Source organism: Sapajus apella, unplaced genomic scaffold (genome assembly GCF_009761245.1).
Source record: "Sapajus apella isolate SASKATOON/1434 unplaced genomic scaffold, GSC_monkey_1.0 scaffold52, whole genome shotgun sequence".
NCBI lineage: Eukaryota > Metazoa > Chordata > Mammalia > Primates > Cebidae > Sapajus > Sapajus apella.
This window is the reverse complement of record NW_022436992.1, coordinates 15,478,318-15,622,496: the sequence shown is the minus strand read 5'-3', so window position 1 is coordinate 15,622,496 and position 144,179 is coordinate 15,478,318. Positions and strand designations below refer to the sequence as shown.

Sequence of the window (144,179 nt, the reverse complement as noted above, 5' to 3'; positions counted from 1 at the left end):
ATCTGGGCCCAGCACTCAATGTAGGTAAATGCCAATACCTATTTATGAATGAATGATTGTTCCCTCCATCCCTGGCATGGGGACTCACACCCTGCAACAGAAACTCTGGTCCCTGACCCCCGTGGAGAGCTATTTGTGGATCCTAAGCCATTCCTAGACCACACAGCTGGCAGCTGGCACAGGGGAAGCATGCCAGGGTCCAGCGACACCAGACAGTCACTTAGGATGTGATATGGTTTATCTGTGTCCCCATACAAATCTCAACTTGAATTCTATCTCCCAGAATTCCCATGTGTTATGGGAGGGACTCAGGTGAGGCTGGTCTTTCCTGTGTTATTCTCGTGATAGTGAATAAATCTCATGAGATATGATGGGTTTATCAGGGATTTCTGCTTTTGCTTTTTCCTCATTTTTCTCTTGCCACCACCGTGTAAGAAGTGCCTTTCATCTCCTGCCATGATTCTGAGACCTCCCCAGCCATGTGGAACTGTAAGTCCAATTAAACCTTTTTTTGTTCCCAGTTTCAGATATATTTCTTTATCAGAAGCATGAAAATAAACTAATATAGCATGTTAGGTCCAAGGATAACATTTTTGCAAGCTCAGCTGGCAGAACTGGGCAGATTATTTTTTCTCCTTCTCCTCCTCCTCTTCCTCCTCCTCCTCCTCCTTCTTTTCTTCTTCTTCTCCTTCCCCTCCTCCCCCCTCCTCCTCCTCTTCCTCCTCCTTCTCCTTCTTCTTTCTCCTTCTTCTTCTATAAAGACGGATCTCATTATGTTGCCAGGGCTGGTCTCCAGCTTCTGGGCTCAAGTGATCTGCCACTTGGCCTCCGATTACAGGCATGAGCCACTGTGCCTGGCCATTAGGGTTCTGAATAAGGAGTAACAGAGCATGTCTCTACTCATGTGCAGCCATGTAGCCTGATTGTTTGGGATTAGGGAGCTGTGCTAATTAAGCAGATACCAAGACAAAGAAACTGCACCTAGGGAAGATTTACTTCTCATCCTCTGTATCCCACATCACCCCGACCCCCTCTTAGCTGAGCTGCACCCCACACCCCCAGCAGCCTTCACGCTGAGGAATAAGCAGCTCAGCTGCCTGCCCTGCATCCTGACAAGGAGCTGCAGCCAAGACCAGAGGGACTTTCCCCGCCCCCACCACACATGCATGTCTATCCACAGAGGAGCATCTATCAGGGGGCTCCTGGAGAGAAATGACTATTCCATAAAGATTTCATTTTTGTTGGAGTCTATCCATAGCTCTATGTAGTCATAAAAATTCAATAGGAAACTTCCATAAAAAAGAGGCATAATTAAAAAGAAACAGGGACAGCTCCAGCAGAGGTTGAAGATTAAAAACTAAGAGGCCCAGCACAGATAGGGGGATTTTATGAGCTACCAAAGAAAGAAAAACACACCACACAGAAAATGCATGCAGCAGAGACAGTTCTGCCACTGTAAGTGAGGTGAGCTGACCAGACCGGGGAGCTGGTCTCTGAAGATGGGGGCAGGCACTCAGGCCCTGTGCCACACAGTAGCCCTCAAGAAATGCTGCAGTTCTAAGTACTGGGAGCCAGTGGGCTGTCAAATCTCCACTGCTAAACAGCCCTGTCCATGTTGGATTCACAGAGGCCTGGGGCTCAGGACAAAGATCACCCTCTGAAATTTCATGACCAGAGGGGGTTGGGTTGTTACCTCAGCAGTCATAGGGCTGGAGAAAGAGATTTTAACTAACCTCTGGGAGCCTGGATCCTTAGCCAACATTCAACCAAAACACTCAACATGAAGGTCCCAATTTGCTTTTCATTAGACTATTTTTCTGATGACAAATGCAATAGTGTTCATTGTAGAAATTTTGGAAATGCAGAAAAGCAAAATAGGGATTAAAACTGACTGTCATCTTTCTACCTATCTATATTCATCTATCATCTTGACATTTTTTCTTCCCAATCTTTGGAAGAATACAGGTTATAAAGAAGAAAATAAGACAACGGGCTTGGATACTGAAAATCTGGGCAGGATGAGGGGAAAACTGCCATCCAAAGCAAACCAGAGACACAAAATGGCTGAGTTGTGGACAGAGCTTAGAGGTTACAGAGCAATCCTGCCCATCAGAATCCCAGGCAACTCAAAGGAGAAACTGAGGCTTAAACAATGGGGGTGGAAAGAGAAGATATGCAGGGGGATCCTCGGGGTTTTACAACCAAAAAGAAGCAGTGAGATTTGATCACCTCTCTGCAAAGCCCATGAGTTTGTGAACATTTCTGTCCCCATTTCCAAATTCAACACAGTTGGTGTTGATGTCTGCTTCTGGAGTCAGCACCCTTTGCCCCATCTAAGTTATGACTGTGCTGGTGGGACTCATGTTTCTGGAGATGGGGTCACTGCTTTACCTGCAGTACCGGGGACTGGGAGCCATGGGCCCCCATGGGTCATTCCTCAAGAGAACAGTGAGTCCCAGATAGCCACATATGTAAATTCACAATTGGGAGGAGGCAGCTCTTGTTACTGCTACTATTTTGCTATATCATCATCATCACTATGACGCTGAAGACTGCATATCAGAGCAAATGAGCCGTGCCTTAGACCAGGGCTGAACCACCTCTTTGGGCATAACAGAGATTTAGTAAACAATCAAACCTGCTTTTCAGTGACTTTTTTTCCAGTAAAAATGAACATAGCTATGTTGAGTCCTAAGGGGGAAGAGTTGACTCATCTTATGACTTAAGAGTTCCTAGTTTTTGGATACAGGATCATCTATGAAGAATTTGGCATAGCTTTTATAATTTGACCCTTGGCTCATGCCTGAGCCATAGCCCCAGGTGGCCTTCTGGTCCCTCCTGCAGGCAGACATAGCTCACCACTGAGTAGGTCACCCACAGGGTTCCTGGGGCACTTGCCACTGGGGGTAAGGGAAACAAGACCAGGTGCAAAGCAAGTGAGGGACAGGCCAGAGGTGCCTTTCCCAAGGCTGCTGTGTGTTCCACTCCTGCGGGACATGAGTTCCATGGGGCAGGGTGGATTCTTGCTTACCTATGCCCCCACTTCCACCATGGCCATGGCTCACCAGTGCAAATAGATATTTTTAAAAACATGTTTAGCTAGATAAACTCTGAGTAAAAGAAAGAACCCTGGAGAAGAGCCAGGTGAGTCCAGTCTTTCCCTGCTTTTCAGATGAAAAGACCAAAGACCAGGTGGATGGGGAAGCCCAAGGACATGTGGCAGCCACCTGCAGAGGCCACAGACGACCCAGCTCATGCTGCCTCATGGCTCACATCAAAGGAGGCTGTCCAGGATTGAAGGGGACTCTGTGCATTTTCTTACTCCATAAAAAGCTAAGAACTTGCTAGGAAGAAGGGGGGAAAAAGCCTTCCTAGGTTTGTAGAAAGGAAATTTTAGGGAAAGTAGCTCTGAGATGCTCCTGAATTAGTCCTCGTGGAGTTTTTCAGATTCCAAGCATGTGGACTCTGGAACCAACTACTCCTTTGGAACAGATATAAGTCCCCTATTTGTTAGTTAAGCCTTAGAAGGACTCTTCCGTTCTGAGGGCCTCCACCTGGGCATCTCCTTCCCAGGTTGCAGCAGTAGCTGCCTGGGTAGCTCATCACAATGATCACGAGATCCCTCAGGTAAAGCTCCTGGTGGGGTGCCTGGCCAACAATTCCTGCTCAATAAAGGTTGACAACCATTGTTATTATGTCACTGCCATCCACCCTTCAAAAAACAATCTTCTCCTGGAACTGTTTGGGATTGCCAAGACAACCTAGGGGGAATCAAAGCTAACCCAGTCACTTGACACTCATTGGTTTCAAGTTTTATGCCAAAATTGGCCAGCAGTGGCGTCAGCCCTGAGGGGAGGGAGACTGGCCATCAGACAAGGGATGGCGGGTTGGGGGGTTGCACTTGAAATTGTTTACAATGTGCATATGTTCATTTTCAAAACAGCAGTTATAACAAGGGAATGTCATTGCTAGTAATGAAAAATAATTATACAGATACTTTATAAGTTAAAAACAACACAGGAGTCCAAACCACAGTCCAGTAAATACATCTGCCCTGAATCCCAACACCCTTTCCCAGGCACAAGGACAAGAATTGTGTGTCCTTGGCTCTAGCAAGCAAAGCAAAGGTTTGGGGATGTGAGGGGCAAGGCTGGGAAGAGGGGGGAGGTTGATTCAGGATTTTCTCTCACCTCAATAATAAAGACATTGGAATCTCTTTTAGAAATTTGAACGTGTAATGAACAAAAAGAAAAAAAGCAAAATACTCATTACAAAAGCGAAGATGGCTCTCACTTACACAGCACTTTCTACACGCCAGGAACTATTTAAGAATTATATAATGGCTAATATAATTCCAAGAGCGGCACTCTGAGATGGGTACTATCGCTGTCTTTTTTTAGCTTTTATTTTAAGTTCAGGGGTACACATGCAGGTTTGTTACATAGGTAAACTTGCGTCATGGGGAGGTTGTTGTGCAGATTATTTTATCACCCAGGAAGTAAGCCTAGTACCTATTAGATCTTTCCTGATTGTCTCCCTCCTTCCACCCCACCACCCACCCAACAGAACCCAGTGTGTGCTGTTCCCTCTCATGTGTCCATATGTTCTCATCATTTTGCTCCCACATATAAGTGAGAACATGTGATATTTGGTTTTCTGTTCCTGCATTAGTTTGCGAAGGACAATGGCCTCCAACTCCATCCATGTCCCTGCAAAGGAAATGATCTCATTCTTTTTTATAGGTGCATAGTATTCCATGGTGTATGTGTGCCACATTTTCTTTATCCAGTCTATCATTGATGGGCATTTAAGTTGATTCCATATCTTTGCTATTATATCGCTGTCTTTCTCAACAGATGAGAAAACTGAGACCCAGAGAATTTAAGTAACTTGTCCAAGTCACACTTCTAATATGTGTTGGAGTTAGGACTAAAGCAGAGAGTTTGGCTTCAGAGTCCATCCATGTTTCTGTATACCTGTAGAATACATGACCAATGCATTCAGATTCTCAAATCTTTTGATTTGAAGAGCTCAAAGAAAAGTAGAGAAAATACAGCCCATATCCACAGAGCCAAATGGACAGGTCTGAAGTCTAAGGGGCTCCATGGTGCTGTCCTCACCACACATAGAATTTCTTCATTTGTCACAAATGACAATGAGGACAAAGCAGAGGCCAAAATCAAGCATCTCGCAGTTGAAGCTTCAGGAGAAGGGAGAAGGGGTAAGACAGAGGAGAAGACAGAGTGGTGAGATCTCCAGCCCTGTGCGGCCTGAATGTGTCCCCTCAAAATGTACATGTTGAGACACATAAATAGTATTAAGAGATGGGCCTTTAGGAGGTGATTAAGTCATAAGGGTGGGGGCCTCCTAGATGGGATTCGTGCCCCTATAAAATAGCTGCAGCAGAGCTTGCTTGCCCATTCCACCTTGTGAGGTCACAGCAAGGGGCACCATCTATGAAGCACAGAGCGGGCCCTCACCAGACACCAAATCTCCCTGCACCTTGATCTTGGACTTCCAGCCTCCAAAACTGAGAAATAAATGTCTATTACCTCTAAATTACCCAGTCTCAGGTGTTTTATTATAGCGTCTCTAATAAATGAAGGCAAATCCCCAGCTGGAAATATCCATCTCTGCTAAAAGTGCCACAGGACCTGAACGAGGAACAGACTCTTTTCATGTCTTATTTGCAAGAAGCTGGGCTCTGTGTTTATTTCAGCCTGGCCCTGCTCTCAAGGTTAGCGTTGCACAACTGGAGGAGTGTTTGGTGACATCTGCTGTCCACCTTGGTCTCCCAATAGAAGAGAAGAACACCTGCTGAGGCTGCCCTAGGCCTTTGATCAAAGCTGGCTGAACCCCACCCCTACCCCACCCTGTCCTCCGGGAAGCCCCTCCTGACTCCTCCCTCTGCAGCCAGGCTGTTTCCACTCACTTCGTGCAGTCACAGCACCATTCCCAGTATCTTTCTGGATGTGAATCCTGCCTGCATTGCCAGGATATGAGGCCCTTGGGTTTTCCGTCTGCTACAGTGCTGGCCTGGCTGGATGAAAAAACAGGTAGTCAAGGGTTGCCCCTGAGAATAAGAGGGATAAAAGCCTGTGGCCGTCCTGGGGATTATAAGCCTCTCCACTCCTCTCTTTTTATGTGGCATATAACAGAGTACTTGAAACTGGGTATTTATGTTTTCTGTTATGGAGACGGAGAAGTCCAAGGTGCAGGAGCCACATCTGGTGAGGCCACCTTGCTGGTGGGGACTCTCTCTAGAGTCCTGAGGCAGCACAAGGCATCAAATGACCAGGGGGATAAGCGTGCACACGTGCTAGCTCAGGTCTCTCTTCCTGTTTTATAAAGCCACGAGTCCCACTCCCATGATAACCCTATGATTCATAAGGAAAGAGCCTTCATGACCTGATTACCTGTTAAAGGCCCCGCCTTTCAATACTGCCACATTGAGGATTAAATTTCAACACATGTTTTGGAGGGAACAAATATTCAAACTCTAGCAACTTCCCAGAAATGGACTCACTTCTGTTTCCTATGCAGCAGCTTCTTTACCTTTCAAAGGATCTGGTCCTCATAACTCCAGCCTTCTGAGATGGGTCTGAGCAGATCTAAACTGTGTCCTGGGCTCCTGGAGACAAGCATCATGCAAACCCCAGGCATGAGTGTCTCAGACTCGCCAGACCCTGCTTAGCTGGCTGGTTGTCTGAGAGCACAATTAGAAAAGAAATGGCTCTGAGGAGACAGAAGAGATGCATGGCTTACTGTCATACACAATCTCACATACAACCGACCTCACACACACACACACCTCAGACACTCACACTAAATCTCAGACATACACACACATTCAGTCTCACACACACAGCATAATGCACCAAGCATCTCCAGGTGGAGGTAATTAGAAGTTGATTTATGTCCTTCTGAGGCCCTAAGACTGTGATGAATTTCTCCATGTTTCTGTGATTGCTTCTTCAAATGGGGACGCTGACTTTTCTGGGAAAAAATATGGTGAAATAAATCCAAATTTTGTTACAGAAAATATATATTAAAAGAATATGTAACATTGGCTTGGACATTACAGGAGTTATAAAGGAAACAATCTACGTGCTTGCCCTATACCATACATTTCCTGCATGATTACAGAGCATGGGGAAGCATTTGCATTTGTAAGTGTAGTGGATGGAGTTGATGTGAAGCCACATGCATCAGGATTGTAGACAAATAAAGGAAAACCTGGCAAGATGTGATGAATCTGTGCTCAATCAAACTTTGTTCACCTGAATTCCAATTGGTTCATTCTTTCCTCAGTAATAATGGAACAGGAATCACAGGCATTTCAAAAAGCCATGTCCATCCAATCATCAACATTCTCTCTGGATGCCTTTCTAAAATGCTCTTTCTAAAGCTTACCCTTTTTTACATTTTGTCTCTGGAACATGGTAGGTATCAGAATTAGTCCTTCACAGTTATAAATGCTGCTATGTTCAGAACAAAGTCTGATCTTAGTTTCTGATCTCTGAACCCACAAAGGGTGTTAGTCTGTGTCACTCCAGGCAAGTGCTTTCATCTCCTGGGGCCTCAGCAAATAGCAACACTAAAGCTATAGCAACAAAATTTGTCAACCAGAAACACTCATCACAACTCAAAGTGCCCAGGGCCACCAAGAATTGTAATAAGCTTTCTTTCTGAGGTTCCCAAGTCCCAAAAGCCACATGTCACTTATCAATAACAACACATCTTGCCATTCTGGGTTGACCAACATTGTTATTTAACTGTAAAACTGCTTCTGATGAGCAAGAGGAAACCAATGTCTCCAGGAAAACTATGATGTAATTCCAACCAAAAGTAATGGCATTTAAGATTTGTGTTAGGAATAACTCTATATTTTATATTTGGAAATACATAGTGCTTATAACTTATAGAAGGTGCCCTTCGTCCCTGTACTTCCCTCATGAACCCTTTTGGGATTCAGGAGCCTTGAGCTGGGAAGTACTGGGTCTGGTATTCTCTAAGGTTCTGGCATTCTATGCAATTTGGTCTAAGAAATTCTGGCTGTCAAGAGGAAAAAATATCAGAGACTCTCATTTATTGCCAGTGAGAATGTCTAATCTTTGTGGAGGTCAGTTTTGCAATACATTTTAAGAACTGTAAAGTGGGTATAGAAGAAGTTCTAGTTTTAATGATGATGGAGTATCTCTCACTGGCCCAATCCTCCTGCAGGTAAGATTTATAAACTCTGAGCAAACTATTTAAAAAAAAAAAAAAAAAAAACTGAAAGCACTGGAGAGCAACCAGAAGCAGAGAGAAACTGGAGTTTGACCTTTGAAAGAAGGAACTGCACCAGTGACACCTATGCTTACACTGTTTTTCTCTAAGGGCTCTCTCCAGTCAGCCAGGCAGAAAGCTGTCATCTTATCGCTTGAGGTGTCAGAGGACAGAGTTCAGGCTGCAGAGTGGCTAGAAACTGAGGGGGGTAAATCCTGGAAAGAGTTAAAGTTTCTAAAGCTAAATAATGATATCAACCAATTGTCCATTGCTCAATAATTGGGAGACAGATTTTGGAGTTTAAATCCTATAAATTTTTCCAAAAGAGCTGTTTGGACACATCTTGGGCATTTCACTAAAATCCTAGGAAGGGGTCATACCTAAGAGTAATGACTATGCCCCCAGGATTAAAGATCCTCCCTAAGACTAAGGAAAAAAATCTTAAAAAGTCTACCCTAAAAAGTATAAAACCAAGCTTCTACAATTTTATGGTGATATTCCATAATTAATTGATTGATGTTGTCAATAAAGGAAAGCAATAGAATCCAGAATCTCTAAATCTATTATCCACAAAACACAGTATGTAATAAAAACTTAAAGACATGCAAAGAAACAGAGAAAGGTGACTCATACTCGAAGGAAAAAAGTTAATCAGTAGCAACAAACTCCAAGGTACTCTAGGTGTTGGAATTAGCTGACAAGAATTTTCAAGTAGCTATTATAAATATGTTCAAGGACATAAAGGAAAATATTTCCATAATGGGGGAACAGATTGAAAATCAGAGAAGAACAATAGAAACAACTTTGGGGAAAAAAGCAAATAGAACTTCTAGAACTGATAAGACTCAGAAATGAAAATTTCAGTGGATAGGCCTAACATCAGATTGGAGGCAACAAAAGAAAAGGTCAGTGAACTGGCAGACAGGTCAATATGCACTATCCAATCTTAAGAACATACAGAAAATATTTTTTAAAGAAAAGAGTATCAGTGATATCTGGTATAATATCAAATAGTTTAATATATGTGTAATTGCAATTTCAGAAGAGGAAGAGAGAGAGAATGTAATTGAAAATGTCTTATATTTGATGAAAAGCACTAGCTTATAAACTCAAGGATCTCAAAACACACCAAGGAAGATGAACACACACACACACACACACACACACACACACACAGAGGCACAACACAGTCAAACTGTGGAAAAATTAAAAGAAAGAGAAAAATCCTGACCAGCCAGAGGCATGTTTCATACATGAGGACAATGATATAAATCATATCTGTTTTTTCATTAGAGGCAATGAGGTCAGAGATGACAAAATTTTATGATAATGAAATAATAAAGGCTGAAATTCTATGTCTAGTAAAATATATCATTCAAAAAAAATGAAGGTAATGTCAACATTTTCAGTTAAGTGAAGCTGAGAGCATTCATCACCAGGAAATAGAAAAGAAAGATCTTTAGGTTGAAGAGAAGTGACATCGGATGGAAACTTGGGTATTGAGAATGGAAAGAAGATACGAGGACATTGACAACCATGGAGGCAAAATACGTGAGTAAACATACAAGACTGCTCTCTTTGTCTTTCTATAATTTCTTTAAAAGATAATTGCCTATTCTTTAAAAGAAAATTGCTTTTCTCTGTTGCGTATGTCATATTATGCAAAGTGTATTCTCTAACCAAGTGAGTGTTAGAAATCAACAACCATAAAATATCTTAAAAATCTTCATGCAAAAATTAAGTAGCACACTTTTAGGCTTATTAATATAAACTTAAAAATAGAGGCCTAAAACTATAAAATGTGGAAGAAAGCATAAAAGATCTTTACTATCTTGGGTTAGGCAAAGATTTCTTAGGATACAAAAAGCACTATTTTGATAAATTGATTTTCATCAATTCTTCTCTTTGAAAGAAAGAAACTGAAAAAGAGATAAGCCAAAGACTAGGAGAAAATATTCACAATATATTTATTTGGCAAAGGACTTGTATCTAGTATACATAAAGAATTTCTATAAATCCGTAATAAAAAATACATGGCCAAATATAAAAATAGGCCTAGAACAGGCCTAGAAAAAGGTCTTAAAAAAGGTCTAGAACAGACACTTTACAAATGGCCAATAAGCACTTGCCAAGGTAGTCAGCATAATGAGTAAATTGGAGAACTGCAAATTAAAACCAGAACTAAACACCATTTCCCATATACTAAAATAGCTCAAATTATAAAGACTAAAGACACAAAATGTTGGTGAGGACATGAAGCAATTCTCATATACTGTTAGTGAGAACACACACCACTTTGGAAAACTTTTTTAGTAGTTACTTATTCATTAAACACCCACTTATGGGTGTATGATCTAGCAATACTTCTCCTACTTTCCCAAGAGAAGTAAAAACACTTGTCCATGAAATGAACTGTGCTTGTTCTTATCAGCTTTATTCATAATACAGTAGTCCCCATTTTCCCACAGTTTCATTTTCCATGGTTTTCACTACCTGTGGTTAATCATGGTCCAAAAATATTAAATGGAAAATTCCAGAAATAAGCAATTCATAAGTTTTAAATTGTGCCTCCTTCTAAGTATCATGATGAAATCTCATGCTGTCCTGTTTTATTACACCAGGGACAGGAATCCGCCCTCTGTCCAGCGGATTCCTGTACATGGAGACGCCATGTACACTTCCCACCCACTAGTCACCTAGTAGCCCTCTCAGTTGTCAAATCCACGGATAGTGTCAGTACTAGCCACCATCAGTGTATATAGAGGTCACAACTATCTACAGGTTTAGGTATCCAGGAGTCTTGGAACCTATCCTGTGAATGAGGGGACTACTGCACTACAAAATTGGAAATAGCCCAAATGGCCATTAGCCGGAGAATGACTAAACAAACTATATAGCTTTACAATGAATTACTTCTCGGCCAATCTGGGGACACAGACAAGTCTCGCCGGACCTTAGTGTTGTACCTGTGATGAGAACAGGCCATAAGGAACCCCAGCCATAGACACCCAGGCAGGGACCCCATGCGTGTGGCACCTGAAGACCAGGAGGGAGGAGCTCTGCTTCCTTGGGAGGCCAGCCCCTTCTCCCCAAATGCCACAGGGCACACATTCCCACTTCTCTTGGCACCTGGACTGCGTTTTGGGAAAGGAGGGAAGTGGGGAATCCTTGAGTGGCATCAGAAACTTAGAACCTTAATGATTCTAAGTTTTAATACAGTAGACATTAAAAATCTTTAGTCACTTTGGGAGGCCGAGGCGGGTGGATCACGAGGTCAAGAGATCGAGACCATCCTGGTCAAAATGGTGAAACCCCATCTCTACTAAAAATACAAAAAATTAGGTGGGCATGGTGGCGCGTGCCTGTAATCCCAGCTACTCAGGAGGCTGAGGCAGGAGAATTGCCTGAACCCAGGAGGCGGAGGTTGCGGTGAGCCAAGATTGCGCCATTGCACTCCAGTCTGGGTAACAAGAGCGAAACTCCGACTCAAAAAAAAAAAAAAAAAAAAAAAAAACTTTAGTCAATAAAATGAAATATTTTGTTGCCACCAATAGAAAGGGGCTGATATGGTTTGGTTCTGTGTCCCCACCCAAATCTCACCCTGAACTGTAACAATCCCCACATGTCATAGGAGGGACCAGGTGGGAGGTAATTGAATCTTAGGGGTAGCTTTTCCCCATGCCGTTCTCATGGTAGTGAATAAGTCTCATGACATCTGATGGTTTTATGAAGGGGAGTTCTCCTGTACATGCCCTCTTGCCTGCCTCCATGTAAGAAGCTCCTTTGCTCTTCCTTCATCTTCTGCCATGATTGTGAGGCCTCCCTAGCCATGCGGAACTGTGAGTCCATTAAACCTCTTTCCTTTATGAATTACCTTGTCTCAAGTATGTCTTTATTAGCAGCGTGAAAACAGACTAATACAGGGGCCTTGAGTGTAAGATGAGTTTAGACATATACGTAAAAAATGAAAGTTAAATATTTTTGCACTTCTGACATGCAGCTGAGCTACATGCAAGTTTCTAGAAGATCTAAAAATCAGCGATGGCCTCTGAGAGGAGGTGAGGAGAAGGAGAGACCCGAGTGGCTGGAGACCACAAGCACTCCACCTCTAGATTTTCAGGTTCCTTTGCACCAGGTATACCCTGGTAATAAAAATGCTACAGCAGGCCTCATTGAGCTGTCTTAGCTTAAGGTAAGCAGTGTTCCCTTTGTAATTCAAGTTAGTCAGTGCAATTTTGCCTCTAGAGAAAATCTGTTTTCCACACTGACTCCGTATGGGCTCTGAGAAACAATATGTTTACATTTTCTCAAATATTAAAATTTATTATGAAAATAAAATCTTGTTGTTCTCAGAAAACCCTGAAGGTCTTTAAGTGTTCTTCTTCCATGTCAGAGTCCAAAGACCTGGAAGGGCCCTTGTCTCTTCTCCAAGAAGGAATGGCAGGGGAATCCTCCCCTTCACCCTCCCCTCAAGCTACCCACCTCACCCCCTACCGCCAAGAATAATCAGTGGATGAGAGGGGCATGCCAGTGACCTTAGATTCAAGATAAAAGCGCATGACATTCTTTCAAAGCCAGATAATTCTATAGACAAGTTGGAACTTGGGTGAGCAACCATCCCAGCTTCCCCAGGGCTATTTGGGTTTTAGCACCGAAAGTCCCACATCTCCGGAAATGTCTCAGTCCCACACAAGCAAACCAGGAATGGTCCTACTGCCAGTAGGTCAGGACTTGTGGGTCAGAGGTCCTCCCTGCCCTCAGGGCAGTTGCCTCCTCCCCTGACCGTTGGAAAGGGCTCTGATGCACTGATCTGCACCCTGGTTCTCTGGCTGTGTGTTATCTCTGATGGCAGCCCCTGTGGGGCCAGCCTACCCACCCCCACACTGTGTTAAATTTCAACCACAATCTGCTGCTTTGGCTCTTCTTGGTATCTCTAGCCCAACGACAGCAGGCTACTTCCCAAGAAGACTGAGAGTTCAGAAAGTTTTTTGTTTTTTTGTTTTGTTTTGTTTTAACATCTTTGAGTTATCTGTAAATTTACTAACCTATCAATTCTGCTGATGGAGTCTCTTTGCTTTGTTGTTGCTGTTGTCTGAATTAGAGCTATATAATTCCAAAATGCTTGAACATGATATGGTACCAACATTCACTTCACTACTCCAAGCTCTTACCCTCAAATAAAAAGTGAATTCGGAAACATGAGTTTTTTGGTTGTTTCTGGTCTCTGGTCAGTGGGCATTCTTGTGGGGTAAAACGTAGTAACGAGAAAAGAAAGAACGTGTAGATGATCATTGCTCTTCAGCTGCACTGCAGAGGCTTCTCTCTGAAGGGTGACTACAGTTCTGTATGGCCATGTCAGCCCACCAGCATTCATTCGTTCATTCATTCATTCAACACATATGCATTGCTTGGCAAGGTGCTTCTGAGATGCAACCAAAACAAAAACCCTGCCAGGGTTCATCGGGGCTGTGGTCTGCCTCTGCTCAACCTCTCATCCATTTTTGTATCTGATGTGTCCTGCACACAGCTGTGTAAATGGGAGTTTTATGAGAAAATAGAAGGACCTGGCCATAATGCTCTCATCTACGGAATAGAAGAACCTGTTGCTGAACAATAGAGAGCCAGGGGCAGAAATCGGTGAAACCAGCTCCAACACTGCCCCTCCCCCAACGCACCCCAGGCACACTTTTGCTTGACGGATGCCAGGCCCTTGATGCCAGGACTGGGTTTCCAAGACACCACCCCATTTGTAAGGTGGCACTACAAGGATTCCTCAAGTCCTGAATAATTCCACATAGCAGACAATCCTGTGTCACAGATTTGGAGTGCAAGCAACAGAATCTGCATCTGTGAACTCCAGCAGAAGGCCTAGGTGCTAAGCATGCCAGCAGTTCTTTGAACCACGAGGAAGACTGGGTCATCGAGTTTGGGAATGGGATTGTCTAGAGGGCTGAGAATAGGAATGGCAAAATGTGGTCGAGGGTCATTGCTGAGATGAATAAGTAAGCTCCCAAGTCTCAGAGAGCAGCATCCCAGACACAGAGCATACTGGCATGTACCAAGAAAGGAGAGGAAGCGGCAGCCCTCTGGCTCACATGTAGGCTGGCATGTGGATCTACCCCTCCTCAAGGTATCACATAAGTGCAGGGGCTGTAGAGGTAAAGGTCTATATGGGGTGGCCCCCAACACATTCAGCTCTCCTGGCTGAGGTTTTTTGTTTTTTTGGCTTTCTTTGTTGCTAGGCTGCTTCAAGTACCACTCAGGGTTGCAGGAGGCTATCTCATAGGTCTTCACTGTAACTATTTGAGTCTGAATAATAGCCCCCAAAGACATCCACAAATCCTTGGGGGAATGTTACCTTAAATGGCAAAAGGGACTTTGCAGCTGTGATTAAGTTGAAGATCTTGAGATGTGGAGATGGTCCTGGCTTATCTGAGTGGGCCCTTAACGTAACCACTGAGGTCCTTATATGAAGGAGGTAAGAAGGTTAAAGAAGGGATAGCCATGTGACAACAGGGCAGACACTGGAGTGATGGACTTTAAGTGGAGAAAGGGTCCACAAGCCAAGGAATGTTGGCCACCTACAAAAGCTGGAACAGATAAGAAAGCTGATCTTCCCAAAGCCCTGCCAACACCTTGACTATAGCCCTTAAACTGATTTCAGGCTTCTGGCCTCCGGAACTGTGAGAGAATACATTTGTGTTGTTTTTAAGCTACGATGTATGTTAGAGCATCCATGAATAAGGGGTACTGTTTGCATGAGGAAAGCAGGAAGACAGAGAGAAACCGTGTCAGCCTCGTGGTCTGTGGGGAGTCACATCCCAGGAACTCCAAACTCTGCCGCCTGCTGGGAAACATTCTCTCGGTCTCCTAGTCTGGAACACCTCCCTCAAATCCCAAAAAGGCAATGGGATTTGAGGACCTCTCCCGAGGTCCAGCAGAGCCCTGGGACCAGCTGCGATCCTTCACTAGCCCCAAGTGGGTGGGTTCACCCACCCTCAGCTCCAACAAGTAGAGTGTTCTATGGACCTTCTGAATCTCAGGCTGGCTGAGTAGGTTCCAGATGAAGGTAGTCCCCTACCCCCTGCACCCACCCACACCAGCAGCCGGAGTGTGTGCTGGAGATCTGGGCTCAGGCTTGCCCAGGCAAAGAGTGGAGAAGCTTTTACAAGAAAGCTGTAAAAGCAAGCAGGGTTGACCTGGGCACTCCTCCAGTTCCCGTGAGTCTGAGGCCCATGACTGGCTCATCAATTGCTTGAACAAGCACACATCAGAGACATCCAGATCAGAGTGGGAGCTGCTCAAGGCTCAGATGGTCCCAGAGCCCTGGAAGTTCTTATCACAGAGAATGGAAAACACCGTACTGTGGGCTGTGGGTTGCAGAAATCCTCCAAAAGATGCAGAAACAAGTCCAGGTGAAAATGGAATGCTTCCTGACGGCTCATTTTGTTCCAGCCTCAGCTCAAAGGTATCTATCTCTGTATTTCTTGTACAATGGGTTGTGCCGTGGGGGAGGGGAATGCTTTAGAGGCGCACTGTGGGGTGAGGTACATTTCGTAACAGCTCCTGTTTACTGAAATGGCTTTCTACTGACAAAGAAAAAAGTCCCAAAAAAAAGGGGGCCTGTTAATTGTTTGCTTCCTTTTGCCTTTTTGGTTACAACAGTAAAAACTGTCCTTCAAATTTAGTCCCAAAAGACATCAGAGTTTGACAGTGACAAATGGGGAACAGATGTTCCTGGGCTATCAGCTTCGCAGCTTCCTCCTCTACACGCAGGCTCAGGGACACAGAGCCTGGGAGGCCAGACAGACAACTTCTGGGTGTGTGAGGCTGAGAGGACAGGCTTCCCCTGACTGAGTTGGGCAACTTGGGGCTTTTAACTGCCTTGGGAATGAGGGTGGGTGCCTTAAATGAGGAACTAAGACAGGCCCTCATTTCCCAGCAGGGATGCCGCTCAGCCTGCAGAGTTCCCTGTTCCCAAGGCCTGTCAAGCAGGGGACAGAAGAGGGGCCTGTCTCAGGACCTGGGAGCACTGTTGTGGGCTGGGGTGCTCACTCGCTCTCCTGTGTCAACAAACTCCTCTCCTCCTCTACTTCCCTCTCTTTGGGAACCCCCTTGGGGCAAGTACAGGGAGATGGGGAGAAGCGTGGGGGATGGATCTGGGCTAATGACAAGGGCGGCCTCCTCCTCCCTCTGGCCTCCCTCTAGCCTCTTCAGTCTCTAGTCTTTGCTGGGACCTGCCTCCTCAATGGGTAACCCCTACGGCTCTCCTAGACCAGTCTCTGTGCACTGTGCCCAGGGGCTGCTGATGCCACTGCCCTCTTAATATGCAGTCAGAGGCTCTGGGAAGCTGGAGGTCCAGGTGGGTGTGGAGACCACACATCTCCTCCCAGAGCAGACAGGACATCTCACTGGGAGGCAAACAGGGCCCTGTCCTGGGCTTCCTCCATGCTCAGGCCACTTCCTCACCTGCCTGCCAAGCAGCAGCATGTGAGGTTGGTAGAAGTTGGCATCTCTTCCATCCATGTGAGGAACCACCAAGACCTACTATCAGGTCTACGATCCACGTTCTAGATACCAGGGGTGAGGAGGGAAGGTCCAGGAGTGCCACTCCCCCGGTTCAAATCCCAGCTCCAAGACTCACCCTCCATGTGCCCTGGCATATCTCAGGGTGCCCTCAGCTTCCCCATACTTAAATGGCAAGAAGTTTCGTTCTTGCCTTTAGAGCTACTTATGAGGATTAAATGACACCTGGTTGCCAAGGACTTTGCACCAGCTCCAGCACGTGGTGGTGCCAGCCACGGAGGAGGGAACACAGGCTCAGGGAGGTGGAACACCTGAGGAGCGGAATTTGAGTCCAGGAGGTCAGGCTGTCTGTCCGAGAACTGACACCCACCAGCCTTCCGTGGGCTCGAGGACACTGGGGCCTGCCATCCAGGCTGCTGGCATGCATCAGGTGGTGTCAGACGGGAGCAGCCTGGGGCGTCGTCCTCACACAGTGAATCCTGAGCAGAGGGCAGGGGGACGAGGGGGCGGCTGGAGCCCAGTTTGCTTTTGCGAAGCACTTCCTGAACTGCACATTTGGTTACCACAAAATGAGTCAAGGTCCCTTTTAAGTGGCTTGCTGAGCTTCCCTCTGATCTGGCACTGTCTCCCCAGGATGGCCGGCAGCAGGCTTCCCTGACGAGCTGTCAGGCCTGGCACCCGAGCCCCTTCCCTGGGCACCAGCCCTGCATGGGCACCACCACTTCAATTCTCCCATGACAATTCCATCAGGCAGGGGCTGGTCTTGTTTCCATTTTAAATAGGGAAACTGAGGCTCAGAGAGTTTGGGTGAGTTGCCCTGGGTCACACAGCTAGTCAGGGTCAGAGCTGCGACCTGAACTCTGGCCTGTTGGGCTCTTGCCTGTTTCTCTTGCTTTTCTGCCTGGCTCACAGCGGTGGCGCGGGGGGCGCGCTCAACTTCACTGCCTTGGACCTCTCTCTGGGCCCATTTGCAAATCAGAGCTGGGGAAGTGAGGTTGTGTGGATGAAGCATTAGAAGCAACTTCTCATGTCCCAGAAGGAAACAAAGAACTGTGCTCTCTAAGCTGAAAATACGAAGGCGCCCTAATGGGCTAGTGTCCTCCCTACGGACTGAGTTCCTCTAAGAAATGGCTTGTCCTCCCCACAAACAGGCTCAGCCTAGAAACCCTGTGTTTCCCAGGCAAGGGAGACACCCACCAAAGGCCTTCACTAAAAACCGGCTTCAGGCCCAGGACCCTGGCCTGGATAGAAAGGAAGCCTCAGCTGGGAAGGGTCACTCCTCCTGGGACTCACACTCTCCTGGAAATGGGCACCCCAAGACCCATACGAGTCTCACCCCAGTGTCTCCTTCTGGGTCCTAGAGCAAGAAGGAGGGACTCCCAGTAATACCTGGTGAGTAGAGAAAAGGAAGCATGACATCCAGAAACACCAGCACAGTCTGTGAACGCCGTCAGCCAAGAGGGCCCGGATGCCGATGCCGATTGGGTCTTTTCATTTGCTTTTGTTTTTGTCACTGTTTTGAGTAAGTTTAGGAGTTTTCTCGGCAATGACTACTAGGAAACTCAGAGGAAAATACACACACACACACACACACACACACACACACACACACAGAACAACAATGAAGGGTGATGGCCACAGCTCAACTAAATGACGTTTTCATCACCCTCACGCGTCTTGTTGAAACAGGAACAGATCTGGGCCTAAAAGGCTCACATCATTTTTCCTGATTCTCTTTATCAGTTTTAAAAAGTAACTTTCAATTAGAGAAATAATGCATAGTCTCCTTGTAAAATATTACAACGTGGTAAATAAGGCTCAAGAACTCCTTGGCCACCGCCTGGACAGAGGCGCCTCCCCAAGCCAGCCACTGCACTCTATTTGCTGTAGGTCTTTGCAGTCTTGGTAGAACTTTTTCAGTGTTTCATTGCTACTACTTACCTTTTGAGAGTGGGTTCGGTGCTGGTGACAGAAGCACACGCTAAGAGAATGGTGTCCCTGAAGTCAAATCTCCAACTTTGCCTCAATGCCTCTCTCCTCAGAAGGGCCCAGAAAGGTCTGAGAGTTTTGATCCAGACAATAGCTCAGCCTTCTGTGCCCAGCCAAGTTTGCAAAACTTTCTCCGATACCCTTCAGCTGGCCCTTCGCACTCTGAATCTAGGCTGCTGGGATAGACATTCCTATTTTGCAGATAGTAAACAGAAGTCTTCGCAGAGTTAAGAGTCTTATACAAAACTACCTCCCCTAGCAGGTTTTTCCACTATAGCAGGGACTCCTTTCCTCCAAGTCCCACCTCCTCACCGAGGTCTCTGGTGGTGAGGGCCTTCCACCCATGAGTGTTCCACATCCATGCTCCCATCAGTGTCCTCACACTCCCTGACCAGGCTGCTCCTGCCTCAGTTCCAGGAAGCTCTGGGCCTGTGTCCTCCAGGGGGGGCTTCCATCTAGGCTCTCAAACCAGGAGTCTGGGGGTATTTGTGAGATTTTGGGAGATTCTAGGAGACCATAAATACCAGACCTTTAAGCAATCATGGTCAGCAGCTGGTGATAAAAATGAAGGAAAGAGACACACCAACCTGCACTGCAACCTACCCTCTCCACACCCTCCCAACTGAGTACATGGGGTTGCAGGGAGGCAGGGCCACCAAAGTCCCCAGTGGACCACAGTGCAGCTCTGAGGATGAAGCTGGATATTGTATGGATGACAGCAACTCAGGCCAGTACCCTCAAGTGGGAACAGTTGAGAAAAAAGGTAGAAGAAAAAGATAGCATGAAAATCTTTAGGACGGGAGCCAGAGCAGTCTTCCCAAAGAATATTGTGCAGACATGTTCTGCACACAAACCTTCCCTTCCTAGAGATCCGGAATATCTAGGAAGATTCATATTCATCAGCATATTGAAAGCCCTGAGAAGTCCTGTAATTACAGAATAATTACATTACTAATTTGGGTCATCTCCTGAATGTGACCTTCAGCTAGCCGTTGGTCACCTTACGTGCAAGTAGGGCATGAGTGGCGTTCCATGTATAAACCACATGACCGCTCGGAAAGCAGACGGTCCGGTAAGTATAACCCACAGACTGAAAATGACCCATGGCAAATGGCAGTGCAAGCATGACTTTTATGCTGGAATTTATGATGGAACATTCTGGATTCCTCCTGGCAAACCTGAGCTAACCTGCTCTGTTAGCCAGCAAAGGCTGCCCAGAGAGACGCTGGTGTTTATCTGCCACATCCTTTAGTTTTTATTGCATTCAGCCGCCTTGTATATTTAATGGGGAAATTTGCTGAAATGGTTACTAAGCCACAGGGAGAAAAAAAAGGAAGGGGGTGGGGAGCCGCTCTCCGACTCTGAAGTTGGCAAAGTTGCCTCATTAATCAGACCTGTGCTGGGATACGACATTATTCATGTTTAGGGCTTTAACATTTGAAGCTAAAATTGTAGCAGGAGGTAATTTGAGTACAGGCAGCCTGTCTCTCTGAGATAGATTTATGATGTTTATTCAACAATGGATGGGAACTTTCAGGGAAAAACTGACCCCCCCACCCCCGCCTTTTCAAAACACATTGTCAGGCCACAGTGATCAAGTTCCCGATTTTTGGGTGAGTATGTAAAGCCTTTATAAAAGTCTTCAGGGTGATAAGAGCAGACTGTATTTGATCTTCCCCATTCTGAGCTCAGTGGAAGTAGGAAAATGTGCAAGGCGGATGGAATGAGCTGTCTACAAGGCGAATGGTGGTTGCCACACTCTCTGACTACACTGCTCTTCCTGACGTGATCAGTGCCACCCCCACCGGCCTCGATGTTGTATCTGGAACATCTGGTCACTGTGCCACCTCATCAGGACCTTAGAGAATTCCCGGCAAAAGCCTCTACGTTCCCGGCTGAGGGTCTTGCTTTCCCGTGCTTCATGGTTACAGTTCTTGGAACTGATTGCTGGGAATTTTAGGAAAGTGAGGTTCCCATTTTCCAAGTTTTCCCACCTCCTTTCTGTCATGACACACAGATAGATGGGGACCACACCCGTCTCTGTCAGTCCAGGCAGACATTACTTTCAGGTCTCACATAGTGAAGGAAGAGTCATCATACTGGCCTTGGGTCTTGCCATTCAGATGGGAAGCCCTTTCTGTAAGAGGATCTCTCTAAGATGTGGCACAAAGAACATTTATACTGCACATGGACAGGGAGGCCCCCCAGTGCATGAAAGCACTTCAGAGTGTTCATCTTCTCTCCCTGGCACAGGTGTAGCAGGAGTCAGGCAGGGATGAGACCCAGTTCTGGTCACCCTGTCTGTTAGCTTTGCTTCAGCTTTGCCCTGGGCCTAGTGTGTTGGTGATGATTCGCAGATAATACCACTAACCGCATAGGGCTGTTTCGCAAACTTAAGTTGACATTTTAAGCAGTTTGGTTAAACAAACCGACTTTGAATATGGGCTCTGCCACCTCCTAAGGGGGTCATTTTGGGTAAGTTACTGGCTCCCTCTGATCTTCATTTCATCATCGTGAGATGGGATGAAGCTATTCTCTGCCTCACTGGGCCATTGCTGAGAATGTGGAAGTGCTTTTTTTTTTTTAAGACAAAATATGCTCATAGATTTTTAATAAATGTTAGGTTATATTCTCAATATTATGGAAAGATGCACTTCTTGAATTTGGAGGAGAAACAAAGGAGACTCTATTTTATGTCAAAGTCATAAGCGCTGACATATCAAACCACAAATATCTCTATTCTGCAGGCTCTGGGCATCGACATGCCACCCCATCATGTGACACTCAGATAAAGGATATGAGCCCCACCTACAGTGGACACTATAATTTTGTAAGCTTTTCTTTAAGAGGGTCTCTGACTTTCCAGTCTTGTGTGTTTGTTTTATCATTTAAGTCAGTGTGCTGCAACAGATTGAAAGTAGACACTACTTCCCTCTGAGAATTTTTCAGTTTCAACTAAATATAAGAAATATTTAGACTTAAATAGCCCCCCAAGTTGCAACAAGTAGGGGAGTCAATAAAGGGAGCCCTTTTCTACAGGGGCTGATGGGAGAGGAGAAAGGAGTCTTTGAAGGTGAAAGCAATTGTAATGATTTATCATCAGGGAAGACTTATTTACCCAGAGACGGACTACTTTAAAATCTGCCTTTCTGATAATGAGGCATGTTCACATGCACAGCACAACTTACATACAAGTATTTATGTAGTTTTGGAAGGAGCTTGCAAGGTTAGAAACACACATCCGTGCACACACACATATGCGCTATGTTCAGTAACACTGCCCATGCAATCTTTGAAAAACTCCTACAGATCATCTGGCTAGGAAACTGTGAATGTCCTCTGTACCCACATGACCTCAAAAAGGAGGGAGCCTCGCAGAAACAAGAGCCAATCAACAAAAAGCAGTGACGACAAGCACCATCACAACCAAATGAGTTTTAAAGTGCATCTTGAAATAGTGCACAATTTTCCAATTTAAATAGCTTGGAATGAATCAAAGGGGGAAAAAGCATTAATTAGATACAACTGAATTTCTCAAAAGTTTATTAACACAGTGTACAAATAAATCCTCAAATGGACCACTGTCAACAAATCTTGCATTGACTGATACTCTCTGTCAACTAGAGAGGATGCAGGTAGGAAAATGAATGAAATTTCCATTCTTCAGTGTTTACCTAATGTCTCAGGTTGTTTTATTTGAGGGAGTGGCTGTTTGTGAGGCTATGGGAATGGGTGAAACACTTCGCTGCTAGTAAAGCCAACTGAGGCCTTCAGAACCAAATCGCTAAAGGAGTGACAGAGGACCCCCAGCAGCTATGTTTGTTGCAGAGCAGACTCCTGTGAGTATTCATAACATTTAAAGAAGTAACATGCCAGAAGAACAGGAAGGGGTGCTAATGATTTACAAGTGAAGATAAGACATTATTAGGAGTATGAGGTCAATCAGATAAAGATACCACACACACAAGTTGGATTGGGGCCCATTCTTTAATTTATTCTAAAAGGAAGAGGAGGGGGAAAGGACAGGGCCTGAGAGTGTTTGCAATTGACTTCCCACGAGCTGCCTGTTTTAACACTCTTTGTGATTTATTTCAACTCCGTCTTTTAGAAAGGTATGGCAATGTTTTCCATCTTCCCTGCTTCCTTCTCCTTACTCCTTCTAAGATGGAAGGGAGAAACTTTCTTAGAGGTCCCATCAAAACTGCCGTACAGCTTAGAAGATTGGAGATGTTTATTCTCAATGTCCTGTTTCCTTTCCAATAGGAGCATTATTTGAAAGACGGACTGCCAGTGTTCAACTGAACAGACACAAATGCAGGTATAAATAGTGAGGGGAGAGCGTGGTTCAAAGGCTGGGGTTGCCGTCAGGTCTGATGAACCCTCCAGCACTTGCCATCATCGGCTACAATGTTGATGAGATTCCATCACAACTTTGGATCAAGAGGGTTTTTTATTCCTCCAAACCTTACAAAGCACTTTATGGAGCCTGTGTTTGGACAACACCTCCATGGAGCTTGGAAGCCAAGAAGTCACATCTTCATTTAACAGCTTAGGACACTACAGGGCAGAGGTGAAATGACACCTTTGAGAGAAAAGCTGGCAGTGGAGCCCAGGTCTTCCTTTTGCTGGGATAGTTCCTGCCGTTATTCTCCTTTCTCATGAAAGGATCCTGCAAGTTATGGCATTTGTGAATAAAGGCGGCTGTGTCAGCCTCCTGCTTGGAGAAAAGAAGGTAGCACTTTGAATGATGAGTGTATCTCCAGCTTACTCTTTACTTGCATTACAATATATCAGAAGTTATAACAGATGAAAATGGAGCAAGGTAGTCAAGGTAGGACTGTGGTTAGCAGGGAAATGGTGTGTGAGGAGCTTGGCCTGGTGCAGTGGCTCTCGCCTGTAATCCCAGCACTTTGGGAGGCTGAGGCAGGTGGATCACGAGGTCAGGAGATCGAGACCAGCCTGGCCAACATGGTGAAACCCCATCTCTACTAAAAATGCAAAAATTAGCTGGGTATGATGGCGGGTGACTGTAGTTCTAGCTACTCAGGAGGCTGAGGCAGTAGAATTGCCTGAACCTGGGGGGTGTATGTTGCAGTGAGCCGAGATCGCACCGTTGCACTCCAGTCTGGCAATAGAACAAGACTCCATCTCAAAAAAGAGAAGAAACACAAAGGGCAATTTGGATTGGTCGTTTTTCTTGTCTCAGAAGCCTTCTTCAGGATGACTTTCCCACCCCCGCTTTTGTCTTTGAAAGTTTGGCTGCATTTGAATTGGCATACTCACATATTGTAATGATTTTTCTCTTTCATCAATTAAAAACAAAGCTATTTTTTGGTCAAGTGTCTCCTGAAGCAAAGTTAAGAAACAGAATAATAAGGTTTAGTCATGCACACTGCTGACAATTAGCTAATAAAAACTACTTTTCCCCCTATTTCCTCAGTCAGTTCTCAGAAAAACAATTCTGGATGCACCCTGCTTACCAGCAAGGTTAAAAGTTCAAGAAAAGAAAGACATCACAATATTTACATTCAGGCAATCAATACAGGTTCACCTACCACGTCTGCCCTGCAGATTCAGGAGTGGGCCACTATCCTGCCTGTCACAAGCAGAGGAAGTAGTGTCTGACAGCTGGCCCTATGTTTGCTCCTGTTGCTCACTCTCCGCCACTAGTTTTGTTTTGTTGTTTTGTTTTTTGTTTTTTGTTTTTTTTCTAAGGCGGCCGGCATCCTTCTTTCTAGATCGTCTTGTCTTTCTTTGATATTTTATTTTCATAGCTAAGATCGTTAGGACCCTATCAGAGTATTTTTCTGATGCCATGATGCTACTACTTCCTGATATATTTATTTCATTCTTAATATTTGAATCTATGAATTAAAATAATAGTGATAATAGCCACCATTTATTGGCTTTGTGGTTTGTGCCAGCCATCCCGCTGAGTGCATTCACACATTATTGCAAAGATCCCCCTGCACTGCTGGGGTAGGTGTCATTCTTCCTAGTTTATAAGTTTGGAAACCAAGGCTCAGAGAGCTCCAACAACTAGCAGAAGGCCAGGCAGACCAGACCTGGGCACTCCACTTCCTCGGCCCTCCAAGAGGGGCCCCAGCACTGATCTTCAGTCTTCAGGCATACTTTCCCGGGTTGTTCTTGCCTCAGGGAGAGACAGATCAAGGTCCTTAACTAACAAGAGCAACGTTCTTCCAGAAGGGCAACAGGTAACGGCCAGGGCTGAGGGCCAGGCAGGCAGGGGCAGGGTGCTCCTGCTCCTAGAGGCCAGGTGGGCCACCCTCCACCCATCAGCATCTTGCAGCCAGAGAGACCCTGTGGAGGCCCAACAGTGACAGAGGGAAATGTCCCAGCATCCTGGAATTGGCCTCATTGAGAGTGTCCCCAGGGGAAGGCATATTGAGGATGCCAGCAGCTCAGAAGGCTGGAGGAAGGAACTCATCACTTCTCCATCACAGCCACTAGACCCAAAAGTTGGAGCCAGAAGCATCCACAATCGCCCCTATCTGAGCAGGGCAAGAGGAAGGAATTCCCTTCAATGATTCCTCCCTAGGAACATCCCTCCTGAGGCCTACAGTGCAGCAGGAGCTAGCTGGGCTGGGGAGACACAGCCAGGGCCTATTCTCAACAGTCAGGGTGCTGGGTGGATCAGGTCTATGCTCACTGCCTGTGGGCCTGAGGCCCTGTCCCACACAGCAACACCACTGCACCCAGTGGCTTCCCAGAGAGTGGCTGCAGCCATAGTGGATACCCATGGACAGGCAAGGGTAAGATCCTGCCTCTGACCGGCTCCCAGGGCACAGAGGCTTCTCCCATGGTGGTGCCACGTGGAGCCATGCTTGAGTCTGCAGTGGGTCTGGGGAACAACCTCACAAAAACTCAGGAAGCACACATGGCACTGTGTCACCTACAGCCACTCCACACACATACACACATGCACACAGGTACCAGAATATACCCACCGCACACACTCACACACATCCCAAACACCTCACCCCATATGCAACACAGACATCCACACCCAGCCACACAAAATGCACATGTACCACAAACATACATACTGCATACACACAAGCTACAGAAACCTATACTCACTGCCCCCGTGTCATACCCACATCCAGCCACATCATGTACCACATCCATGCACACATCCACCAAGACACCCATGCACTCCCTCACACCATACCACACCATGCATGCAAAACACACAGGCATGCATGCACAAGCATATGCACATACACATGTACCATACATGTGCACTCACACACAACACAGAAAACCACCCCCATGCACACGGGCTCCCATGCACCAGACTCTTACCCTGTGTCCTCTTCTTCACCCACACCTGTGTCACACGTGCAGGTACACAGAACCCACATGACCATGTTACACACCCATACCCACACACCGGAACACACATATGCTTGAGTGCACATTTGCATTCTCACCCCCTATGACTGACTCTGCTTCTACTAAGACAGTCTTACTGCCAAACACCCTTCCTCTTAGAGATGACCCTGTGTTGAGGAGTCAATGTTTGTAAAGCAACTTCTTGGGGAAATATAATAGCAGATATAAGGTAATCTAAAGCGAGGGTATCCAAGCCAGATAGGCATTGTCAAGTGAGGTCATGCTCAAGAGTGAAAGGCAGAGCTGAAGGAATTATAAACTCATTTCTAATAGGCATGGAAGGACCACCCTGATCAAACTCATATACATGGTCACCTCACCTGCAGGGACCAGGGACAGTGCTTACCTATCAGTGTGTCTGCTGCCTATCAGGCCACTCAGATAAAAAAAAAAAATAATGGGGTAGAAACTGGTGGCAAGGGCTGGAGGTGGAAGAGGAGTAGTTTTTGATGGTATATTTTCCTAATTTGTGCATTCCCTCCCCAAATTCCCTTCTGGCAGGTGGAACTCATTTCTCACTACTTTCCTTGCTGCATGTTGGTGATTCTCAAATGTGCACACCTCTGCCTCCATCCCCATTAGCTGGGTGGGGGAGGTCTGCCTGGGGCCCCAGGAGTCCCTGTCTGGTGTCTCCACCCTCTGACCAGCGCCTCTGAAGAATAAAGACCGAATGTGCTCCTCCAACAGGTACTCAGCACCTAGCTGAGGTGAGCGTAAAGAGCAGAGCTAGCAACTGTGACAGCCCCCTGAGATCTTGCTGAAATGCAGACTACAGTGCCAGGGGACCAGGGTGGGGTATCTCCCTGTCTGACCCGGCAACATAACTTTTGAGTAGTGGGCAGTTTTCAGAGAACAGCATCCACCCTCATCCCAGCCCTTGTGGATCCTCACACAGGCCTGGAAGGAGACAGGGCCAATGGGGGCCACCAGTGTCCCCTGCTGAAGAGACTCCAGTGGGGTCTGCAGCAAGAAGGGGTGCCGAGTGCTCAGCACCCACCAGTCAACTTCCAGTTGCCCCGTTTTCAGCCACTGTCTGGTGTCACCCTTCCCAACTGTTGCGTATCGTACACGGTCCTTTTTAAGGAAGAATGGCTTTTGCTTTTACAAATCTACAAAATACAAAATGGGAGCATGACAGAGGGATGGGGAAAAGCTCACTACTTTGGACTTCAATCTAGGATGCAGCATCACATGACCAGTTTTGTGATATGGGAAAAATTGATTAACCTCACTAAAATTCTATTTTCTTAACGAAAACAAAGAGGTGATCACCTTGCCTCTGGGGCTTGCTATGAGGACTGGAAAATAACATTTTAAACCACTAAAAATGTCTCCAGAGCAAGCTAGAGCCTTAGGTGGTAGCTGGAATGATTATAAATGTGCACATTTATTAAAACATCTGTGTAGGCAGTCATCACTGAACACACGAAGTACCCTAGCCCTGCGTGGAGTGAGGCTAAGGTTCACATGGGACTGAAGGAAAGGTAACTGGAATCTACCCCATTCCAGCATGGGCACTCAGGACAGCTTTCAAGGTCCTCCTGAGTCATGTAAAGCATGAAACAGACCATGATTCTCACAACAAGAGCATAATACATGGGTAAGTGGATCTCCAAAAGGCAATTCAGGTCTCACGTTGGAGACAGCAGTCCTCACTAAACACCTGTGAGGCAAGGCCAGCTATTCCTTCCCATGAACTCTCTTCTGCTGCACAAAAGCAAATATGACTCAAAAGTACTTTAGTATTAGCAAAACAGGCATGTAAATCTGGAAATTTCAAGTAGAACCATTTGTCAGAAAACCTCAGCAAAAATAAGCATGATGCAGCTTGTCTAGATCTGAAACCCTCGCTGCTTTGATAACTGAGTTAAAAAACTCAACATGGGGGTTGGCTTAGGTGAAGCCAGGCTGGGCTGTATCAGCCACAGTGCTCAGTGTGAGCACAGCCAAGTGCTCACACATGGCGCAGGGGAAGAAAGCGGAGTGTTCCCACTTAGTTTCATCTCCACCAGGTTAGTTTTCTCTTCCTGGCATTTTTGATAAAGTGGGAACGTGTGGATCCAACAGATTCTTATGGGAAGGAGCTGCCTAATACCCATGCCAGGGGACCCACGTGTGGCCCTGTCACCCTGGGCATGGGCACAGAGCACATGGCTCAATCCCGTTCTTGCTGTAGTTAGAGTATGTGCAGATCTTACTTCAGACAAACTGGCAAACATTTTAGAGATAAGGAGAAAAAAGGGAGAGCATCTGGAAGGCTGGGAATTAGCAAATACCACCACCATTTTCCAGAGGAATATATTCTAAAAACTACAGAAGATCAGACTTCCTCAAGTAGTTCCAAGAAAACCCACAAGAGGCATGAAACAAAGCTCACTAGCTTTTGGGAAGAAAGTGGTGGTCTCTAGGAGGCAACATAAGTTCTCTAAGAGAAAGTCATTCCATGCTAACCTCATTTCCTGTTTTGACGAGCTTCACCAGAACAGTCGATTAGGGGATTGCCCCAGAAAGTGTGTCTTGATTTCAGTAAAACATTTGAAAACCTCTCACCCTATCCTATTTCAGATATAACAGATGGGCCAGATGATGGTGTGACCAGGAGGACTTGTAATTGGCAGGACATCCATCTCCAAAGAAGGCCACCTCCTGACTCATGGAAGTCCTGCCTGCCTTTGCTCCCTTTGCAGCTGCTGCAGACAGCCAGGCTGTCCCTGAGTCCCCAGTTGGAAAGACAATTCTGTGCTTTCTGCCCACAAGCGTGGTTTGACATGACTCTCCGCAGCTCTACCCGTGAGAAGGTTGGGGACCCAAAAGTGAGGGTGTCAGCCTGGTGTGGGTGGTTCTGCACCAGGGATGTCCTTTGGAGTGACACAGGACCTTCTTCATGGAGAGTCATGGGGCTCTGTCCTGTGCTCTGTCCCACTTGCCATGTAGAAAACACCTTGGAAGGAATCATGGCAAATGAAGGCATATTTACCAAATTTGCAGATCACACAAAGCTCTGAGGAAGAAATGGCTCCCCAACATTTAGGCACAAGGGTTAGAAACCTGGGATGAAATAAAAGAGAGCAAATGCAAAGCCTTAGTGTCCATTAAAAACACAGTCCACTGTAGGATTAAAAATCTATGTCCATTTGCCTTGAGTTACGCCACTAAGTACTTGAGCGTGGCCAGGGTTGAGAAAACAAAACCTATACTTTTACATTCTTTCAGCAATATTGAGCTCTGCCTTAGGGTGTTAGACAGGCTCTCAAAAGCCCTCCCCTGCTTATCTTATGGCCTCACTGGGAGGACAAAGTAAGTCAGAGATGGTAAAGTGCTTTGAAAAAGGGAAAGCTCTGAAATTCAAAATAGTATTATTATTTGTTGTAAGGTGCTTTCCCTCCATCAAAAAAAGAAAATCTGGCAGTCTATGAGTGATAAGCAGAAAGTGATTCAGCTTTGGTTCAAATTCTCCATCTCTCACCCCAACAAGCTGAGTTTGCTGGGCTACCTGACTAAGCCTGTGACCTCCGAAATGTGGTATTTCTAGTTCTCTACTTTTCCAAAAGTCTCCTAAATTATTGGATTACACTAATTAAAGAATAATTTAGAAAGCTCCTTTCCAGGGCTGGGTCTTCAAAGATGCAAACTGAGGAAACCAACAGAACGAACACCAAAGGACTTAGGTGTGAGCCTTAGGTTTTATAGATACAATCATGCATTGCTAATGAGAGGGATACATTCTGAGAAATGCATCGTTAGACAATTTCATTGCGGCAGGAACATCACAGAGTATACTTACACAGTCCTAGACGGCATAGCCTACTACGTGCCTAGGCTATATGGTATGGCCTTTTGCTCCTGGGCTACAAACCTGTACAGCATTTCAGTGTACTGGATACTGTAGGCAATTGTAACACATTGGCAGGAATATGTGCATCTAAGCATGTCTACACATGGAAAAGATAATGCATTGTGCTACGTTTTAACCATTGCCACAACACTAGGTGAGAGGAATTTTTCAGCTCCATTATATCTTATGGGACCACTATTGTCTATGCAGCCCATTGTTGACTGACACATCATTATGAGTGCATAACTGTATTTTCAGTGCTTTGAAAGCATGTCACCCTTGCTGCTGCACAAGCCCTGGCTTGAAACATAGATGAAAAATATGCAGCTAGCCCAAAACAGGAGGGCTTGTTAGTAAAGTTAACAGACGGAAAACTACCTCAAAGTCCCTTCAGGTTCAGCAGGATTTTACTTGGCTGTTACAGGCCTCCAGGTTCCCCTGGACCACACTAGCCAGTAGAACTTCCTGTGATCATAGAATGTTCTGTATCTGCACAGTCCAATATGGCGGCCACAAGTCACATGTGGATATTTAAATTTAAATTTAAAAATGCAGTGCCTTGGTTGCACACGTCACATTTTAAATGTTCCATATATACCTGTGGCTAACAGCTACCATATTGGATGGTACATTGAGAGACCAATGTTTCTCAGTCCTGGCTATGCATCGAAATTACCTGCGGAGTTGTAAAAAATACTGATGTATGCATCCCCGACTCCCCAGATTCTGATGTGATTGGTCCCAGTGGGTCCTGGGTGTCTGGACTTTTCCTAACCCCTGGGTAATTCTAATGTCTGGCCAGGGTCAGAACTATTGCCTTAACCATCTAGAATTGTGCAGTCACATCTCCTTTGCTCTTTCTGCTATTATGCTTGTAAACTAACTATCCTGCAGGCACCATATGGGTTACGTCGGGTTCTCCCTGCTCCTGTAACTTCCATCTTTTTGAGGTCATGAATAACCCTGTGGGTAAGACTGGGAAATGGGTAGAGAATGAAGTTTCATCCTGCTCAAGAGCACAAAGGAACAGTGATCACTTGGGTGGAGATGTTCTTCCAAATGGAGCCTGTTGCACCTGGGCAATGGTGTGTCCAGAGGGGGTGGAGTTAGGTGTGTGTGAGCTACCCCTGGGGCAGGTCTGCCAACCCACAGCTGGGCTGGCTCCCCACATCCTCAGGAGGCCTGTCCCTGATGCCCATGTTACCGTTGGACACTGCCCTTGCACACATTACCCTTGTAGACTTCCTTCTCTTCTGCCAGAACCTAGCCAGATAGAACCGGCAGAATCTCAGAGCAGGGTGGAATCTTTGTATTCATCTCATCTGGTGTTCTTAGTGTTCTCCTGGGGAAAGTAGCATACAGAGACACCCAGCTGAGGCTATTTCCCTCCACAGCACAGTGGTCTTTATCTTCCAGGATGGGGACAAATAACATAAAAATTGGAAGTTTATCAGCAAGGCAAAACTTGGTTTCTGACGAGAACCTGACTATTCAGACAGTAGAGAGTTCATGATCACCCTTTTCTGCTGGGTGATATCCCAGAGGAAAGCCTGGGTCCTCACCCTAGTAAGCCTTTCACCAGACTCAGAAACAGATCAGTTTCCTTATCCACCAAACAGGATCAGAGCACTGGGCTGCTTAGCATTGCAGTGTACCTGAGAAATAATAAGAGGATGATCCAAGTTGGCGCATAGCTGCTGATGAGGCTCAGATCTCAGATGGGAGGGACAGATTGGGAAATAAGACAGACCTTATTCTGCCTTTAGAGCAGAATTCGGGGAGTGGAGTGAGAAGCAGATAATAATAATTGAACATTCGGGATAAGTGCTGACAATGGTAAGTCTATGAATAAAATGAAATCAAATCACAAGCTAGAAATGGTGGGGAGGAAGGACATGGTGCTCAGGGAGTTCTCCCTGAGTAGGGGATATTCAGGCTGAGACCTGGATATGCATTGCAATGAACACTGTGCCATGCACATAGGGGGTTTGTGATCATCATCATGGCCTATTGGTAAACTAATTCCAACAAGTACAAAGCGGTAAACGTGGTCACTTAAAATTATTCTTGGATGTTGCTAAGCTTGAAAGTGAAGACTGTCCGAAAGTTCTGTAAGGCTCCTCCTAATCGTCTCTCTGGCCATGTCCTCAGGAGGGGGTCAGGTTGTCCTGCTTGAGGCTGGGGAAAACAGTGGGATTCCACAGAAGGAATTCTTTGACATTTAGCCATTGTATATAGCCCACACAGGTGCCAGTCCCAAAGAGTCAGAGTTCAAGAGTGCATTTAGAAAATTGGGGCATCTAAGTGAAATGGGACGGAGCCTTCTACCACGATGAACTGTGCAGCGCTCCTGTGGGGACCAGGGCTGAGTTGGTCCCACCCACTGTTTTGTCTCCAGAACCCAGCACACAGCAGACTCCCAAGAAATCTTTATGGAATGAATAAGTCAAGCAGTAACAGGTGTGTGAGGGGAGGGAGGCAGCAGAGCTGGTGGATGTCTCCTGTGGAAAGCACAAGGTTAATGGAGATCTTGGAGTCACAGTTTACAGGCCATGATAAGGGTGGGTGTGGAAAGAGGCTTCCATATGAAGCCCGACATTACTCTCAAATGTCAATCTGCCCACACTGACTCTACAGCAATCTGGAGAGGTATAAGAAGCAGCAATGCAAGCATGGCTGAGTTATGACAGAGTCAAGCCCAACACACATTTAAAGACATCAGATGATCCGTGTGGTAATGCCAGGGTTCCCTCAAACACTATTCACTATCCTTTCAATCGGTGTTTAAAGATAGCTAATAAGCAAACAAGTCTGTTTTCTTTAGTTTTGCTTTTAATGAAGGACAAAGGATTAAGACACATAGAGACTGTCCAGACAAATGGGAAACTGACCAGACTAGACCAAATATCACAGGCAGACCACCCACAAATGCAGAGGCCTCAGAGTCCACAGCGGGTGGTCGGAACCAGGCCCCAGGGAAAACCTTTCAGCTGCATTCCGGCTGTGATCGGCGGGCAACAGGTAGAGGTGTTGGAGGGGGCTGAGTCCTGATTTTCGGTGTCTGTGTCATTTTCGATCAAGTGTGTCATAGAGCTTCCTGTTTCATCTCCCAGTTATTCTGAAACAAAAACATGCATGAAAAACACAGGTCACTGCCAACCACACTGACAGTCACTCTAGTACATGGAAACTGAAAAGGGAAAGACATATCATGAATGTCACAATAAGCCAGAGAATCAGATTTATCAGCATCTGTTCAAATATTGACAAGCGACAAACATTGCTGGCAGCAATGGTGGTGCGGGACATGGGATGTCCACATAAACAGAATTCAGAAGAGACTGAAAACACATCCTGTGTGTTTATTGAAAAGTTGACTCAGTTCTGACTTCCTGGTCGGGGTCTGACTCCTGATGGGCCCTGAGGCGCTTCCCCTACATGCCCCTGTTGACCTGGATGGAAAGTCACACAAGGACTTACAGGACGGCACAGGTATTTGCCCAGGTGGTGCCCTGAGCTCCACTCTCCAAGGGCCCAAAGAGACTCGATGAGAGATCTCCATGGAATTCCAACCCGATGAGGTCCTGAGCCTCCCCAGGAGACATAGCCTCCCCGGTACATCGAATAAGCACAGTAAGTCTGGGCCAAGCAGCCTCGGTGAGGTAGAGGGAAGGGCAGATGAGAAGTGGAGCCCCTGACCAAGCAGAGGCCCTGAGGACAGCACAGGGCTGACAGCAGCTCCAGAAAGAATGTGATTCTGTTAATAATTGCTCTGCTGCTTGAGATCAGCATGGTTTGGCTCATTGTTTGCAGAAAATCATTCTCAGTGTACCAAACCAGTGAAAGGATACTTCCAAAGACAGACAGAGGGATGGTAGAATCAGAAATAAAGATGGTGCCATCTTCCCCAAGTCCATACTGTAGCCCCACAAAACCACTTTCATGCTTAAATCTGCTGCTCAGACACACTCGGGGGAGAAAGCAGTTTTTCCAGGAGAGAGCCAGGGACAGCACCCGCATGAGAGGGATGTCAAAGCCAAGATGGCCCGCTGTTCCCAGCCATATTCACTATGGATGAAGAAGGGATCGTGCTACCCATGACCATGCAAAGTATCAAGAACCCTGCTGTCCCTTCCACATACAACCTGTCCAAGATGCAACCCTCAGTTCACCATGAAAACCCACTCCCCATTTCCTTTGGTTAATATTAGGCACAAATTTTTCTGTAAAATGAGATGAGGGGATGTAATTTTGGAAAAGCTTCATCTTTCCTCTTGAGATTCATTCACGCTGTACCCAGAGAAGTTAAAAAATAAGAAAGCTGTTTAAATTATTGTACGCTTCCCAAACATAGGGCAGAACATTTTTTTTGCACACTGGCCTTTGCCAGCAGCGTTCTGCTGAGTGGCATTAGGAAATGTGGCAGAGGGCAGGCTGCCCAGCTTGCAGGGCCTGGTGGCGCTCTCCTGCTCCTAGGGTCTCTTGCAGCACTGCAGGCCAGGGAGCAAAGCTTCTCCTGAGCCCGTAGCCCTGGCTGCCGGGACATGTGACTATTGTGACAGTCTTTATTTATCTTTTGAAACTCTGTATTGCTACCCCCACCCCCCAGTATCTTTCCCAATGTCTTGTACAAGTGAGTTGATGGATCCATACAAATTCCTACAGTCTTATTTGTTTTTTCCTTAAAGGCCTCATTGGCTAGTGACAGTGGAAAACCCAAGCTTCCTGAGCCTTGATGAATGCAGCCTTGTGATCCCTACACATTCTGGGAGGAGCATTGCCCAGATGAATCTGTTGGGAAAGCCAGCTTCCCGTTTTGAGTCCTATGAGCTAGCATTTTCTAATGTGGCATCTGGGCCCAGGATTTCATACGCAGTGCCTTCCTGGGTGGGCAAAGAGAAACAGGAACTAAGTAATGCATCAGTGGCCAACAGGGGTGGAAGGGGAAACCTGGTTTCTTTAGTTTCATCACTGAAATAGAGAGGTGGTTTACCAACCCGTGCCCCTCACCAGTTACCCCCACTTCTAAGGGCGACGAAAAACCAAAATGTAATAGCCCAGGAGGGCTACAGTATGGAACCCCCAACCATGTGGACCTTTGGGCCAAAATCACAGAGTGAGACATGGCCAGCCCTTAAGGATCATCCAACCAACCCTTCACTTTACAGGTGAAGAAAGCGAGGCTCATGGAAAAAGGAAGTTGGTAACCTTCCCAAGGTCACTCTGGAAGGGACACAACTGGGACAGGGACCTGGGTCTCTCCTACCTAGTCTTTAGGGGCTTCTGGCCAAAGCTGAGAAGACTCTGAATTCCAGCTCTCCATTGCAAGGCCTGAGCTGGCTTGTCTGGGAGGTTTTGCATGGGTGAATCAACTCCACGTTGGCCTGGGGGTCTAGTTATCACTGAAGAAACACACGACACTTCATCTAAAAACTAAAAGTTTTGCTCCTAATTCCGAGCGGATCACACACATGGCTTCCTAGATGCCAGTGTCCACTGGGAGTGGGCGGAGACCACCAGTGCCTCCCAGTGTTGGGAGAGCCCTGAAGAAGCTTCTCGTTACAGACAGGGCCACTCTGACTCTTGGTCTGGCTGACTTGCTGTTTCTGCTGGTGTCTAATATTGAGAAGGCCCCAGGTAGGTCTCAACCTCACTTCTCCCCAGATCTGAGAGATGGCCTCAGGGTCACACGTACCACCCTGAATAGAAGCCCTCATCGGGGGCCCAAAATGCAGCCCAGGCAACCTTCGAGAGCTAGCTCCCAAATCATGCTCCTTCTGTTCCGGACGACAATCAGAGGAAAGGCTGCTGGCATGGGAAACTGACAAGGGGAGAGAAACAGTGTGACAGGTGCCCACCCCCAGCCCCACCCCCAAGGAAGGCTGTTTTGCTTCTGAAGTCGATTCATCCAAGCCTCCACCTTCTGGGCAGTAAGTCTCAAGGCAGGAGGAAGTGAAGACCACAAGCTTCGATTTGCTGTGATATCCAAGGAACTGCCAGTACCTCACTGTTGAGAGCCCAAGCCGGAGCTTCCAGCCAGCCACATACAAAGACATGCTTGGCTTGCTCTGCCCTGTTGGCAGCACCAAGATCTTCATCAACACATAGAAAAGGGACAAGTGAGGAACTCACACCCTGTCTGTGTTGACTCACATCAGCTTCTAACAGTATAGGAATACAGCTCTTTGAGATTTCAAAAGAATCGCCAAGGAGGATGGAGCCTGCTCAGTAATCACCAAACTGTTTGCTCTCAGGAGTCCACTGTTTTTATTTTTCAGAATATTAAAACCTAGACCACACACTCAGAAAAAGTATATTGCTTATCACAGACTTATTTTAGGGCGACGTAAGATGGGTTCTTTGTATAAATCAGACTCGTGTGCTGCTAGAGCTGTCAGGGCAGGGGAGCCAGGCAGCGGCACATGAGTCCCCCTGCCCTTGTCTCTGACGGAGGCTCCCACGTCGAGAGCTCTGGCCATGTATCTCTGAGCAGACTTAGCACCTTTTCAAAGGGGCCTCCCCTGAGAAGCAGTTTCTGCAAAGTGCTCCATGCATCATTACAGACCTACACGTGGTCAGAAAGGTTCTGTGTCTTTGAGTGGGGACTATTCAATAACCCCATCAGCAGAGCATGTCAGGACACACATGGGCTCCTCCTGGCCACCATTTACTGAGCACGTAGCACAGGCCAGCTGTTGCTCCCCAGGCAAGGTTTCCTTCAAACATCACCCCAGTCCTCTCAGGTTGGGGCTATTGGGGTCATCTCTCTCACCCAGGAAGGACATGAGCTCAAGGGAGTTCAACAACTAACAGGGAAATAGAGGCATGCAGCCTTCCACATAGCAAACTGATGGTGAGGCTCTACTGTCTGTCAGGACACTCAGAGCCCTTTCAAACATCTGACCCCCTGAGGTCTTCCAGGCTCACTCACCTTTGGGTAGTTCATCAGACATAGCCAGGTCCATGCATGTTTGTGTCTTTCCACAGGGTCAGACTTTTACTGACGCCATTTCAATCCCAAAAGACACAAGCTACATGGAGTTCCCAAGGAGGTGATTCTCCTTAGTACATCGTGTTCAATCTGTAGTCAGAGCTGTAAGCACTCAGGCTCAAGCCACTCTGCAAGTCACTCAATATTGCAAACCATAAATAGCAGTGTACTTAATCAATATATAAATGCTATATTAAACATTCCACATCAAACAGTAACATTTAACATTGAGTTAAAAGGGGATTTAAAAAAGCACAAATGTGGCTTTGGAAAAACAAAAAGAGGAAGAAGGGAATAGAAGAAAAGTTTAATGAGCCAATCCAATGAGAGCAACGTGGATGAGAGTGTCCTGGCCTGTTCCGGACAGACGTCAAGAAAGAGTCTTTGATGTGGGCAGAATCTTTGGCAGCAGATGCCGGGTGCTGATCACGAGCAACAACAGAGCAAGGCTCTGTTACCACGACCATCTCAAGCTGGAGAAGTCCTGCTCTTCTTATAGCCCCAAGTCCTTTGGCAAGGACTGATAGTAAAAGAGGACTGGTGATGTCCCTATCTGGTTAGGTGTTGTCATTATTGATTAGATGGCCATCTGGTCCCCGTTGGCATGATTCCTTTTTTTTCTTTTCTTTTTTTTTTTTTTTTTGAGACAGTGTTTTGCTCTTGTTGTCCAGGCTGGAGTGCAATGGCACAATCTCAGCTCACCACAACCTCCACCTCCCAGGTTCAAGCGATTCTCCAGCCTCAGCCTCCTGAGTAGCTGGGATTACAGGCATGTGCCACCATGCCTGGCTAATTTTTTGTATTTTTAGTAAAGATGGGGTTTCTCCATGTTGGTCAGGCTGGTCTCAAACTCCTGACCTCAGGCTATCCACCCGCCTCGGCCTCACAAAATGTTGGGATTACAGGTGTGAGCCACTGCTCCTGGCTGGCATGATGCCTTTTGACACATAAGATGAAGTCTTTTTCTAAGATGGCATCACTTGTGTCAAGAGTGTTCTATGTAGGAAATAACCTATGACATTTCCCTCAGTTTATAGCAAAGGTAGAAACAGTCAAGGGGCAGCAACCCAAGGGTCAGCCCTTGGTATATTGTGTCTTAGTCTAGCCACACCATACACCACACCTGGACCCTTTCACTACCTGTAAAATAAAGCCCATTTTTTAAGAATCAAACCTCAAAAACATTTTAGCCCCTTTGTAGTCTGATGGACACGGTAAAAGGCCAAGATGACAGATAACCTTGCTGTGCAGTTACTGAGAAATGCAAAGGGCCTTCTGAAAGGCTGGTGTGGACTCTAAGTTGGTGGTAGGGCACACAAAGTGACATTACTAAAAACGTGGAGGCAACCTGCAGAATCCAGTAGACATGGTTTTAGGCATTTGCACTACCCTGGCTCTAGGCAGTGGCTCTCAATGGGAGTCTCAGCACTGGCAGCATCTCATTACCTGAGAACTGGTCGAAATGCAAATTCTCTAGCCTCACCCCAGATATTCTAAGTGGGAAACGCTGGGGCTGGAGCCTAGGGATGTGTGTTTCACAGCCTCCCCAGGTGCTTCAGATGCAGGCAACAACCGCTGGTGGCAAGTGATATCTGCTCCTCGTGACTCTTGTATGCAGGGCCACGGGTGATTTGCAGGCTGGCCATGCAGCTGGCTACTGATGTTCGCACTTAGTCAACTGTACCCAAGCCACTCGCCAGACGCTCTTTCCTGAGATCTCACTGGGGGAGGAAAGGGCAAGCAGTCCAGGATTTTCAACACATTCTTGGGGTGACCTGGGGAGAAATGTCAGCATGCTTCATCTCTTAATCTCCTTTTCCAGATGTTGCTCATCTTCACAGTGTGAGACTGAGCACTGTGGGGTAGTCAGTCTGCACCAGTGATCTCTCCCTAGACATCAAATGTCTCTTATAGCCATGCTCTACCCCTGCTCCTATCCCCCTTGCCTCCCGCCCTTCAGCTCACTTGGCCTGCACAGAACACTTGAGCCATGATTTCTACTGGCATCTCTCTCAAATAGGAGAATAGAAATGTTTTCACCAGCTCAACCCTCCTCACTGTAACCCTGGGGAGGAGAGGTGGGTGCAAAACAACACATCCCTCACTCCCACTTTCAGGCTCTGCTCACATCGACATCTGTCCCCAGGTAGAGAGCACCAGCAGAAGGCTCACAGCAGCACAGGTAGGAGGCACTAGACAATCAGGCCTCCCAAAAAAGTTGAAAAAAGTTTGTTTATCATTTTTAAAAACTAACCTCATACAGGAAGTATGAGAAGCAGAAGAAGAAGAAGAAGAAAAACCCAGGCTACAATACTGGAAATGTCCACATTTGTTACAGATAAAATATGTGTTTCTCAGTTTCTGTGTTCAACTTTGCAGGGATAGTGGGAACAGGTAGGGTAGGGCACTGTGGGAGGGTGGGGACTTAGAATCAACGAGAATTTTAAAAAAAGGTGACTGTGAGTACATGAGGCACAGGCTTGCCAGATGCAGGGCAGGACCACGACCCCAATCAGGGCCCTCCCTGCAGGTGTGGCTGTCCCAGCCAGGCTTGGAGAAGGGGATGCCTAAAACAGAAACAGTTATCCGAGATCTTCCCACTCACCTGCCTCTCTGGCCCCAGGTACTGCCCTCGTGTGTGTTTCAGGTGAAGAAACAAGAGTTACAAGATCATGACCACCTCCCTCCCATAGCCCTTCCAGACCTGCAGCCCCAGCAGCAGTCAGCTATGGAGACAATGCCACCCAGGCCTTCCATGGAAGCCTGAGGCTGTACAGACATTTAGGACAGCAAGCCCAAACAGGCAAACTTGCTTTGGTGTGACAGACACCAACAGGAGGCCACTGGAGGCAGACAGAAGTCAGATCTGACGCCTGACATGGAGTCATATGCCCTCAGGGAAATGTGGCTCAACTGGATTTTTTAAATGGGGGTGGAGGACTCACAACCTCCACGTGAGGATTAGAGTGGAGAAAAACAGTGAGAATGAAGAACATGTCCTCTTTCCTAGAACCCATCAGTCAGAGAGTGGGAAATAGGAATTCTCTCCCTTCTCATAATAAAAAATAAATGCAAACACTGTATAATGTGCACACATTGAAAAGATATCAACTGAAGGATTTGAAGTCATTGCGATTGCTGTCAAAGAAAGCAATTGGTATGAGAGAATGAACGGACGAAAGAAACAGAGAAAAAAGAGAAAAACTGTACACCAAAATCTCAAAATAGAACCAAAACCTGCAAATCATACTCAGGAGTCTATTGTGAACCCATATTTTAGCATGCTGTTGAAAAGGTTAATAATTTTCCTACCGAAACTGAATGTGGGTTGTGAAAGAACATTAGAATGAAGAAAATTTCCCCGTGGCTGCTATTATATTATCACCAAAGCCATCAAGTTTCAGTTTGAGTTATTTGTATTTATTTGTGAAAACAAAGATTAGATAAGTAGAAACATAAACCTCATCCTAATTATTGTCCTGGAGTATCTGATTTTTAAGACCAAAAAAATAAGGCCATCACACACACAGAGACAACACAAGGTGTGAGAAGTTACCACGGCAGAGGCAAGGGAGAGAAGGCTATTATCTCGTTCTATGGTATGAAAAAAAATTGTATTGTCTCATGTAAAACATTAATAGTTGCTTACAGTCTGCGAAGATAATATGAGAGTCAATATTTACTTCCAGCTGCTAAGATTTTTGTTCAACTGTATATGCCCAGGTAGAGAACTTTTAAACTGCAAACTAGAATTTTTGTTTCAACTAGCAAAAGTGTAGTAACAGCCATACAATTCAATGTTGAAGATTTGGGTAGATGGGGGATGGAATTTAAATGCTGCTTTAAAAGATCAAAATCTGAGCTTTGGGACAGTTACAACCATGTGGAGTGGAGAGAGAACACAAGGTTTAGGTGCAGAGCTGGCTCTTATTTCAAATTTGTCTCAGGTGCCCGGCGAGCAGCTTATTTTCAGAAGTTTTAAAAGAAATCCAAAGATGAAATGGTTAATCAGAAACTATGGGTGAGCAGAAACTTCATGTATTTCCATCACAACATAAGCATCAGAATGAAAAAAAAAACATGCAAAAAAGAACTTCAGTGGTCTCACATCACCGAACAAACTGTTTTTCTACCTATTTTGTGTTGCTGGCTTTTGTTATCAGCCCAATCGGCAAATTGTGGCCAATTTTGTCATGGTTTGAGCAGACATTTTGTTCCCAAACTGCTTTCAACATTTTAGCTACCAAATACAGTTTATGAGAAAATGAACAAGCCACAATACAAACAGAAAAGATACCTCTTCTTACCAAATTAACCCCCTTTAAGGTTAAAATGCAACAACTTTTTTTAAATGCAAAAAAAAAAAAAAAAAACAAAAAAAAAGAATTCTAGAAAATTCAAATTCTGATACAACCTCATCAGGTTTTTCCTGGAAAAAGAATAATTAATGATTAACATACTGATGGATTTTGAAACCAACTACACGACATTCCCTGATTCCGACCACCATGACACCATGAAACCCGTTTTTAATGACACAATATGTAAATGCTATTTTGCAAAAACACGCACCAAATATTGTTTGAAAATGCAGATCCCGAGGCTCAAGAAGACAATAGAACTATGTTAAAGTAAAGTAATCGGTTAAGCAGTTATTTACTACTGAAAATAAGTGACACCCACGTAGTTCATGTTATATATTAATATTGAAACCAAATGACAGTCTAATACCGCAAAACATTTCATAAAAAAAAATGAAACTAGTTAAAATTGAAACACATTGTTTTATTTTATAAAGCATTAAATATTAAGATCAAAATGGTAGAAAATTGATTTGGCTTTTTAAAAATTTGTTTTGCTGAATTACAACAACAAATCGAAAATGAAGAAAAAGGAATGAAAGATTCCTTCGTAAAAATTCAAGAATTACTACTCAGAAGAAAAGCAGAATTTCAGACAGAGGGCTGAAGAAAACTTCTGTTTGTAATCTTCCCTCATATTTGAAGACACAGCAATATGTACAACATTTTTAGCCTTTTAAAATACCAGCATGCCCACACACTGTCTCAGATTAAAACAAGGAGAAAATGACACATTCTGAAACCATTTTCTAAAGCTTCTTTTCCTGATAACACTGAGGCGCTTACAATCAAATTAATGAGTTTCTAAAAAGCCCAAACAACTCTCCATAAAGAGACAGAACTGTTCATAGCAGCCTGCAGATATTTCTAGATTTTTCAGACAATGCTTTGAGCATTAGTCCTTGCTATTTACATTTAGAAGATGTTTATAAACATCTATATTAGAAAGAAATACTACTCAGTGCTTTGCTTTGTTAAATTGAGGAACACTTTGAAAAACACCAGTAGAGTCAGCCCAGTATTTCTCTCATTTCAATTTAAAAATTAGTTAACTCTTCCCACTATCCTTATATAAATATGTATTCTCACAATTTATTTATACTTGAAAATTCTTAAAGTAGTAAAGAAAGGAAACACCCACAGAAAATAAGTCATCATTTCTTCTGAAAGTGGATTTCTTCATAAAACATAAACCAGCAAATAAACAGTAAAGAAAACTAAAAGCAAGTAACAAAATTCAGGAAGAACCCTGAAAAATACATATTGGCTGATAGAAAAATTAGCACAAGACATTTTAAATCATTGAGAAGAATAGGGACATTTGTAGTCAGTTTAAAAGATTCTCAGTGAAAGGTGGGCATTGCTTCTGGTCAAGTTGACTGATGACAGCATAAAGGTAATAACATCTTCCATTCTAGATCATGTGTTATGTTGTTTAACACCATATCTAAAACATGTGGCTCAGAATTCATACTTCACTTTTTTATATTTCAATTTTTTTTCAATAGTATAGGACTCTTCTGGTATTTTAAAGCAAGTTGCCTGACTTATGTAAGACAACAGTATTTAAAAACAGACAAAACAGCCTTGAGAAAAAAGCACAGCGATTAGAGATTACAGTAAATAAGGAGGCTGTGGTAATCACCTAATTTGTTACTTTCAGACATTTTCTGTATGAGAATTTCACTCTAAAATACCTGCCCCTATCTTCATGCAGCAAGACTGAATGTTCACATTCAGAAAAAGCCTGACCTTAACTAGTACTTGCCACTCTTTTAAACCACACATATCCTCTTCCCCCGATGTAAGACTTGGGAAATGAGGGTGATTTTAGTCATCTGGAAAGAGTGAAACAGGACATGGTCTTGAAGCACTTTCTTCAGAACCGTTGTCATTTTAACTTTGTTTTACCACAACAGAAAAGGCCGTGCCCACGGAACAAATTCAAGTTCACCCTCAAGTGTGTCTGTACCTCTGGAATTTCTTAAAAGCAGAGTGGCACCACACACAAGCTTTCCTTAAATAGTCAAAGCATTAAGCAAAAAATTCCCACTTTTCTTTTGCAAGTATATGAATCAAAATGTGAACTCTCATGTATTAAAAATAAATGTTTTTAGCACAATTACTTCACAGGCAATCTAGTTAATTTATTCTTCCTCTTTTTCACAATATGCATTTGTTAAAACACCAAGATGCTTTTAAAACTCTGTTGTGTTTAGAGGCATTCCTAAGTGTATGTAAAATATAGTTTTCCTCCCATTTACCATTTTATTTGAAGCCAATCTGTCATGTAAAAAAGGATGACAATTTTGTTAAAGCAATCTGGCTTTAGAGGTTAGGGCTAGCTCAACTGTGGAGTTAGAAAATCAAGTTTTTTCTCTTTTAAAGCAATGAATAATTTACCAAAACCTATAAATAACTGCAACTGGGGGGAAAAATCAGCAGACAAGAAAGAAAGAAATCCAGAAACTCAGAATTCTTGCCCCAGAAATGAGGGTCTCTTGCACTTCATTTTCTATTTTTCACAAAACAAATAAACAAATAAAATTGATTTCTAGTTCTAAAATTAAATGTGTAACAAGTTTAAGAAATTTACAAAATATTAGATACAAATATATATATAAGTGAGCTTAGAAAGGTGAATTGCATTTCTTAGAACATGAATCCAGCCCCCTGTGCTGATGCTATTGTGAGTTGACAAGACAGCTGTAGGTACTGGATCTACAACACTGAGAACAAGATGATTTTGGTCTTAAACTCAGATTAGTGCAAAATCATTCTCTTCTGACAGGGTCTGTTAGTACAACTAAAAGGCATGGTGGATACCCTTGGACCATGAAGAGTGGAGTATATTTCTGAGAGTCACCTAAAACCTTTCATTGATGTTGGCTTGAAAGCTGCTTAATTAGCTGTAGGCTGCCAACCCATCTCCTTATCAAAGCCAGCTGAAAACAAAACTGAGAGAAACAGCTTGTGGTTTCGCAAAAATGTATTTACATGAAGTATATTTTAAAGGGAGTTTGATCATCAGGTACGATGTCATCTGTGATGTGCGGTGGGTTTGACATTTAAAGATGTCACAGGTTGTCAGATTCATCTCCAGTCTATACTTAGTTGAGATATAACAACTTCTGCAAGGAGACCTTGTTCTGTTGATTTCCAGCCTAGAAATCTGAAAAGATTTAACTCTTTTTTTTTTTTTTTTTTTTTTTTTAAGACGAAGTCTCACTCTGTTGCCCAGGTTGGAGAGCAATGGCGCAATCTCGGCTCACCACAACCTCCACCTCCTGGGTTAAAGCCATTCTCCTGTCTCGGCTTCCCTAGTGGCTGGGATTACAAGAGTCCACCATCAGGCCCAGCTAATTTTTGTATTTTTTAGTAGAAATGGGTTTTCACCATGTTGGCTAGGCTGTTCTCGAACTCCTGACCTCAGGTGATTCACCCGCCTCAGCTTCCCAAAGTGCTGGGATTACAGGCGTGAGTCACCACCCCCGGCCTAAAAGATTTAACTCTTATTTACTTCATACCAATCCTTCCCATGTCCTCTCACCTCCTCACCTATGATCTATTAAAAACAAGGTGGAGCTGCAGTTGACACGTGGAACATAAGCCTATTTTTGCACCTAGTCCTAAGGATGGTGACAGAGGCAAAAATACCGCAGTGAACAGAACACGAGCAGAAAGAATTTCCAATAGGCATGTGCTTCCTAAAATCAAGAAGGATCCACAACTTTCTAGCCCATTACTTCACTGCAACTTATATTGAAAAGAACATTCTGACAAGATGGGATTTCCTTCGGTTAACACTTAAAAATTGTCGACACCAAGGAAAACCCAGAGTGACAGCAAATGTTCTACCCTGTTGAAAGCTATCGTGGTAGAAGTCATATCAAAGCAGCAGCAAAAGATCCCATATAAATGTCAACCTTCAGGTATCTTCAACCAGGAACATGGTTCAGCAGTATTGTCAGTGTGTTTAGTGATCAAGATTTAATGCTTTATATTTTGTCAAGAGATGGAGACATGAATCACTACCATCTAATTGTTACAAGAATAACATCTGGTGAATGTTTAGTTATTAAAAGAGAAATTAAGACAAACCAGAACAGACCCAAGTGAAATTGGCACTCTGTAACCAATAACAACCCTGAATCACAGAACCTCATGCACAAGACTGCACAGATCTCTCGAACAGAAATGAAAATGGTCAGTGAAGTTCCAGGAAAAAAAAGGTTCATTCAACTTTGAAACTTTGTTCCGTATGAACCTTCTTCTACCTTAACTCATATGGCAGAGGTCAAGGGGTACCAGTCCCAGGATATGAATGCAGTGTTATGTGCAGTTAGCAACATAGTTTTTAAAGTGTAATGGAAAAAAAGAGTTATAAAACTACGCTGTTCATCAATTATTTTCCATAGTTTGCTTTAAAAAGGCCTTCTTCCCAGACCCAATTATTTCCTTATCAACCATCTTGTTTGAAACAGAACTGCGGCATGAAATCTGTCCATACAGGTTGCCATTCAAGCCCAGGAGACCCAGGCCAGGTGAAATCCCCTACCAGGGCTCTGACAGCAGCTAGAAAAGGGAGAAGGCCAGCGGCCCAGGGAGCAAGCAGGGGACACAATGACTGTGGCCTATTACCTGTTCTGCACCTGTCTTCTTAGCAGGAAAGAGCAACTTTGAATATTTTATAAATTCAAAGGCAACCGGACTTGATTTATTAAGAGTTCTCTTCTACTTGCCTGAGCTGTGGCCATCATTTGAGATGTTATCAGAACCAGTGCATGAATACCAGGAAAGCTGATCTGCAAGGAGGAGTGGAATGAAGGGGTTTCACTCTCCCCCAAAGCACCAGGGTGCTCTGCCTCTAGGTCCTCCACGCTGAGACACCCCTTTCTGCCAGCTCCTTTGAACACTAGACTGAAGTTGTGCCAGCACACTGAAGTACCAGGGACAGCCAATCAGCAAATTGGAGTTATGGATCGGTTTCAAGGAGGACAAATAAAGAAAGAGTTACAGTAAATCACAAAAGCACTTCTGATGGAACAAATCCAGAATGGCAATGCTAGCCTGCACAATAAAATGTGAAATCCTCCATTTCAGCAAATCAAAGGGACTTCCCACGTTGTCAAGGTCTCCTTCCCACCTGCCTCTGCCCCCAGGTGCAGACGAGAAGCCAGGGAGGCAATGTGGTATGCCCCACGTGCCCCTCCCTTCATCACTGGGCTTGCTGTTGATACTGTTCCCACTACGTTTATTCGGTGTCTCTGCCTGCAAAGCTTCCTTTCTGCTGCTGCCTGTTGCTAGGGAATGAGCCCTAATCACTTCGAGAGAACAACAGCAGCAGCAGCAATCTTCACTTGGCACAGGCAAGCGCAAATGTCTTAGTTTAGTGACAACATAGATAATCCCTAAAGGCATCCTCATTTACATTTTCCCTCAGAAGGATGGCAACATTTGACCTGTCATGAAATACATATTTTCTTCATCCGAATCTTGGGGATGGAGCATTTGGAGCAGGTCCTATTTCTGTACTGAATTTCTGCCCTTTGTCACCAACCTGGGTGTCCAGGGTGACTTCAACCTGTTAGAAGAGGTTAGCTGTGGATCTCACCTAGTTGTCAGCCTTCATTTACTTGTTTTTTTTTTTTTCTTGGAGTATAAAAGCAAACCGCATTGTCAAAGCATTTAAAAACACAAACCAAAGGAAACTGGGTTTCCAAGCTTTAAGCAGATGTTATTTACCCACAATTTATTTCTCAAGAAGTAACTGAGAAACCATTGCCATTTTTCACTAGTGTCCAATCAAAAGCATAAAATCGTCGCTGTAGCAATGATCTATAACATGGTTCTTGCCGGAGATAAGTGAAAAGCAACCTATGTCCTCAAACTCCACCTCACCTCAATTCTGGGGTTGTGGCTTCCTCTACCCTTTTATGTGCTTTCATGGGGGTGGCCAGAGGATGGCCACTGCTGGTTGCAGGGACTGGGAAGCTGGCGCAGATGAGCAAGTGGGGCTCTCTCCAGCTGCCACCACCCCAGCTAAAGAGGAGTCCAAGTATTACTTTGTGGTTTGAGGGTCACATCCTTTTCCCTGGCACTGGGAGGATGGACCTTGCCACTGAGCAACACACAGGCTACATGCCTCAGGCTACCCTCAGGTAGTGGAGTCCCAAGTGTGGAGACTGGCTCTGTTGGGCTCTTGAGGTGGGGAGGGCAGGGCCAAGGTCTATGCTTCTTACTTTAGCCCCTGCCCAGAATGATGTCTGGTTCAGAGCTGTTGCTGGGTGAGCATCTACTGAATCTGACTGCAGTGGTGGGATGAATGGCGTGAACCAACTCCCTAGCTTGGGACTCAGCCACAGTTCCGAGGTTGGCACAGATTGGTACAGGGATTGGGCAAGGCTGGAACTGTCACTCACTGAGCTATCTTGGCCCTCTATATCTGTGGGTTCCACATTATCGGATTCAACCCATTATGGATTGAAATATTTTTAAAAAATAATAAAACAATCAAAAAGTCAATAAAAATATTATAACTATTGACATGTTATTTATGCTGTATTAGATATTATAATTAATCTAGAGACGATTTAAAGTACACGAGAGGATCTGCATAGGTTGTGGGCAAATATTGTGCCATTTTATATCAGAGACTTGAGCATTCTTGGAGTTTGATATTCATAGGAGATCTCAGAACCAATTCCCCACGGATCCCAAGGGACAACTACACAAGGGTGTAAATTATCAAATTTGCTCAACCTTCTGAGGCAACTACTCTTAATATCCTCATTAGAGAGGCAGACGTTAACAGAGGGGCGGTTAATCCGCCACAGATAACAATAAGTCAACAGTTAGAGAAGGACTGCCGATGTCCTTGCCTTCTCTGCCATTAGAGTCAGTGGCTACCACCTCGCAGCTTATGGACACCCTCTCCCAGAGGCTGTAGGTCTGGTCCACATTCCTGCCTTCCTGACTGGAGTGTGACTTCTCCAGGACAGATGCCAGGGCCAACTTAGCTCACCCTGTCTCTCTAAGCACGAAGCACACTGCCTGGAGCACAATGGATCTTGGCATGCTTTAACAGGACTCTCAGTTTTTAAGATGTAGTTTGCCATCTCCTGCACACTAAGCCTTCTAAAGCAAAAAAACTATCTTTAGCATTGGGTGTTCAGATCTCTGCTAAGCATAAGACCTTAGTAGACCTAGAGCAAACTCACCACTGTCATTGTATTTATCCTGGGAGGTGTGCCTTTCTGGAATCACCCTGTATATTTGTTTGTCAGTGCATTCCTTCATTTATTCATACCACTGTCTGAGAGATAAGTATGTGCCAAGATGAAGCCTTTCACACCGACGTAGACACAAATAAAAATCTATTCACAGGTTGCCCTGTGAGCCATGTCAGCAGTACCTTGAGATAAAACAGAAAAGCAAAACTACACAAAGGCTGTTTATCCAATTTAATAACATTTATCTCAGAAGGTGAGAGTGCATATAATCTTCACAATCAAGGGTAGAACATGTCTGGCACACCTAATCCAAGGTTCTGCTGAAAATTCTCATGCGCAGAACAAGTAAAATGGGAGGGCACCCTTGCTGAAAGATGGATGGCTGTTGGTAACTCAGAACCACCTGTCTGTCACACTGGGTCAGGTCTATGATGCAATAACCCTGTAGAGGGAGTCCACCTGTGTTGGGGGAAGCAGGGCTTTCATGCCAAGGAAAGAATCCGATGGTTCTTTCATAGAAAAAAAGTGTATTAGATTGATCTTTTGAATAGCAGTATCATTAATTATAATTTTATAAAATTATTACTATTAATAACTTTGGGTTTGCAAAGTATCTCCCAGTTCACAAAAGCTTTTATACATAGAGTTTCACCTAAACTGCAAAACTGTCCAGAGAGGTAGGAGAGGCAGATTCATTCATTCATTGGTTGAGTTGCTTATTTAACACACATCCACCTGTTATCAGGTCCCTGGGCCCCCTCCACTAGTAGAAACAGCCCAGAGAGAGCACAAGACTATATGTGGCAGGAAAAGAAGAAAAGAAAAAAAAAAAACACAGAGTTTTTATTCTCTTTCCTGAGTCTAGACTACTTTAGACTTTCTTTCCCTGTTCCTCTGGCTCTCACCAGGCCAGGTTGGGGCCGTAGTGACCCTGGACTGTCCCCAGCCCCATGCCTACCCCATCTCCTGAACTAGTCAGCACTTCCTTTCCTTTCCGCCCCCAGCACTCTGCCCTGGAAAGACCGGGGAGGCCATCTGTGCCATCTCTTCTCCCAGACCAGTGGTTAAGAGAACTCCCGGAGGAAGCTCCTGTGTGCATGCAGCTCTAAGAGCAGGATTTCAGGCCTCATTTCTGGCCAAGGGAGTGGGGAGGTGACCTTTGGCGGAAGGCCTATCTCATCAGCATGTAGCCTACAAGATTTTCCCAGAGGAGCTCCTGGCTGGACTGTTTCTTCTCGCCTGAGATCTTCTCCTGTTGGCCTGAAGTCCCACTTTAAGGGAGTGGGCAGCTGCAGTCATGGGGAAGGCTGAGTGGGTGGGCTCCCTGCAACAGCCTCTCTTGGACCCCCCTGGCCATTGTGGCTTTTCATTCCTTTACACGCCACCAACAGGGTGCCTGCCACCCACCTGGTGGCAGCAGAATCCTCTTGGAGTCACTTCACAACTAGAAAAATAAAAGTTGTACTTCTGGAGTTATTTGCTTCTTGCCTTGGTTTTTTTTTTCTTTCTGTAGACTAATATAGTATGGGTGGTTTTATTGTCTAATTTCTTTTTTGTTTGTTTCATTTTTTTCTTTTTTTTTTTTTTTTTTTTTGTGTTGAAGTTTTTTTTTTTTCCCTAAACTGGAGTGCAGTGGTGTGATCTTGGCTCACTGCAACCTCCACCTCCCAGGTTCAAGCGATTCTCCTGCCTCAGCCTCTGAGTAGCTGGGACTACAGGTGTGCACCACCATGCCCGGCTAATTTTTGTATTTTTAGTAGAGATGGGGTTTCACTATGTTGGCCAGGCTGGTCTCGAACTCCTGACCTCAGGTGATTTGCCTGCCTTGACCTCCCAAAATGCTGGGATTACAGGAGTGAGCCACTGCGCCCAGTCCTTCGTATTGTTTCTTAAGAAAAAAAAAATATTAAAATCTCATCTGTGATCTTTTTTTAAAAAAAGCAATTTTATGTATATTGGCAAAAAATAAAAAGCCAAAAACGAAGTCAAGAGGAGGAATAAGAAGGAAAAGGAGGAGAAAAAAGAGGATGACAAGAGGAGAAATGGTTTGGGATGAGAGGAAAAAGGAAGGGTAAAAATTAACATAAAAACTGACCTCATTCAGAGAGACCCTGGAGGAAGCCACAGCCTCCCTATGGACTCAGATGCCTATTACATAGAATATTTTTAAAGCAATTGAAGAAATTAAAGAGAAAAGGTGCTTTGGTCCTAGACTCTCACTATTCCATGGAGCACCATCCTTTAACTCTGGGAAAAGTTGCCCTTACCTTGTTATAGCAGTTTCACTTTGGGCCCAGAACAGTGGCTCATGCCTGTAATCCCAACCAGTACTTTGGGAGGCCGAGGTGGGCAGATCACCTGAGGTCAGGAGTTTGAGACCAGCCTGGCCAACATGGCGAAACCCCATCTCTACTAAAAATACAGAAAAATTAGGCAGGAATTATGGTGCATGCCTGTAGTCCCAGCTACTCAGGAGACTGAGGCATGAGAACTGTTTGAACCAGGGGAGGCAGAGGTTGCAGTGAGCTGAGATCGTGCCACTGCACTCCAGCCTGGGTGACAGAGCAAGACTCTGTCTCAAAAAAAAAAAAAAAAAAAAAAAAAAAGGTATCGCTTTGCCTACCTAGCACAGTGGAGGACTGTCTTAAAAGCAGGTCAGGACACGAAGCCAGTAAGACTTATTGCAGGACTGTAAGCACAACACTGGAAACCCCTGCTACAGAAATAAATCTTGGCCTCTGAAGAAAGAACAAATTTAAAGTGATGACCCAGGGAGGCAGCAGGGGGCATCCTTCCAGGCACCTTTAATAAACTCCAGTTTTAATGGAAAATATTTCAACAATCGTGAGAATTCTGCAATTTATTTGTAAAGTCAAAAAATGTTTAATAAAAAAAATACACCTATTATGATTTTCTCTGTAATTCTTAGCTGTGACTCCGTTAAACACTACCTCACAGTAATAGAGAGGCTTTTGCCTGGACACTGACTGCCAAGTTTGGGAAGCCATAGTCATAAGGTGATACAAAACCCGACTTCAGGAACATAAATGCAGGGGAGCTTCCGGGCATCTAGCAGTCCCTGATTCAGGGCTGGTCTTGCTAGTGTCAAACTGGCTTCTAGGACTCTCCTGCTGCTCAGAAGATGCTCTGTAAAATAAATTCCACCACCATTCCTCAGGCCAGCAGCCCCGGCAAGGACGAATACACCACCCTTCATATTCCACCACCCTCAACACACACCCCATTTGCCTCTTTCTTCTTCCTGTTCATTAGCTTTTTATTCAAACCTTCTTTGCAATGTCAGTGGAACTGGCCGGCAGCTCGTTTCGGATAAACCCATTTCACACTCGGATGGACACTTCCCTGTTTGGGAGTTCATTTCTAATATTACATTCCAGGACGTCCTCCCTTGGTTTTGCCCCATTACTCTGGTTACCCTTCTTTACAGCATGCTAAATACTTCTTTTACCTTCTGGGTATCAGTAACCTTCACATATGTGAGAGTTACAGTCTTTTTCCTGCCCAAGCTCCATTCAAGCAACTCAACATTCTTAATTCTTAAGAGCCTTTTTTTTTTTCTTTTTTTTAGCCACTAAACTGTTCTTGGTGACTTTTCCTTAACTTTGGGTTCTTCTTTTTCTTCCATCTAAGTGTCCCCAGCTGAATATGTGTGTTCAATTTCAGATGGAGCCTAGAATCAGGAAAATGCTTATCAGCTTAGGGGAAATATACTTTAGCCTAAAACACCCCACTGGTTGAATTACAAAAGTAACCACAGCAATAGCATGGAATAAACCTGATGTTGAATGTGATATTTCAGGTTTCACGATGGGATGGTGTGCAACCTACAGTTATAAACCCATCAGAAGTATGGCCATTCATGCCATGCTTTTCTGAATGGTATTTATTTTAAACAGACAATGGATGGGATTTAATAACCGTTTTCTCCAGCAAGATGTATTTTAGAAAGCAAAAGGCAAACTGGCTTTTTAAGTTGTGGCACTGCCTCATTTGGAAAGAAAAAGTATGTCATGCTTTTGTTTCACCAAGATGCCCGTCACACGTTAAGGCATCTGTGGTCCCGTGCTCAGGCAATGTCTTCATGTTGCTGCCACCTCCACACACGATTACTAATGCTGGAAATGGGCACAGCTGTGTTACAAAACCTCACGCCAGTGTGGTATTTGCTATCAGGAAGTAGGTAAACTGTCTACAACTGGGACAACAGTTTGCATGGAATTAAATACAACTACTGTTAATTCCACTGGGGTAGAAGTTTTAAAATATATCAAATATGGCTCAAGAACCTTTCTGTATGATAACGGATACATATTAGAGTCAAAAATAAAGACAGATCATAGAAAAGGTATGGGAAATGATACTCCGAGGCCATAGAATGGATACTGATATTTGTTTTGTGAGGGTGTTTTTTAGCTCCTGAGCTAATATAAGCCACCTACAAAAATCATGTAGATAATTCTCACATGTATACTTCCTTTAGAAAAATGCGCTTACAAATAGTAGATGCAAATGAAACCTAAACTGAAGTTGCAAAAGCACAAGGAGACCCTCCCAAGCTCAAAGCTCTCGTATAGCCACGGCGTCTACATGCTGAGAAGCCCCGCACTGTCCTTTTGAGCAGTCAGTGTTGCTGCAAGCTGCCAGGGACACACTTTGTTTCAAACATGATTTTCCCCTGAAATAAAGGCCTGCCATCTAATGGCACTCTGAGGTCACAGGGCACAGTGGAACCAGTCTGTGATCTAGGAGCCTGCCCCCAGAGACACACCAGTGTTCCCCAGTGGAACTCGTGAACCGTCTAGATTAAAGGATTAAAACGTCCTAACTGCAGGTCTTTATCATGAAGCCCATCTAATCAATGGCTCGTTTACTCGGAATAAGGAATGGCCCCTCTGGGGGAGGAGGGAAGGCAGCCCAGGGTCAGCAAAGAGCCCTGTGTGGGGGTCCTGCCGTCTGGGTGCTTGTCATTAAGAAGGCACGTGTTCTCTGGGCCTCCACTCCTGAATCTGTAAAATGAGAGTTCTTTTTCTTGAGATTCTGTTTCTCCCTATAATTTCTATAATTCCTTGCAAATCACAACTAACTTCTCACTTTATTATACATAATGATTTAAATGCCCTGTTTCCATGAATGTGTATTTTTTTATTGTGCTAAAATAGGCATAGCATCTAATTTACCATTTTCACCATTTTTAAGTATACTGCTCAGTGGTATTAAGTACACTCACTGTTGGTAGCTAACACCACCATCCATCTCCAGAACTTTTTCATCTTCCCAAACAGAAACTCTGTCCCCATTAAACAGTAACTCCTCATTCCGCCTTGCCCCCAGCCACTAGTAACCACTACTGCAATTTCTTTCTCTATGAATCTGACAATTCCAGTTATCTCATGTAAGTGAAATCATACAATTTTTTTTTTATATTTACAAACGTCCTCAGCATGACAAGGCTTGAACAAGATTACAGTTTCATTTCGTTTTTAATACACTGTCCCTTTTCTGTCCTGTCCTGATACATGTAAATTGCACTAAAACAGAGTGGCCCTCTCCAGGGCCGTTGGCATAACCAATGCTTTCACAGATTTAAAAAATGGAAGTTGAGCCCCCAAATCTAATTGCATAGAAAGCATTTGTGCAGGGATTGCATCCAGTGAGAAGCATCAGGAACATGCTATTTTGGTATACTAAAAGACATACTTTTAAAATTCATATTTTAAAAGTCATATCAGAAGTAAGATAAACCAGCTGCTATCTCAACCCTCTGTGTGTACTCTGTATATGATCTCTCTCTCACCACTGAGAAAAGCTATGTGTAACAACAGGAAACTGATCACAGATCCCAACATCAGCCCCGGTGACTGTAAGTAGAAAATATAGTGAGTAATTCCCCTGAAAACAAGATGACTAAAGTTGATTATTTATTTGTTGTTTAAAAATAAAAAAGACTCAACAAGAACGGGAGTGGGGTGGGGTGTTTTCCATGTTAATAGAAAAGAGACAAGTTTTATTTTTAAAATGTATCTGTAAATAGAAAACAATTGTTGATCAAGACACTATGTGTCATTTGTTTTTGTACAATAAAGAACTACATGCAGCTTGCTAATTTTCTCAACTTATATGCTACAAGGTGAACTGCAGTATCACAAAAATTAATTTCATAGCAAAGCAAATATGAAATATGAATTTCATAGGCAAGCTTATATAAAATATTAACTTAATAGGCAAGCCAATATAAAATACTGATGTCATGCAGTATGAGCAAATATGGAGATAAAAATCACTGACCTAGAATATGAATTGTTGATTAAAGAGCATTGTTTACCATTTCGTAAATATATCAGCAAAATGGTGTGTGTGGGCATATGACAGTTCTAATTTGAAATATAATTCTAAATCATATTTACCTTTGATCTGAAAGGACCTGATAGTGGGAAAAACTAAGGCTTCACAGCCAAAACAGTATGAAAGTCAAATGCTGCATTTTAATTCAGAAGTGGGCAAATGTCAACTTGTTTTAATTTCTGAAACCTCTCCTTTTGGGGTTATTATTACATATTTGATATTGAAAGAAATTGAAGTTAATCAACCAATATTATTTCTCTTTTTTAAAAGCCTCAGAAAGTTTGCATATATAAATAATATGCTATAAAATATACAGTATATGTATAAATATATACTATATATTTTATATATATAGTATTTTATATATTTTATAATATGCTATAAAATATACAGTATATGTAGTAAAGCAAATCTTGATTTGGATTTCTTAATTGTGTGGAGAGAAAGGTTAGAGGAGTAAATATGTATATATATTTACGGAAGAGAGTGAATCTTTCATGAACCCAACGCTAAAGTTATAAATTCTAAAGTTCCAAATTACACCACCCAAGTCCTCTACTGTTTCCTTCTTTTGGACAAAAGCAAACATTGACCGGCTGCCAGCCTCGAGCCATTTGAGGCAAAGGCAGCCGTTGTGACGGGCAGAGCCACAGCCCAGCCACACCGGGCCAGGCTCCACGCCCAAACCCGCTTGCATCGTAGAATTTTGACATTAACAAGTCACCAGACCACACACTATGCAAGGAGTGATCACTTCACAGAGAGAAAATAACTATGTTTAAAATGAAAGCATGATCAACGTTGGTCTAAAAGCTGGTAAAATGACCTTGAGGGACGTTCCACATTAAAACAGATCAAATTAGTTTCCAATCCAATGGAAAACATGAAATGTCAAAAATAAAAATATGCTGATGAGGCTCAGCGTGCTGAAGTTTTAAAATGACTGAAATGGCCTCTGTCATGGAAATCCCTACAATTTCACACAAGAATAAGAAAAGCTATTTTAAATGGTGCTTAGTCACATTGCATTTTTGGTAGCAATGTCCACTTTCAGGTCCCGATGGCAGAACCCATGAGCGTGACCTCCATAGGACTCTAGGGGGTGGGGGGAGCAAGTTCCAAAAAAACCACTCACAGCTCACAAATGACTGCTGGTCAATTCGCATTTGACTGTGAAAGCCACAGTGGAGGAGCGAGGACGGACTGAAATGTCTACAGGAGAAGGTAGGGTGTTGTGTGGCAGCTGTGGGTGAGCACAGCATTTTCTAATGAGTAAGACTGAAATCAGTGAAAATGCCTCAGCATTAAAGGGAAAAATAACTTATCTGCTCTCTAACCACGGAGCTCAGGCATCTAAGAAAAGCCTAAATAATTCACGAAAACCGTGCCCAAAGAGACAAAAGGAATTCACTGCTTCTTGCAGAATATTTTAACCTGACTTAACTTTGGGGTTTTAATCCAAGTATCTTAAGTTCACATTTCAGTGCTGGAACATTCCATGTAGTGATAGGAGCTGACTTAGGTGGGTGAAGTTCTTGACCCTGAACAGAAAATAAAATGTTAAAAATAGTAATGAGAGTGCTGATACCTCCGGTAGACAACACCAAAATGTGTAATGTGTTCACGAAACATACTGCTCACAGTCCAAAGGAAAGGTGGTTAATCCTGTGCAATTCAGGTTGCTTTGCAGCTATACCATGGAAGGTCCCTTAAACACAAGAATCAGCATGGAAACTTCTTTCCTTCTGGAATCTTTCTCCAGAACTTGGGTGAATGTTCATACACTTACATCTACACCCATTCTTCCCCAAAAGGGCTAAACCCAGAAAAGCCCACCTAGGATGTCTAATTGGTGAGAGCCCATTATGCCCAAGGGGTTTGCTTTTTTCCAGGTGCAGAGAAACAGAGGAGAGATTTGTTTACTCTCTCCCATTTTTTTTTTTTTTTTTTTGACATTAACAACTTTGTTGAATGGCCTGGGAGCTCAAGCTGTTCAGATCCCTGGAGCAGGGTCCACACACTGAGCCCTGGAGTTTCTCCCACTTATTCCAGCCCAGCCTCACACTCCCATGACTGCATCTCTTCCCTTTTCCTCCCGTTTTTAACATTGTGCTTCACTTAGCAATCAACACAAAAATAAAGTAGATAGGACAGGCAACTTTCGCAGACCAGGCTTGACTGGCACAGGTCTGGAGAGTCTGGAGGCGGCCGGGGTGGGTGTGAATTAACAGCCTGGAGATGGTGGGAGGGGGCATTCTGTGTGCCTCCAGGGAGCGGTGGAGGTGAAGTGTTTTCTTTGTCAGGGACCCTTGAATCTGCTGGGGATGAAGCCTGCCCAACTTCCTCCTAAGCAGCCTCTGTTTCCTCTGCTCTCCCTTCCTGCAACCTGCACTCCTGCTTCCTGCCTGGCACCACCAACTGTGGGAAACCCAAGATGGCACCATAGTAGGGGGCAAAAGGCAAAGCCTTGGGTGGGGCATAACTCCAGGCCTAGTTCTGCAATCCCTGACACAGAGGCTGGATGCTTACAGAGGAGACAAAAAAGCAGCACAGTGCCTTGAATAACAACTGGGGTGGTCCCACACTGCCACTGACAACTGCCCCTCAATAATTAGAACACCCTAGTCTTTCTAGCTCTTGGGCACTCCTGGAGTCCAGAGCTTCCAAACCCTTCAGTTCAGGATCTGCTGGGGGGAGGCGACTGGGGGGGAGGCGAGGGCCCCTGTCAGGACTATCTCTTCTTGCTCCCATAATCTTGGAGTGGATCACGAAACTGAGGAAGTGTTGCTATGGCTATTAAAGTCATTCCTTTTAAAAAAGAGCAAAAATGGCAGATTTTCTTAACAACTTGTTCAAATGGCAACAGTCCCGGATTGTAGCTAATTAAGTGTCCTAAAGATAAACACAAGATCGCACATTCCTGTGAAAACTGCTCCTGGTTCTTTTATACACACATACATACCACTTTGAACATTCAGGGGAAATAATAAATTCTTATCCACTCATCATGAGGAGTAAAGAAGAAAAATATATTTTCCATGGAAATCGCCTTACTTCACCTCCTTAAAATTCTACAACTTGGTTCAGGACAAATAATGAGGAAACTACTGGAATGTGTGAGAGGGCCCCACTAGCTCTGAAGGCAGAGGCCTCAGCGGGAGGCGAGCAGCTGCAGAGAGGCTCAGGCAGGCAGCCCCAGGCAGCCTCATTTCTTTATTAACACCACCACCTACAGGGACTGCTTTGAATAGGATGGTGTGGTGCGGCCCATAGAGCCTTGCAAGAAAAACAACATTCAGAACAATTGTACCACATTTTTTTTCAACTTCCTGTTTATTAGTATTTTATCTAAGAGCAGAACAAAAGTCTGTATAAATGGGAGAAAAGAAAACAAATGAATGCATTGTCAAGTCCTGTTCACAATGCATGCATACAACATCTTGTCAAGTGCATTATGTTTTTTAATTGAACCAACCTCAGACCTTCAATTGACTCTGATGACAGAGGTCAACAGGAAATAAATGGAATGTATTATTTTATAAGAATTATATATATATTTTAAAAAAGCAAGTGGGCTTGCTTTCTGCACAGCTGTATGACAGCATTCCTTGCTACACTGTACAAGTCAATGTTTTATCAGTAAGAATTTGTATTTTGCCAGAAATAGGCACGAATACAATGAAAATGCAAATGTCCCCTTAATGTTTGGTGTAGAGCTTGGTTGTGTAAGAAAAGAAAGTGTGTGGTCAAGATGTGGGTGGCCTTGGAGGTTCCTAGGCTAAGTAAGAAGTAGACCAATAGCTGGCGACGCCTCTGCTCGAATCCTTCCAGTGAAGTCATGAGGTCATTACAGAATTGTCAGTGATGTCTATGAACTCTGCTTCTGCTTCTCTTCCTTAACCTTAACTGCCTGCCATGCTGTTCTTTGGGCTCCTTCTCTGCCTACTTTTCAAAATGCTCAGGGCTAACGAGATTGAGAGAACAAAGAATGAATGGCCATTGCGCTTCCGCTATTGACCTGCATGGCCACATTTTCTCTTGAAAACAGCCTGTACGGTCTGTTTTCCTGGATACTTGTGACTCAAAGGCCTGGGCCTTGGCACAGTTCCCTAGGACCCTTGCTCTTTTTTATCTATGGTTATAAATACAACTGAGTCTCATTTATTTTGAGTAGCTTTAACATCATGTTTTCCCTACTTGAGAAGGATGCCTAGACATTTGGGATTATCAACTCAGGGAATTGCCTAAGATTTTTTTTTTCTACGCCCCAGTAATCAAGAGTTTTGTTATTATTTACCTTCCATTTCTCAGTCTCCTGTGACATTAATGTGGATGGCCTTGCCTAATTATTCCTGATACCTACTACCTCTTTCACACGAAAATAAGAAGTCAATAAGAAGAGGCCTCCTCTTGCATGGGGTAACAAGAAACATATCTGCAGATAGAGAAGGCATAAATCAAAGCTGAAATGTGAACTTAGCACTGGTCAAGAGCAGTTTAGCTAATCAGAAACAGATTGCAAATGCTCTAGCAGAACAAATGGTGTCTTTCTAAATGGCCGAAAGTGCTGTGAGGGACTAAAAGTGAACGGAACAATCACCATAAACAACAAGGTCACCAAATAATAAAGCAGCCCTCATTTGTGTGCTGGTAGTAATCTCTGAGAACTCACTTCGTGTGTCTTGGACATGGGAGACAAAGAAATGGGGGCTTGTTTTTGATTTGCCAAGGGGCCTTGATCAACCCTAATTAGCAGTCAAAGCTAGGAAGAGGACCCTTCCTGGAGAGAAGGTCTCAGTGGAATTCATTTTTTTTCTATTTTTTGGTAATTTTTTTAATTGACAAAACTGTATTACATTTACTATGTTACATGATGTTTTGAAGTATGCATTATGAACTGGCTCAACTGAGCTAATTCACATATACTTAACATCTTTTATGGTAAAGACAATTAAAATTTACTCTCATCAATTTCAGAATATAACACATTGCTATTAACTAAAGTCACATGTTGTACAGTAGATCTCTTAAGCTTATGTGGCCTATCTAACTGAACTTTTGTATCCTTCAACCAATATCTCCCCTTTACCCCAACCCCACCAACCCCTTGGGCCATAACTCCAGGCCTAGTTCTGCAGGCCCTGACACAGAGGTGGGATGCTTACAGAGGAGACAAAAAAGCAGCGCAGTGCCTTAAGTAACAACGGGTGGCCCCACACCAACCCCTGGTAACTACCATTTTACTCTCTGCTTCTGTAAGTTCAACTTTTTTCTATTTCATATATAAGTGAGATTATGCAGTATTTATCTTTTTGTGCCTAATTTATTTCGCTTAACAATGTCCTCCAGGTTCATCCATGTTGTTGCAATGTCAGGATTTCCTCATTTTAAAAAGCTGAATAGTATCCATTGTGTATATATGTGTGCGTGCTGCATTTATTTATCATTTATCCCCTCATTCGTTGATGAACAGTTAGGCTGGCCCTGTGGCATACTTGACTGGCAAACATAGAGGAACTTTTAACCACTAACTTCTGCTAAGGTAGGAATTGCTCCTTGGCCTAAAGAGTAGACAAAACATTTTATCAGCATCAGAAAGTATTTTTGGGCCAGGAGCAGTGGTTCACGCCTATAGTCCCAACACTCTGGGAGGCCGAGGTGGATCACCTGAGGTCAGGAGTTTGAGACCAGCCTGACCAACACGGCAAAACCCAGTCTCTACTAAAATTACAAAAAAATTAGCCAGTCATGGTGGCGGATGCCTGTAATCCCAGAAACTTGGGAGGCTGAGGCAGGAGAGTGGCTTGAACTCAGGAGGCAGAGGTTGCAGTCAGCCAAGATCACGCCATTGCACTCCAGCCTGAGTGACAGAGGAAGACTCTGTTAATATAAAAATAAATAAATAAAAAATAAAAAAAAAAAGGCCAGGTGCGGTGGCTCACGCCTGTAATCCCAGCACTTTGGGAGGCCGAGGCCGGCGGATCACCTGAGGTCAGGAGTTCAAGACCAGCCTGACCAACACGGTGAAACTCCATCTCTACTAAAAACACTAAAAATTATCCAGGCATACTGGCAGGCACCTGTAATCCTAGCTACTCAGGAGACTGAGACAGGAGAATCGCTTGAACCCAGGAGGCAGAGGTGGCAGTGAGCCAAGATCATGCCACTGCACTGCAGCCTGGGCAACAAGAGCAAAACTCCGTCTCAAAAAAAAGAAAGTATTTTTGATGCTCATTATCATTGGTCATTAGAGAAATGCAAATCAAAACCACGTTGAGATGCCACCTCACACCAGTTAGAATGGTGATTATTAAAATATCTGGAGACAACAGATGCTGGAGAGGATTTGGAGAAATAGGAACACTTTTACACTGTTGGTGGGAGTGTAAATTAGTTCAACCATATGGAAGACAGTGTAGCAATTCCTCAAGGACCTAGAAATAGAAATTCCATTTGACCCAGCAATCCCATTACTGGGCATATACCCAAAGGATTATAAATCATTCTATTATAAAGACACACGCACATGTATGTTCATTGCAGCATTGTTTACAATAGCAAAGACCTAGAACCAACCCAAATGCCCATCAATGATAGACTGGACATAGAAAATGTGGCACATACACACCATGGAATACTATGCAGCCATAAAACACGACGAGTTCATGTCCTTTGTAGAGACATGGATGAATCTAGAAACCATCATTCTCAGCAAACTGTCACAAGAACAGAAAACCAAACACAGCATGTTTTCACTCATAGGTGGATGATGAGCAATGAGAACACATGGACACAGGAAGGGGAACAACACTCACAGGGCTAGGCAGGGGAGTGGAGGGGAGGGGAGGAGAGGGGAGACATGGGGGACAGGGAGGTTGGGGAGGGATAACACCCGGTGAAATGCCTGATGTCGGTGATGTGGTGGGGTGGGGGGAGTTGGGGGGATGGAGACAGCAAATCACTATGGCATGTATGTACCTATGCAACAATCCTGCAGAATGTAGGATGTGCACATGTACCCTCTCAGAGCCCAAAGTACAATTAAAAAATAATAATAATAACAAAAAAAGGAAAGTATTTTTGAAGCCACTCACTGACCTCACTCGCTTCACTGATAAGTCAGAAAGGCAAAGCTCCCGAGTCTGCTTCACAGAAAGAAAATGTGCACGCACAAAACAAGAAGTCTTTCTCAAACACAAACACACAAAAAGCAACTCCTGTGCTGAGAAGGAAGGAGCTAGACGCTGGGAACCAGGAGCTGGAGTTGCTGGGAGGACGGGGGAAGAGGCATGAGGGCAAGTGTCTGAATAGGAACTGTGCTGCCACCGTATCACACGGGAGATGGAAAGATAGGCATGACGCCTGATTTGCAAGGGGTGATTCTGAAAGCCGCTGAGATCCCTCTCCCAGGCAGCCTACAAAAGTAAGAGCTAGTGTGACAAGTAAGTGAGAGGTGGTTACTTGCAAGTCAACAAATGGCTCCTTTGCACACCAGGATGCTTAAATTTAGTGGGTCACCTATGTCACTGAGTAAACTCCAGTGGACACTTGTGGGACACTTTCCTAGTGTCCCACTAGCAGGCTTCATAACTCCACCCTCAGGACAGGAGTGGAGATAATGGCGGGTAATTTAATGACTACATCACAGTCCTCTATCCACTGTGATTGGCTCATGGATAGGCATGTGACCTCATCTGGTCCAATCAGGGTGAACCTCAGCACTTTTCCAGGAATGCTGTGACAAAAGTTTTTTCCTGCTGGATTCGGACCTGAAAGGACAAATGGCAGCCACCTCGGGACCAAGAGGGTTGAGTGTATTTGAGAATGGGATCAATGCAATAGAAACCAAACCAGGAGGAGAAGAGAGAGCTGAAACATCTTGACTTCATTTGAGCCTTATGTATGCCAGCCTTTTCCTAGATTGTTCACTTACATGAGATGGTAAAACTCTGGATTTTGCTTAAAACACTTTGAATTGAGTTTTCTGTCACTTTTAACCAAAAAACTATTAATTAAATCAGAAATGCCTCTGCAATTATATACTACCAACCCCTAAAGGAGAAAGTTATTACAAGTGTAGACTCCTCCTCCTCAGTGTGATGCAACAGTCCATGCCATTTAACTAAAGTCACAGAAATGTATACACCAAAAGATCCAATAAGATGGAGTGAAATCCAGTTATCTTAGAGACTTTGCTTCTTAGCATAGTGAGAGATTCTGCTCCCAGTGATATTACCCCAGGCTGGCAAGGCAGGTCCCTCTGATTCCCTTTTATATTGCATAACAATTATAAAGAAAATTAAAGTGGAAGTTAAAGCATCCAGAAAAAAAAAAAAAGAAAACCGGATTAAATGGTTGAAACACAGAAGACTAAGTAATGACAAGAGACTATATAATGTCATCATTAGGCCTCCTTCCATTTTTAATGTTATTTCTCATTCAGCTTTTTTATAAGACACAAATTTCCTCAACTCTAGGAATTTATTTTGTTTTGGGCACAGTGTTCTTTCCTGCAGAATCTGACAAACCAGGAAAGAATGATGCTTGAAGAGCCCTGGATTTTTATATTAAAGCAAATAATTATGTGTAAGTTTCTTGACATCACTGATTTCTTACTGAGGTTCAGAGCAGCTCAGCATACATAAGGGCTTTTAGGAGGTGTTCACCCTGACTACACTTAGAAATAACATCCAACTTTGACCGAAGTGTACTTTTTAAAAAAATTCTTGATACTATAAGCTTTGATTCGCTTCACAGAAACACCTCTAACTAGAAGGGCATCTGCTGAGGTTTGACATTTCATTTGCCCTGATCATTCATTCATTCATTCATCATTGTGTAGCACTGAGTTCAAATAAAAAGAGCCATGTCATTGGGCTTAGAATTTAATGTGAAACCATGATCCATGCAAGCTAAGGGCCAGGAAAGGGATGCCAGCTAGCCTCCCATGGGCAGCGGCTACAGAACTGAAGAAAGCTGGTGGCCGAGTCAGGCCAGGGAGACCATTAAACCTCTGCTGCCTACAGGCCTCCCTCTTCCTGACCTCTTGGGTCAATGGATGGATTCTGACTGTGGAGACCCCAGTTCAGCCTCTTTTCATTCCCCTAGGGGTTATCTGGAGTGCTCCAGCCCCTTGGTGAAAGCCTCTTTCTTGCACTGGGGACACCTTGGTCCCTGTAAAATCCCACCTGTCCTGTGGACTTCCATGGGTGTGGATTCTGAATTCCTTAGACACCAGCTCATTCACTCTCATTTTACAGGTGAAGGGAGCTGTTCTCTGTCCAAGCAGATAAAGGCCTCTGTGGGCTTGCCTACCAGGCAGAATTCCAATTTCCTGGTCCATCAGAGGTCCTCATCTGCTCCTCTAGGAGACGACTCTGACATAAAAGGGAGGAAAGAATCCCCCTCCATGTTTCCAGTGCCACGGGTTTTCACTAGTCCTGGTCAAGTCTTATGGCTCCCAGGCCCATCTCACTTACTCAGAGCTCCGGATCCTAACATCCCAGTCTCTCTAAAACACTGCTTGAGCCGTGGAATTCCCCTGTCCAAAGACCCATAGAGCTCCCTACTGGCTCCAACACAGAGTCGATGTTCTTTGCCCAGGCTGAGAAAGACCTCTGTGGTTTGCTTCGACTCTAAGTATGCAACCTTTCCCTCCTCTCATGAATCTCTTTGTACTTTTATTCAACAAAAATATGTTGAACACTGGATTGCTCGTTTGCCTGAGCTACTATAACAAAGTATTAGAGACTGACAACAGAAATGTGTTGCCTCACCGTTCAGATAACTGGAAGTCTGAGGCCAGGTTCTTGGCAGGGTGGTTTTTTCTGAGGCCTCGCTCTCTCCTTGGCTTGTAGATGGCTACCTATTTGCTGTGTTGTCACATGGGTCTTCCCTCTGTGTGTGTGTCTGTATCCTCATCTCCTTTTATAAGGACACCAGTCATATTGAATTAGGGGCCACCCATATGACCTCATTTTACCTTAATTACCTCTTCAGAGATTCTTTCTCCAAATACGGTCACATTCCAAGGTACTGGAGTTGGGGTGGCACCAGACGAATTTGGGATGGGACACAATTCAGCCCTTAACAAGCTCTAATATGATGCCAGGGAATGGGGAAGGAAGGAGAAAAAGGGACTCAGAAGGGGACAGAGATGGATAAAACATGGCCTCTGCCCTCGGCAGACAAAACCCCACTGTTCACACAGGAGGATGGCATGACTTTCTCCTTGCCCTCCCAGCACCAGCTCCTGCCTCTGTTAAGCGGCCTCTGATGCTTCCTCTATTTCTGTATATAGTCAGTCCTTCAAGGCACAGTCTCATCCCCTTTCTGTGGCTTACCCTCCCCAAGTCCTCAAGTAGACCATGTCCTCCCCGTGCTATCCTGACCACCCTGTAAACTTCTCCAGGGAGCACCTGCCTGGACGGTCTAGTGTGCAAGGCTGGGCATGGTAGGCACCAAGCCAATATTTCCTTCTCACGGAATAAAACACCTTTCTCCATTTCTGCTCTCTCTCTCTGGTAAAAGCCACCAAAAGACATTGGGGGTGTCTGGCTCCTCCAACACCTGTGTCTTTCAGATAAATATCACCAATTTCATCATGTTCTGGAATGCAAAGCCTTTCTTGTATCAGTAAGTAAAATCCCCAATCAGCATGCCATAATGAAATACTCTTCTAAGCCTTATATTTTTACTTGCTTTCTGCCCCAAATTACAAGTGTGAAAAGGAAGATTTCACTGACACTTTACATTTTATTTCTGTGTGGGACAGGATGCCATCCTCACTGACGTTAACCATGTCACACTGTAATGAGATCTCAGAAGGTGAAAAATAACCAGGGGCCTTTAAAATTTGATGCATCTCGAGGCCAGGCGCAGTGGCTCACAGCTGTAACCCCATCACTTTGGGAGACTGAGGCAGGCGGATCACTAGAGGTCAGGAGTTCAAGACCAACCTGGCTGATATGGGGTGAAACCCCATGTCTACTAAAAATTCAAATATTAGCTGGGCAAAAAATTAGTGGCACACACCTGTAGTCCCAGCCCTTTGGGAGGTTGAGGTGCAAGTATCGCTCGAACCCGAGAGGCGGAGGTTGCAGTGAGCCAAAGTCATGCTACTGCACTCCAGTCGGGGCGACTGAGCGAGGCTCTGCCTCAAAACAAAGAACCCAAAAAACTTAATGCATCCTGAAATGTGAACAAATTGTCCTGTTTTACACTTTTCTCCTACTGTCATCAGCAATAAGTGCCGCCTGATATGTGTATCCAATGCTGTGCCCCTGCCCTTCCCTGCTGGCTAAGCATCAGCTTTTCTTTGAATATGCCCTAGACTCACAGACAGACCCTCAGAGGTCTTCTCTGTGCTCCCAGAGTGCTTTGTTCAGAGTGTGGTTTAGTGGCATAGTAATTAAGAGTGTGCACTTTGGGATCTAACTGTTTGGCTTTAAATCTATCTGCTGTGTGACTTTAGACAAGTTACATAACTCTCTCTGTGCCTTGTTTTTCCTCAAAGCCACCAAAAAAGCACTGAAGGGCATTGGGGGCGTCTGGCTCCCAATGTGAGGATGAAATGAGATAATTCAGGTAATTAACCTGACCCAGAAGCTAGAACGTTTTTGGCCCCTGGGAAACATGAATGTTAATATCTACGTTATCTTTCCCAACTATCTGCCCTTCCAAACTGTGAACTTCCCAAGGGCAAGGGCACTATTCCTTAGGATAGCGCAGTGCCTGGGACATAACAATCCCACAGCTAATGTTTGTGGAAATAAACACGTGCAATGACTCAATTCTACTTTTAAAACTGGTTTTTCCTCCTTAATTTAAAGTGTAACTTGCTCACCTTAAGGCCTTAAAAAATATGTAACGAGAAGAGTAACACAGACCAATTAAAACTTTAAAGTTAACTAAATGAAACCCCAGCTGCTGTCTTTGGGCTTCATCCATAGGTTTTCAGGGCAAACACCCACAAATGCCAAATAGATTTGCACATGCGCCAATTATCTACTTCTGAGTGTTTCCCATAAAATAAATACTTTCAAATGCAAAGTTGACTGTGAAAAGTATACTAATTATAGAGAAGGAAAAGCAGTATCATGATGTTCATCCTGAGGCCAAATGAACAATGATCAAAACTTCTAACTGAAAATTCCTGGAGGGCACCTTCATTGGCAGCATATACCATGTCTTTGCGGCTCTCCTGGCCAGCACCAAAGCCAGCCTCCAGGCTGCGTGCGAGGCTCACCTTAGCCTGAGTCACCACCCCCTACACTTCCTGAGAGTAGTTATGTTTTTATTATCTGGTAATTAAAGATAAAGCACAGTGTAAATCGAATTATGCATGTAAAAGAATTTGTATTGTTTTTACCAGAAAAGCCCTGCCAATATCATAGAATATATAAATGCTACAGCCATTTGTGATTTTTGTTATTTACAAAGGCTGACAGGCAGGTGGATTTCAGCATCCCTGTCAACATGGTGGGATCTGAGGCAGCCAGCGGGAACCACTCCTCAAGGAGAACATTCCCCTCTGTCTACCAGCAAAGATCCAGGCAACCGCTGGCTGAAGAGGGAGCAAAAAGAAACATGGCTACGGAGGGCTTCTGCTCTTACAACCCTATAAGGAGTATTCATTTGACAGTGGAAAATCTGATCCTTAGAGCAAGTGAGTCCTATATCAGCATATACTCCTGGTATTGTCCAAAAAAAAATAAATAGCTACTTAGAGAGATTAGCTAGCCAAACATGGTAGAAGATACAAGATCACATAGTATTCAAATTATTGCTAACCAAAAATGCCTTGTAGTACTTCAGGGGTACAGAACAAACAGAGAAAACGTGGTAGTCCATGGGGTGCCCTTTGTGACACCCAGAGCTGAGCCATCCCCTGTAACAGGGCACTGTCCCAGCACTGCCCGTCGGGTGTTAGGCTCTGAAACACTCCAGCTGACTCAGAAAATGACTCTCAGTGGGGGATGGAAATCAGAATCTCTTTCTTTTTTTATTTTTCATTCATTTATTTTTTTGAGACAAGATCCCACTGTGTCACTCAGGCTGGAGTGCGGCGGTGAGATCGTAGCTCGCTGTACTCTCAGCCTCCTGAGCTCAAATCCTCCTCCCACCTCAGCCCCCAGAGTAGCTGGAATTACCACCAGATCTAGCTCGTGTGTGTGTGTGTGTGTGTGTGTGTGTGTGTGTGTGTGTGTAGGTGAGGTCTCACTATGTGGCCCAGGCTGGTCTTGAACTCTTGGGCTCAAGCAGTCATCCCACTTCAGCCTTCCAAAGTGCTAGGATTACTGGCTAGGATTAGTGGCGTGAGTCACTGTGCCTGGCTAAGCTCTTTAGAAATAATTTACTCCCGTTTTTTGAGGTTTACCATGTCAGAGAAGATGAGACCCCACTAAGAGATTCAAATGTGCTTCGGAAAGAAAGGACAATGTGTGCTTCTCCACAGGGCAGAGCAGGGAGCCTGCCATCGCCTGAGCTGCAGGTGCTTCAGCTGGTTTCACACTTGCTGCCCCCAGCCCCTGCCCCTGGCCAGACACCGGCCTCTGTGGGCGGCTGGAGGGCACCGTGCGTTGGTGCAGGCCGTCATGGGCAGCAGCGTTGACGTTAGGAAACAAGGCCCCACCCACACAGGCTGGGTTTCAGTTTCACCAGGCAGCAAACACCATTATGCAAATTATTTTCCTTGCTCAACTCCCCATCCCCCACCACTGTCTTACATATTCATTCTTCACTCTGAAGTTAACGTACACAAGAGGCCAACTAAGGATTTGCATCCTATTTACTTTAAAATGCCCAGGTGCAATTCTGAAACAAGATTCTCCTTTCAGAAGGGCAATCACGAATATAAAGTAGAGAATTACTAGCAGTGTCAAGAGTAAAGCCCCGAGGCTAATACCAAACTTCTAACATAAATGGAGCGTTGAAAGGCACATGCCAAGAATTATATAAAACAGGAGAAAGACAACTGGGGGGTGTGTTCCCAGGCATTCGATTTGGTCCAAGGGGAGCCAGGCCCATGGAGAGTGGACAGACAGCCTCGGGCCCCTTCAATCCTCGCTATACACATCAAGAATCCTCAGGTCTCATGGGGTTTAAGAAAACGAATATGCAGTTCACATTCAGGTCACGTTCTAGAAATTAGGGCATGCAGTCATTTTATCTGCATTATGTGTGATTCATTTGCAGTTTAACTTAAGTGATTTGAGGTACCGACTCAGACAAAAAAATTCCCAACCCAGAAACAGTGTTAGTACAATTTGCAAGGGGTGGGGCGTGTGGGGTGGGGTGCACAAAGCTATGCTTTCCTTTACTGTCATGGTAAATAGATTAGTTAGGGGTATGTTTATATGAATTTAGACCTGAATAATTTCATTCAGCTGTAATCATTATTTTATTTATGAGATTCAGATCATCATCATGAATAATTTTGCGGTTGTTTCTAAAGATGTCAAGGGTTTCTATCAGCAGACACACAGAAGGAACCATTTTTAGGATAGTAATTTCTATTTCCCTCAAAAACATTCTTCCTTGGTCCCCACTTATACTCAGTTTCATTTTTCAAGATGGATTGCAAGGTCCGTGTAAAGCTCACAGCTGCAATGAAGTCACTGACAGCTCTGTGAATTACCCTCAGTGTAAAGACAAGCTAGTTCATTTATAAACAGCCCCTAAAATAATAGTAAACTAAACTGCAGGTGGTAAACCTTCATGTGATGAAAATTACAGACACACTGTCCCTTCTTGGAAAGCCCTGAATAATAAGAAACAATGCCAACAACTCCCTTAGTGACTTGTCACCCCACTTAAAATGGCCCTCCGTCTTAACTGTAAGACCAACCAACTCGAATGTAAGTCAAGAACAAGAACATCCTTGTACTTCCTTGCAGGGATTCTGTGCAAACTCATAGGTGATTTGCACCTCGATGAAATGTCACAACTAGAAGCCCAGGCTGAGGAAACTTGAACAACTAAAGTATACCCGGGCTGTCTGCTAATTACCTGCCAGGCAGTCGCCTGAGCACCATGGCTGCATGACATGCAGAGCCATGAGATAGGATCTGTCTCCATTACAGATCATAAAACCAAAGGTTTAGAGAGCTTCAGTAACTTGCCCCATGAAAGCAATTGCTTTTGACCTTTGTGCACCATTATATCTATAGGAGAACACCATATACACATGTTGCCCAACCTCTGAACACCACTTACTCAGAAATGGTTTTCCTTTCCCTGCCATGCACACACAGGCTTGTGGTTACCCAGTCCTTTTTGGTGGATGTGGATACATCTGCTGGGTTCAAGGGTGTGGGGTTAGAGATCTCATTGTTTCTGCACACCAAAACCATGTTCTCCAGCAGCTCAGTCAATAAAAACAGCTGATATCAGGGCAAGGGTGGACTCTTGCTTTAGGACTCTCTCTAATGTCTTGGACTGCAGAATAACCCTTACCCTTACCCTGGATAAATATCTAAGAATGCGTGTGTCTTTCCCACTCTGCAGGTACTCTTGTCCTCTCTGTTCCCTTCCTTGCCTCCTGAGGAGCTTCCAGGTTCCTGTTCTGCAGCCCTGGGCTGACGTGGGGAAGGAGGAAGGGTCCCCTGCATTTGCATTCCTGGTTGGAACGTGAATGGGTCTGCCCACCAACTCCTATGAAATATTGCATACCTGTGCTTTAAGTTATGCTACTGTCAGTTCTGCTAGTCTCAGAGCCCCCCCAGGGAGGGCGAGCCAGCTTTCACTGGACACCCAGGGACTTTGCCTGGAACCTGCTGCTGTGAGTGTTTCTGAGGTGTAGGCAAACAGCTCCGCACCGACACCTAGCCACCAATCTACTCTCAAGGTGGGGAACAGCTTTCTAAGCTTGCATTAACCCATCTGGATAACCCAGGTTAATCTGGAGCAGAGGTCAAAACCACTGAATGGCTCAGGCACGGTGGAAAATGCCTCTGATGGTTTTGGACATTGCTGCTGTTGCAACAGAGAAAGATCGAGCCCCATCACCTAGACAGGATTTCATTCTTTATGACAGAAAAGGTAGTTTAGAATCCAACACCAATTATTCCTGGAAAAAAAAATACCATTTGAAACATTACAAATTAAATTGAGTTCTATAAAATCCCCTTCCTCATCCCTTCCAAGGAGGGTGGATTCTGCAGATGTCAAGGGTGATTGTGGTAGGTTTGAAGGATCAGAGAAAACCAAGGAAAGAGCAACTGCCAGTCACCTAGGAAGAAAGAGAGAGGCCTAGGTGGCAGGACCCCGAGCTGGGGAGAAAGAGAGATACACAGAGGGCTGAGTCAGAGGGAGGCTACAGAGGGCTGTGCCGGGGAGAGATGGCAAGAGGCGAGGCTGCCTCAGGGAGAGGAAGCGCCGGAGGAAAGAAGGCTTAGGAGAGTTTCAGAGGCTCAGCGTGGCAGTGAGCAATGGTACCTCCTCCTCCTAGAAGTCACAATTGTGCAGGAAACACTCTCCTACTTCTCAGTGGGCACTGGGGAGCTACGAACCCAGGCCACGGTCAAGTGCCTGCACTGCCGCGCAGTTCCTCTGACTCCGCAGCACGTTCTAATCGCAGTCACTGTGCATAGACTAGGCAATTTTGCCCCCTGCCCCAAATTTCTAATTGTAATAGGAAGTTAAACTGGAGCATTTTTTTTTAATTCCTCAAACAAGTCTTTAGGAATTTAAATATATTTCTAGAAATGTATGTAAGCATATTTACATACATTCTATAAAAATATTCTTGTAAATAAATGTGATTTATACATACTGTAGATCTAATGATGCAATTGGCTTCACAATTTTAGATATTAGAGACTGGGGAGTTTATGGGCCAGGACAGTCAGGAAGAAAGGAGGGTACTGGCAGAGCTACATGGTAGAGGTCTGACAGAGCTTGAGTGAAACCCGGAAAGACCCTCCATTAGGGAAAAGGTGCCCGCTGCCTGTTGGGAGCCAGTGCCCAGCACATAGCGGGTGCTCAATGCACCATGGAACTCAACAGAGCCCCACAGAGCACTCTCCGAGACCCACCGATCTGAATGGGTTAAAGGAGAAACAGAAGAGTTTGGTTGTGAGAGAAAGCAGAACTTCTAGACTTCTATTTTATCTATATTTTCTGTCCAAGAAAGAAATGTTAATATTGAGAAGGAGACTGCATTAGCAGGGTTCTCCAGATAAACAGAACCAATTGTGTGTGTGTGTGTGTGTGTGTGTGTGTGTGTGTGTGTGTGTGTGAGGGAGAGAGAGAGAGAGAGAAGGTGGGTAGTGGAGACTGAGTTGTTTAAGGATTCGGTTCCACAATGGTAAGGGCTGGCAAGTCCAAAATCCACAGGGCAGCCTGGCAGGCTGAGACCCCAGGATCCCTGTTGCAGTTCGGGTCAACTGGCAGAGTCCGCTCTTCTTTGGGGAGGTTCATCAAATTCTATTAAGGCTTTCAACTGATTGGATGAGGCTCACCCACACTATGGAGTCACTCTGCTTTACACAAAATCCACTGATTTAAATGTTAATCTTCTAAAAAATGCCTTCACAGAAACATCCAAGATAATGTTTGACCAAATATCTGGGTACCATGGCCTAGCAAAGTTGGCACATAAAACTAATCATCACAAATAGACTGACATTATGTGGGGCAACTGAAGCCCAGGAGAGGGTGGAGAGTAGGAAAGGGCAGCTGGGTGATGAGAACTGAGTTCTGTTTCTGCCCAGTGACCTGCAGCCCAGCAGCCAGATGCTGAGCTCTAAGAATTATCGCCACAAGCTTCTCAGGAGTCCATAAGACATCAGCAATTCTGGTGGCCTTAAAGGGCCAGAAGGTGACTCCGTAAACCCTGAACCACCTTTGACAAGATTTTAAGATAGGTTGCCAAAAACATTCTTTAGAAAACCTTAGGAAAGGAAGTGGTGAGTTCCAGGAGCCAGCCGGGTTAGCAAGGCAAGTCACATCTAGCTAATCTAATTTTCTTGTGGCAGAGTCTCAAGATTGGTAAATCAAAGAAATATGGCAAGCAGTGTATACCAACTTTGGCAAGGCACCCAACAAGGAAATTCTAGAAACAAGATGGAGAACTATGTTCAGTAATAAGTTTAGTGAGTTTGGTTTGTTGACTGATCCAAGAACTCTGACTGGTGGCACGTGGTGGGCCTCCTCTCCAGCTTGCCATGTTCCACACCTCCGCTCTGCCCTGTCCATACTTTTTCAGAGACTTGATAATAATATAGACATAATAATACCATGTCTAGATCTATTGATGACCCAGCCCCTGGAGGGATGTTAATTCACTGATCACAAACAGGATGCCAGAAGACTTTGATGGGATAGGATAATGGCTAAAATATTCCAACATCAGATTTAATAAAGGTAGGTAGGTAGATAGTAGTAGATTATGTAATAAAGGTAAGTAACAAAGGTAGGTAGTAGGCTGGGCACAGTGGCTCATGCCTGTAATCCCAGCACTTTGGGAGGCTGAGGTGGGTGGATCATCTGAGGTCAGGAGTTCGAAACCAGCCTGGCTAACGTGGTGAAACCTCATCTCTACTAAAAATACAAAACTAGCCAGGTGTGGTGACAGGTGCCTATAATCCCAGCTACTCAGGAGGCTAAGGCAGGAGAATCGCTTGAACCCAGAAGGCAGAGGTTGCAGTGAGCTGAGATCAGGCCCCGGCACTCCAGCCTGGGTAACAGAGCAAGACTCCATCTCAAAGCAAAAAAAAAAGGAAGGTTATGTATTTTGGAGTCCAAAAATACTCTAACTCTATAAGTTAAAATATGAGACTTTTTTTTCTTTTAGACAAGATCTTACTCTGTCACTCAGGTTGAAGTACAATGGCACCATCTTGGCTCACTGCAACCTCTGCCCCCCAGGCTCAAGCAATCCTCCCACCTCAGCTTCCTGAGTAGGCGGGACCACAGATGCACACCACCACACCTGGCTAAGACTTTTATGTTTTGCAGCAGAAATTAAAGAGGAAAAATGTTATGGAATTCCATCATTAGCAGAAGTGTATGTAGCTACCAGTCAAGCAAAGGGCTCCAAGGTGCACTCATAGGGTCTTATAGGGTGGGAGGTGGTGGCCCCTTTCTACTCTGGGCTGATCAAGGCTCACCTGAAGCATCTTATTTTGTTCTCAGGTCTACAGTTTTAGAAGGACAGAGGTAGTTTAGAATATTCAGCAGAGAGTGAGAGACAGTGAGGGAACTTGTTAGGTGTAAATTGGCCAAGGAACCCTGGGCCTTGGAATATCTTGGTGGAGCAGAAAAGGAGATAGACAGATTGAATCATTTTATAGCAAGGGAGGTGGATGGAGGTTGGAATGTGGATGTTGGCAAGTTTCCAATATACAGACTGGTTCAATGAAGACCAGAATGTTCAAGCCATCAGAAGATGGCCGGGGCTGCTGGTTCACTGGGGACATCACAGAAGAGTCAAGAGGTTTCCAGGGGCTGCAGAAGATGGGTGCTGGGTCCTCTATAAGTTTGGACGTGAGTGTAGGAAAGGAATAATAGCTTTGCAGAATGCTACAGCAAGTGCAGAAGAATAAAAAGCACCTGATGTTTCCTGCACCCCTTGTCTGTGCCTCGCTCTGTGTTAAGTGTCCCACAGTTAACACATTAATGAGACAGCCATTGTGTTACCTCCGTCCTATGGATGAAGATACTGGGGCTTAGGGATCCAAACTGAATTGTCCAAAGCTACATGATCAGTAAGTGGTGGGCTAGTTCAAACCTGGATCTCTGGGACTCCAATAACAAAAGAATCAGTGGTCTCAGGGGAAAGGCCGAGTGGGTCGTAATTAAGAGCATAAAACCAAAGAACAAGTCTAAAAGAGAGACCTATGTTGTCCGTTTAGATAGTTTTTATCTCTACTTGGTCTTACCTTAGCAAATTTCACATGAATAGAACATGTGGGTGGGATTACACTCAAAAATCACAAAATACGGCTGGGTGCAGTGGCTCATGCCTATAATGCCAGCACTCTGGGAGGCAGAAGCAAGTGGTTCACATGAAGTCAGGAGTTGAAGACCAACCTGGCCAACATGATGAAACCCTGTCTCTACTGAAAATACAAAAATTAGCTGGGGATGTTGGTGCATGCCTGTAATCCCAGCTACTTGGGAGGCTGAGACAAGAGAATTGCTTAGGAGGCAGAGGTTGCAGTGAGTCAAGATCACACCACTGCACTCCAGAGTAAGACTCTGTCTCAAAAAAAAAAATTATATATATACATATATATAATTATATATATATATATATATAACAAAGAAAACATAAATCCAAGACAGAACTCAGGCCAAAATATACCACCAAAGACAGCCAACCCTTTGGAAGATGATCGTATACAATTTGGTCTGAAAGGTGCATGGAAAAAAACCACAGAAGGTGGGCCAGATGGAAATCTTCTGGTGATACTGACAGAGCTGCAGGTTGAACCAGAAGCTCAAGCCTCGGAGAATGAAGTGTGTCTACAGAATGACTCGGTCTCAGTGAGGATAGTGGAAACTGGCCTAGCTGACCCCAGGGGCTCTGACTGAGGTGTCGGAGGAACAGACAGGTGAGGCAGCTTTTATGATGGCAGCATTGGATCCTGCCAAGAAAACCGGGAGCTCCCTTGTTCCCAAAAGCAGAAGAATCACATTCCACGAACTTGCAATTGTTGACTATGGGTCAGAATCGCTGGAAACAAAAAGTGCATTGTTTGAAACCAGAAATAGATTTGATGCACCTGCTAGCAAAATACTAAATTTTTGTAGCTGCCAGATGTAAAGCACAGAATCAGCAATCAAGAACACAAAGGGGAGCATACTATGTCTCTATAATTGAGCATGATGATAATAATTGGCCAGACATTTCACATTTCACCTAACCACTTGCTGCACAATTTATCCATGAGTGAAATAAATAAAAGTGGGTCTTTTTATTTTATTTTATTTAAGTAACATAGTCTTGCTCTGTTGCCCAGGCTGGAGGGCAGTGGCATGATCAGAGCTCACTGTAACCGCAAATTTCTGGGCTCAAGCAACCCTCCCACTTCAGCTCCCCAAGTAGCTAGGACTACAGGTGTACACCACTATATTTAGCTAAGTTTTTATGTGTGTGCATATATATATATATGTATGTATGTATATATATATGTATGTATGTGTATGTATGTATATATATACACACACACACAAGTCCATATATATATATATATATATATATATATGGACTTGCTACATTGCCCGGCTGGTCTCAAACTCCTGGGCTCAAGTGATCCTCCCACCTCAGCCTCCCAAAGTACTAGGATTACAGGCATGAGCCACTGCGCCCAACCAACAAATGAGTCTTTTAAATGTATTACCAAAGACAAATTGTTATGGGCTGAACTGTGTCTCCCCAAATTCATATGTTGAAATCATTTTTTTTGTTTTTGAAATGGAGTCTTGCACTGTCTCCCAGGCTGTAATGCAGTGGTGCGATCTCCACTCACTGCAATCTCCACCTCCTGGGTTCAAGCAATTCTCCTGCCTCAGCCTCCTGAGTAGCTGGGACTACAGGCGTGCACTGCCATGTCCAACTAACATTTTTGTATTTTTAGTAGAGATGGAGTTTCACCATTTTGGCCCAGATGGTCTCGATCTCCTGACCTCGTGATCCGCCCACCTCAGCCTTCCAAAGTGTTGGGATTACAGTTGTGAGCCACTGCCCCTGGCCATGTTGAAATCTTAACTTCTAGCATCCCAGAATGTGACTGTATTTGGACATACAGCCTTTAAAGAGATAAAATAAAATGAGGTAATTAGTGTAGGCCCTAATCCAATTTGACTGGTCCTACTAGGAAAAGGAAATCAGGATACAGACATTAGAAGAAACAGAGGAAAACTGTGAGAGAAGGTGGCCATCTGCAAGCCAAGGAGAGAGCTCTCAGGAAAAAAATGATCTTGCCAACACCTTCCCCTTGCACTTCCAGTCTCTAGAACCATAAGCAAAGAAATTTTTGTTGTTTAAGCCACCAAGTCTATAGAGAGTCTGTAGTATTTCATTATAGCAGTCCAAGTAAACTAATGCACAAATCAAAACTACTTTTCCCCTTGGTTACACACGATTGCAAGGTGTCCAGATTTTCTGTTTTCCCCCAACCTGTAAGTGCTCAGAAGACACTCAACCCCCGTGATCTCAGCCAACATATGAAGCTGGATTTCACAAAACTTAGTGATGTCCTCCCAGTGGAATCCTAAATGATAAGGAAATGGTATAGAGCCAAGACTTGAACGTTAACAACTCAGGAGCACAGAAGCAGCAGAGTTAGCTGAGAGGCATTATGGAGAGAAGCAACAGAATGCACAATGAGCCCTGTGACAAGCCCACAACAGTGCGGAGCGGTGTCCACCGTCACAAAAAGAAGGACCCTCAGCAGGTACCTTAGAGTCATGTTCATGCTTCCAAATGTGGGGGAAAAAAGACTATTCTAAAGGGATCTGACTCTTTAAAACAAAGGAATTTTCCTTGCTCTTTGGAACCAGCAAAATCTAGCTGCTCATTGAACTGCCTGTCTGGAATCTCACAGATTTGCACCTCGAAATTGTTAATAAAGTACTAAGTTGATAATTCGGACAAACCCTGTGGTTTAGAAGTCACTGTTTTTCTGCGTACTGTTCGACTTGCAAGCTTTTCCTTTGGAATAGCTCTTCAGGGCATTCTATGGAGGTGTAATAAACCGACAAATTCCTTGTGAGAAGTTTCAGAAACTGTCAGGTGAAATGAGCCAGGTGGTAGGGCCTGGATGGCTCAAAGCTGAAACAATGTGGGTTCTTTTCACTGTGGCTTCTAAACGGGCTCCCAGGGTACCCCTCCCAAAAATGTTCAGCCATGTTTTGAGCAACATCAACCTTGGTAGAAGAGTGCGTCATCCTGTAAGTGCTACCACGAGGGATCACATCATTTACGTATTTATGCCACAGCAGGCCTGATCCAAACCAACTCCTGTCTCCTGCCGAGTTGTGTGCCTCTACCTCCACTTGCTCACTGGCCAGCCAGAAGACACACAGCGAACCTCTCATGCACTCAGCCTTGGTTTGCCCACCTCCATGCCTTTGCACATGCTGAACCACACACACCGGGACCACCACTGCACATCCAAATCCACCTGCCTCTCAGGGCCTTGTCCAAATGCTGCCTCCTTCATGAGCACCCATGGTGAGTCCAAGGCAAGTCCCTGTCCCTCCCTGAACTTCAGGTCATGTCACCCCAGGCCATCTTCATCAGTTTCCCTCCCTTTTTTATACCCCTATTGATTAGATCTTACTTTTGTGGGGCTGTCAGTGGTTTCCATTGGGATGCCTTTCTAGTTCACCTCTGTGTCCTCATCAATTCAGTGTGGAATTACATACCTATGACTTTTTTCACTTCATTTCAATGTCATTACTTTCTAATTGCAATGCAGAAACATTCCCAGTGGTATATTCCAAAGTACAATCATTTGGTGTTCTTTATAATGTACAGTGACTATCATGTTTGCCCTTCTAAGCACTAAAAACTTTCCACTCATCTGTTCTGCTTATATGCCTTGATGCAAGAGGGGTTAAAGTTTCATGAACAAAATGTCTGCACTAGAGGGCACACTAGAGCACGTCCACGCATAAATGTGAACACATAAATGTGTGCATGGGATGAGGCGAGAAGACAGGGACAGTACAGAGCACAGAGGCTGTCTGAATCTCCTCGGGAGTTGATCTGGAGGAGCTGCATTTAATCCAAACATAATGCCTTGGTCTAGGAAGTGATCTTCCTCAAAGGCTCTTAGTCTCATGCATGAACATGAAGCAGCAGAACCTGTGACTTCCAAACCACAGGGCTTGTTTAAATTACTCCTGTTCCTATATTAACATCAGTGTGCAAATTTGTGAGATTTCAGGACATACAATTCAGGGAGCAGTGGAGTTGGTGGGTTCCAAATAGCAAGAAATTTCCTTGTTTTAAAAGAACCAGATCAACTAGAATATTCCTTATTAATTATGTGTTACCTAACACTATCTGGAATTGCAGCTATTGACCAGCGATGGCCAGCTGCCCATCACGGGCAGTGAAAGGACCTGGCTGGGCCACCTGTTTTTCCATGGCTGCCAGAGACATTGGCCTGGTCACTTACACAGCCTCCATGTAGACAGCCCAGAAGAGGAGCTGGCCACACTGCAGTGGCTGCAGGGGCATGCAGGTGTCCCCATTTGTGACTGGTGGCTACTTAGCCAACATACACTTGGGGGAAGGAGGGGAGTCCCCCACAAGTGCTTCACCAATTCTGTAATAACAATGCTACTCTGTAATACTCTTAACGCTTGGGTGAGAGAAACTGCTGCCACCCCATGCCCACCCTCACACGTGTCATGTTCTTCTGGCCCATCTGCACAGGCAGGGGCCCAGGTGTTGCCATCTGTTCTGAGTTCTCAAAATGTCAGTGTGATATGGGTGGCCTAGAGTTTCGCAATCCAGCCAGTTCTTCACCTGCCACGTCTATCTTGATTGTGGCTCTCATGTGTCCATCCTGCCGCTGCCTCCCACAAGCCAGGTCCTTTCCTTCCAGGCCACACCAAGATCCATGCTGAGAGTAATTCTAGGAGGGCTACAGATCTCCAGTGTTCCTTCACTTCAATTCTTCTCACCAAGTCATTATTCTAAAGCTGCACATTCATCATGCCATCCTTTGCTCAACAACTTGTGAGTAGCACACACACACACCCCTGCAGGTGAAAGACCCAACCCAACTCTGTGATCTGGGAGTTGGGATTCTCCACACACGACCTCAGCCTCCTGTTCCCCTGCAGCTTGTCTGAGCCAGGGAGCCCAGATGTGCCATGGGCACATGCACTCCGCCTCTGCCCCTGCCACTCCTCCATTTGCAATTATTTTCCCATTTGAAAACTTTCAATCCAGTGTCACTTATCTTCTGCCTATAGTCATTTATTGCTTCTAATCTTCTACAATATTCATATGTTGTGCCCTCAAAACATTTGTGTTTCTTGGCACTCTGGTCCTATGAAATTCTCTAAGAAAAAAATAGTAGAAAGTTCCACCGTCGTCAACATTTAACATATCCTGCTATTGTTATGCTATTTCGCATGTTTTCAAAACACGTATTTGGATATTTAAAATGTATGACCAAAGGCTCTGAGAAGCCTTGCAGATTTTTAGGCATACATGTTTCTTTTGGGTTAACCTGGCTTTTCCCATGGTATATTTATTTGACTGTACACCCTTTGAGGACATAGTATTTCTAACGGTCTCCACCACTCACTGGCACCCCCTGACCTCCAGTGCTCCCTGTACAGGCGTCACCGCATGCTGAACAACTGACCCACAGGTCACCTGAACATAAAAACAGTAGAGAAGAAGTGATAGCAAACCCTCTGCTCCTTATGGGGCAACTACAGCTGGACGTGCTGGGCGTTTCATCTCTGAAGCCATCATGTTGGTTGAGCTTCCAGATTCCGCAAGCTCTGACCTCAGTGAGCTCACCTTGGCTGGAGCCTGACCTGTGCAACACAGAACTTGTCTGGGAGCTGTGAGTTTAGGAGAATTTGGGTGGAACAGGGGTGGGGTGGGCATTATGGCCCCTGGTGCTTTCTTTACAAGTGGACAGCAAGTTTCCCCCAAGTAGGGTGCTTTTTTGCACTGCTGATCTGAGTCTAATGTCCTCATAGTGACAGAAATACACCTCTGATTGTTCTCTCTGAACCCCTGAATGCTGAGACCAGGCTGATACACAGTACAGGGAGGACCCTAGGTGGCAGGACATGGGTGGTGAGAGAAGAACCCTGGAGAAACTCAGTTTCTCAATCCCAAGGGATCCCAGGGATGGGTGGGTAAACTGGAAAGGCTGACCAACAGCCCCAGTCCACAGAGCATGGCTTAACTTAAGACAGAGAGTTCTTCTACAACTAATCCTTCAGGGCCCCTGGCCTTCTAGTTCTGGGAACCAAGTGGGATAAGTGCCGTCAGTCTGGTGGAGCATGCAGGCTTCCTGCTGGCAGGCTGCCTTCTCCATGGATCCTTCCAGCGCAGAGAACACAGCCCAAGCACAGCAAGCCATGGGGCTGGAGGCTTCATGGGGTCAGAAACTCATCACATATTCTATCCTTGACCCTTCATGTCTTTAAGTTGCTTTTAAGCCACATTTCATAAATCGGGACCTGCTGTTACATAAAGCAGTGGTGGAGAGTCCCAGTCATCAAAGGCAACTATGTGTCATTTGGCGTTGGCCCTGCCTTGTGGCAGGGGCTCCCTAGAGACCTATGCTAGGTGACCAGAAACATTTTCTGGGCTCAGCAGGAAAGGGGCTAAGACCTATGGATGCCCAGACCACCTGAACGTCCAGATACAGAGTCAAATTTGACCTAAAATATTAAGAGTTTAATGCCTTCTTGTTTTACAGTTTTAAAGGGGCAATTTCTGACCTTCTTGTTTTTTTTTTAAACAAAGAAAGAAAAAAATCACAGTTTTTAATTATGTAATTATAAAATGGTGCAAAATGAACGTGTGCGGCCCTTGTTCAAAAACTATTAAGAATTTTAAGACGGTAACAGCGGAGCATGAAACCCAGCTGGGCCCTTCCACGCACAGGAGATACTAAGCAACTGCACAGAGCACACACGCCTGTGAGGCCAGCCGAGCGGACATCAGCATTGGCCATGGGCCCAGCAGGGAGAGTGCCAGGGTCATCATGTTCTCACTGCAAGGCCCGCAAGGTGGCAAGACAGAAGTACAGCATCCTGGAAAGACTTCCTTGAAAAGAGGCTCTCAGCCCAGCCCTTGGTGCCCGCCTGGATGCCCACGCCCTCAGGGTTTGGGCCGACTTGACAGCCTCTAATCCATTTGGTTTGACTCAAGCTCCACACTTGCTGGGGTCAGTCTCCTTGCAGGTTGTGTCCATTCCTACTCTTGAGATTATTTTCATCAATCTGTTTCTTTTTTGGCCCCAGTCAGACCTATTTTTTATTTGGGTTGCTTGTCTACACTTCACAGTCAAGGTCAAACTTTCTCAATATGCAGATACTAAAATGTGATTCTCCCGGGGACCTGCCTGGCCTGTGCTCAGCCCTGTTTCAGTCCTTCCCTGAGCTGACTGCACCCGGGATCGATTTCTGCCGAGGCTCTCTGAAGCTCGCCTCCTGACATCTCTCAGGGGCTCTGGCTCCGATGGCCCTCCACTGTGTTCACTGTCTGTCATCCCGTTATCCCCTGATCCCTTCCTGTTGTTTCTGGCCCATATTCTCTAAAAGCTCTGAGCTCCACTCCTCTACCTCTTTGCCCTGAAGTCACATGGGAGTCTGAAAGACACAGACGTCATGTCCAAGCTCTACCCAATCCCACATTCCAAATGGAAATCGCCCATTTCACACCTCCCAAGCACATAAAACTTATCAACTTAAAATATCATAATTTCTGCAGGAAAAAACGTGGATGACTTAATAAATAGTCTGGGAAAATTGGCTGCACGTTTAGGGAAAAATGAAACCCCCTTACTTCAAATTATAAACAAAAATAAGCTCTAGTGGATTTGACATTTTAAACTTCAAAAATAAAATCATAAATTATTATAAGAAAAAATGTGAGGATATTTTTGGAATCTAGGGGTAGGAACAGACTTTCTAAGCAAGACAAAATCTGGGTGTTAAAAGGAAAATAATAACTACTTAAAAGTGAAATCGTTCCGTAACATAAAGGACACAGTAAAGAAAGTTAAAAGACAGGCTGAGAGAAGTATTTGCAGCATATATATCAAAGGCTTAAAATCCAGGATATTAGAAAATATCCCCCAGAACAACAATGAAAAAAAGGAAGAAAGGAAGGAAGTGAGAGGAGGGGGAAAAGGAAGGTACATAGGGAATAAAGGAAGGAGGGAGGGGAAAAGAGGGCAAAAAATATGAGAAGACAATTTATAAAAGAGCAATTAACAGGCTACAGGTCTTAAACCAATCTACCCCAGAGCAAATATATATAAAATCAGTATCTCTGGAGGCTGAGTTTAATCCTTTACTTTTTTTCAGTGCTTAGCTACAATTTTATTGGATTTTTACCGTAAAACCAACTCTTCAGCAGAGAGGGCTCATTTTAAACACACCTTCTAAATGAAGTTCTTTGGAAAAGAGATCAGTTATGCATGACTGCAAAGTAACATGACTATAAAAAATATTCTAAATTATTCTAGATAACAATATGCTAAATTATTCTGCATGATTATTGTATTATTCTAACAACTATATTATTCCAAATTTTAAAGGAGATTAATTATGGGAGAGATGATTTACACAATTATCAAATATACACAGAGGACAGGACTGGAAGGAAATACACCTGACTGGGAACAGTGAGTAGCTCTAGTGGTAGGAACATCGGTGAGTTTTATTTTCTTCCTTGTCTTTTCTTCTAAACCCCTGCACCTGGCATCAAGACAGGCACTGCCACCTGGGAACCAGCAGAGCCCTTCTCTGTCCTGGGGCAGTCGACCCTCAGGGGCATCTCTGCTCCCAGGTGTCTTTCACCTGATGCTTTTACATTTTCTTCAGATATTACCTGAAAGAAACATGTCATTCGCATCCTACAGACATTTTTTTACTTGGTTTTTGCTTTGCTTCAAATAATGCCCTCAATTTTACAACAAGATGATTATTTAAATTTTTAGAAGCTGACGCTTGTAGCAAACTACCACGACCTGTGGTGCCTGCATCCCCTGCCCAGCCTCGAGGGTCTCCCGGCTGGAGTCCGAGCTGCCTGCTCACGTTTCTGAGATGGGCAGGGATCTATGGGCCTCTCCTTAGCCCACTCCTGTGCACGTGGGATGTCCACAGCTGGGACACCTGTGCGTGGGCACCTCCCTGCAGGTCGCCTCCAGATCTGAGTCCTCACTCCTCCGCCTCTTGACTTTGAAGTCAAGGTTTCACTCTCTTGACGAATACTCACTGCTTAAGGCTACCCTTGCTACTAAAATAACTTTCCATGAAATACTCTGAAAGAAGCTTCTTGACTGTAAATGCCATTATATTATCAGAAATGCCATGTTTGTGTGCGGTTATGTCTTGTGTAACTGACTCCACCGGATTTTCGAGGTGAAGATTGCTCGTTTTTGTCATTTCCAAAACCCAACATTCTTTCACTATAATGTGGCAACTTCTCAGTTCTTTAAACTATTTTTTTCTTTAAGTTCTTATGAATTGATGGTTCCTGTTTTTCTGAGCTGTGTGTTGAACCCCTGTTTCTGCTAGGTTCAGTCACCTTTGTTCAATAACTAGCAAATGAGGCAAAAAGGTCTCACATAAAATATGACTTTGTGGCCACTTGGGAGCCTCCATGTCCTCTCCAAGAAAATTTTAACTTGGAGAGACAAGTGTGAACCTTGAAGGATGGAAAGGGAGCGGGAAAATGGCAACGTGGGTGAAAGTTCTATGGTCGGTCGAGGTTCTCGCTGTGAGGTTAGACTGTGCTGTCCTGCTCACGTGGGAATGGTGACTCGGACGCCGACCTCGCGCTGAGCACGGGACTTGCACAGGGACACAGGGACACACTCTGTAGCCCACCAGAGCATGGATCACATCCCATATAAAGATAAAATAATTATTCTTTTTTTTTCTTTTTAGCACATGTAAAGACCAAATTTTGCTTTTGAATCTCAATTTTCTGCGGCTTAGGAAAAGTTAAAACAAAATGAGAATATTGTATTCATCCAAATAAAAAATGATTTCCTGCATCCAGTTGATTGCTCATCCACTAGCACAGATGTCTCTCAAGTAGCTGAACCACACCGAGCTGGACCTGGGACTTGCAGACCTGCCCCGCGGGGCTGCCTTCAACCTCTGTCAGGACATACACTGGATTAGTATCTGCTAGGGCTGCCGTAAGAAAGTACCAAAAAAATAAATGGCTTAAACAATAAAATATTGTCTCACAGTTCTGAAGGCTGGAAGTCTGAGATCACAGTGCCAGCCGGCCTAGGCTGCCCCCAAGGGGAAGGCTCTGTTCCAGCCTCTCTCCCGCCTTCTGGTGGTTCCGTGGCTTGTGGCTGTGTAAGTCCGGCCTTCACATGGTGTACTTTCTCCCTGTGTGTGTGTGTGCCTCGAAATTTCCCCTTCTTATAAAGATACCAGTTGTATGGGATAATGGGCCCACCTGACTCCAGAGTGACCTCATCTGAACTAATGACATCAGCAATGGCACTATTTCCAAATAAGGTCATGTTCTGAGCTGCCAGGGGCTAGGACATCCACATGTGAATTTGGGGAGACACAAGTCAACCCGTCACACACACGGAGGCCCTAATCGATGAATCATACAGGTCTGGACTCCTACTCACTTTCTCAGTCGTGTCTTCTCCCAGTCCTCTTCCTCCAGTTTCGTTCCCCTGAAAGCAAGTTGCCTTCACGCTAAGCATGGGCCATTTGCTTTCCTTCCCTTCAGTGCCAGTGTCTATGCTAAGGAGAAGTCGGAGGAAAGGTTGCTATAAAAGCAGCTCAACATCCACTGGACTCCTCAGGAAGTAGTTCTCAGGGAGACCTCCAGACAGGGCTGCTGTGCCTTAGCAAAGAACTGCAGCTGCCCTCGGTCTCCTGACTCCCGGGCTTTCTGATTCTAACCTCATGGTTGCTCTGAGGGTAAACCCCAGGAAGTCCCGTAGGCCCTGGGGCTGCTCTGCATGCGCGTGGGGTGCTGCGTGCTCCCGAGGAGCCGTCTGGGGCAGGCAGGGCCCAGTGACACCTGGGCTGGAACTGTAGCTCCCCCACTTGTTAGCTGGCTCTGCTTCCTCCCTAAGAAATGGGGCTGATCATGTAGGGTTACTAGGGATGTAAATTGTGTGAACTGCTTAGAGCTGTGCCTAGCCCAGAGGAGAAACCTGCAAGAAGTTAGCCTCGGCTCCTTGCAGTACCTTCTGCCATAGACAGCATTTGCCTTCGCTAGGCTTGTTTTTAAAACAAATGCTTGACTTGGAAAGGGTATTTGGGAAAAATTTAAAATTTTTAAATAAGTAAATAAAATCTAAGATTAATTATTTTGAGGACCCATCTCCATTTCCTCATCCATCTGTTTTGTAAATACAATCTGGTGTCCAAGTGACTCTGAGGGACTGGGACCCTCCTGAAGCACACAGCATCCAAGTCACTGCTCTCATTTCTGGCTATCAGATTGTCCCCCTGGGGAATGGAGTCTCGGCCCCTGGGAGCTCAATTTGAAACTGAAACCACGGCTGACCCTGAGGATGGAGACTCCCCATTCTGAACCCCTGAGGATGGCAACTCCCTGCTCTGGCCTCCTGGGGCTTTGCTGGGAATGGAAGACCACACACAGCACATTCCCTAAGGGCCAGGTCCTGCCCGTCCATTCAATCCACACTTCACCTGGGGATGCCTGGCTAAGCTCAGGGCCCTACCCACCCAACAGGGGAGGAGGAGAGGCCCAGCGAGCCCTCCTGGATCCCTGACATTTACAGCTGCAAAGGTAGGCAGCTGCACTCAAACATGCAAGCCATGCCTCTCAACACAAAAAGAGGTTTGACATTAAAAAACCATTGTGAGGCTGGATGTGGTGGCTCATGTCTGTAATCCCAGCACTTTGGAAGGCTGAGGCGAGTGGATCATGAGGTCAGGAGTTTGAGACTAGCCTGGCCAAGATGGTGAAACCCCGTCTCTACTAAAAATACAAAACATTAGCCTGGCATGATGGTGTGCACCTGTAATTCCAGCTACTCAGGAGGCTGAGGCAGAAGAATTGCTTGAACCCAGGAGGTGGAAGTTGCAGAGAGCCGAGATCGTGCCACTGCACTCCAGCCTGGGCAACAGGGCTAGACTCCATCTAAAAACAAAAACAAAAACAAAAGCAAAAAACAAAAAAACCATTGTGAGGCTGAGGCAGGCAGATTGCTTATGTCCAGGAGATGAGACCAGCCAGCCTGGGCAACACAGCAAAACCCTGTCTCTACAAAAAATAGAAAGCTAGGCATGGTGGTGCATGCTTGTAATCTCAGCAACTCAGAAGGCTGAGATGGGAGGAGGATCACCTGAGTCTGGGGAGGCCAAGGCTGCAGTGAACCTGATCTTGCCTCTATACTCCAGCCTGGGCAACAGAGTGAGACCCTGTCTCCAAACAAAACAAAACAAAACAGATTTTGATAGCTTTTGTGGAAAATAAGGGAGAAAAAGAAAAAGGCCCCCCAATTTTTTTCCTTACTATATTTGCATAAAGAAACTCAGACTGGACATATAAGAAACTAAGAAAAAAATTATGGAGGGAACTGGAAGGGAGATGGGGATGGGTGTGCACTTTTCCCTGGATACCTTTTTATACAGTCTCATTTTTGGATCTTATTCAGAAAAATTCAAGCTGGAAATTCTATTCCCTCATTCATCACATTTACAGGGTAGAAGAGAAATTCTGTATGCTGATCTCAAGAGATGCTGAAAAGCATCCGTGGAAGGTTGACACCACCTGTCATGAGCGCCTTTTTCCAGATGAGTACCTAGAGAACCTGTCTTGGCAGGAGAGCTCCCCAGGACTCATCACAGAGCTTCTGGCTGGACTCCCTGAGGCCATGGAGAATTGCCAGGGTAGGGGTTACAAAGAAAGATGTCCACCCTTGGAAATAATTTGTTTGAAGGCTCCTAATCTGCACGTGGTCTTGGAAAGTAGGATCCAGGAAACCTGGATGTGTGTAAGCCATTGGAGATTCATGGTGTCTTGGATGAAGCTGGGACTTCCAACTCTACCTTAAGCTGTGCACCCTCAAACTCTCAAAAGCCTCAGTTTACTCATCTGCAACATGAGTTAATAGTCCTCAACCCCCATGGGGTGGATATGTGAATGACTGTGATAAAAGACATACACTCTCCAATCCCTGCTGCTTCCAGGAGGCCCTTCAGAATGACACGGATTCACTGCACACAGTGTAAGCAGCATGACTGATCTCTCGCAAGTCCTGCCTCAGGTAGCAATTAGAATCTCAAACATGAGGATCTAACAGTGCCACTTCTGCAGAAAACTGAGAGATTGTAAGAATCTTTTGAATCAGTTTGCTCAGATTACTCCCAGATTGATTACTCTGGGACTACTTTCTGACATGTGAAGAACAATTTCTACTTCAGTAAGGTGTCCATTGCCTGCCACTAACTTTTCATTTTCACAGAGAATGGTAGAAATTAGAATTGGGAGATTCTGATAATTCTGGCAAGTGGAGGGCAGGTGGGAGTGAGGACGTGCTGAGAGGGGCTGCGTTACTCTAAAGGGCGTGTGAGGACTTGGGGGCAGTATTTGTTCCCCTCTCTAGTGGCCATTCCTGTTTTGTCCAGGTGTCCCTCTGATGAGCCCAGTGGGTGAACACAGAGCAGGTGACACACACTTCGGACAGGTGAGACAGTCGGCGGGTGAGTCATTTCCTTACCAGGAACCTCTGTGTGCAGTCACCTCTCCTGCGGCTGGGTGGCAGTCTGCACTCATTCTGTGTCTCACCTCTTTCCTCCAGAGAATGACTCTGAGCAGGCACTTCTGGGGACTTCAAAGAGACTGCCAAATGCAGATGAGATGAGCCGTGTGCCTGTCAAGCCCGGCTCAGCAGGGCCAGCTGGAAAGGCATATCTGAATTGAATCAAATGCGTTCCCCCATAAACTGAGGGTGTGACTATGTACAAACAATGAAAACAACAATCCCTGACAGCTGAGCATGTAAATGCTCTGGGTGTTGGAGGTAACTTACAGCCAGTATCTAATTCACAGCCGCCCTGAACTTAGCTAACCTCACTCAAAGCTCCCTGTGCCTGAGGATGGAGGAAAGACATAACAGCAGAGAAGGACGGGCGTCTGTCAGGAGAAGGCTGGCTGAGTGTCTAAATCATCCCACCTGCCCCATTTGTCTGTGGGATCACGATCACAGACACATGATACGTTTCATAACTCCCTTTACCCCCTCGGTGAAACTTGTGCAGCAAGGGAGCACTGGGATAGTGGCAGCAGTGAAGACAATGGCTAGTGGATGTCACAGGCCTCTGTTCTTGGTCTTCACTGATCCAAGTGGTCTTCTGGTGAAGATGCAAAGGGGATACCACTCCAAGTTGTAGGTGACACGAAGCCTCATGTTTTATGTTAGAGAATACATAGACTAAATCTAAAAGACAACACCAAGGGTAACGTAAAGTTCTACTTAGGTTTAAAAATAAAAACTTTTTTTTTTTAAAGTCACCACCTCATATTCAGAATGATCCCAGCACTTTGAGAGGCAGAGGCAGGAGGATCACTGGAGGACAGGAGTTTGAGACCACCCTGGACAACATAGAGACCCCCTTCTCTACCAAAAAGTATTTTAAAATTAGCCAGGCATGGTGGCACATGCCTGTAGTCCCAACTCCTCAGCAGGCTAAGGTAAAGGGTCACTTGAACTCAGAAGTTCAAGACTGCAGTGAGTTATGATTGCTTCACTGCACTCCAGCTTAAGTGACAGAGTGAGATCTTGTCTCTAAAAAACAACAAAAAAAAAATGCAGAATTAGAGAGATGTGGTTTTGTAGCATGTTCCCACACAGAGAGGCAGGGAGGTCAGCTCAGTGCAAGTGCAGTGCCCGGGTCCAGCAGATGGGTATGGATGCCAAAAACCAGACAAGGGAGGTCACTGTGCCCACCTGGAGAGGGACTTTGGAAATGGCCAAGTAGATGCTGTGGAAGGCAGCACAAGATCAAGGGTAGCTAAACAGCACGTAAAGAGTCTTTCCAGGAACCATGAGAAGAAGGAAGAGCTTGAACACAAGTGGTGAGGCCCATGCAATTGGAAGGGCTTTGGTGGGGAAGGAGCTGGGGCTCATGCAAGCATTCAGCAGTTTCTGGGACAGAATATGTGCTCCATGGATATATATGAGCATGTTGAATTATGACCATCCTTCCCATCATAGCTATGCTTATATGACCTCGGGGGCAGAGCTAGGTCCAAAACATGGATGTGCCAGAGAATAGGGTCTGGAAAATGTATAGATCGTCTTCTTAGTTGGCGCTTTGCAGTGATGCGCTGGGCTGCGTCTGAGGGAGGGAGAGGGCTTATGGATTAGACAGCCCTCTGAGGGCTCACAGAGAGGGGCTTCTATGGTGAGAAGTGCCCTTCACACTGAGAATGGTGATTCCAAGTGAAGAGGGTCTAAGTAATGATGATGACTCCATGCTGGACGGTTGAGCATCCGCCACTGTGGGTCACCTCGCCCATGCATCACAGAGAATCAAAGAGGACCCTCGATCGTGTCCACACAGCCAGCAAGAGGAAGGCAGGACTGGCCCAGGGATTCTGATTCCACATCAATAGAGTTTTTAACGTCCTCAGAGTGTCCCTGATTACCTCTTCATGTCCTTGCACTAGCTGCCATATTCATATAGGAGAGCACACAAGCTCCTGGGTCTCCCCTCCTAACAGCCCCCCTCACAACCGCACTGCTTACCACCTGTCCTGACAGGCCTCAGTTAACATTCATTGAATAATGAATAAATAACTAAACACACAGACAATTGAACCTCTTCCCTTAGATGTCCATTACGCTACACCTAACGCTGCCCCTGTGTGTCATCAAATGAAACACGGATGCAGGATTGTGGTGCTCCTCCAATACCAGAGCTGGAGGAGAGAGATCATTGCTGGAATAGAGACCTGGGGCCCAGAGAACAATTCCTATGGTCAGGAGTAAATGGCAAAAAGCCACTAATTCCAATCCAAATAGCTAATGCTATTGAATACCTACTACGTGCAGCATTTTCCTAAGAATTTTTCATGCAAGAACTTTTTCATCCTCAGAACAACTCTCTGTGGTCATTGTTCCTCTATTCCCAGTTTACAGGTGAGGAAACTGAAGTCAGCAGGTGTTAGGTAACTTGCCATGCGTGCAGTGAGCAGCTGGCTGAGCTGAGGCTCAGCCCTCGTGGTGGCTTCATCGCTGTGCCTCGTGAGCCCCTCCAAGATCACATGGACCAGCAAACTACAGCAAACTGGGGAGTAGTCAGGAGTAAAATCATGTGGGGAACTTGAGGGGTGACTTCAGGGAAGGGACAACCCCGTGTCTCAGTCCGTGATCCCACACACAGAAGGACAGCATTTGTGCTGAAGGTAAGTTTAGCAGGCAGGGCATGGGAGAGAAAAGGGGCTCAGGCCTGGGGTCCCGGGTCTGCTTATTTCACCCACAGCTTGTATGTTTCTTGTCAATTGTGCCTGAACATAGTGTAATGCTTTTCCCTTAAAAAACCCAAAGAGTAAAGTTTGGGGAATTTGTAGGCTACTAATAAGAACAAAGCCTGAGGCTTCTGTATGCCAATCTAACTATTTATAGTTCCTGGAATGGCTTTACACAAACAAGAATAAGGCTGCCGACCCCATGCAGGAAAGTTCACGTGCAAGTGCCACAAGGCTGTACAGGCTGGCTGCATGTGCCCTGCATCTGAGGCCCCCAGCCCAAGGGAACCCTCAGGACAAAGAGCAGAGATGCTCTGGGTGCCAGGGCGTCCTCCTCAACAGGCTCCCTTACCCTGGCACGGGCATGTGAGGCCTGAGAGCCCACTGGAGGTGGAGACATTGAGGCTTCCACTAATGGCCACTCGTGGCAGAGGCCAAGGACCCCGACCTGACTAGCCACTGCTCCTGACCCAGGGACTGTGCATCTTGGAGGGGTCCCCAGCCCCTCTGAACACTTACTGAGTGCCACACAGGGTTCAATTCAGGCCCTCCACCTCATCAGAGTGACAGTTCATCTTTCAAAGCTCCCAGATCAGGAGTCTGTGTTCCACATGTGTGCTGTCCAACCTGGTAGCTTCTCACCACATGAGGCTGTGGCATTTAAATTAAAATTAATTGAAATTAGATAAAACTTTCAATCCAGTTCCTAGTCACGGTAGCCACATTTCAACTGCTTAGTAGCCACATGTGGCTTGTGGCCACTGCCTCAACCAGCACAGATACAGAACTTTCCCATTCTTGTAGAAGGTTCTATCTGACAGTGCTGTGCTAGAGGGTTTGGGAAGCCACAGGAAGCCACCTTGCGACTTCCCCTGGTCCTCTGAGAGTTTTCTGTTTCTGCCTCCTCTACTGTCACTGCCGTCTTTTGGCCTTTGGACTGAGACAGGAGGCCCAGGCTGGGAGAGGCCCAGCAGCAGCCAGCAGCAAGCAGAACAAGGCGCACAGAGGGTGCCCCATCAGATATTTGCTTGACGCAGTTGCTAAGACTGGGAGCTCACACCGTGGCCAGGAGAGCAGTGACACATTTCCAGCAGCAGCAGAGCCTGTGGTTAGAGGACAGATCACGAGCAGTTTGGGTTCACCCAGCTGGAGCAGGCCTGAGCAGCTCCCAGAGCCCCCGGCGCACTGAGGCTCCAGGGGTCAAAGTTGCAATCGTAGCAGCCACCGCAGACAATGGATGCTCCCACACAGGTTTCCTGGCATCACCTAAACCCAAGATTGTTTGACGACACCTGGACCATTGCAACAAGCAAGGATCCCCAGTAATGACAGAATCTGAATCTCCCAATAACCAGGTGGAGGGGGTGAGGTAGGGCAGGGTGAGCTTGGAGCAGGTTTAATATAATTTAGAGATTTCTAGATTAAAGACACGGCACATATTTGATACCTTAGCGTTACAGACTGGAATTCATACCCACTAAACAAATACATTGAGCCAAGATAGCACATTATTACAGAGGGAATAAGGAGGATGAAATTAAAACAGGGACAGGACAGAGAATCCTGTTCTAAAATCCTGCTTGTCATTTCCAAAGCTTGAGTGAGCCTTGAAGATGTCAGGCTCACCAACAGTACATGAAACCAAGCCTACTTGCCGTCCTCAGAGGCAAGAGTTAGGTCCACATTTCTCGGCACACAGCTCTGGGTAATCCACAATTCCGGAGCCGCCCCTGGAGAGACCAGCCTATGTTGCCCAGCACAAGCCCTTCTGTGGTTGCTCTCTGCCCTTCTGGGGCGTACATGTCCACTGGGCACACTGGGCACAGTGCATGGAGCCTGTGATACTGTTAGGAGCCTGCAAAAGTGTTTTAATTTTGATTTATTTTAAAATCAGAGGAAAACCACAAATAAATGAAAATGAATGTATAATAATGAATCAGCCTGAATGACATTTATCTTTCGGCCAGGGAATTCACACTCTGCTTTTTCATAAGAAAGTGCTCTGCAAAGACCAAAGCACTGGGGTCCCTGGACGTTACCCCAAGACCATGACCCTTACCCCCTATACCAGAGACCTGAAAGGCAGCTCCACACAAAGGCGACCCTGATACCCTCACAAACACACCTGCAGATTGAATTTCAGCAGGAATATTTTTCCCTCCTCTGTCTGCATCCAGCTCTAAAAATAGTCAAATCTCCAGGCAAAGTATCTGGTCACCCAAAGGCCTGTGACCATGTGCCTGCTCTGCCATCCATAGCACTGGTTTCCTTCCTTTACATTGCCTTATGGCTTCATGAAGGCTGCTGGAGCTCCAGCCATCACCTCTGCCTTCCAGACGGGGGGAAGGAGGGAAGTTGGATGCCAGGCTCCTTTAGAGAGCTTTTCTAGAATCCCCAGCTAACCCTTTCAGCCTACAGCTTTCATTGCCCACCCTATCTGTAAAGGAGACCAGGAAATACCGTTTTTAAACCGGGTACACTGTTGTCCCTAACAACACAGGGTTGTGGTTGACAACAGAGGAAGCTGAAGAGAATGCATACTAGAAGTCTCTACAACAGAGCACTGAAGACAACCAGACAGATATTGGATCACAGGACTCTGTCCTGTGAGTGGACCTGGGGACAAATCATTCAGCACCTCTGTAACCAGGGTCTGCCTTGTGAAATAACCACATTGCCCACACCAGAAGCATCAGGAAGGGTACCAGGGAGATGGTGGCTTCAAGGACTTTGGACAACTTGGAGGAGGATAACTTAAAGAGCTAGAAATCACCTGTCTGATTTTTGTATTAAAATCAAGTAGGATTTATTTTCATTCATGCATTTAACCAATATTTATCACGTACTCAATAAAATAAAAACAAGTCAAACACCATTCTGTTGACTGAGGGCTGACTGAGGGCCAGGCATGGTTCCGGATTCTTTGCCCATGTGGTCTCACTTAATCCTCAGAACCATATGTGGCAGAGTCTATCATTATCAGCCCCATTGTTCAGATGTGGAATTGGGACAAAGAGGTGTTATGGATGAGCTGAGGGCCACACTGTTAATACACAGAGGAGCCCAGCTTTGAACCAACAGCCTGGATCTTAGACCCCAAGGAGGTGGTGGTGAATTGGCAGACAAAGTCTCACCTATTTTTGTCTTTCTAGTGAAACATATATAAGCTCAATTATGTAAAGCCATCATGAATTCCCCCAGGAGACCGGCACAGGGAGATGGGGCTACTCTCGCCTTCTGCAGCACACCAGGAATCTCCGCTGTGACTGGGTTCAAGACCCACCCCTTCCCTCAAAGCCAACTCTTCCTGAGTCAGGACCATGTCCATTGAGTGCAGCAAAGAAATGGTCTCGACTTGGCTTCAAAAGCCAGGGTACTTTCCAGCAATGAGCCAAATGGCTGGTTGCTTAGAATTTTTAGAACAGGTTCATCTCTGAGGACATGGAGTCTATTCACATAACTCAACCTTATCAAAGGTCAGAGAAGCTGGAACTGTCACATACCACTTATCTATTGGCATAATCAGTGCTCATGTGGAGGCAGTGGGTTTTGGAAGGATGGTGTTTGATGCTATTTCATCTTCGACCTGGGTCCCCTCCTGTGCGTTCATTGCTCTGCATCATCTCAGGGCCTTGTCTCACTCCTCCATCTTTCTCCTCCAGCTCCTTTACAGATAGGGTGGTGAATGAAAAGCTAAGCTGAAAGGGTTAGCTGGGGATTCAAGGAAAGGAGTCTGACATCTAGGAGGCTTTGCCTTTTTTCCCCCACTTCCTTCCTCTCTTCTGTCTGGAATGCAGAGGTGATGGCAGGAGCTCCAGCAGCCTACTTGAAGCCATAAGATAACTTGGAGGGAGGAAGCCAGTGCTAAGGATGGCAGAGTAGGCAGATGGATGAACTGGCTGCCTGTTGACCCTTGTCCCAGAAAATCTGCTTCCTGTTTGAGGACAGGACAGAAAGGACAACAGAACCCTTTTTCTGTGTAAGAGAAATTAAGCCTGACTCTTTTTGGTGCCCTTGCTATTTTACAAATTTTCCTTTGTATCTAGCTGAATTAATAGAAACATTCCTCTCACGCTCTGTAAGTGATTTGTCCAGTGATAACAACTAAGATAATACATTTTCTGCCATAGTTGAAAATCCTGTGATTTTTTAGTCCAATGTATTTTAAAAAGGACAGGATGAAGAGAAGAGCTAAAAGCCCCTGTAGCAGAAACCCTCGCTTGCAGGGTAATCACTCCCAAAAGCAAAAGATAGGCAGGAAAACCACAATGGATAAGATCTGCCATCACCCTTAGCTTTTCTGATTACACAAAATACAATAACATCTATTTTTTTTTCACCAGAAGGAATCCTCTGAGACCACCAAGCATCCTGCCCACTCCTCCTTCCTGATGGCCTAACTTCCTTCTGATCTATTATTGGCTTTTCCTTGCCTGAGCTCTGTGATCTAGTCAGAACCCTCCAGAACCTATAGGGAGTCCAATCCTTGCCCAGCAGCTCTGAGCCAGGCCCACAGCACTGGCGGCAGAGGGAGGTCCTCTGGATTATGGCAAAGGGGGAAGTAGCAGGAAAAAAACTCCCCACAAGTTAGCACCGTCAACAATTGACCAACAAAGTGCCAATCATTCTCAGCATTCAAAGCCTAAACAATCGGAATGGAGACATATAAAGCATTCAATGCTTCACGTTAACAGCCTGACACCGGAGAAGGCGGAGTGATCAAAAGGACACAGCAGTACTTCGTCAGGACCCGCCAGGACCCTGACGGAATGGAAGAGAGCATCTGGCTTCTGAGGCACTGCACAAACCTCAATGATCTTCTTCAGAATTGACGAGGAAGGGCCATGTTATGTTCACCCTGGGTTCAGTTTTAAGTTTATCTTAGTTAATATTTTTCAATATGAGTCATCTCCAGATATTGTGATCATTTCCAAATAACCAGAATCTAGATGACTAGAAATTTACTCTAGCTGGCTTTATACAGGAAGAGTGAGGACAGAATCCAGCTGCTTCCACTCCAGGGTAGGTCTGAGGCAAACTGCCCTGGGTTTCCTGGCTTGTGGCGTCAGCCTGGTTGGATTACACACAAAGCCCTGCAGATCTCCTGCTTTTCCTGATTCTCCTGTCCTGAGTGAGTGCAAGGGGCTCCCCTGTCACCGGTGCATTCTTTGAAGCAGTTGCTGTGCCTGATACCTGCAGGAGAGTCCCGTGGCTGTGAGTGAGTTAAGGAACCTGCCATCCCTTCTATCTTCCAGGGTGGATATTGGGGCGGGGGGAGGTTAAAGGGAATGTCCATAAAGTTGCCACCATATGGTTGGGGCTGAATGCAATGAGAGTTCTTATTGTGATGCTGTCAGTGAGGATGACAATGATGATGATGATGGTGACATCTAGAACCCCAGGGTTTCCTGGAGAGAACCAAGGAGGATTTCCCATTTACCTAATAAATAAATGTCCTGTGAATGCAGAACATGCCATGTAATTGATGACACAGGAGGGATCTCACTTTCGGGGGATGAGAATCAGTTCTTTATGGATTCCCACAGGGCAGAGGGACCCAGGTAGAGATACTAAGCTGTCTGTTATATTTCCGAATGAATGAGTATGTATGTAACAATTATTGTGTCTCCTTGTAACTTGTGTGCTCGTCATAAAATCTTCACAAGAACTCATAACATTCAGGCTATGAGTATTCTCATTTTACAATGAGGAAGGCGGGACACCAAGGAATGAAGTAATTTGCCCAACATGGGGATGAGCTCACCACACAACAACCAAGGGTGGAACGCCCATCAGGTACTTCAGAAAACACTGGGCATGAGGTAGACCAGGTACACCAGGCCCAGGTGCTGAGACAGGTAGAGCGTGGGGGACAGGCCCAGTGAGCCACAGGCCAGTCTCTAGGCTGAGGACACCACGACAACAGGACGCTGGCCAACTTCCAGCTGTCATTGCTGTCTGCATTTCATTTTTGCAGTTCGATGGCCTTTAAAAGTCGTGCTCAGCTTCTACCCTAGGTTTCACTCTGTACCCCCTGCCTGTATCCACACTTAACCATCAGCTCCTTCTGGTAGCTGGGGAAACATGACCAAGCAACAAATCATGTTAATAAATGCTCTATATTCAGGGATGCCCAAGGCCTTATCTCTTGATGACAGAGTGATCGTATCATCCCCGCCATAGGCTTGTTTCTAATGGGTAAGAGGTGACTCAACTCCTAGTGTCCACATAGCTGCCCGAATTCTGCATGAAAGAACATGATCAATGTCTAGGATAAAAATCAGCCACCTCAAAACCCTTTAAAGGATTGAAGGACGTGGGACCCAGTGATAAGGACGTGTCTGGGGCCCGGCGCCATCTCTGAAACAAGCATGGGAGAGTGTTGGTGTCCACAACACACTGAGGCGCTGTCTGAGGCAGTCTGCCTTTTACAGGCTCCCATCTTCATGATGGTGGCAGGTCTTCGAGGGCTTACGAAGAGGACTCACCAAGAGAGACAAGCGGGGCCATTCTCCCGGCTTAGAAATGCCTGGTGCCTGACTTGCAGAGGCTCCCAGTTGGTGCCGGGATTCTTAGCAGCCTTGGAAACAACCACTGCCCACGTTGGATCTGCAGGATCTTTCTTGAAAAAGCCATAGGGCAGACTCAAGAGCCAAAATCCCAAACGCCTTCAGAGGGCAGATTAATAAGACAGCCTAGCAGAGTTAGTGTTGATGGAGGTCTTTCTCCATCCAGGCCCTGTTCTGGGGGCCAGGCGGATGCTAACCCACAGGGTCCTCACGGCAGCCCCACAAGGCTGGCAGGCCCTCAGCCCAGCTTCTGAGCCTCCCTCTGATCGCACTCTCCAAGCTTTGTGGCATCAGGGTGTGGCAGGGCCTGAGATCCGGAGAGCACAGACCTCACCCACAGTTATCTCCACACAGAAAAACAGTCTTGAGCGGGCCAGACAGAGCCTGGTGGGGGATGCCTTCACCGGGGCTGCATCTAATCCTGGAGCTGCTGCTTTGCAGCTCAGCGGTTTCATGTTATTTTTTAAATTTTCTCAATATTTGTCTTCCTTTATCTATGAAAGAGTAAGGTTCTGGGGAGGTTTTCTTCCTTGGAACCTTGCTCTCTCATTTTAAGCTGACTTAATCTTCCCACGCTCTATGCGTCACATACAGAGCGCCAACTTTGAAGTTCACTCGGTGACCGAGTCTCCCGCCCAATCCCTCAGCGAGGGTGACGTGCGAGCAGAACATCTCAAGGCTCCAGATGCAGCCTGAGCCCTCAGCGGCCCTAGCCTTAAACACTACATTTTTCATTTCAAAAACTGTGTTCAACCTGTTCCCTCAAGACAACCTAAAAATCGTCAACATCAGCCAAAGTTTGGAAGCCAAATGTGCGCACTCCTGACTTAGATACAGATCCCTTAGCAGAAGGGCCCTCTCAGCCGCAGCCCAGAGGAGCTGGGACCCAAGCTGGGAGCTGGTCACTTACACAAGGGAGGCATCCAAAGTCGATTTTAACCAAAGATCCAGCAGCCAAGCCTTCCTGCGGGGACCGGCCAGCCACCGTGCTGTACTAAGGGGCAGGCTGAACATTCTCTTAGCTGCTCCAATTTTAGAAATTGGGTGCTGACTCATTATTAACCCAGGAAGCCCACACACTCAAATGACTGTACTGAAAAAGCTCCCTGTCATGCCCTGCCTACTGATGTGCTGCTTTTTAAGCAAATTTGAAAAATGTTTATCATAAGGTATTTATGACATTTTAACCGTTTCATTTACAGTAACTAGAACAACATTTTAAAAAAGTGTTTCCTGTATTTTACTTGACAGTAAAGCTAAGCTTCATCAGAATACTAACAGCCTGAGAAATACCTATCAAGGTCAAGTCAGGCTCAAAGACTGAGCGGCCCCCTCCTCAGCCCTCCCCAGTCCCCCACCCCCAGCGCTGGCCCCCAGCATTTTTACATTCTTCCTGATTTCACCACAGTTTGTGACTTTCAATGTTAAGAAAAAGGAAGGGATGTAAACTAATTCCTGCAATCATTCATATGCTTTTAGAGAAGGCAGCCAAAGTTCTGCCTCTCTGGTATTTCTTGCACTGAAATTGGGCAGTTCAGACCACGGGGCCAGAAATGGCTCATGAGCTGCCTCTCCTCTACCCTGCGAAGCGGAAGCTCAGCCAACCTCAGCACCCCTGGGTTAGCACAAGTATACCCACTTCCATCTCTAAGCTTCACCTCGGCTTCTCAGAGTCCCGAGCAGCTTATTCTCCAGCCAAGCACTGCAATCTCTTCCAAGACAACATAATGTGCAACCGGCATCTGCATCCTCACAACGAACTGAGAAACACCTCCTGACAGCCACACTGCACGACAGTAACCGTGGGCCTGAGGGCACAGGCAGCCACTTTTCTAAAACGACAGATCTTCAAAGTCTGAAAGAAATGCAGTGTGCCCCCCAGGACGCAGCAGCCTTTCCCATAGCTCAGACTCCAAGGCAAACTGCAGAAGTGACCCTAAAAATGACAGACGCATACTCACCAGGGAGAGGCTGGTGGCTCCACCTTCTCAGGAACTGTGCTGTGAAGATCTGAAGACACGCACGGGCTTGGGCACCGCTTGCCTAGAATGTCAGTTTGAAACTTAAAAAGCAGCAACCATACAGTCATTCATTTCCCTCCATTCCCAGTGATGTCCACACGACTAAGAAGGAAAAAAAAAAGGCGCACACCTCAGCCTTCATTCTCATTGGAACAAGATGACTCATGCTGACTCATAGCCACCACTTCCTCTCCCGACATTCTCTTCATACTTGTGAGCTGGGCTGGTCCGGTTCCCAGGGTCCCTGCAGCCCTTCCTGGAAGAGCAGCCTTCCTGATCCTCTCAGAGAGACCCAAACGCTGACCCCACATGGGACCCAAGGATCGCCTACACAGGGGAAATGCTTTATTTAGGAGTCTTGAGAACAAATGGAAAATAAAATGCATGAACTTTATGTGCATTTGAATTTCAAACGCATACTAGGATTTTGTAATGTGCTACAGGCTCGTGTGTGAAATTCTTGCTCTTTTCAAGGCAGTTCAGAGTAGAAAGAAGGATGAGATATTTCTCGTTGTTGTAAGTGTTCAGGTTTACTTTGCTCTGGTAAAACCTATTTCAGTGCCTCTTTCCTTCTGCATATATTCCTCTGACATAACAATTCAGAGAGCTAAAATCATCATCTCTTCAAAGCTGTTTGTTAGGGAGGTTGGTGCCCTGTTTTTAAGTATATACGGCTTACATCTTTTCTATCCATCTCTCGCACTTCAGGAATATGCTAGGTTCAAATAGTAAAGCACCAAAGAATTAAATGAAGGTAGAGCAATCTCACTCTTAACAGTTGCTGGAGAATGTTTATCTGCAAGAATCAAGAGTTGTTGCTGCCTCCTGGTTTTCTTTTGAATGATGCAGAGGGCTGGGCAGCCTCCCACGGCTTCAAGCATTTTTAAAGTATGAGAAGCACTGAGAATGCGCAGAATCCATGTGATGCTTAGCAGCTGCTCAAGGAGCCACGAAAGGCTGCCGTGATTGCATTCGGCCAACTCAAGGTTTCTGGGGGGGTGACATGGGCAAGGTCATAGATGAAAAATGATGCCCTTGAAGCCTTTTTTGGCTTAGTACCTGATGCTATGTAGGCTATATTCTGATACTCCTAAAGGTTTAGAGCAAATAAGGAAAACATATTTTGTTGGGGACATGAGACCCAGTCTCCATTTACAGCTAGATTCATCTTAGAGAAAAAATACTTATTCCTTTTCCGTATCTCAGATCTTTTATAGTGAAATTCAGGGCATTTTTTCCGTCTGGCAACACCAAGTGCTGTGAGTTCTCTATGAAAGTTGTAGCATATTGGCCATTTGGCCAAATAGTCTCATTCCTTGCAGTTTTGTTTTTTATGGTTTTTTCCCCCAGGAGAGTTCAAAGCCTGCTAGTTTTTCAGTATTTAGGAATGTCTTTATTGTGCAATTCATCACAGTGCATTTCCTTTAGGAGGAGAGTGGGGAACTGGGAGGAGGCACAGCCCCAGAGACTGTCTTCAGCCCAGCCCTGTCATCCACAAGGGGCTTGTCTGAGGCCCCAAGGGTGTGGTGGCCCCACTAGAAGAATGCATTAACCAGGAGCTCTGCAGAGTCTGTGGGTTGCTGTGTTTGTTCTCTATGTGGAACGCCAGCCTTTACCTTCTTTGTGAAGACTTTTATTAAATCAACTTGTTAATTCCTGGGAGAACTGAAAATAAAAATTAATTTCAAAAAATTACACTAGGAATGAATGAAAGAAATTTGAAATAGTTAGAAAACATGGGCTCCAAGTAGGGCCACACTTTCCTGCCACATTAGCAGTGGTTTATTCCACAGTGGCACTGTTACAGGAGCCTTCTGGAACATTCTGGGGCCTGAGACACAGCCAGGCCTGCTCCCAAAGGAGCAATCTGAACTGCCACCATGAAGGGTGAGTGGAACTGTGTCCCCCCCAGGGCAGTGTTGCATTTGAAGATAATCCCATAAATGCTAAATCTTAATTCCTAATTGACTTCAGTCCTTCTCATTTGGCAATGGGCTGGAAAGTGGGGGGAAAAGGTGCTCGTGAGAGAAGGGGGAAGCCATTCCCAATACACTAACAAATAAGTCATTCATTAAGGCGTATGACCACCAGCCCCTACATAATTGCTAATATGGAATTTTCTGGAGTAGATTCTCTTTAAGCTGGCTCTGACTATTCCACCAGAAAGGAAACAATGATGGCATTTTAAACATCACCACGTTGAAACACTGAACATCTACATGCTCCTTCCCCAAAGAAAATAGCACTGGAAAAATGTAGGTTTCATGAAATTAGGAAAACCAAACAAGTTTCATTTCTAAAGACAATGTACATTCCAGCATGTCATAGAATTATAAATACTGATGACTCACAGTAAACCTATCTAATATGTGCCAGTAACTCCAAAACACACACAAGTATTAAGTCTTCTGATCCTTCCAGCAGGCCTACACCGAAAATAGTGATATCCTGCCCACTCTTTAGCAAAGAAACAGAGGAGTTCAGGAGCCTGCCTGAGGTTGCAGAGCCTGTATGTGAGCCCAGGCCTCCTGATTTCAGAGTCCACATTCCTAACCACCAAGCCAGGCAAAGTCCCACAAGTGACTTTTTAAACATCTTCGCACACACATTCCCTGAAGTCATGATTTATTCTTCCGAATTCCTCAGACATACATGTGGCAAAGGCACATTCTCTTCATTTGAGAAGTGAATGAAAATCCTAATTTTCAAGTGACCTAGCTCTTAAAATAATATCAATTCTATTTAATGAAAAGAGCCAATTAAAATTATACATTGGACACTTCCCAGAAAGTACCATGAAGCTGCCCATGCTACCAATATCTCCAGCTACACTGCTCCCCCACCTGGAGGTAACAAGGCCGTGAGAGGCGCTCACATCCCTGCCTTCACTAACACCTTCATAGCCGGTCTCTTCATCATCCTCCATCCAGAAGAAGTTTCATGCCCTCATTTCAAATCTAGACCCTCCCCCCACATCTCATTTGTTCTCTAGGATTTTGCTCCTAACCACACTTAGGCTCTTCCCTCCGATATCTTTAATTACTCCCTGTCTGTGAACTTAAGCACAGGCCCGAGTCTCTTTTATCCCAATAACTCCATCCCTGCCTTTGACCCTGTGGAGTAGACCCAATGGGTGCCCCCACATTCATTCCATTCCTCCCCCAGTGGTAGCAGCCTTGACATTTGGTTAAGATGGACTACACCCTCATAACCAGGGGGGCCTTCTGATTGGCTAAGCAAAACAAGGGCCACCCGTTGCCACTGTGAATGGCTCCTAGATGGGCTCCCAGGCCCATGTCAGTTAGGGGATGTTTTTTCTAGCCACAGAGGTAAGCTCAGGGGTGCCCAACTGGAGCAAAAAGCCCAAGACTACAGTGGTTGCCTCTGGGAAGAAACAACAGAGAAGAATGCACAGAACTAAAGCGTCTCTTTCTTGCTTTCAAGTTTCAAAAGTCCAGGACAAGGCATTTGCTGTAGTTTAAATGTGTTCCTCAAAAGTTCATGTGTTGGAAACTTGGTTCCCAATGCAGCAATATTGAGAGGTGGGACCTTTGGGAGATGATTGGGTCATGAGGGCTCTGATCTCATGAATGGACCCATGCATAAATTAATGAATTAATGGGTTGTCACAAAGGTGGGTCTCATATGAAAGTCACTTTGGCCATCTCTGGTGAGCCCTCTCAGCACATGTTGCCCTGAGCCACCTCAGGACTCTGCAGAGAGTCCTCACCAGGTGCAGACCCTGAACATTGGACTTCCCACACTCCAGAACTGTAAAAAATAAATTTCTCTTTTTTATAAATTACTCAGCGTCAGGTGCTCAATGGTAGCAACAAAAAATCGACTAAGACCAAATTATAAAGAGGAAAAAAAGCCTTGGAAGAATGGGTGAAGTCAGGCAACAATGTATAGTTGTACAGATTACATACTGCACAACCCAGTGGAATAAATTCATACAGGTTGTGATGTGTGCAACTATATGTGGCAAAGCTGGGTGTAGTAACAGGTGATACCATTCCCAGATCGTATAAGGATTCCACAGGCTGGGTGATGAAGAGAGTCAGAAGGAAAGGGATAGAAGGAAGAGTGTGAACCCTGTTTCCCAAGAGGGGTGCTGGGAAGGAGAAGCATCATCACTCATCCCAGAGCAGTTCAGGGACTCTGAAAACAAAGAGACATCTGAAATGGGATGATAAGATATAATAGTTTGATTGGCACCAGGGCGCAGTGGTTCATGCCTGTAATCCCAGCACTTTGAGAGGGCCAGGAGGGCGGATCATGAGGTCAGGAGTTTGAGAACAGCCTGGCCAACATGGTGAAACTCCATCTCTATTAAAAACACAAAAATTAGCCAGGCGTGGCCGTGTGTACTTGTAATCCCAGCTAATGAGAAGGCTGAGGCAGGAGAATCACTTGAACCCAGGAGGTGGAGGTTGCAGTGAGCCAAGATTGTGTCACTGCACTCTAGCCTGGGTGACAGAGCAAGACTCCATCTCAAAAAAAAAAAAAAGAAAGTTTGATTGACAGTGCTTTTTTCTTCCTTAGTGGAACTTTAACTTAATGGTGTATCTTATAATTGAGGGCATCTTAAATTAGAGGTAATGTAGTCTGTAAAGTTAGGAAATTGCATGAGTTCATCACTGAAATGAATGTAGAGAAAAAAGCAAGAACTGAACCCTGGGGCTCTGCAGTTTTAGGAGGTCAGGGGATGAGGAGGAGCCAGCAAAGCTGGGGATGGGGAAGTAAGGGCTGGTGAGGTGGGAGGGAAGCATGAACACTATGGCACCTTCGGGCCAGTGAAGAAGGCGCTTTAAAAAGGAGAGACTGATCACCTGCATATTCACTGCTAAAAGGCCATGTGAAGTGGAGACAGAAGAACATCTGTGGATTTGGCAAAAAAGGATTCGTTGGAGAAGAGGGGGTGAAAAGCTCTGAATTGAGTGAGGAGAGAAAGAAGGAATGAAACTGAAGACAGAACAGACACTGCTTTCTAGAAATAAGGCTACAACTGGAGGGGGAAATGGGGTCAAGAGAGATTTCTTTATTTGTTAAGATGGGGAAATTAATAGCCCATCTGTGTACTTGCTGATAGATATAATTTAGTAGAAAGAGAAAAGTTGATGATGCAAGAGAGAATGAGAAGGAATTTGGGGGAGTAGGAGGGAGGCTAGAACCTATTGCTCAAGGAGAGGGGTTGGTCTTGGTGAGGGAGAGCCTATCTACATGACCAGACATGGACCAGGCAGGGAGGTATGATCTTTTAGTTTTCATGCTTTGTAAAAGAAGAAACATCAATTTTAAAAATTCATCAACAAACAGAACATGAAAATAGTCTGTACGAAAACCTTAAAACGTTACAGATAAACCTAAGGCCCCCTTTGGTGGTGTGGTAGGATTTTATTTATTTTGATTTCTGAGAACTATCCCATTGTATGTTTATACCACAGGTTGTTTATCCATTCACCTGTGGAGGGAAATTTGTTTTGTTTTCCACATTGGCTATGACAGACACAACTGCTGTAAACATTTATGTACACATTTTTGTATGGATGTGCGTTTTTCTTTTATCTAAAATAGGTAATTTACTGTTGGGCGATGTGGTAAATCTACGTTTAGCCTTATAAGAAACTGTCAGACTCTCTCCAAAGTGAGCATACGATCCATTTTGCATTTCAGCCAGCAATGTATGCATGAGAGACCAGTTGATCCTCATCTTTCCTCTGCTGGTATTGTCAGTATTTTTAGTTTAGCTGCTCTAATGTGTGTGTCATGGTATCTCCTCATAGCTTTAATTTGCATGTCCCTAATGACTAATGATGCTGAGCATCTTTTCATGTGCTCATTTACCATCTGTGTCTCTTTGGCAAACTGTCTATCCCAATCTTTTCTCTATTCTTTAATTGGATTCTTTGTTTTCTTACTATTGAGGTTAGAGCTACCTTTATACATTCTAGGTACAACTTTTTAGATCAAATATGTAATTTGTAAATATTTTCTCCCAGTCTATATCTGGTCTTTTCATCCTCTTCAACAATATATTTTGCATAATAAAAGTATTTTGATGAAGTCCAATTAATGTTATCTTTCTTTTATGGATAGTGCTTTAGGTCTTCTAAAAAATATTTGCCTAACCCTAGTAATAAAGATTTTTCTCCTGTTTTATTCTAAAAGTTTTAAGAGTTTTACATTTTATGTTTAGGCATATTATCAATTCTGTGTTTTTTCACAATATATGAGGCTTAGATTGAGGGTGTTTTTTTTACTGAGGATAGCCAATAAAACACCATTTGTTAAAAAGCCTATCCATTGAATTGCTTTTGGGACTTTGTAAAAAATCACTTGGCCATATTTATGTGTATTTATATTTCGACTTTCTTTTCTGTTCCATTAATCTACCAGTCTATCCCTTTTCCAGTACCACAATCTCAATTACTACAGCTATATGTTAAGTCTTAAAATCAGGTATGATTTCTCCAACTTTATTATTCTTTTTCAAAATTGTTCTAGATATTCTTGTGGTTTTTTTTTTCTATATAAATTCTAGTATCAGCTCATGTGTATCTACAAAATGTTCCCTCTTGAATTTTGAAAGGAATTGCAGTAAACCTAAAGATGAATTTGGGTAGAATATACTTCTTTACTATGTTAAGTCTTCCAATCTATAAACATGGTATATCTCTCCATTTATATAGTCATTATAGTTTGATGTCTCCATCTATATGAGCTAAAAAATATTTTCATTACTGGGTGTTGGTTTAGTGATAATAAGTCATTTTATTGACTCTCAATAAGTCATTTTATTGTCTTTATAAGGTCCTAAATTAAACAACTCCTACAAGTATTTTTATATATATAGCTAGCTACCAAGACTTGATGCACCCACCCTATTATTTGGGTGCTGAGAGTGGGCTGAAGTATTAATAGATAATCAGCCCCTTACCCCTACCTTTTCCTTTTTAAGAAACTCATGAGGCATCATTCTGCTCAAGCAAGGCACTTGCTTTCTATGAGGCCTGCAGTTTTCCACTGATCCCTCTGGCCCTGATGATTCTTTTTTCTCCTCTCCTCTGCCTCTACCCTGGGGATATCTGCCAAGATTCCTAGCTCAAATCACCTCTCTTCTCACTTATTTAGATACTTCATCTCCCAGCACACAAGGATCATTCTCCCGGACTGATGCTGGGGGTCCTCCCTCCATGTCTCCATAAGCATTCCCAGAATGTCCATGCTTCTGGTTATGAAAGCCGAAATCCACGAGCTCTCCTAGCTCTCACTGCTTCCATCTACCATCCATCCAACCATCCATCCATCCACCCATCTATCCATCCATCCAGGGGTGTGCTGGCGAGTGTTAACCGGTTCTCCAAATATAAATAAAGTAAATCCTAATTTGTAGAATTTGCTGATTTCTATAGTACAAATTCTTCCCCAATTGCCAATTGCAAAGTACTAGCATGATGTCACTGAAAGTGAGTTGGGCAGAGAGGAGTAAATTTGTTCCAAAACCCAGAACAAGTCACTGCCAACACACCACTGCATCCATCCATCACCAAACCTCCTGAGTGTCCTTATCCCTCGAGTTTTTCATACCAAAACTAGCTGGTCACCCATTTGAGATCCTCAAAGAGGCACTTATTTCTGCATTTGTAAATGGTCAGATTGGTTCAGCTGTTCTTAACCTTGGGTATCTAAAGATCTCTTTGAGAATCTGATAAAAGCTACAGCTTGCTCTCCAGGAAAAGCAGCAAAAGTATATACAAAAAATGTTGTGCACAGAGCCTGTCTGTGCTCTTCTAGACTCCTTAGGTGTCCAGGGATGTTGGGATTGGAATCCCTGAACCCAGTGACCTTAAAGGTATACTGCAGCTTTAAACATTCGTCTCTGTTGACTCACACCATGGGATAAGGTAACATCTGGCAAATTAGGAAGTAACAGGTACAAAAGGAATCCAAATTCCAAGTTTACATCTGTTCTTCCTGTGAATTAAAATATAAAGGAGCCTCAGAATTGAGAATATCATGGCCGATGGCAAGGTCCAGCAGCCTCTTGGGCATCAGTTCTCCAGGAAAGAATGTCCCAAGGCAGAGCAGAGAGTTGTTCCTGGCTGTTGGCCAGTAACTTTGGCCATGGGGAGCTGGAGCTCTAAGTCCCGGCCATGTCACAAGGAGCCTGGGCATCGTGCACAGGGCCTTCCAAGAAGCCAAAGCTCAGGCTGGCATAGAGAAGTGGCTTTCTTCCTCTGAATGATCCAAACACACATCTCATGGAAACATCAACTCAAATAAGTCACATTTCATTGGATGACTTGGATTCATTCACTAAGAACAAGATGTGTTGTGCCAGCACAGCTGGAAAGGAGTGGGCTGGCGGGGGTGTTGTATCTTAGAACTGATCAAAGTCAACCCTAGCTCCTCATCTTTTACCCTTCACCCCAAAAGGCACCAATCTGGACTTGAACTGACAACATTGTTGCTGTAAAGTGATCCCTGTCACAGTCAAGTGGCAAAAAAAGAAAAGAAAACTAAACACTTGATATGGCTGTCTAGAAGATGTTCTAATTAAAGTCATGTGTGAGCACAGATTGCATTTTGGGCTTAATTATGTGTGAAATAATAATATTCTTGTTAACAAGAGTCATATTGATTTCACTCATGCTGATGATGAAAGGATTTGAGGGGTAACCAAGTTCTGGGGGCAGTGTAAACCTGAAAATGGTGCTGCCGACTCGTGGAAAACAGTGCAGCATCCATGGGTCCCAACCATTGAAAAGCAGAATCCCGACTTCTTTGGTCATGTCTGTCTTCAGTTATATCAGAGCTGGTGGGAGTGAGTGGACGAGGCACTATTGATAGTTCTGGTCCTTATGAACAAAGTGGCCCAGTGCCTCTCACCCGCACAGCTACATCAGATTGTTAGAAAATCTGCCCAGCAGAATTTCCAAGACAGCACTGGATTCTCATCACTTTGTAGGGTATTATTTAAGGTCATAGACTCTGGGGGCCAGAATGCCTTGATTTGAATCTGGCCTCCACTGTTGGCTGTATGACCTTGGAAATCACCTAACTTCACTGAACCTCAGTGCAGTGGGCAGAATTCTAAAGATACTCCCCCAAGATTCCTGTCTCTGTTTTTTTAGTCAAACGCTAATAGATAATAATGTGAGGGGATTTTGTAGTATAATAAAGTCTGAGTCAATTGACCATAAAATAAGGAGAATAGATGAGTAGGCCTGACCCAGACAGGTGAGCCCTTTAAAAGCAAGGCATTGGCCAGGTGTGGTGGCTCATGCCTGTAATCCCAGCACTTTGGGACGCTGAATCACTTGAGTCTAGGAGCTCAAAACCAGCCAGGGCAACATAGTGAGACCCTGCCGATAAAAACATTTAAAATTTAGCCAGGCACAGTGGTGTGTGCCTATAGTCCCAGTTACTCAGAGAGGCTGCAGTGAGCTGTGATCATTCCATTGCACTCCAGCATGGATGACAGAATAAGACCCTGTCTCAAAAAAAAAAAAAATGCAGAGCGTTTTCTCTGGTTGAAAGCAGAAGAGGAAGTCAGAGACCCAAAGCAGCAGAGGGTCATGTATCAGGAGTTCAGGCAGTCTTTAAGTGCTAAGAGTAACCCACAGCTGACAGCCAGCAATGAAACAGAGACCTCAGTATAATAGCCAGAAGGAACTGGATTTCTCCAATGACCCTGATAAGCTTGCAAGTAGATTTTCTCCTAAAGCCTCCAGACATGAGCCCTACCCCTTCATCATCTTGATTTTTTGTGACTCTGAGCAGAGAACCCGATGGAGTCTGGCCATAATTAGAGAACTGTGAACTCGTAGATAGGGCTTGTTTTAAAGCCACTCCATTTGCAGGAATTTGTTACACAGCATTAGAGAACTAACAGATTCAGCCAATTTACAAAATGGGGATAAGAGTTTCATACTGATAGGATTATATAAGAATTAAAAATTAATATCCACAAATGTCTAGAATGTTAATAAGAACAATCTCTAAATACTGGCTATTTTTTGTATGTGCCATGGAGCTGGTAAAATCCAAATATGTGTGGTTGATGATTTGAAAGTTTTTCCACCAATACAGTATTTGAGTCATAGGCTGCACTCAAAAGTCTAGAATTTTAAATAAATGAATCATACACTAAATATGCATCATCTTTTGAAACTCAGTGCCTATGAATAAACCTCGATTATCATAACACATTACTCAACAAAGCAGACCATAATAAAGAGAATATCAGAACACATGGAGCAAAAGACAGTTGGGAACTCAAGCATTCAACAGATCTTTAATGAACACCCACCAAATACGAAGCGCCAACTCAGGTCCTGGGACACAGCAGGAAGAAGACACAAAAGATCCCTGTTCTCATGAAGCTTACGTTCTAGGAGAATGAGGCAGAAAATAAGTACACGAGACAAGTACAAGCTAGCAACATGAACAGTGCAAAACATTAGCATAGGGTTCGAGGGAAGTGCTTGAGATGGTAGGTCATCTAGGAAGGTTACTCTGGAGAGGTGCCATTTAAGCTGAGTTCTGAATGATGACCAGGAGCCAGCCAACAGCATTTGAGGACAAGGGGGCAGCTGACACCAAGACCCCAAGACAAAAGGAGCAGGAAAGAACCCAGGATGGCTGCTGCTTAATAAGCAACAGCAAGAGAAGACAAGATGGGCCTGGAGAAGGTGGCAAGGAAGGAGTCTGAATTTTGTGCCAGGCGTGATGAGGAGACACTGGGGGCTTTTAAACAGGAGAGTGACATGATCTGATTTGAGTTTTCTGAGAATAGCTTTTTTTTTTTTTAAGACAGGGTTTTGCTCTGTTGCAGGCTGTAGTTCAGTGGCATGGTCATGACAAAATGCACCCCAACCTCCTGGGCTCAAGCGATCCTCCCACCTCAGCCTCTCAAGTAGCTGGGACTACAGACACACACCACCACGCCTGGCTAATTTTTGTAGTTTTTGTAAAGACAGGGTTTTACTGTATTTCCCAGGCTGGTCTCAAACTTCTGGGTTCAAGCAATCCACCTGCCTCAGCCTCCCAAAGTGCTGGAATTACAGGCATGTGCCACCGTGCTGAGGATAACTCTTACTGCTAAGACAACTCTTACTGCTGGAGCCTTTGCATAGCACCAGGTGGAAAAAAGCGAGTCCAGTGGGTTCCATTGCGGTCTGATGAGTGTAGCAGAGATGGAAAGAAAGGATCTGTTTGAGTATGTTTTGGAGATAGAGTTGTTGGATGGATTGGGTTTGAGGGCAGTGATGGAGACAGAGGAATCAAGCATAACTCTTCAATTTTTGGTTTGAGTAACTGAGGAGTGCCACTTACAGAGACAGGCGGTGTGAAATCCCAGATTCGGTTTAGCCCATCTTAATTTGGACATACCTATCAGATATCCATGTGGAGATGTAGAGTAGCCTTGGAATTCTGGAGAAAAGTCAATGTTAGAGGCAGATTCAAGAGTTAATGTCCTACAGATGGAATTAAAAAGACCTGACCTGGATGAGAGAGAGAAAACATGTGGAGAGAGATGAGAAGGGAACCCAGCATCCTCAGGCAGTGAGACTGGAAGAAAACCAGGGAAATCACTGCTCAGAAATCAAGGAGTGAGGGTTTCAAGAAGGCAGGAGAGGTCCACCTGACAGCACTGCTGAGAGGTCAAGTCAGACGGGAACAGAAAAGGATACGCTGACCTGGTCACAGGGAGGCCATGGTGACCAAGGGGATGGCCCCGGCAGTCTCCTTGAGTGAGTCACAGAAGCTTAGCTGCAGGGAGTGGGTGTAGCACCCACAGACAACTCTTTCAAAAAGGGAAGCAGGAAAATGGGGTCTGGAGCATCCTTTGAGGCCCCACCAAGTACAGTGATGGCAACTGAATGATAGAGGCCTGGGCTCCACTCACCAGCTTCTGAGTATTGCAGTTATCCTATAAATGGAGAAGGCAGGACAGCATGGAATTAGGTGAGTGCATGGTCCGTGAGTGTGCAATGACACCATTCAGTCCAGGCAAACATGTTTTACTTGATATAAGCTATCTCTAGTTTGGTGAAGACGGACTATGTATTTGAAATACTAGCAAGAAAAACATAAAGTAAAACTATTATTAAGAACCAAGGCAATTTAAATCCTTCATTTTTGGCTAACAGGAGGAACTTATACATGGTTTCTTTTTGTTGTAAGCAAAGGTCGATTCATCGTTTTCCTTGATTTGGTGCAACTGGGAAGCTTCTTACGCTTGATAATTGGCAAAACAAAATCCTTGACACCTAAATAACACTTTGGTCTAATGCATACTGCCATGAGACCAAATGGAGCCTAATTTGATATACCATGTTGATTCTTAGCTGAGTGATTCTTTAATAGATTCTTAATTTTTGCTTCATTCTCCCATGCCCCTAATGACTCCCTCAAAAACACTACAAGGACACATACACACTAAGCAATCTGAGTTTGCCCTCTGAAAAGTTCATAATTTAAAACTTTACCTGTATTGAAAAAAATCAGCAGACTTCCTGAGCACTACTCTCAAGTTGTTTGAATTTAATCAGACACGGACTTGATAGAGTGCATTCATCTATAGTGGCTGTCAATGGGAACCAGTGAGTCAAATCCCTAACAGCGGCCAGCCTTACTGAGGGCCTGAGAGGAGCATCTCAGGTCAGCACTTGGGCCAACACAGTCTCTCCCACCCCAGGTATCGCCCACCTCTACGCAGCCCCTGTCATCGCAGGGTCCGCCTGTCCTTCCTGCCTCTGCCCTGCATGCCCCACTCCCTTCTGTGAACTGCTTCTTTCACTTTTGTGATGACACAAAACCACAGATCTGATTTGGCCACTTCGGCTTTCACATCTGCACAGCTTCCCGGGGTCTTTGTGTTTCAAGGTTTGTCCCTGAGCCAAACAGACCCAGAGTGGAATCTAGCTCCCAACTCCGTGGCCCTGAGAAAGAGCCCTTTCTGAGGCTTTGTTTCCTCGTTTGTAAATTGAGAATAGCCGTGGTCATAAGAGAGTCCTCGTGCCCCCACTCTCGTGAGGATGAAGTGAGATGATGCAGGTGGTGAGGTTCACAGAGGGCCAGGCCCTCAGTCAGTGCCCAGCAAACGGCAGCTCCTTGTAGTGGGTATGCTATCGTTCTGTCTAACAAACAGCAGGCTTTCCTGGGGGACCCTCTCCTTCCCTTCATGTGGTCCTGTGGTTCTGTCATCTTCCTCTGCTTTCCACCCTAAACCGCCTATCATTAGATCTGGCTGCACATTTTTGTGAAAAAAACAGCAATGCATTAAGTTAGGACTCCTTTTCTCTCTCATGTAAAAGCAGCCTCGCATAGGAAGCAGAGGCCGATGGCGCAGCCTCAAAGTGTTACTAGGAAATTGGGCCCCTGTCTTCCTGATCCACCATCCTGGAGCCTGGATTTTATCTTCAAAGTGACTTTATAGCCCAGGATGGCTGCTGGCACTCCAGCCAGCAAGTCCATATTCCCCATTTTGACAGTAGGAAGAAGTGAGGGAGGATAGAAAAGTGTGTAACACCACCCCTTCCCATCACGACAGAGCCTACTGAAAATTCCACATAATGGTTCCACATATAGAACTAGGTCACTTGGGCTCTCGTAGCTGCAGACTAGACTAGAAAATGTGGTCTTTTCACTGACACATTGCCATCCGAAATAGAATGTTTTTTTAAATTAAGCAAGAAGGGGAGAAGGGTATCTGTTGGCAACTAGCAGTGTCTGCCAAGGCATGGGGCCCCACGGAGTGGGGACATGGACAGGAGTGCCCTTCCACGGGATCTGGTCTCCAACACTGGCAGAGAGATGGTCTGCATTCCCTTGGGTCATGAGCTGGAGGGACGTAGTCACACAGGAACCTGAGCCAGGGGAGGGAGAGAGTGTGTACCAGAAGCGAGGCTGCCCTTGGGTTTCGGCTGGGGAAACAGTGATCACCTCTAGACCCAAGTGACTTTGAATAAATTCTCCAATGCTGTCATGTTGATTAGTGTACCATGGTTAGGACTGTTTATTGTAGTGATCAGGTCATTCTATATAAGCTTATTATTGACATTAATAATACCCAGGTGACATCAGTGACTCCTCCAGCTGCATCCTCTCCCAACCCAAAGCTCCCTGCAGCCCCTTCGTCCATGCTGCCTCCTCACAGGGTCTCAGACCAAAAGCCCCCTTTTTTCTCACCCTGCCTATACCTGTGCTTCCCCCACCCCCAGCCTGGTCCTTTCTCCTCCAGCCCCTCTTTAAAAGCAAATTCCTACTTAGTCTTGAAGACCTGATTCAAATGTCACCTCCTAAGTGGAGCTTTCCGTAACTCCTTTATATTCACTTGAGTCCCTAAATGTTTGAATGGTCTCTTTCACATTTTGCTGCAAGACTTTATCCCTCCACTAGATTGAAACACCAAAAGGGAAATTTTCCACCCTCCCCACACACACACTCCTGCAGGAGACCATAAACACTTGTCACTGGATGACTGAATGAATGGCAAGTAGATGAGATGTGGCCAATGCAAATTCTACTCAAGCAGAAGCCTTCTGAGCGAGGGCTGCTGGGTGTGAACCTCACTCTGCCTCCACCGCCTCCTCTGTAAAGTAAAGATAATAGTGACATCTCTCTCAAAAGATTTACAATGCCTGATGCATCATAGGACCTCAACTAATGTCAGCCAGTCATGTTGGTACTGTTTTACTGCATGTTATCAACTCTGCGATGCAGATTTCTTTTTCACATCGCAATGGCACTTGCATTGTATGGCATGACATGGTTTAGTTGGCAGAGGTTTTGGGGTTTTTTTTTTTTTTTTTTTTTTGGTTTACTTATTTTTCCCCTTGGTGGTACAACCAATGCTGTATAGAAACCAATGGAATTGTTATTCTTAGGAAAGGAATAGAGTTCAGAAATTCAGGACTTTGCAAACTCAGATAAGTCAACTGCGTATAATTTCCAAATAGTAAGAGATGAGACTGTGTTGGCCTTTGAGTGGCTCAGAAAGAGATGAAGCGCAAGGCCTGGCCTTTGCCATATTGTGTTCCAGGAAGAATCAAGGTAGCCACCATTCCATCAAATGAGAGTGGGGGAAGGGGCACAAAAGAAAAGAAATAAAGCAGGTCTGAGGCCTAGGTCTTGGCAAGAATTCAGTGTGACTGCCGCTGGGGAGCTGATGAGAATCAAGTAGATCAGAAGCTGACTATGTTTTTGTGGATCCTGAGTTGTCAAAGAAACCATGAGTTAAAAATATATTTTATGCATAAAATGGAATATTATTCAGCCATAAAAAGAATGAAATATTAATACATGCTACAACATGGATGAGCCTTGAAAACATTATGCAAATTGAACACACACTATCTGATTCCATTTATATGAAATATCCAGAATAGGCAAGTCCATTCGGAGACAGAGTAGTTTAGCGGTTGCCAGGAGCTGGGGGAGGTGGGATGAGAATAATTGCTTAATGAGTACACGGTTTCCTTTAGGGGTGAGGAAAATGTTCTGGAACCAGATAGAAGTGGTGGTTGTACAATGTTGTGGTGTTACAAATGCCACTCAATTGTTCATTTTTAAAGGCAATTTTATGTTACCTGAATTCACTGTCCCCCAACTTTTCTTCTTTTTTCTTTTGGAGGCAGTGTTTGGCTCTGTCATCCAAGCTGGAGTGCACTGGTGAGTTTACGACTCACTGCAGCCTTGACTACCTGAGCTAAAGCAATCCTCCCACCTCGGCTTCCTGAGGAGGTGGGACTGCAGGCATGTACCACCATGTCTGCCTAATTTTTTATTTTTTTGTAGAGCTGAGGTCTCACTGTGCGGTTCAGGCTGTTCTCAAACTCCTGGGCTCAAGGGATCCTCCTGCTTCAGCCTCCCAAACTGTTAGGATTACAGGCATGAGCCACTGTGCCCCGCCACATCTCAAATTTTTTTGAAAGCATTTGACTGTTCAACTGTGGAACCTCCAACCTTTAGCAGCAGCAAGTGGGCAGGAGGAGCTGTGCAGCCCCCACTAAGGGCATGTCCCTAATCCCATATCATAACAGCTATCCAGCATGAGAGGCCAGAGGGTTTCTCTGAGCACAAGCTAGGGACCCCAGAAAACAGTAGGTAGGGAGGCTCTCTAGGGATAAACCAGAAGATTTGGGTGAAAGGCCTCCCCCTGCATGCTCAGAAGGTTTACTGCTGGGCTGGGGTCCTTGTGTGCCTCCCGTCTACTCCTCTGGGAATCGTGGTGCTGTTGCTATTATCCTGCCCCTGTTCTACTGCAGGGTACTGGGCTGTGTGAGGCAGCTAATTTATTGCTTTATTATCTGTTTATAGGCCTCTGGGTCTAGAAAGGCCACATTGCACACTACTGAGACTGACTGCCATGTACCCTCTGGGAGACCTCAGAACATTCAACACATTCCAATATGGACACGGCAGTGACTGCTGGTTGCCTAACCCCACATGTGTTCTCCCTTCTTCCCTGATAATCAAGCCCCTGAGTTTCAGCTGGGCACAAAATAATTCTTCCTAGAATGTTTGTTATCGCCCTCGCAGCTGGGGGTGGCCACCACTGGGGGATGGAAGGGTGAAGAGGTGAAGGGGCCTGAGTTAGCAAGGATGGGCAGCAGCTGGGTAACACCAGACTCACTATCCTCTGGATTTCTTTTATGTGAAAGAATAAAATGTGTTGTATTTGAGCCTGTGTTATTGTAGGGTTCTGCTATATGCAACCAACCCTAAGTGTAATTGATACAATGGGTTCCGTCCTAATCAACTCTGGGTACCACATTGTAAAAATCTGCAGTGTAGCTGTAACCCCACCATAATTTGTGATTTGGTGAACCTCCTTATTCTCTTACATCTTTCAAAAACTGACTAGGACACTAACAGTGTCCCACAGTACCACCGCACATTTTCACAGTAGGAAACTGCAATAAGGAACTTGAACTTGTTAAGTTCCTTGTTGACAAGAGAGTTGTCCCTGAGCCTGCAGGCTGCCTCTCTGGTCACTAAAGTTTCTAGACAAACCTGCAAAGCAGTGGAGGAGAGCAGCATTGATCACTGCATCCTTCTGTACAATATTTACTTGAAAAATAATTGCAAAATGCCTTGATTTTACCCAGGATGTTTTTCAGCATGTCCCAAAGAGGAATTTCATTTCTGATGTAGTTTGTGGATTTGTTTGTTTTATTTTCATATTGTTTTTCCTTTGTTTTCATTTTGTGGGCAATTTCACCCACTGGTTATCCAATAGACAATTGCTCCCACCAGTTTCTGTTTAATGTTTGTATTATTAATTGTGAAAAAATACAAATTAACCATGATAGCAATTACTGGTTAGAGTAACATAAATTTCTTTTATCAGATATTCTTAAAGCTGAGGAAAAGTGTTAAGATAAGAAACAGTGTGCCGGGCGCAGTGGCTCACGCCTGTAATCCCAGCACTTTGGGAGGCCGAGGCGGGTGGATCACGAGGTCGAGAGATCGAGACCATCCTGGTCAACATAGTGAAACCTCGTCTCTACTAAAAATACAAAAAATCAGCTGGGCATGGTGGCACGTGCCTGTAATCCCAGCTACTCAGGAGGCTGAGGCAGGAGAATTGCCTGAACCCAGGAGGCGGAGGTTGCGGTGAGCCGAGATCGCGCCATTGCACTCCAGCCTGGGCAACAAGAGCGAAACTCAGTCTCAAAAAAAAAAAAAAAAAAAAAAAAGAAACAGTGCATATTTTGATATAAGGTTTATTTTTGTATGATTATAAAAGTTATAAATGCTGCCTGGGGATAACCCAGAAAGTGTAGAAGAGTAGAGCATATTAATCCCACCTTCCAAAGCCACACACTATTAATACTTTCCTCTCTCTCCTTCTGCTCTCTCTCTCTGTTTACATAGTTGTAGTTATACTGTATACATTACTTTGTACTCTACTTTATTTCACTTAACATGACAACATAAGCATTTACCCACATTATTAAAACTCCCTGGTACCCAGAGCCAAGGTCTATTCTTATAGAGAAGCTTAGGTGGTTCTCAGTGGGCTCTGCTACCCAGCCTTAATCACACAAAGACAAGTTATCAGGTTCCCTCCAAAGTCCTGGCCTGCCCCTCGCCTACCAAGCAGGAACCAGAACTAAGGCTGGCATGGAGGGGAAGGACAGGCCAAATACTGTTTGGCTGCCTGCTCCCTCCCAGGAGCCAGCCTGCAGCCTGCTAAGTAGAGGGTCCTGCTGATCCAGAATTCTTTCTTGCAGAAACACACACTGGCTTTGAACCAAGGAAGCAGGCTCACTGCTGCAGCACCCCCAGGGGAAAAATCCAGACACAGAATAAAAAAGTAAACTACGCCAGTGATTGTATGGCAAGATAGCAGGACTGCTCATTTTAATTTCCAGAAAAGAGTCATCCTAACTCACAGACAAGACAAAGGCTGCCCAGCAGCCTTCACCCCTGCTTTCCACACGGTGAGTGCACTGGAGGTTTCAAAAAGCCTGCGGACGGCGACCAGGAGAACAGCAGACCCAGCCCACTGGGCAGCCCATGGTGTTGACCCCAGAGTGGACTCGTGGACTTGGGGCCAGGCTCCTGGTGAGTGATTTGGCTTCTCTGAAGCAAAATATCTTTTCTGCAGAAATGCAATGACAGGGCAGGGGGTTTGCTTATTTGTTTACTACCGTGTCTCCAGAGCACATATTGAAGTATTTGGTATCGTTTATTGAATAATGACTCTTTTTGCAAGCTCCCTTGAATGTTGGCAATTAGAACCCAGTTTGAGGTCCCAAGCATTTCCTTATGAAGGAGCAAATGCTTCCAGGGACACGAGGACTTAGCAGTCACTCTGTCCAGGTATGGCTCAGCCTAGTCAGCTAGCTGCTTCTTCACTGCCCCGCACCCGCGGTAAGGTGAAGGTGGGCATGGCTTCAGCGAAAGAATGGCAGAGGGACTGAGGATGTAGACATTACCCATGGGGCAGAGGTGCAAGTGATCATAGACTTCTCAATTTCAAAAGGTGGCCTCAGCACATCCGTCTTCTTTCAATTGTTTCTCTTTCCCCGTTTCTTATTCTTTTATCTCCTCCAGGACACGGAACTCGGGTTGGTACTGTTAATGCTGTTTAAAGCTCAGCTGTGTTAAGAGTGAAGTATGGCAACCAGTGCTGTGCACAATTTACATCGTCTTACCTCTAGAAAAAAATGCAATGACAGCTTTGATTTTAAAAGAATATTTTGGACCACATGTATGCTCATAAGTTGGGTGCTACTTGTCTGTAGAATTTTCTGGGCATCTGGACCAGTCAAAAGGAATTCCAGAGTTTCCTTTACCCTGAGAGATAGGAAGGCCAAGTGGTCCATCTGCAATGTGAAGGTGTTTTCTCTACAGTAAGAGAAAGAGACTATGCAGTAATATATACAGATAGGCATATCTCCCAAAGTTAGGAAACTATAACCAAACCTTAGAATAGAAACTGAACCATCATTATCACCATTGTCATCATCAACATCATTGTCATCATCACCATCAACTCCATAGCTATCATCTACGTGTTAAGAAGTGTTGGGCTATTACTATGTCCTTGGCACTATTCCTATGTCCTTGGCACTATTCCTAGCAATATGTATCTTCCTATGTAATCCTCTGACAGGCAACCATGTCATAAATTAGGAAACTGATGCCCAGAAATATCACACAAAAGGACACAGAAGCGACAAATTAGGGACCCACACCCAGTCTTTCCCTGGAACCTGGACTTCTAACCACTCATCACTGTAGGGAATCCAGAAGCGAAGCAGATGGGACTCCACGACTCTGACTTTAATGGAAAGTGACTGCATCCTAAGCCCCAGCCAGGAAAGCAGGTGGGGCTGGGTCTCAGAGTTGTCTGGATTCTCATCTCTCTTATTCACTGCAGTGGCTCCAGGCAATGCCATGTGCACTCCAGATATGCAGAAGGTAGATGTTGAATGGACATATGAATGACCCAGTCCTTAAGTTCATTTCACACTGGGAACTTCTTCAAACTGCTTTCAAACATTTAAACCCAGATTCCTGACCTGTACTTGGGAGGTTTCACTGTGATTTCTGTGTTCCCATTAATAGCCCTGAGACTCTAATGTTGGCTTGTTTACTTGACAGTGAGCAGTGCTAGTGTGGGTGTTGAACCTCCCCCACCCAGTCACGTGAACTCATAAAAGACAAGGACAACCATTAATAGAGGTATTGCTGTCTTGCAGAGCACAAAACTGGCTTGAGGAACAGGCCTGGTGGTATAAAAGAAAGGTAGTCAAGAATTCTAATCAGGAGCCAATGTTTCCATGAGAAGGGTATAAACATAGACATACAACAGAAGACTTGAGAATAGACACTAAGTTGAATATTAACCCAAGCGAATTGTTAGGTAGAGGATATGTTAGTGATCTAAGATAGACTTAAAACAACAAAGATTTACTATCACAGTTTCTACAGGTCAAGAATCTGGACATGAATTAGCTGAATGTTTATGGTTAATTGGATGTTTATGGCTATAACTGAAAGGTGGAAAGCGGCTGGAGGCAGTGGGGCACTTGGGGATAATGGTGCCCGTGATTTCTTTTTTCAGACTCCTGAGCAGCTAGAGATGGCTGTGGAAATGAGAGTTGAGCCTGTTGAGCGGTACTTCCTGGGATGAACAGGATAGTCAGTGGGCTGATGCCCTCTTTCTCTTCTCCCCTTCTTTTCTTGTTGTCCTGCTGCTTGGAATGCAAACATGATGGCAAGAGTTCCAGCAGCTTAGGGCCATAAGTGAAAGGCTACAAGAACCACAGTGCTCTCAGCCTTTGAGCCAAGGCCAGCAACTGCCTCCAGATTTCTCGTTAGAAAAAAAAAAAAAAAAAAAAAAACTCCTCTGTGTTTAAGCCACTTAGGTCAAGCCTGTTAACAGCAGCTGAACCCGTTTCCTAACTGACAGGCCATCTGTGGTAGGCAGCCTCTCAGGTGGCTCCCCATTTCCCTACCTCCTGGTACTCACACTCTTGTGGAATCTTTTCACTTGAGTCTGAGCTGGATTTACTGACTTGATTCTAACAAAGGATATGGCAGAAGTGTGGAATATCACTTCCAAGATTAGGTTATAAAAAAAACTATAGCATCTGTCTTGAGAGCTCTCACATTCTTTTACATTGTTCACCCTGGGGAAAGCTAGCTTCTGTGGCATGAGACAACCCTTTGAAGAGCTCCAGTGCAGTGAAGACCAAGACCTGCCAATAGCCATATAGATACAGACACCACACCCCCAACCAGTTGAACCTTCAGATGAGACTGCAGCCCTGACCAACACCTTTATTGAAACCTCAAGAGGTCTTGAGCCATAATCATCAAGCTAAGCCATGTCCAGATTCTGAACCTACAAAAACTGTGATAATAAATGTTTATTGTTTTAAGCTGATTTTAGACAACTAATATATTTTCCAACAATTTACTTGGGTTAATATTCAACTTGGTATCTATTCTCTAAGTCTATTCCATTGCATGTCTTAGCTTGCACTATAGTTATTGAGACATTGGCTCCTGAATAGAATGTTTGGCATAGAGCCTGACACATAAGAGATGCTCAACAGATGAGTGAATAAATGAATGGGTGGCTGAGTTAATGCATGGCAGAGCCTGTCTTATCCAGCTGGTCTTCAGCACCTGTATCCTCAGTAAGTGTCAAACAAAGCACATGGGAAAGATGAAGGAAAAATAACTATAATTAGTTAATCAGTAATTTTACATGGGTTGGCAATTCCAGACCCAGTTTTATGATTTGCTGAAAGAAAATTCCTCATTGGAGACCTTATTATGTTAGAAAAGTTTTTAATAGCACTCAATGTTTATTTTTTGGTGCAAAAGTAAACAAAAGTTCTACTTATTATTGTGCTCAACTAAACAACACATTAGTAGGATGTGTTAAGGCCAGAAACTACAAATCAAATAAACAGACTGACATTAAAAGAGAAAACTCAGCAGGACATGGTGGCTCACGCCTGTAATCCCAGCACTTTGGGAGGCTAAGGCGGGTAGATCATGAGGTCAGGAGTTTGAAATCAGCCTGACCAACATGGTGAAATTCCATCTCTACTAAAAATACAAAAATTAGCTGGGCGTGGTGGTGTGTGCCTATAATCCCAGATACTCAGGAAGCTGAGAGAGAAGGATTGCTTAAACCCAGGAGGCAGAAGTTGCAGTGAGCCGAGATCACACCTCTGTACTCCAGCCTGGGTGACAGAGTGAGACTCTGTCTCAAAAAAGAAAACAGAGAGTACCCACCAAATTCCCTGATAATTATGGACTAGGACTGATTTCAGAATCAGCAGAAAGGGTGGTGGGAACCCCGACTGCAGCTGTGTGAGAGGCAATGAGGGATTGTTCTTTACTGTCACAGGCAGACAGGTCTCTTATTTTAGTCTGTCCAGTTTTTCATTATTCAAGACATGTAAATTGTCACCTGAGGCAAACTATAAAACCCATATTGTGCTTTAATCTAAAGCAGGTCAATTCAAGAGCTTTATGCCGACATGTGATTGTCTGATGAATTCTAGGCTTATGTTGGAGGTGACAGGAGAAAGGATTTTGCAAAATAAAGAGAGATAGAAAGTATGTTGGCTAGAGGGGCTGGCCAGGCGGAGCAGAAAGAACAGCAAAGAAGGAGGGTACATGGCAGAGCAGGGAGATGGGTGACAGCTCCAGGCTATATATAGCCTGATGGGATGGTCTCCCCAGGAGAGCATAAGGACACACTAAACATGCATGGTCAGGATCTGCCGCATTACCATACAGTGAGGACATGATTCTCTCAAAAGTGACTCACATGACGAAGACAATATTTCTTAACCTATTCTCTAAATCCAGTTTTAAATTCAGAGAAAAATCTGTCTGGGCATTTTATATGATTTGCTTAAATGCATTAAGTAGTTAAGTGGTTGTGGCTGGGGTCTTACAGAGAGCTCAGAGAAAATTCTACCCCTCAAGAAGCCCAGGAGCTTCATCTGATATTTATTCTGGCAGCCATTTGATTCCCCCACCCACTCGGTGTCTTCCCTCACTTCCTCCAAGCCTTCATCCCGCAGCGCTCTCAGGACAGGTCCTTGTAGGGCTCTTGAACAGGGTTCCCATTCTACAAAGAGATGTCTCTTGTATTTGTTAGAAATAATTTTATCCTTAGAAATAATTTTATCTTGGAAAGGTAACTGGATTCTACTACTGGTCACAAAGGAGAAATGCAGATTACAAAACTACTCAAGGAGATAGTTAACACTTAGAAATAATGTCTTAAGCTGTCCTTGTTGTGGAAGGCCAAATGATCTGGAAAACCAGTCTTATTCTGGTGAGGCAAGTGCCAACATCAGACATAGAGGCTACTGAGTCCCAGGCAACAAGCAGAGTCTTCTCATGGTACATTTTCAACCCTGTTGCTTGGATCTATCAGTGGAGAGAACCCACCAGTCAAAAGGACTGTCCCTTCCCTTGGATCTCATGGTCCATTTACACAACAACTTCATTCCTGGGCCAACAAAAGGAAAAGTTCCCATGCTCCCCACACACCAAGATTCTCCCATTGCAGAAGCCCGGTGCCTCCTTTGAAAGACATTCATCAGTTCTCATGGCTCCTCCCAGGCCAAGGTGCTGTGTCTGGGAAACAGCCATTCCCCACAGTCAGAAAGAGGCCATGGAAAGTCTGTGTGAGAACCAGCTAGAAAAAAAATGTAGCTAGAAAAAGGAGGGAGAGAACAATCAGGCCACATCCTCAGTCTTTAAAGAAGAATACAAGACACTGAGAAGGCTCCATGGTTGGCCAAAAACACAAACCTCATTTCATTGATCGGAAGTTCTGTAGAGTCAGAGACTGAGAGCTGGCTGATCCTGGTGCCTGAAAGGGGAGCATCTTCAGACTCTTAGAAACTTCAGTGTCTGAGCATTTTCCAGCCAGATCCGTCCCCAGACCTGGCATACTTGAGATCAAATGTACTCAAAAAAGGGGCCTCCAAATATGACATTTTTGGGTAAGTTGAAATCCAGAGCTATGCAAAAAATACATGAAAATATGTCTCCTCAAAAGTACTTGGAAATGTAGTAGTCACTGACTTAGGACAAAGTTTCAATCCATGATGAGTTTGAAATAATCAAATCCCAATCCCTTATTTGAAAACAGGGGGATAGTGAGCTTGGTTGCTGAAAGAGGCACAAATTACAGGTAGCCCAACCTATCGCTGGTGTCTTCAGGGAAGCTGCCCTCTAGGCAGGGACTGGGTCTCTTTCTTTGACGGGTAAAGGAAACTCATTTCCACATACAGGCTCCTTTCTGTCCTTCAAGATAGCAGTTTATTCTCATTTCTTCCTCCTCTCACTCCTGTGACTTAGCACGTCATGTAGTGCAGAAGCAGAAGTCCTTTTGTGAAAACGTTTCCCTCTCCACCAGCAATTTCTCTAGGGCTGGTTCAGTTTGTGTTGACAGCATGGGTGCCTTGGAGGGAGACTGCAAATCCAGTAACGACATGCCGACTACCGTCACTGTCCACAGGGCTGTGTCCCCCTCCACTCCATTTCTGCAGGTCTCCCTGTACTCCTGGGATCAGGACTGGCACGGGCTGACCATCTCTCCGCCTTCCCAGGATTCACTTGTTAAGGTTCTCTTTGATTCTAGGAGTAGCTCCTGTATCTTCCTATAGATTCTCTCTCTCCATCGTGTGATCTCAAGTTTTCTGAATTTTCTCTTAGCTTGCTGCCAAAAATGCCTAACCAACACAAAATCCAATGCCAACCCCTTTTTGCAGCGAACTACTCAATGCACCAAATTATAGCATTTAATGTAATTTTTACAACCTCACTGAGTTGCACTGAATGAAGAAGTGAAATTTTTCCCACGATCACTGTTAACCCCAGGAACTGACATTATGATGACGGTTTAAGAACTCAAAGTCTCTCTCACTTGGGGAATATAAATTAGTGTTTCTATAGCTAAAAGCCACTTCGAGAATATGAGGATAAGAGCAAACCTATTAGTCTTATATCAGCAGCTAAACTAGAAGGAGAAATTATGTCAAATGTGGCACAGCTTACGGTGAGGGAATCGATTCTGTATGGTCCTGAGCTAATCACTCCTCAGTTATCTGGACCTCTCTCACAGGCAAATGCATTTAACAGGACCACAGTTAGTTACTGCTCACCTAAAACATGTGGGCTGCTGTAGGGGTGGGGAGGAGGAGGGGTGGATCACAGAGGACCCGCTGCAATTTCAAAGTCGTATGGGATCTGACAGGCAATGCTGCCATGTGCAGTAGATCCTGGACAGAGGGGCACTCCTTTCTGCCAAGACCTCTGTCCCCGGCAGTACAGTGCATGAACCCAGAGGCAGCACCTGCAGGAGAGGCAGAATTCTGTCCATGACATCTTAACATCTCTCAATATTTGGGGCTTATTTGAAAAGAAAAATCTGGGAAGGACACAGAAGTCCTTCCACTGAAATTATCTGTGATGGTAAAGGAGGCTCTAGCCATTTCTATGAGAAGGAGAGGGTGTGATGGGAGGCCCATGAAGGGCAGATGAGAGAGGGTGAAGAAGAGAATCAGAAATGAAACCCAGGGAGTGCAGATTTGAAGGGACCCAGACCTGGGTGATGTACACCTTTGATCTAAGGACCGTGGTCTGAGGGACCAGTCTCTTGGTAAGTAGAGACATTCAAGTTACAATCAAACAAACATAGCTGTGCTGACTTAAATCCTGAGCCTGAGCCCCAAATCCCTCGGTGGGTCCTTACAATGGAAATCTCAACTTGTTCGCTGTTTAGGTGGGCCAGTGTTTCCACACAGGAAGTTAGAATTAATCCAAGAAATGAGGGAGTCTGTCAAACCTGTACAGAGCCACATTAACCCTGATGGGCCTGGCATGTATTTCACCTTTAAAAGGTTTATAATATTTTTCAAATGTTGGAAAATCCAGTGGATTAGCCTGGTGACTCCAATTTAAAATGTATAATTGGGTATTCAACTTTAGAATCTGGATATTGGTCAAAAGGTGTAAAATGATTTGTATAAGGTTTTACATAGGTTGAACACACATTCTATGTTTCATTTATCAGATTTCAAAGAACGTTTTCAGTTCTTGGAGAGGTCTTGTTTGTTTCAGGCTTTGGAAGAACTTAAGGCAATCAAATATGTTCGCTGTATACATGCAGTTTAAAAAATTTATGGAGTATAATTAATAAGTTATAAAATTAAATTAGTAAGTAGAATAATAAAATTTATAATTTGAACTCAAAACTTAAGGAAGCTAGGTTTTTGAATGTTTAAAAAATCCTAACATTTATTTTTCAACCCTAATACACTTGACTTGTCTTCTGTGCATACTTACTGCTCTCCAGGACTCTACTCTGACTCACACTGACAGCACCCAGTAGGTGAACGATTTTGTAAATAAGATGAGAGAAAAGGCTTAGACAAAATTAAAGAGTAGGGAGTCAACAATGCATTCTAGGCAAGAATAGTCAAAAAGTAAAGGGAACAAGTCCAGAAAGCAGAATGGGGACCCTATCGCAGGATTCTGCAGGGGGTGTGAGCGGCTTCCATTGACTAATGTTTAGCTCGGTTGGACTGAACCGGAATGATTTCAGCTGGGGAGGAGAGGGAGCTAAAGGAGGAACAACAAGGTGGGATTAGAATACAGGACACCGACCATGGGGCTAGAAATTTATTTCTGACTCATGACATTTAGAGCTAATGTCCTGTAACAAGCATCTCCCCTGGTGAGAAGCAGGCCATCTCTGCAGGCTGCCAAGGGAAGGAGAGTGGTAAGAAAATGCATCCAGTCTTAATATGGAAAATGAACTGGCACTATTGAGGATGCTGGATGCAAGAGTAAGGGGCTGGCAAGGGAGCAGAAAGGAGATCATCAGAGACAGGTAAAGCAAAGCAAAGATGACTCTGAGGTTGCCACCCAGGCACCCGAGAAATCAGATGGATGAAACAGGCACCAGGAGGCAGGAGGAGACACCCTGTAGGGAAAGAGGAGATCAGTGCCTGGCATGTGCACTTTCAGAGCCTACAAGGCCCTGAAGGGAAGCTGTCCCATAGGGAAGAGAACAAGAAGGGGTTTTCTTAAATCTGCCTTTTGTTGGCTCAGTGTGAAATCAATGCAAGTGTCACTCTGAGGCCCTTTCTCCTCCCTCCCTTCTCCCCTCCAGAAGGCCCCCAACCTGCCCCATCTCCAGCTGTGCACACACCCTCCATCCCAGACCCCTGCCCCATGCTGGCAGATGCCTGTGCCCGAACACTCTTCACTGGGTCCTTAACAGAGCAGGTCAGCTGGGTTATAGATCCAGATCTGGGATTTGGAACAGAGAAATAACGTGCAAAGTGCTCAGAGCAGTGAGGAGCATACTGAACACACAGGATAGGCCCCCCTTCTCTGTATATCCAGCACACACAGCAACTCTGCAAAGTGGGTGATTTTGCCCCCTTTTACAGAAGAGGCAACTGAGCCCTTAGAAGCTATAATTTTTACCCAAGCTCAAATGCTATCAGGTAGCAGAAAAGGGTGAGGACCCAGGTATGTGGGACTCTCCCACTGGGTTCCTCCTTCTGGCCCCATGTCTCCAGGCCAAAGGCCAAGTACCTCCCAGCCCTTGAATGTGAGGTTTGCACTCACAACAAATGAGATTGGGGATGGGTTTTGGTTTCTGGATTCCTTTTAGTTTCATAAGAAATTGGTATACCTGTGTTTTAGGAAAAATACAAAACTATTTTCAGGTTCCAGTAAAGTTATGAAATCCAGGGAAGTGTAGACAGTGCAAAGCTGGCTTAAGCCCTGGGTCAGTTCTACAAAGGCTCCTCTGGAACCCAGAGATGCCAGAGAAACCAGAACCAGACCCAGGATGAGTACACAGGCTTCAGCTCCATGACAGACATGGCCCCATGGCCCCACAAACCCCAGCCTACCCTCTTTAGACAGCAGGCCACAAAGCTGCCTCTGTACAATTAACTTGTTGCTTACTGGCTTGCTTTTTTAAAAAATTAAAATTAATACCACAGTGATTTAAGAAAACACACACACACACATGCAGTCTTCACAAAGCACAAGGAGTCCCTGGGATCCTTCTTCCTCCTCTCACATCTGTCAGAATGCAAATAAATTTCCCTAGGGCCTCCAATCCACTCTCCAAAAACTAAAGGTACCACCAGTCACTCAAACTTCCATAAAGGAGTTCAGACATCTTAGAAGAGATTTGCCTTTTGAACCCATGCATAAGGTAGAAATGACATCTGTCAACCAAACTGTAGTACTTCCTCTTCATGCTGTGGAGCTGAGGCCAAAAACTGCATGGCCCAGTCCCCCTACAGCCTGACATGGCTCTAGGTCCAGTACTCACCAGTGGGAGGAGAGGGGAAGTGTTATGATTCTTACCCAGGCCACTTTTTCCCTGTCTGCTGGCTGAATGCCAAGGCCGCTGGGACCTCTGGAGTCTCAGGGAATAGTGGAGAGTGTGAGATGGAAGGAACCAGGGTCTCCGAATCACAAGGGAAAGGAGAGAGCCAACCAGGACTGTTACATGAGCACTAAGGCAGCGGTATACTGGGGTTCATCTGTATAGCTGCTGGCATTACCCTATCTAATGTATCTGTGTGTCCAGAAATGTATTTATTCCTGTGTGTGGTGTGTGCATTGTTTTACGAAACACTGAGATCCAAATGTAGGCTTTTATTAAGGTAAATACATTTGCAGCACAGGAGGGTTCCTCACTGTACAAATGATTCACTGCAGGATTCCTTTGCAAAAATAGTTCCTCATCCCATGCAATAAAAATATGATTCTGCTTACAAAAAGTTACTTCCCACATAGCTTGAGAACACACTGCCCACATCATAAATGCGGATACTGATCCACAGGAGACAGAGGGCTCTGGCTTACCCTGGAGTCCAGGAAGACTCTTCCCCTTCCACCCCCCACCCACCTCCACATGGATGAGGTTGGGACAGATTTCCCCCTCTAATCTGAAACGTCACTGGGATCTCTGTCAGGCTTTTTCTTAGTGCACTCTACAAATCCTCATTTCCACAAGCAAGCCATAAAAGCAGCAAAGCATGGTTGTGAGTTGTAATAGATTCACTTTTTGTTGGTGCACGCTGATGTCAAGGTTTCCAGGTTGTTCCTTCCAGAACATGAGGCTCAGGACCCAGTGAAGAGTGTTTGGGCACGGGCATCTGTCAGCATGGGGCAGGGGTCTGGGATGGAGGGTGTGTGCACAGCTGGATGCGGGGCAGGTTGGGAGGCTTCTGGCGGGGAAAAGGGAGGGAGGAGAAAGGGTTTCAGAATGACACTTGTGTTGATTTCACACTGAGCCGACAAAAAGCAGATTTAAGAAAACACAAGAGAATCAAGCTGGAAATAGGATACATCTAAGAAGGAAAATAGATGCTAAAAACAACCTGACCTTTCAGTGCATTAGTCATTTATGTAAAAAGCCAAAGTGTCGTGACATGTTTTTAAATATATTTTATCTAGACTTTTGGAGGAGAATGGTTGTTTGTTTGGTCAAGCAAAAAGTGGCTGCAAGTGTAGGAAGCCACTGTCATTGAAGGCAGTGTTGTAGCTCAGTCCCAAATATCTTGTGACAGTGCCCTGTCAGGACTGAGCACGGCTAGGCAGGACGGCAGCCTGGGTCTCAGCCCCACATGTGGCCAGATCCTGCTGCCTCCCGTGTTCCTCTGGCTACCAAAATCCATTTTGTCTGTAATTCTCCTTCTTTCCAGAAAGGTGTTGATAAATGAAGTGTAAAGGAATGCAACTAGCCAAGGAACCCCTAACTAAAGATATGATGCCAAACAAACATTAGAAATCCAAACAGGTTTTTAAATACTCAGCCCCTTACAGTGTTTAATTACAAAATCCTCCAAACAAGGATCTAAAGAACCTTAGAAATATTCTCTAGGCCGGGCGCGCTGGCTCACGCCTATAATTCCATCACTTTGGGAGGCTGAGGTGGGAGGATCATGAGGTCAAAAGATCAAGACCATCCTGGCCAACATGGTGAAACCCCATGTCTACTAAAATTACAAAAAAACTTAGCTGGGCATGGTGGCACACGCCTGTAGTACTCAGGAGGCTGAGGCAGGAGGCTCTCTTGAGCCCAGGAGGCAGAGGTTGCAGTGAGCCAAGATTGCGTCACTGCACTCCAGCCCAGTGACAGAGGGGCACTCAATCACAAAATAATAATAATAATAATAAATAATAATATTTTTTAAAAAAAATAAACATAAAGAGAATACAGGAACAGAGGATCATCCACATTCGTGGGCCAGAGCAGTATTTCTCAGCTTCTTCAACTCCCCCAGGATCTCAGCAAAATGCAGATTCTAATTCAGTAAGTCTGGGGTGGGGTCTAGGATTCTGCATTCCTAACAAGATTCCTAGGGATGACATTGCTGCTGTCTCCTTTAGTCCCAAGATTACATTGCTCTAGTTAAATTGCTCCTGTAGCAAGAGTTGAGAGCAATTTAATCTAGGGACTAAAGGAGCTGCACATATTAGAGACACAGCTTCTGATCTGAGGCTTGGGGTATGCAGAGAAATTGTGGCATTAACAGAACTCTGCTCACATCCATGAGATTTTCAAGATGTAAGCACAGGCACACGCGCACAAATATGTGCGAACTTACACACATGAAGGTATCTATTCAAAAGCCATGCTGCAGATTTTTGTCCATACCCTGCATCACATGGGTAATAGATTCAACCTGGAAGCTTGAACATTCATCCTGGAAGTTTCTTTTTGAGTCTCAGTCACAAGGGTAACTTTTAAAAGCAAATTTCTAAAATGCAGTCTGATATACAGGCATTTACACCTGACCACCTGACTCCTGACTTTCTTTTTTCTTTTGAGACAGGGCCACACTCCCGTCACCAAGGCTGAAGTGGAGTAGCATGATCATGGCTCATGACAACCTCATCCTCCTGGGCTCAGGTGATTCTCCCACCTCAGCCTCCTGGGTAGCTGAGACTACAGGCTCCCACCACCACAACTGGCTAATTTTTTGTATTTTTAGTAGAGGCAGGGTTTTATCATGTTGCCCAAACTGGTCTTGAACTCTTAAGCTCAAGAGATCCACTGGCCTCAGCCTCCCAAAGTGTTGGGATTACAGGCATGAGCCACTGCGCCTGGCTACAGCTGACTCTTTTAATAGTACTGACCTCAGCAGATGGGTGTTGGGGTTTTTAATTGACATTGACATGCTCAGGTGGTCATAGCCTGAGGCTCCAAAATGAGTGTGATTATCTCATTCTTCATAAACCAGACAGATGTTGACTGCCAGCATCATGAAGTATACCAGGCCTTATGGAGGGATAGGAGATTTGAGGATATTAGGTCAAGGTCAGCTCCCCAAACACCTTCTCTAATCGCTCAATAGTGAACTGATGTCTTGAAGTATCTTGTAGCTCAAAAGGAGGGCCATCCTCTTCATTCTCTAGTTGTGTCATGTTTATCTTTAAACTGAACAGACTTCCATTGAAAATATGATTTACAAGTAAGGAAAGTTAACAGGGCAGTTTCTTTGCGTATCAGCTTTATTTAGAATTTACATTATGTTTTCATTTTTCTATCAGACAGTTGATCCAGGCTCTGAATGTTAAGAAACAGAACATGTGGCCCAACAAGAGCCCCTGTCCAGGATCATTAGTCATTTATGTAAATAAACGACTTCCCAGGGAAGGAGCAGATGCAAACTCATGCTGAGCTTGTGGGGCACTGGGCAGTGGCTGAGAGTGTAGCCCCATACCCTGCATCTTGAGGGTATGTAGCGGGGCGCTCTTTAGGACCGACACAGCTAGCCCGTGCATTACCACTGGACAGCCGTTCAACTTTGGGTATGGCACCAGACCTCACTCAGCCTCAGTTTCCCTAGCATGATCATATCTACTTCACAGGGTTGCCATCCAAATGGGACGAGATGTTATGGGTAAAGGGCCAGCATGTTGCAATCCTTCCCCGTGTGACAGTGGATGGTGGTAAAGCTGCTGCTGCCCAGAAACTTCCTTCCCTTAAAGGGTTTCTGATCTATTTGCAAATTAACACTCCTCTCTGAGGCCTGTTTCACAGAACAAGGGAGATCTGCTGCCCCTACATATTGTCTAAATTCCTGCTTTCTGATTCTCATAACCTTCTTTTTCACACATGTGGGGGAAATTAATATCTGTACCCAATATTATTTCTTTTTTTTTTTTTTTTTTTGAGACAGAGTCTCACTCTGTTCCAGGCTGGAGTGCAGTGGTGATCTCTGCTCACTACAACCTCTGCCTCCCAAGTTCAAGCAATTCCCCTGCCTCAGCCTCTCGAGTAGCTGGGATTACAGGAATGCACCACCATGTCTAACTAATTTTTGTATTTTTAGTAGAGACGGGGTTTCTCCATGTTGGCCAGGCTGGTCTTGAACTCCTTACTTCAGGTGATCCACCCGCCTTGGAATCTCAAAGTGCTGAGATTATAGGCATGAGCCACCATGCCCGGACCCCAATATTATTTCAATGGCTTATTTTACCCATTTTTATGGTGCTTTTTGTGTCCTAATTAAGAAATCTTTGCCTTGGCCAAAATCATAAAGTTGTCCTCCTATATTTTCTTCTAAAATTTAAATTGTTTTATTTTTCTGATTTAAGTTTGCCCTGTATCTGGAGTTAAATTTTAGCAATGTAATTTTTTTTAGCATCACATATAATTTAAATATTAATTAGATATTATTTGTCATAATTTTTATCTTTTTTGTTTTTAAATAAGAAATCAGGAATTCAGAAAGTGCCAATTTTCTGGGTCAAAAACACTATATTCCCTAAAATTATAATATTGTTGCGTATTAGAATAGTCAAAATGTCAGAAAGGAAATTTTCTATGAGACTCAATAAAAATCAATTTGCCGTATTAATTACATACATAGAAAGAGAATGCTTGTGTGAAATGAATGAATCATAGTGACTACTTAAGACATTGAGGCTGCTTTAAAGGATTTATTCTCCCATTCAACAACATTGTATTGATATTTATATTATAAATATATATTCACAATAAATATACATTTATTGAAAATATGTCTCATATAGGACAGTCATACTTATTTGTTATATTTCTTTGTACATGTTTACATATTCATTAGAATATATGCAAAACATTGATATCAATGTGCCTATGAAGAAATGTAATTTGCTTGGGGGAAACCGGGGAGATTCCAAAGATCACTTAGTATAACGCAGTGACATTTGAGGACAAATTCAATGATGCCATTGGTATGCAATGTCAAACTTTAGTCCTTGCCTCTGTGCTTTGTCACTATTTCAAAGCACTGTCTTTAGGTCACAGTGTGACTCCATGTGCACCAAAAAAGATGTCTGGTCTTAGTCTAGTATGAAAGATGTGGCATATGTGGTGCAGCGGTCACCAGCATCCTGAGTCAGAACCAGAACATCAGAGACTGAGTTAGATACATGCAGCAAAGCACAATTTCTCCCACTGGGAATTGACTTCCAATACTGGTTTTTCAGGTGGCCAAGCTACTAAGCAGGAAAGCAGTTTATTTATCCTTCTTTTGAACATGAAGATGAATGAAATCATGAAGTGACATGGGAGCCTTAGGTCAAAAACAAAGTTATTTGCTGTCCTATTTATAGGGCCACAAATCACTTTTTATTCCAAGTCATAAATGCTATCATTAGTGATCCTGGTGTGTTTACAGTGAAGCAAACATCATGCTGCCTGAAGGAGAGCATTAGGCAGGGGGAAATCAGGGTTTCCATGTTACAAAGAATGCTGCAGAGTTAGGAAGAATGTGAGCACTGTTTCCTGCTGAATTTGAACTCCAGCCTGCAGTTACTGAGACAGAGCTGTCCAGTTATTCTGAAAACTTTTAAAGTCTGTCTTTATTATCATCCAATTAAAAGACTAAATTTCACATCCATGTGGTCTGTGAACATCTGAGAAGACCCATATTTTCTTCAAACTCACTTTAACCAAAGCTCCTGGGGAAGACCCATACCCAGAATACTGGCCCACACATTGGTCTTAAACATTGTCTGTCTGGAACTGGAAAACCTTCTTCAAAGCCAGGATTGCTAGCCAACTGTATCAAGCACACAGGAATGTCACCATGGGACATGCAGACTGTGTCGCCCAGGAAAGAATCACGCCCACATAGGGGCTACAAGACGCGATTTGGCTCCACTGTTCATGCCAACATTGAAAACATCTATGAAACACCCAGCTTTTGCATAATTATAATGCATTCTACTCCTCTCTGCCTGATAATCATTTACCTGTATGGCTTGCTTCTTGTAACTCCAATTTAGGAATTATAAAACCGAGACTTTGGCTCAAGGGAGGAGGCTCACACTCTTGTGCACAGCTATCCTCTACTGACTACTTCAAATTGCCCATCATTCATTGCAAAAGAAGAGTTTGTGTATGCCCTCTTTTGTGTAGTGTTTCAGGTTCTCAGCATCCGAAGTTCATTATTTGCTGATGTGTAGCAGGTGTGGTCTAATCTGCAGCCAGCCAAGCCAGCAGGGTCAACCCCTAAACGGACAGAGAAACTCTGGGAGCAGCCTCCCCTTGTTCTTAACTGGTTTCTTAATGAAACTAAATAGAAGATGAAATAAAAGCTGTTAAATCCACCTGCTCTTTACGCTCTTGTCAGTGGAAAGATCTCATTCTTCCATGCAAAACTTGAGTATCCTCCAGGACCCTGCTGCTCATCAAGGACAAATATTAGCATCCCTTTCTCTTCCGTGAGGAGACCCTTCCAAGCAAAAAAAGTCCTAATTAAAATTCTAGAAATATTATCATTTGAAAAACTACATTAGCATTAGTGAATTTCTCAGGCAAGTTCCTTTCTGGCTAGCTTGACAAAAAAAAAAAAAAAAAAGCTGTTAATTTTTAATGCGATTTCATGAACTGTGGTTCCTTGTTCAAAACATATAGCAAAGAAAATGGAAACAGCCATAATGACTGCTATTGTGGCCAAAACTCTTCCAACTCTGGTAGAAAATCACATTATTCCAATTCTTTGATGGGTGAGAGAGGCAACATTACATTGGAATTGAGAGAATGGAAGAGTTGAATGCTGTGTTTCCTTCTAACTAGGATTCCAGTTTTCACCCACATCGCTTCAGCAATGCAAAGTGGTGTAAATGCAGGTCACCACACAGTGCCTGAGCAGTGAATGCAAATACAGTACTTGGTTCCTGACCACAGTGTGTGAAAGCACATAAAAGAGAGAAGGTCACATTTCATGTTCATTTTGCTTCTTCACAACCAGGCTACATGGAGGCTGAGCAGCCGCTGGCGGCCTTGTTCATCTCTTCGGCCCTCTTCTAACTCACAGCCTATTTCAACATGGAAAATGAAGGAAGAAACATCAGCAGGCCGTTTTCCAAATGTCGATCATCTGCTTTAATTGTGGTTGTGCTGATTTTATTGCTCTTGGCAAAATCTTGTTCTCCCTGCAGTGCAGCCAAAATACTAGGTTGTATCAATTGCCATTGAAAACACAACCCATTATATGTCAGACAAAGGAAATAAAAATTGCTGACACTCTGTTTTGCAAGGACAAATTAATTTGCCCCAGAATGGCATGTTTGCCACCGATCTCATTAAAAGTACTGTGAGATTATCAGGAAAAATTAATACAAGCTGTTGGTTATCAGCTACATCATTTCAGCTCACAAAGGCAAGTCCTAGTTGTCAGTTTGCTGCTGGGGGCAAGGACAGGCATTTACAAAGAAAGTCACATTCAATTAGAAACCATGGCTGGGGCTGGCATTTGCGGTTGCTCTGCACCGGATCAGCTTGAAGAACAATCGTACTGCTTCTTTTGGTTTGAACTTGAAAGCAAGGGTTTTTATGGCAGCAAGGGGAATCAGTTCTTTCTCAAATGTGCTTATGAGAGAACAGAGAAGTCCACTTGGAAATGTGGAAACTGAGGCTCCATGGCACTGAGCATGCTCAGGAGACACAGGATTGGATAACTATTAAAAAGTGTCTTGGAAATACTCATCTACAAAACATGAGGCTGGCTCAATCTGCTGGTGACACCTCCCATCTGTGCTTAGGTCCCTTTAGAACCTCTCCCCAGGTGTCAGTCCCATGATCTCTGTGCATGGCTCTCAGGCATTGCAGGCACCTCTTTAATGCCTGAGACAGTCATTGACAATGACCACAGTGAGAGCCTCTGTCTGCCTTCTGAAGAATGCATTTATCAAGCCTCTGTTGAGCAGTAGCCCTGAGCCCAACACCATTAAAGTAACATCAAAGAAAGAGAAATTCTGTTCAAAAGCATTTTATTGCTGAACAAATTTCATTTGGTCTCCAACCTTCCCAGATTGCTAATCTAGGCTGTGAGTTATTTCTGAGTTATATTCATCTAACAATGTTCAGAAATTGCCTGTTTTCCAGTGATTCTGCATAGGCAGCTGTTGTATGTGCTCCTCTGCTCCTCCTTAGACCAATACAGTTTATAGAAGTACAAATTTAGTCCCTGCTCCAGGTGCCAGCATGCTAAAGAACCACGGTTCTTCCAGCATATTTATTAATAAATTATATATATTAGAATTAATAAAATTATATATATTTGAGATGGAGTCTTGCTCTGTCTCCCAAGCTGGAGTGCAGTGGCACAATCTTGGCTCACTGCAACCCCTACCTCCTGTGTTCAAGCAATTCTCCTGCCTCAGCCTCCTGAGTAGCTGGGATTACAGGCATGTGCCACCACACCAGGCTAATTTTTATATTTCTTTAGTAGAGATACAGTTTCACCATGTTGGTCTCCAACTCCTGACTTCAGTGATCTGCCTACCTCAGCCTATTAGAGTGCTGGGATTACAGGCGTGAGCCACCACACCCGGCCTAAAGGTATATATATATATATTTTAAAGGCATATACAGAAGTCCAGAGCAGTCTATGTCCCTGCATCAGATTGAGCCTTGGTTAGCACTGGCTTGCCTCTCCTGCTGGACCTTCAGATCCTGGGTGGGGAGGGACAGATCTGAAAAATCATGTCCCCATAGCACTTTGCACACAACTTCACCATGGTAAACATCCCCAAAAAATAAGTGTTGAAATGAGCTGACTGTTAATTTGCTTCTTTATCCTCTCTGGACTCTGAATCCCAAGAACCATGATCAGGGCTTGGGGCTCTCCATCCTGCAGCATTCCCTACTTTACATGAGAGGCAATGGGAAGGACTGGGCCTGGACAGAGATATCCAAGAGCCAGTCGCTTAACTGGCCCAAGATGTGCATCTGAAAAGACCTTTTGCAGGAAAATGTAGCTCCAGCCTCCTGCTGCCTCCAGCCAGTCCTCCCTTCCCAGTCTAGGATCCTGGCCTATTCCTGCTATACAGTTTGGTTTTGGCTGTGGCCTCCACCCTGGTGCAACTCGTGCATCTGAGGCTTAACTGGAGGAATCCAGGCTCCTTCCTAGCAAAATGTGTTTGTGAGTGGCAGATAGCCAGGCTGACAGAAGTGTTCCTTCTCAGGTGAAGGGGCCTCATGGCCACAGCAATAATGGGGGGTGGGGAGGGGAAAGGGGTTCATGTCCACTTCCTGAGCTAAGCTGCCTCTGTAGCACACTCTAAGGTGGCATCCTGCTTCCAATTCATTCTTGATCCCGCAGAATGCAGGGACAGGGCACTGAGTATTCAGCTCTGCTGGCCTCAGCCACTCGCTCTGAGTTCCCAGTGGTATGAGTCTCTCAGAGACACTGGAACCAAGAGGTCCAACATGTGACACTTCCAAGCAGCCAGTGTGGAAGTTTCTCACAACAGTACAAGAAGAAGCAAGAACAATTATCTTGGCTGGGAAGGATTGGAGGTGACCCAGGAGCATAATCTTCAGATCCTGCCTTCAGTCTTGGCCTCAGTAGACAGAGTCTCCTTTCAAAGGAAAGAGCCACCAAAACCAACTCCCTTTACGCTATTCCAGTGGCATCTGTGAGCCAGAAATTTCTAGAAGCTTTTGAAGGGCGTTTTGTGGCTGTGTACAGGGCTAAGTTGTCATAGCCTTACTTGCAGAGGTGGTGAACCCTGTAAAGAGCCTGGAGAGCAGCGGACCTTGCAGGGATTGGAGGATTCACACCCACATGGAATTGGGATGAAGTAGAGGCACGGAAGAGTACCTGTCCCTGAGTGTCTTTGAAAGTCAGGCAACTAAAACAAATGTAATCCCTTGGATGGAAACCCAGCACAGCATCATTGCTGTGGAAGTTCACGTTGGGGGTGGTGGCTGGCAGTCACAGCAGACTCTGCAAAATGGGACTCCATCCTGGTTGGCTTCTAAAAGTCAAGCTAGACAATAATTACATAGAGTAAGAGACATAGATAATTCCTCCGTTGGAGGAAACACACTGGTAGCTAATACGGTGGAGAATACCTTTTCTTGTTCATCCTAGAGAAAGTGTCTCCAGGGTCAGGGGACAAGGCTGGGCCAGAGTTGCTCTCAGTTGAATACAAGTGAGTGAGTGGTGTTTAAATTACTGTAAGCTGAAACTCAAAATCTCTCTGTGATTCATAAAGCTGCTCTTCTCATATGGGTTCCAAATTTCCTCTTCTGTTCATTCAACATCCTCTGACAAGCTCTCTGAACCTCAATCTGGCTTAAAATCTGAGAAAGCCATATTGGTGAATACCCATGTCATGAGTGTTTACCTTCAGGCCTCAAATTCCCCCTTCCCTGCAGAGGTGCCGCCCTGTGGGGAGGGATTAACCTTGAATGAGACGGTGGGACAGAGACAACGCACTGTTGTGGTCACAGCTCTATAGGTGTGCTGTGTTTTTTCTCATCATACCCATTTTAGGCTGGTGTGGTATCAAACTTTTCTGCCAGTAAGTAGAAAAGGCAATTTTTGTAAAAACTGAGAAACAACTTGCAGGCGAGAGCAGATATTTCAGAAATGACTCAGAATCATGTTTTGCTAGAAGAATGCTAATGAAATACAGAGCACGTATTCATGAAACTGATAACACTCCCTCGGAAAGAAAATGACTCTTATTAGACATCTGAACTTGAGCAAAACATTCATGTCATTGATTATAATATAATGGATGGCTCCCACTCTGGCAGCAAAATTTAACTTTAATGTAACTACAGAAGCAAAGATTATTCTTGGGGGAATAATGATAGAGTATATCTTTCTGATCATCTGAAGCAGTTCATTCACCTCTGAAACTGACTGTAAACCTCAAGAAAGAAGCTTCTCAGAAATATGTGACCCACTAAGCTAAGAGCCAACTCCCTAGTGAATCACCTTCCACACCCATGACCTCAAGTCCAGGACTGCTGCAAAGCTAGTTTTTACCGTGTCTTCTATGACCACTGGAGGATGGTACACTATCATCCTAGACCCAATTACCCACAAAAAAAAGTAAAGCAGCTACTACTGAGCTTGAGTATGACTAGCACTGAACTACCTAATTTCTGACTGTTACAAATTAATCAAGTCACAGCACATTTGCGATTCATATCAGCTACCTAGGGTGTTTCTGTAGACAGCTAATCCATTTGGGAAGCAGTCAGCTAATACTATCTGGATGTCAGACGCAACTCATGTTTTGGCAGCTGTTTATTCTCTGTTTCAAGGGGATCGTGTTAACAGGCACTTGCCCTTCAACTTGCTGCTCTGTTTGACAGCCACTCTGTTTTCAGTCCTGACTTCATTGCACTTGAGGATTTTCCACAGCCATGAATGGGAATGTTCATATGTAAGAGGGTCAGATGGGCACAAATCTGGGAAGAAGGCAGGTGGGCATTCACAAAGCCATGCCCAGAAACTCTAGATCATAGGGTGCACTCAACTCCTCTGAGCCCAGAGGCTTGAAGTTGAGGTGTCTCAAGCTCAGAGGGCACCTCTAGCTTCTCTAGCAGCAGTTTTTGGAAGGATCAGAGTCAGACTGCAATACAGGCTTTAAGCAACAGGAAAACACATTTAAAACCAAGGGCAATGAGAAGGGTGTGAATATTGGGAGGTTTTTATGACTTCACGAATTGGGTGTGATTTTTATTAAAATCATTTCTTAAAATCATGACCATTATAATTATGTCTAACAAAAATAAGAGTTCATATATATTTAGAGATACATATTAAAATATTTACAGATAAAATCATACCATGTTTAGGATATGCTTTAAAAAAGTTAGAATGTGGTGAGGTTGGGTTGTAGCTGAAACACAATTGCCCATAAGTTGATCATTGTTGAAGGAAAGTGATAGATGGGAGCTCATTATAATTTTCTCTATTTTGGTATATGTTTAAGATGTTCCATGATAAAAAGTTAAAAATGAAGTATTATGAGATATATTAATGTCCTTCTCAGAGGCAGTTATCTAATTTGAAACTCAGTTTCCTTTAATTCAAGATTTGTTTGCACATATCTAAATCACATGGGTTTTATCTTGCAAAAAAGAAACCACAGCATTAAACCCAGCCTTCTCATCTGGGTTCTGCTTTCTTCCCAGGGATTCCAAGTGACAGGGCACATGGTACAATGCCTCCCATTCAGCAGATGCACCCGAGAAACATCGTTATGTTGCCCTCACCATCAAAACCACTCTGCACTGAGCACTGGCCATTTAATGGGCCTGAGGTCATATTGCCATGTGAAGCACCAGTCCTCCTCTTTTGAAAACTCTCTTTAAGAAAATGATTGCAAAGCTTGACTATAAAATATTTGTTGATTTTTGAATGAGAAAACAAAAACCCATGATGCCACTGAGAGACACAGAAAGAACTTCTATAGCTCTGCCCCTCCCCAAACAGACCAGCCTTCCTTCCTTGAGGACAGGACTGACTGGGTCTGAACACAGCAGGTACCCCACACGAGCTGAACTTCACTGAACTACAAGCCAGTCACACAGACTAGAGGGTCTTTCTGTGGGACTTTCCCATTCCCACTGAATCCTTCCCATAGGCAAAAGGTAGTTCCCTAAAACAAATGAGCACAGCTGGAAGCGATCTGTTTACTGAGTCAAGAAAACACTTAAATCTATTAACTGAGTGAAGACAACTGAAAAACAAAACATTCCTGAAGGATCAAACTCTATAGAAAGAAGCTGGCATTTGCCCGGGACAAGGACAGGTGTCCTTTACAACATTTGTCCCAGTTAGAACAGCCTTGTATGTTGACAGGGCAGAAGGAACTCTGCTGGGTCAGCCTAACCAGAACAGGAAAGGTGGCCTGGCACAAAAACGGGGCAGGAAAGTTTCTGACCAGCTGACATGAAAGCAAAGTTGGCCAGAGGTTATGTGAAGGACGCTGGCTAGGATGCCTGTCTCAAGTCTGTGTAGCATTGCTATGAAGGAATATCTGAGGCTGGGTATTTATTTTTAAAGGAGTTGTATCTGGCTCATGGCTCTGCAAACATTATGTCAGCATCTGCTTCCAAAGAGGACTTCAGGCTGCTTCTGCTTACAGTGGAAGGTGAGGCGGAGCCCTGTGCAGAGATTATATCATGAGAGAGGAAGCAAGAAAGAGGACATGAAGGGGCCAAGCTCTTTTTTTTTTTTTTTTTTTTTTTTTTTTTGAGATGGAGTCTCGCTCTGTCACCTAGGCTGGAGTGCAATGGCACGATCTTACGATCTTGGCTTACTGCAACCTCCACCTTCTGGGTTCAAGCGATTCTCCTGCCTCAGCCTCCTGAGTAGCTGGGATTACAGGTGCACGCCACCACACCCAGCTAATTTTTTTTTTTAGTAGAGATGGTGTTTCACCATGTTGGCCACTGGTTTTGAACTCCTGGCCTCAAGTGATCTGCCCTTTTTAACAACCAGCTCTCACAGGAACTAACAGACTGAGAACTCACTCTCTCTCACCCTACCCAGGGAGGACATTCATCTATCATGAAGAATTCACCCTCATGACCCAAACATCTTCCATTAGACCCCACCTCTTAACACTGGGGATCAAATTTCAACACGAGATTTGGTGGAGTCTAACATCCCAGCTATGGCCATGCCCACCTGCTGAGTGCTTATTCACTGTGCACAACTGCTGTCTTCTAAAAAAGTCGTGAAATGCATTTTGTGAAAAGAATTTTATTTTGAATGCCTGAACAGAATTTAATTTAGAAGAAATCGATTGCAAGTTACCTTCAAGAACTGCCAAGTTAGCTGTGTGACCTCAGGCAAGTCATCTAACTTCTCCAAGCATCAGCTTCCCATAGACAAAGCAGGGAGAATAGAATAGCAGTGCCTACTTCATTAGGCTGTTGTGGGAGTTAAATGGCTGGCACATTTGAAGGGCTGATGATGTGATGCTTGAGAGACGTGGGGTACAACCCTTGCAGCCCTTGGCAGGCTGATGGTGCAGGCACTTTCCATCAAGTGTCTGGGCCCTTCCCTGGCCCAGTGCCACCTGCCTCCCCAGAGCAATTACCAATCACATCAACAAGGGGTGCCCAGTGCATCTGCAGTCATTTGCAGCCCTGCTCAGCATTTGTCCAAGTCTGCAGCCACTGTGCATTCTCAGCACCTAGCACTATGTGTTCCTCCTAGAAGTCACCCAATGAGCATTTGAAGTGAACAAACATCTAACCGAATGCTAACCTGTAGGATCAGATTTTACACACATGGCTAATAAAGACCATCCTTCCACATCTTTTTTAGTGACCTTACACACAGCCACACACAGAGTGGGTCCCCAATGAATAAATATTCCTGGATGAATAAAATGGGACTTCATTCTATGTAACAAAAGATATGCATTTAAGATCTTACCATTCAATTTTCCAGAGAGTTTTGGAACCTCCTGACTCTGGGGTACTCTAGCAAACCCAGGTTCTGTGCTTGCCTGACCCAGGCCACACTGGTCTCTGGGTGTCCTGTGCCAAGCTGGGACATAGCCTCTCTCCCTCAGCGAGTGGGCAGTCTATGCTAGGGTGCAGCTGAGGTCAGAAGCCTGGCGGAGTCTTGGCTGTCCTGCAGCTGAGTTTTGTGACTTACGCATTGTGGGGCATCTGGTGGAGAGCTGTGGTGAGAGGAAACGCCTCATGAAGGTAGGCATCATTGAGAGGCGGCAGCAGAGCGCATGAATCCTAAAACCATTGGTGGTGAGGTGATTAAAAAACATTTTCCCTCCTACAGCTATTGTGACCACCTGACTTTTGTAGGGTAGGATGGAGAAAACCGTAAGCACAGCTCAGAGTACCTTGAGCATGCGGCGTGGGTGCAGAGGGAGGCTCCCCAGTGGGACGTGCCCCTGCCGACTGGACTGCGCGTCTCCGTCCACTGCGTCCCAGCACTTAGGACAGAGCCCAGCACACAGTGGCACCCAAACTCAGGAACAAAGATGTTCTCTTTTAAGATTACTTTTTTTAAAACCTCACACTGCACCTTCCCTCAAAAAGACATGGAGTCTATGTGACCCATGGGTCCCTAGCCAATGGGACTCGAGGACCGCCTCCAAGAGCAGACCCGGGCAAGATACCATTCGTTCTCCTCGCTGCCTGTGCTAGTGCATTCCGCACGTGGCCATATCTCTTCTATACAAGGCGAGGTGGTGTGAGTAGGAAAAAAATGCGGTCCTAACCTGGGTGACTGGCACATGGGGGTTTCTGCCCCTTGGGGGCTTCTAGCACAAAGCTTGGTGCTAAGTCTCAACCTTGACTGCAAAGAGGAAGTCCCCAGAAGGTGCTATGGGACTGAGCCCTGAAAAACAGCTGAGTGGGGTCGCCAGATTTTTGGGTGGAGTGACAGGAAGACTTGTAAATCTGAACTTCTCTGCTTGAAACATGAGAAGCACTCTCCATGTCAGAGGTTTCTGCACAAAATCAGGCATCTCTTGTCCCTGGAAAGTTATATCCCCAAGATAGAGCTGGCCGGCCCCCAGAACTAGGGTGAGCGAAGCCCCCATGGCAAGGAGCTCTTTTCTGATTTTGGCTTCATGGGTGGCCCTGGAGATCCTGCAGCCCAGTGGTTAGGGAGTGGCCTGGTGCTCCTCCCCATCAGAGATCTAAGCCAGCCTCCGAAGGATAAATGAGAAGCACAAGCATTTTCCCCACGCGACCTAACTTAGAGGATTTGAAACGCAGTGAAAACCCAGAAGCCACAACAGGAATCAGAGAAGCATAAAAGACGAAGCGTCCAGTCTTCCCTGACCCACTATGGCCTGCCCAAGTCCTGTGGCTCATCAGCCACACACTCACCCAGTAGACCCTCATTGTATGCCCCGTTCCCTGAACCTGAGCTGGCCAGAGGGAAGCCAGGCTTGAAAGACTTGGAGGCCTCCAGTGAAGGACCCACAGGAAACAGCCCACACTTCATGCAGATTTAGAGAATTTTTCTCCCTCTTTAATCTTACTGGACTCCAGAGAAAGTGGATAGAAATAGGCATGATATAAAATATCGCATCAAATCCACTCACCTGTTGCATTCCTCTGTGAAGGTGGTTGCCAAGAAGGGGAAGCTGGAAACCAGGCCT

The 144,179-nt window shown here is 44.8% G+C and overlaps 1 long non-coding RNA gene across 1 annotated transcript; it reads right to left on the bottom strand.

The window, feature by feature from the left end:
• Positions 1-32,844: 32,844 nt before the first annotated feature.
• Positions 32,845-99,998, bottom strand: LOC116526997. Its single transcript, XR_004258336.1, has 2 exons — positions 99,669-99,998; positions 32,845-33,152 (listed from the first exon to the last, which is right to left on the bottom strand). It is a non-coding gene; the product is annotated as an uncharacterized LOC116526997 (long non-coding RNA).
• Between the last annotated feature and the right edge of the window lie 44,181 nt (positions 99,999-144,179).